The sequence below is a fragment of the Melospiza melodia genome, chromosome 6, assembly GCF_035770615.1.
Source record: "Melospiza melodia melodia isolate bMelMel2 chromosome 6, bMelMel2.pri, whole genome shotgun sequence".
Taxonomy (NCBI): Eukaryota; Metazoa; Chordata; class Aves; order Passeriformes; family Passerellidae; genus Melospiza; species Melospiza melodia.
In genome coordinates, this window is record NC_086199.1 from 14,983,075 (window position 1) to 15,127,253 (window position 144,179).

At 40.0% G+C, this 144,179-nt stretch overlaps 2 protein-coding genes across 7 annotated transcripts in view; both read left to right on the forward strand.

The window, feature by feature from the left end:
- The first annotated feature begins 12,489 nt into the window (after window positions 1-12,489).
- Window positions 12,490-88,823, forward strand: CLMN (calmin). Of its 2 annotated transcripts, none has more exons than XM_063160029.1 (13): window positions 12,490-12,618; window positions 62,715-62,776; window positions 65,730-65,825; window positions 67,356-67,439; window positions 69,962-70,054; window positions 71,311-71,498; window positions 73,255-73,448; window positions 74,465-74,547; window positions 75,688-76,998; window positions 78,108-78,286; window positions 79,512-79,572; window positions 80,587-80,648; window positions 82,132-88,823. In XM_063160029.1, exons 1-13 carry the CDS (start codon window positions 12,537-12,539, stop codon window positions 82,283-82,285), a joined length of 2,649 nt encoding a protein of 882 aa, XP_063016099.1. In that variant the 5' UTR covers window positions 12,490-12,536; the 3' UTR covers window positions 82,286-88,823. The 2 variants fall into 2 exon arrangements, with proteins under 2 accessions (XP_063016099.1, XP_063016097.1); XM_063160027.1 differs by having other exon boundaries at window positions 12,493-12,618; window positions 79,509-79,572.
- Window positions 88,824-94,813: 5,990 nt separating this feature from the next.
- DICER1 (dicer 1, ribonuclease III) overlaps window positions 94,814-144,179 on the forward strand; it is a 63,583-nt gene continuing 14,217 nt past the window's right edge. Inside the window, exons 1-24 of one of the 5 annotated variants that reach the window (XM_063160031.1) lie at window positions 94,814-94,889; window positions 111,606-111,671; window positions 112,591-112,689; window positions 119,493-119,685; window positions 120,642-120,804; window positions 121,217-121,347; window positions 122,247-122,381; window positions 123,118-123,278; window positions 124,514-124,682; window positions 126,847-127,319; window positions 130,969-131,101; window positions 131,990-132,232; window positions 132,331-132,485; window positions 133,777-133,909; window positions 134,360-134,435; window positions 135,546-135,685; window positions 138,101-138,280; window positions 139,119-139,332; window positions 139,414-139,567; window positions 140,367-140,549; window positions 140,862-140,967; window positions 141,064-141,239; window positions 141,523-142,306; window positions 143,699-143,854. In XM_063160031.1, coding sequence (XP_063016101.1) covers window positions 119,542-119,685; window positions 120,642-120,804; window positions 121,217-121,347; window positions 122,247-122,381; window positions 123,118-123,278; window positions 124,514-124,682; window positions 126,847-127,319; window positions 130,969-131,101; window positions 131,990-132,232; window positions 132,331-132,485; window positions 133,777-133,909; window positions 134,360-134,435; window positions 135,546-135,685; window positions 138,101-138,280; window positions 139,119-139,332; window positions 139,414-139,567; window positions 140,367-140,549; window positions 140,862-140,967; window positions 141,064-141,239; window positions 141,523-142,306; window positions 143,699-143,854 — 4,209 coding nt within the window. In that variant the 5' untranslated portion in view covers window positions 94,814-94,889; window positions 111,606-111,671; window positions 112,591-112,689; window positions 119,493-119,541. Of the gene's footprint in view, window positions 94,890-94,969; window positions 95,111-95,639; window positions 95,663-111,605; window positions 111,672-112,590; window positions 112,690-119,492; window positions 119,686-120,641; window positions 120,805-121,216; window positions 121,348-122,246; window positions 122,382-123,117; window positions 123,279-124,513; window positions 124,683-126,846; window positions 127,320-130,968; window positions 131,102-131,989; window positions 132,233-132,330; window positions 132,486-133,776; window positions 133,910-134,359; window positions 134,436-135,545; window positions 135,686-138,100; window positions 138,281-139,118; window positions 139,333-139,413; window positions 139,568-140,366; window positions 140,550-140,861; window positions 140,968-141,063; window positions 141,240-141,522; window positions 142,307-143,698; window positions 143,855-144,179 lie in introns of those variants that run through there. The other 4 variants (XM_063160030.1, XM_063160034.1, XM_063160032.1 and 1 more) reach the window with 4 other exon arrangements.

Genomic DNA, 144,179 nt, shown 5'->3' on the forward strand with positions numbered 1-144,179 from the left:
TGGGAAATGACTCCTGAGTACTGCAGTCGCACACACAAAGGTACACACTGTATGAAGGCCTGTTCCTATGGAAAAGTGCTGCTGGGATTCCAGCCATTGCTTATGTTTGTACTTGGCCTGTTTTTTCATGAAGTCTCTCCAGTGTGATAGTGATGATAACCCTTGCCTGAGTAGACAGCTCTGTGCCTCGACACTGTTCCCACAGACAGAAAAACCCAGCCTGATAACTCATATTGGTGAGACTGAACTGTGATAGGAGTAAAAATAATAACAGGTATTTTTAAGTATGTGTCTCCTTCCAAGGTTCTACACAGAAATCTAGAGCTGGCACTCCTATAACATTTTTACAGAATGGACATTGTTCCTGTCTGATGATTTCAGCAAAGCAGCTGAGCATGTGTTTAGATGTGAATGACAGCAGGAATGAAGGGAGAGAGAAAACATGATCAGATGTGGCTATTCTTCCTAGGTGGGCCTGGACCATGGAGATATTTGGGATGAGGAGGTGATCCTTAGAAATTGGGCATTTATATTAGGGTTAGCCAGAAAAATGTTACCTCTCAAGAAAAGAGGGAATTGGAAAGACTTACCTTGTACTGGTAAAATATATAACAGTGCATATATAAATACAAAACCAGCCTCCAAGTCAAGTCCTCTCCAGCATCACCCCCATGGAACGCATGCACATGTCAATAATTTCATCATGCCAGTGCCAGGTACTCGTGCAGGAAGAGGTTAATTCCGCCTCAGCCTTTACAAAGTAAAAGCTCTTGTTATTTTTGTTTTGTTTTGGTTTGGTTTTTTTAATCTGTGTGAAGAAAGAGGCAGGCTTTAAATATTTGTGTAGGCTGCTTGGCAACAGATTGCATGCGATCTTTACAAAAACAATGAGCTCCCATAGAATTTACATTGTTCGAGCTGGGTGCTGATGGCTCCTGAGCAGAGCTCAGTGGCTGCTCTGTGGGAAGAAGCAGAGAGAGAGAGAGAGAGAGAGAGAGAGGTGTTATTTTGTGCATTGTGTGCTACTGCTCTGGCTCCCCGAGAAAGAGGACTAGGGCAGGAATAAAGCTGGGGCTTTTACAGCACATGAAATGCATGAGGTGAGAGCTGACAGTGGCTGCTGTTGTGAGGTTAAGTCTGCACACATGACACGGAGCTCCCAGACAGAACCTGTGGCTGCAGGCCTGTCTCCTTTGGCTCAGGAAACAGCAGCATTCCCAATATTCTTCCTTCAGAAATGACATCTACTTGTCTGCAGCAACAACACTATTAAGCAGATTGCAATCCTTTCCCTATCAGCTGGGAACTGATTTAAAACTGATATATCATCCGTTCAGCTGTTCAGGAAAGGCAGAGCATCCCTGTGCCTGCAGCTGTTCAAAAATAATTGAAATCAACTCAGAAATTATGAGATGTCTCAGAGCAATAAGCACTACTTGGCTTGTTTGTTTGTTTGTTTGATTGTCCCTTTCACCTCTAGGATACAACTGCAGCATGTTTTCTTAGGTTTCCTCCAATGTTGGAGCAGAACCATACTTCATCACTCCCCAGAATTTTCTCCCTGACATGGAAAGGGACTTTTAAGTAAATATCTTTTGCAACAGCAGTGAGAAGAAATCTGAGAATTTCTGGTAGTGAGTTTTCCCATAATCTGGGGAGATGACACTATTTCCCTGCACTGGCAGCCTTAGATTAAGAACTTTGGAACTATTCCTAGTGATCACAGGAACTGAACATGAGTGTATCTGATACCCTACCTTAAAACATGCACAAATAAAAACTCTGATCACTGCTGCTTCACTGTTATCAGCCAAGATACAGGCATTGCTTTCTTTTTATACAGGCAATAATGAAACCACATAGCTTTCCTGAAACTACCTCTGCATGAAGAAACATGAATATAGCAGTTCACAAGAACTGGGAGAAGTAGGGAACAGTAAACCAAGAGCATCCAGTCCTATACATAAGATAATATGAATTCAAAGAAATTAGGTGACTTACATATGATCATATATGCCCTAAGCCACAGCCAAAGCCAAACTAATATCCAGACTTTTCAAAATCAGATGCTCTCAATTGAGTGAACGATGCTGATAACGTTTTGTAGGTGTATCAATATTTGTGTTTTAATTCTCAGAACATGTCTGAATGGGGAAGATGAGCTCTTGACAAGGATCACCTGGTAACAGGGCACCCCCTGACTCTCTGATCCTCTCTTTGCAGATACCATATCAATGTTCTGAGTCTTTATGAAGTTACATAAGAGGAGCAGGAGGCAGTAGCTTTGTGTGCACAGATGTGTATGACTCTCACAAACAGTGCTGAGTAAACCAGACATTCACATGCTCATGTTTCACCAACAACACTCTTCTGTTTACCCCCATATTTATTAATTCCATACACCTGTATATACAGGTACATACACAATAATTTTATACACACCTTTGGCAGAGAGGCCATTCAGGTCAGGTACACACACGGGCATGAACTGTGCTGTAACAACTATCTAGCAACATGTATTTTCAAATGTCGTGGCATTGATTAAAAATTCAGGATAACCTCATAAAAATAGGCTGTGTGATTTAGTGACTGTCTTGCTGAATTGATAGAAGAGGATTAAATTATGACTATCAAACCATTCACCTTTGTCAGTGGATCTAATCACAATCCGTGTGATAGCGACCAAAAAATGCATCTGACGGCAGCTTTGTAGCTTTGTGAATGAGTGAATTAGTTCCCACTGGCTGAGCACTAACTGCAAACTGTTATCACTTCACAGCTGCTGTTATGACTTTTGCTTTGCTCAATGGCTTCATTTTCCAAGGCAGAAACCTGTAAGGAATGGAATTAAAATACTTTGACCTAGTCTGTGCAAGAGCTGGAAAAGCGAAAAGAAAAGCAGTACTCTTTTAAGATAAACCTCACAAAAATAAAGGCAAAGGACCATTAGGCAGATCCTCTGATACAGCTTTTATTTTACAAGTCACTATACTTCACACAATTAACCCACTTTTGAATAAACTGTACTGTTAGTATGGCACATCTTCTAGAAAGGCATGCTCTCTCTCTGAAGAAATTAAGAGTTGGCAAATCATCATTTCTCTGGATGACTGACTCACTATTAAAATCTCCTCATTTGGATTCATCTTGGCTTCGGCTTCTGGCCATTGGTTTTTGTCTTTCTTGTCCCCAGTGCATTTTAAAACCCCTTAAGGCCTGCTGTTTTCTTCTTAGGAAGAAAATTAACTGTGTATGTGAAGAGCTCTGAACAGTTTGCCTCTACATCAAACACCTCATGGATGTTTCTCACCAATGATCATAGGAAAGAGCTCCTGGACATATGCATATTTTAAAATCAGTTGTGCTATAAAATGCAACAAGTTTTGTAAGTTTTTTTACCGCTGGTAAAAAACCACTGAATACAAAAGGCAGAGCTCTCCAGCGTGCCTACATGTGGTCACAATTTTACCTCATCCTGGAATATCAAAATACTCCTGTAATAATTCTTCTTTTGGATAAATGGGATAAGCCACTGACTTGTATAAAAACACGAGAAAGAAAATCTTTTATTTTCAAGTTTTGCACCTTTTGGCAGTCTTACTAGAACTTAACAAAATTGGGAAATTTGTCAGATTTTTATCTCAACAGTTCTGCAGTACTGGAGATAAATATTGCTGTAGGGACTTCCATTCAAACCCATCACTTGCAACTGTGTTGGTTTTGAGAGGTAGGAGATGGCTCCAAATGCCTTTTATGGGCTCTTCAAAGGGGAGAATTAAAGGGTATTTTCAATCTCCAAAATTTCTACTCAAATTAGACCATCTGAATTTTGTACTGTGGTATCTATGATCATCTGCCACTTCAAGTCAAGGGAGCTGCAACATAAATAGATCTATTCCTAAGCCTCTCTCAGAAGCAAAGTACAAACATTTCCATCAAAGCTGACTTAAGTGAGGATGGCTCATACTTTTGCCTTCCTCGTTAACTGTTGTTCATTTTTTGCAAAGTTACTAAAAGAGGGAAAACAATGCATAAATACATACAAATCCATCCCTTTTTATCCCCTCAACCCAGCTCTGTGATACAGGAGGGACTGGGTGGTGCAGAGGGAGGTTGGACATGGGGAAAGGCAACATTAATAGAACCCCTCTACTGAACCCCAGGCAAGTCATCATTTCTATCCTCATTTCTATCCATCATTTCTATCCTGCATTGCTATCTTCATGCACACACCAACACCTACAAACTGAGCACAGAAAGTTCTTTTTGGTACTCCATACCCACAAGATATTGCTGGTTTTTTCTCTCCAGATTCTAGATTTTTCTGTTTAAAGGATGGGTTTGAAATCCAGATCTCGATTTGGAAAATGCATTTTGGCAAAGAGGACAAGAACAGGTCAGAAGGAACCAGGCAGCCTCCTCTCCCTGGACACACTTCCTGGCTGGGTGCTGCTCTCCAAATCAGCCCTGCTGACCACAGCAAAGCCAGGACATCAACAGCTGCTTAAGAAAAGGCTCCACTGTGTGATCTCCAACACGACTTGGAGGTGATTAGTCTTTAAGGGCATCTTGGTTAGAGGATGACAAACCCTGACAGATGCTTGTGGTTAACTGTGCTGAGGTGAAATACCACCAACCAGGACTTCTAAACTGCCTCTATAGGCACCACAAGGACATTCCTAGCACTTCTCAAGGTCACACTTTGAAACATGATAAAGAGAAACTTTCTAAATCATCAACTTCCTTCTGCTAAGGAATGACTGATGGCTTTTAATTCTCCTTATTTTCAGAGGCTTCTGGCAGAACTGCAACATTAAATATTCAGTGAAATATAAGTAAGGTTTGAAAATGCCTGCTCTGAAAGAGCTTGGAATCATTAGTGAGTGCATCTCATACTGCAAAAGCCTCTGTCTGGCAGATTATGCATCGGAATCATCCATTTCTTACCTCAAAAAATTATCAGTTTATTTATCAGCTACAGGGTACAGCCCCTCCACTTGAAGCATTTATATATTTCTGTTACTTTCCAAGCTAATAATGTTTGGGAAGGTCAGGGAAGGAAGCTCTTCTCACATTTCTTTCACAGTCAAGCTGACTTTACATTGGATGTAAAATTGAAATCCCTTCTTCAAACAGAAGCAAACAAATAGGGAAAGGTTGAATTGCTTCAGAAGGGTGCTGCATTGACAGGCAGTTTAGCTGAATGCTGCATTTGAAGAATATTTGACATCTCCAGTGCTGTGAAAGAGGTCAGGCAGTTCAAAAGAAGCCTTCTTGCTTGCTGGCTTCTAAGAAACCAATTCATTTTGTTACTATGGTGAAGTACGCAGAATAGATCACACATAATTCATTCCCCCACAAACATTTTATTGCAAAAATATACTGGTTGTTTTGTAATATCAAATATTATTTCAGGGCTTGTAGATTTTGTTTCAGACAGGTTATGCCAGGCAATTACAGAAAATTGTAATATACAAGAGATTTGAAATCTGCAGATGGAAAGCAGTGTATAAAAGTCAGCAATGTTAGCATTGTTTATACAGCAACTGCAGTGCTTGAACACTAATAATTACCTGATGCCATGCTTCCAATCCTAATATTGATGTGGTAAAAAACAGACAAGGCAATCTCCATTTTCACTTGAAGCATTCATTTTCAGTTGGTGTTGGAGAAGGCTGATTTATAATTTACCCGACATTAAATATTTGTAGTTATGTCCAGAAATAGTCTTTGCCAGAAAGTGATATTGCAGAGGCCTTGACTTGTATCTCTGGGATCTAAAATGAATGAACCACAAGTTTATCTAACCAAGGGAATTCAGGCAGAGGAAGGTAACAGGCCAGCCAGGGTTAGACCTGCAGCTGAACATTGTGCAGGGATGGCCAGCCCTGAGCAGCATCCAGCTGGATTGCTTCTTCCTGCACACCTTCACCAGCTCTCACTGCTCTGCAGGGACCTTCTGCCACCACCCCATCTGCAGAGACATCCACACACCAATTCTCTGCTTGCTGTCCCTCTCTCTCTCCGTGCAGGAAGCCCTGAGACAGAATTGGCCCCTGAATTTCCTTATTGTTTAAGGCACTGCTTGCACCAGGCTGGCCTCTCTACCTTTGCATGGAGACCAGACAGAATGAAACCGTGAAAATCATGTTAGAGGAGCGAATTCTGAAGAGATGGAAGCTCCTCGGAGATGCTCAGATGCTCTCAAGGTGAACATTTTGCTTCTTTGGTCTTTTCCTGGCCTTTAGGGTGGTACACAACCTCTAGAGCTGGACAAATGATCACTTTACTAGTAAACATTGCAACCTTTGTTCAGCATCTACTGGGGAAACAAACCTTCATGGTGTGCTGGAGCCCACAGAAGGGAATCTGAAGGTCCTGAATTCAGCTGGTCACAGATGAGTAAGAGCAAGTCAGGCTCAAAGGGGCAGAATTACACAATACTGTCACATGGATGAGACAAGTGCATCCCACATCCATCAGAAACAGAAGGAAAATAGAGGCAGAATAAAAGGGGGAAAATAACAAACAAGTTTCCAAAACCTAGATAGAACTTCTTCTGTGTCAATTCCTCTCTGAATCAAGGAAGGGTTTTGTCCCAGTAAGGGGAGATTTTGAATGAAAGGCTCATGGCAACAGAAAAGAAATCAGCTCCACAAGTACATAATATTCAAATGAGTTTTACATAACTACTCTCCTTTTCTTCCAGCTTTCATCTGCATGGAAGAACAGCAGAAAACCAAACCAAACTGAATGTAGGAAAACCAGCCTGAAGGCCAGAGAACAGCCTTTCCCACTGCCTCTGTCAAATACAGCACATATGTTCTCAATAAATCACACCTTAAAATAAACCACACTTACCAATGAAAATGAAAAACAAAAAGAGGGAGGACTGAGAGTGACCCACACAACCCTGACTGAGAGTGACCCACACACCCTGCTCCCACCACACCCGCTGTCCTGATGAAGAATCAGAAGGAACTCACCTCTACAGCTCCAGCACATGAAAGCTGTCCCTGTGATCCCTCCCCATCACCCCAAAAGACCCAGACTTGGAAATAACCAAATTATTTTGTTGCTAAGTTGGTCCAAACAAGATTTACCTTGGTAGCAAGCAAACAAAACAAATTCACCTTCCAAGTCAGAAGCCACTGTAACTCCTGGCATTATTCATGGACTGTGTGATGAAACTCATGCAGAGCACATGAAGACCTTCCAGCAATTTCCATAGTCTGTTTATTGCCAGAATGTGGCACCAGTTATTGTGAATCACTGTGGCTCATCAGGGTGGCCTACATGGTGGACTTCTGGGAGGCAAGGAAGGAGGAGACACAGCAGAGGGAGGCTGCTCAACATCCAGAGTTTGTAGATATGCTCAGTGGTACGCTGTGGCAGGGCCAAGTGTCATCACCTCTCCATCTGAAAGGGACTAAGAGGAAGATGGTCTAGTGGGGCACAACACTCCTATTTCTAAGCTGGTATTCATTTTATTCATTTATATTATCTCAGTATCTCCTCTTGACTTGGTTGAATTAGACTGTCTTTTCCTCTCCTGACTTTTTTTGTGTTTTGCTTTGAAAGTCTGTTTTACATGGTATCCCTCCCATTGTTTACATGTGTGTGGGCAGAAGAGCCAGACTATGGGGTGGCTGCAGTCAGACAGGGTAATAGAAAATAAATCTTTGCTTACCTATTCATCTGGGAGAGCTAATGACTCTTTTCTCTGCACTGGCCCTCCTTGGTATTTCAGATATGGGCTAAGGAAGGAAAATAAAATCTTGATGAGACCTACAGGGGCAGGATTATTGCCTTAAAATGGAGTGACCACTCAAGTCAGGTTGCAATGTATCTGTAAAATACAAGAGTTAAATAAGAATGTGGATTACTTTCCTGTGCTACAGACTTTTAACTTTCGCCCTTTTTTCTCATTCAGCAGTAGGGTAAGATAGCATCCATTTTCAGTCCTCTTCCTGTAAGCCTTCAGAAAAAGGGTTAAAAGTTGAGTGAGATCCTCACATACTCTGCAGCCCCTTTAACAAGGCAGAAGCACTCAAGGACAATGCCAGTAGTGCCGGGGCAGGATCCAAAAGTTTTTCACCTTCCCAAAAACAGTTTGTCATGGACCAACATGAAACATCTTGCAGACCATGGCACTCAACAAGGATGTTTTGGGAATGTAGGCAGAGGGAGGTCTAGAAAGGATCCATGGAAAGTTGGTTTTGTAGCTGTGTGGTCTGAGCAGCCATGGATGGCTGAGGCATGGCTGGATAGGAAGTTACACTTCTCTGAGTTTTGGGTTGAAATGCAAGATATTTTCCCCTATTTCAAGATAGACGACACCTTTTTCTGGTCACCATTGGTCTGGAACTATTTTAAACAAAAACAGGAAAACATCCATTCCTAGAATGACTGTTCACATGGAGAACTCTGTTTATAAAGGCTAAACAAATTAGCTACAATGGCATAAATATTTTCCTTAATTTCAGAAATCGCTTCCTTTGTGTCAGATACCTTCCCTTGCCATTTTATCAGGAATCACAAGGATTCTCCATCTGGACAGGCACAAAGCTGAGCTGTAGAATTTGATGGCTTTGTCCCTACTATTACACAACCTTGGAGTGTAAATTTTCTTCTAAAACTGAGAATTCAACTCATTAAATCACTCACTGGTAAGATAGGCAAAGGATGAGAAACTAAAAGCTTTTTAACATCCTTATTCTGCATACAGTAAAAAAAAAGATAAAGGCAATGCAGAAGAGTGGTAGGTTCCCCATGAACTTCATATCAGACTCTCTGCCTTCTCGTATGTGACAAAACTCTTTCTTTAATAAACCAGCTATTATAGTTCAGAGCCTCTGCCAAGTGTTTACAGCATTGCCCTAAGTAACAAGTCTGAGCCAAGGGACTTCATTAAATCTAACCTGCTTTTTCAGTTATAGAATAGTCCTTTAACATCAAAAGGCAAGTGGACTTTGATAATAAAATCTAAATCACTTTTTGTTTAAGAGAAGTTCTTTACTCCTCACTGCATACAATCAGTTACTTCTTAGAAGGCATATAGTATTTTCACAGATAATTTTCACAAGCCTTTACAGAGTTTACAACAACTAACATAACATTTGGTATTCTAGCTTTATACGAGAATTTCAGATTTCATACTTTCTTGTTGAGCTGATTCACAAATCCTAGGTTGCAGGGAAGAACTTAAAAACTTAAAAAAATGTTTATACACAATGCCCTGTCGATCTTACAATTTTTAAATGTTGTTACAACTTTAGAGGTTTACCTTTCTACTTTGGACCACTTGGTTCTGCATATATGGCAATGTTTTTTATAATTATCTCAAAGGAGGGTCTACATATGAGGGCTTGTCGTAACCACAAAGCTGATTTGGGAAAGGTGCTGGAAGTGAAATCTGAAAGTCTGGTATGGACAATTGCAGGTGACATGGCTGCTGTCTTCCTGCACACCTGCTAAGTGAAACTGGATCAGGCTTTTCATCCACAGCCCATGGTGTTCATGTAAGATGAAGTTGATGCAGCTTATATTGGTGTGCTGGGCTGAAACTGGAGTGATCAGACCTGGCAGACAGGCTGAACCCCAGGCTGAGGTGCTGCCTGACTCGCTGGCAGGGGCAGGGCAGGCTGCTGTGTGATGGCTTTGCCTCCACTGGCACAGGAGGAGCTGGCAGCCCCAGCCTGTGCTGCTGCCTGACCACACCAACCTCTGCTACTGCACAGGGCAACACAGAGCAGGTGTTTTCCCAGCTAAGAATGGTCTAATGACTTTCTCCTCCTCTCTCTAAGCGGAAGTTTTAACTTCCCTGTGTTCACAGTGTTAATCATTTACATCTTAAACCCAGCCTGACTCTGAGACCCAGACTGAGCAGGTCAAGTGCAGCCACCCGGCAGGCCTGGAGGTGTCAGTGACGTGGCTGCACCCTAAACCACCATGAGAGTGGAGGTGGGCAGCTCTTGCAGGAGGACAAGGAGGAGGCTGAAGGCAGTAATTAGCTCTAGGGACATCTGCAAGAACAGTGAATCACAGCTGTAACATCACAGGTCAGCCGGGGCTGGCACAGAGGAGTTACAGCAGAAAGAGTGTGGCCAGCAGGAGCAGGGCAGTGACTGTCCTCCTGTACTTGGCACTGGGGCAGCTGCACCTTGAATCCTTTTCAATTTGGGGACTTCATTGCAAGGAAGACATTGAGGTGATTGTGGAGCTGGAGCACTTCCAGACAGGGGCAAAGAAGGTGGTGACAGGTCTGAAGCACAGGTCTTGTGCTGAGAGAGCTGGGAGGGTTAGTCTGGAGAAAAGGAGGATCAGGAAGGATCTTATTGCTCTCTACAACCACCTGAAAGCCAGGGGAGGGTTATTCTCTTCTCACAAATAACAGGGGACAGGACAAGAGGAAATAGTCCCAGGTTGTGCCAAGGGAGGTTTAGATTGGATATTAGGAAAAAGTTTTTCACTGCAAGAGTTTTCAAGCATTGGAAAAGGCTGCCCAAATGGTGGAATCTCCATCTCTGGAGGTATTTAGCGGACTTGTAGATGTGCCACTTAGGGACGTGTCTTAGTGGTGGCCTGACAGTATTAGTTTCACAGCTGAGCTTGATGATGTTAAAGGTCTTTTCCATCCCAAACAATTCCAAATCTGTGAGTCTATAATTCTGCAGCTGAAGGTTGTAGGTTGGTTTCCTTCTCATTAATTTGTGGTGTGCTGACCATAGCAAATGGCCACTTGGAGGTCTCACAAGCAGGCCAGTGCAGAATGCAAAGGACTATTTAGAGAGCTCATGGCACCCCAGCTCCAGGAGGACTCTCACGCACAATGGGACAAAGCCTCGGCAGTCCCCATCTGGCTCTGGGAGTAATCCTGCTTTGAGCTGCAGCGTGGGTGAGGGATCTCCAGGCACCTCTGGCAGACAGTATTTCCATTGATGCTGTGAAGTAATTCACCTGATTTTCCCACAGCCACACTTGCTCAGTTTCCAGCTCCACCTCTAAATGTGGTACTGATGCATTCAGCCCACTTGGATAATGCCTGGAAAAAAAACAGGTCCTCCCAGTGTAAAATGAAGGCAAAGCCTGGCATTGTGATTTGAGCAAATCTATTTGAGTTCAGACACTTTTTCTTTTCCACAAGCTGTTTTTTTCTGCTCCTTACATTCAGGCTTAAAAACTCTTTGTTATGGCATTCATGTGTCCTTAGACCTGTGTAAAACTTTCCAGTCTTGATATGTAAACAGCTGAAGACTGCCTCAGACTCTTGGAGACTGCATTTTGGGAGAGCTGACTGCTGCATGTTCCAGTGGTGACGAATCCTTAGGAGATGCTTAAGGGATGACTTTGCTTTCTCACCATCTCCATCTGATTTTGAGCCATAATGGCAAAATCACCAGAGCAGGCTGTGGGAAGAGCGATGCATTCCTGAGCTGAGTGAAACAACTGGTTGTGTGGAGTGTTTGCTTGGGATCACACAAACACTTCAGACTTGAAAGAACCACAATTTCTAGATCCCCGTTTGTTTATATTTAACTTTGTAGATTTCGCTTACATGTTTTGCTAGTCTAACTCTTGATGCTATACTGGTCTGACTGGATCATGCCAAAATTTGCTGTTTACCTGCACGAAGGTACAAATAGTGGTATATTGCAATGAAATGCTTTGTATGCAAATGAAATGCTCAAGCTGTTCATCAGGTTTGTAGAGAACAAATCTCAGTGACACCGAAGGGCCTTGGTAACAATTACTGTCCTAGGTGGATGAAAAACGGTGTACGTGAAGACAGTCAATGTGAGAATTCACCTCAAAGGAAATTTGAGAGCCTGAACAGACTACCAAGAGCAAGCTAAATCCGAATGCAACTGTGTTTTTAATGTGTAGTGGCACTGATTTCATGCCCTCGAGTAAAACCCCTCTGCTGCTCATACTTTTGTTCTTCCACTGCTGCCGTGGGTGCATGACACCTATTTTGGGGACAGCGCTCCTTCTGTCCCCAGGTACGGCAAGAGGGCTCGGCGTTGCCGGCGGCCCCCTTGTCTCGGCAATAAACGCGTTTTTATGGGGCGGGCTGCGGCGGGACGGGCGGGGGTCCCGGCCTGCACCCGAGGGGGCGGCTGGAGCGGGGCCAGGCCAGGCCGGGCCGGGCTGAGGGCGGGAAGGAGAGGAAGGGGCGGCTGAGGGCAGGCAGGGCAGGGAGGGCAAGAAGGGGCGGCTGAGGGCAGGAAAGGGCGGCTGAGGTCAGGAAGGGGCGGCGGGCACGTCGCTGCCCATGGCAGGGGCTCGGCCGGACCCCCGCCCGCTCGGCCCCGCCGCCCCCGGCCGGGCGGGCAGAGTGAGGGAGGCGGTGGCAGCGGAGGAAGGAGGAGGGATGGAGGGAGGGACGCGGGGCGGGGCGCAGCCGGCGCGGAGAGGGGCCGCCCCCCCGCCCGCTCCGCTCCGCTCCGCTCCGCGCCCGCCGTCGGTGCCGGTGAAGGCGGCGGTGGCGGTGCCGCCGGCTCCCGCCGCCCCCCTGGCCCCGGCCCCGCGCCCCTATGGCCGGGCAGGAGTGGGACTGGTTCCAGCGCGAGGAGCTCATCGGGCACATCAGCGACATCCGAGTGCAGAACCTCCAAGGTAAACCAACACCCCCGCAGAAACCCCTCCCTCCGCCCCCGCCCGCCCCGCTCCGGCCCCGGCTGCGCCCCCGCCGCTCCTTCCTCCCCTCCCGCCGCCCCCGGGCCGCCGGCGCGGGCTCCCGCAGCTCCGCGGAGCGGGGGCGGTGCGGGTGAGGGTGCCGGGCCGGGGGAGGAGGGCGGGCGGCGGGGCCAAAGTTTCCCCCGAACGCGGCTCCTGCCCGTCCGGCCGCGGAGATCCCGGCGCTGGGACAGGAGCGGCCCCGGGGCAGGGATGGGGACGGGGCGCGGGGGCTCCGGTGCCGGGGATGCTGCGGGGGCGGCACTGTCGTGTCTCCCGGGCGCTGCTGCCACCCACAGCCTCCCCTGAGAGCCGTCGGGGCGGGGGTGCGGGCTCCGGCTGGGCTCGGGGGAGATCTGGGGGCTCCGGGGCTCACTGTGCCGTGGGGTCCCCGCGGGGCCCGGCCGGGGCGCCCCGGGTACGGGCACAGCCCGCCCGCCGCTCCCCTGCCACACCTGGGGTCACCCGGCCGCCGTCAGGGCACGGCTCCGGGGCCGCGATTCGAAACGAAGCCGCTATCAGAAGACTCAATTTAATGTATCTTCTGATATGCTACTGTTGAATAAACATGGACAGAGCTTTTGGATAAATCCTCTGCGAGATGCTCTCCTGTTCTGCCACAAGCTCTGCCGGCAGAAGGGATGCAAATACCTGGCTCTGAATGTAGATCGGTGTCAATGTAGCCGAAGTAGTAGTTCCTCCCAAGTTATGTTTGCCCCTCACCAGGTAACTCCTCGTGACTGGAAAGGACAGCAAGACTCGATGGAAGAGGAAAAAACCAGCAGTGGTTTATAGGAGAACAACTTGTTCAGTGTAACATACTGATCTTAATCAATAGCTCACATAATACTGCGATGTATCTTCATGTTCCATAAAAATAATAGACTTGAATCAGAGGTCATTATCTCTTCCTGTCTGTGCATAATTATATTAAGGCACTGTCTACTGGCAGAGCAGTAGACTTGCTGGAAATTAGTTTTGGTTTGGATTGATTATAGAAGATGTATAATTTATCAGAAAAGAGAGTCAAATTAGCTGTTCTTTCAGCTCTGGTATATTAATGCAGTTAGCTACTGATGGGGTCACTCCACATCATTTTGACCTGCATCATCCTGCCCTCTGAAATTCAAATTTTGAGCACAGTCAGGGAGGTTGATTCCAGGTTGCATTCCCCTTGGGTTTTGAGAGTCTCTCATTACATTGTAGCTCAATGTTCCTGGCTTCTCTCTCAGTCTCTTTCTACTCTCTGTGTTAACATGGCTGGCCTGCCTCTGATCTCTTGCTGCTCAAAACTGTAGTCATTACGCCAAGTTTAATCCTTAGTTCGTGGGCATTTTTGAGAAGAAATACAAAAGTAATCTGTTCCTAGAAAGAGTAGTATGTTTTTGGCTTTGCCTCCCATTTGTGAGAGAATAGTTAATTTCTCTTTCTGGAATTTAAAATGCAGATGCACACAGTACAAATGCACACAGCCCCATCTAAAATTCCTGTAGTTGTGTAGGAGAATGTCATCCTACAGAGCAAATTCCTTTGAATGACATTATGTTCATGAAAAAAACCTCCTGTTCTCTTCCTATCATCCAAGAGAAATTGTGAAACATATATGGATTATCACCTTGCTTGCACTGCTAAATAGGTTTTTAAGAAGTTTCATGCCTCATGTGAGCTCTTATAGGGCAGAAAAAACATTTGTTCTAAGGTGCTGCTCCAAAGCAAGTGATAATAGCTGTCACAAAAGATATGATTTGTAACACATAGTTCTCACATTATCTTCTAGAGATAAAAAACATTTTACAGATGGCGAGTCTGATACTCGTGAGAGTGTGATTTTTGTCGCTTGGGAGCTTGGTGGCAGAGCATGGTGCTTCTCTTCAGAACAGTTTCTTGTGAAATAGCAGCATATGCTCTGTGCTCATATGTGGTAATTAAACTTTCTTCTGCTTTATAATTCAAAAATCACTCTCCCCTCTCAAAACAATGCCATCTGAATAAGTGCTAGTATCATTGTCTATCAGTTGTAGAATCAATAACAGCTTTGATGTGCTACAAAGTCAAGAGTTTGGGATGAAAAACTAGGTGAGGACAACAGAGCATTTCCATCAGCACCATCAGACCCCCCAGGCCCTGCTGCCCAGAGCCTCATGAAGGACCTGTGCAGTGGAGATCCCCATCTGCTGCTGCATCTCCAGCTCCTGCAGCACTCCCTTGTAACTCCAGCTGTGTTTAGAGTGTCAAGGGGATGGTTTGTCTGATTCCAGAATGCTCCCATTCACTGGGACATTTTGCATATGTGGAGGTCCCTCCTGGTCTCTGGGGGACCCATCATGTTTATTCAGACCCAAGAAGGAGTAAGGAGGGGATGGGAGGCGGCAGCTCAATATTTGCAGATCTGAAGAACACGTGCAAACACTGGCATGTGTGCATGCAGGGTGGAGGTTTCTGGGCTGATGCACAGAGAGGTGTGAGGTGTGCAGGGCAGGCAGAGGCAGTGCAGCCACGCTGTGTCTGAGCCATCCTGCCCAGCTTGGAAGTGCTGGAAGAGCCCAAGAGCTGATGGCTCAAAGGGTCTCAGGCAGCCTAGCTGATATTAAGGTTTCTGCAGGAATCACAGAGACATCTGCTGTAGTAGTTCTCCACACCCTTTCTGGCTCTGATTTAAAATGTGAAAATTGTCTATTTCTCTTGCAAATTTCTTCATTATGTCTTAGCTGAGCTATTGAGCACTGCTGACATGAATTCTATTTGAAGATAGCATATGTTGTTTCGGTCTGTTGCATCTTCCCTCTCTAGTTTGGTTGTTCCACACCCAGGAAGAATCCAAGATGCCAGTTACTGGGAAGTGTCTGCTCTCATGAAGATGCTTTTGCAGTGGTATGATCCCACCAAACTGAGATGTTGTAGGTGCATGTGCTGGCTGCAGAAGTAGCTTCAGGAGCTATATGTTCTGTCATGTGTGAAATTATGGCCGCTGTGGGTTTTTCAGCTCTTTCATAGGGAAACTAAAGCTGACAGCAAGGGGCAAAATTTACTAAATGGGTAGGACTTGGGGGTGGAAAAAAAAGAGTTTAAAAATGGAATTGCATCTTGATATTTAGGTATGTAATGATGGGCTTCTATTTTCCTTTTCCATCAAGAGATTTTCTATTTGATTTTTTAAAAGTAGGAAGTGACATTTCAAAACTGTGTCAGCTAAGTGATGCTAAAAGCCAGGGACAATTCTTCCATTCTCAACAGAGGTGATTTCAGAGAACAGAAGTAGAAGTGACAATTTAATGGAGAAGAGGAGAGAGGAATATAAAGAAGGAATAAACACTAGGTGTGGTGATGCACAAAACAAGTTCCTCCCTCCCGATGTGCTCGGTTTCTAAATGCATTTAATAAACTGATACCCTCGTGCTCTTTGTTCTGATTGTATATTCTCCATAGTGAATTTCTCCACATACTGAGAGAGAAAAATGGAAAGCCTGCACAGAATGTAGGAGCGCATTGTCAAGCAGGGGAATGCTCAATAATTAATTTCCTGCCAGGAGATGGTTTTTTTCCTCTTTCTTTCTTCCATTACAACACCATTGGGAACATTTCGTTACAATACAAGAATATTTTAAAATCTTCCCTACTGGAAGCTTGATTTAGGACCATCAAAAATATACTTCCTTGTGTGGGGAATTGCACTTGCTAGAAAGAAGCAACATCCTCATCCTCATTTAGATGATATGTTGGTTGTGTGCTTTGCAATAGCCTAAATGTGTGTTGAACAGTACATATCTTTCCTTACATTCCTTGGAATGAAATATATAGAGATGAATAATTGTGCAGTCAGGTGTATCATCTCTGGCAAACAAGTGCTGCTACCACAACTTTAAAATAATTATGATTTGAATGTTCATTTTGTATATTTCTAATAGAGTAGATGGGCTGGGATGGTAGAACTCTGCATTTCTGCTGTCAGAGGACAAGTCAAGGTCCTGCTGCTTGTCATGTCACTACTCACTCAGGGTTTGATCCAGAACTCACAGAAACCTGTACATGTTTGTTTCCGTAGATTTGAATATTTTCTTCAGTCTCATTCTTGCTCTGCTGAGGGGTACATGGCGTTCAGAAGTGTTTGGAGGGCTACACAGGAGTGTATTGTAGCATTGACCAAAATAATGGAGAAAAAGAAGGGTGACAGACTGGAAGAAATAACCTGAACAATATCAGCCCCATTGGTTCCCTGTCCTTGCCGTAGTTTATGTCTCTGGGTGGATCACTCAGGCGTAGAGTCCCAGCACTCTCTGATTTTGCTTGGCTTTCTGTTTGGATCCTTGAGATCTGGACTTCATAAGCTTTGGACAGTAGTAGTAACTATAATTGTCACTAACATGAATCTCACCATCATATGAGGTAACAGATTCTGAAGCCTCTGTCTCAAGAAGTCATACAAATGCCTGACTTACACAAGTTAACTCTGGCAGTGAGAATATCTAGATATCTTTACTTTGTGGGGGCTTAAGCATCACTGATGGATGACCAAAGGCAGGTGCTATAGTCAGTCTTGAAAATATTTCTCTCTGTCCTTTTTATTTATTTGTTTGAGGCCTATTTTTAATGACTTTTGCACTTAGCTACAGAGAGTAATAATTTTCCTTTAATTACAAGATACAGCAGTATTTAACTTGTTTGCTGTAGTTTGACATGCTTTTCAAATACATGGAAATTTCACAACAAGTAGAAGGAAACCTTTTTAATGTATCCATTCATTCTGACAAAAGTAAGGTGCTGTAGCTGTTCATTACTTTAACTCTTCTATAACTTGTCACCATACTCAGCAAGATTTCATTCTGCCTGGAGGCATGTTCACTTAGTGGAGATCTTTGTAGATTCAAGTGACATTTGGAAAGATTAAATTGTCTAGAGAACCTTAGGCAAAGCACTGTACAACTACAAAGTGATCCTATTCTGTATAAAATTTAAGTTAAATAGGCCTGAGAATTATAAATGTGAACGCCCAAAATAAAGATTCAGATCCATGAATGAGATGAGAAGCCAAACCTTAATGCTGGAACCCAAGTGTCCTAGTGGGCATGGTCTGTGTAAGGGCAGTAGCTGTCAGCCATGGAGGGAAGACTTGCCCTGCTCCAGATGTAGGAAACCCTGGACTGAAATAAAGGGGCAGCAAGAGGTGAGACAAAGTGCAGATTGCCTGTTTCAGCATGCAATTTTAACAATTAACAAGGTTAATGCCTAATTTCTCTAACAAATTAGAAGTCTGGGCTCTCTGTCCCATTGAATGGATGAAATGACACCAAATTCAAATCATGCCCAGTAGCTCCCCAGTCACATGAACTCACTGGTGTGCTGACACTTTGTCTTAAGAGAGGCTCTGCTTGGCAGCTGCATGGACCTGACTCAAGGCATGGGGTAGATGTGCTGTCACTTGCCAGCATCACCTTCTCTGTCTTTCCTGGTGAGCTGTTGTTCAAGGGCTGACCAGTCTCAGCACTGGGAGAGCTGGTGAGATCTCAGATCATGTCACTTGCCTGAAGTCATGGTTTAAAAATGACAGTCCTCAAAACACTGTGTTAAAGCTAGTGATGATTTAAAAATATAATGGACTTTTCATAGTTTTCCTGCCTGTTTCTTGTTTTGCCCACTTGACTTGGACAGAAATTCAAACAATTTTCTTTCTCCTAAGGACGATTTCAAGGTTATGTCACTTGCCTTCTGAAGAATGTGTAGCATTTATTTTGAAAATATCACAAAGAGATTACTTGATTTCATTTTTTACTTTTAAAGACAGACTTCTGTTGGACTAGAAGAAGCAACCTTGGGCATTTTGGCTTGTCAGTGTCCATTTAGACATTATTTGTTTATGTCCTAAGTTGTTGGACCTTACTGTTGTTTCAGAATGATTCTTAAGGGCATATGTCTAAAGGGAAAGAGCCAAATATCTGTCTTGTCATGTAGAAGTAAAAATGATCTCCAAAATGTATTCAGGAGTAGAAATTACCAGATAGGCAGTGAGATGTGTGTCAGTGCTGGGGTGGTGAAGGGCATCACAGCACCTTATAAGAAATAAGTGTCTTTTTCTACATGTCTCTGTACCTGATATTCTATTTTTATATCTCCCCAGCCAGTTAAATACAGGGACTGTAGGTGGAGGATTGCAGGATGAATTTTACTTCATTATAATTGCTGCATATTTCTGTGCAAAGAGCTGAGCTGTATAGCCATGAACAAAAGTTTAAATTGGCATGTTCTAGGATGGTTGTAATAGCAACAGCCTGGATAGCTACAAAGGGAATGCCTGTGGACCTGTAAGCTTTAAGCAGAGGATTTCTTTATAAAACCAGAAATCCCACTGAATCTGAATAGATGTTATCAAAAACATTTTAAAGATAACTCTAATCCCGTGCCCATTACTTAATTTGATAGCATGATTCAAGACATATTTGTTATAATAATGTAATACTTTGAGGGATTCTATTGCTTTTCCAGTAATTAATTTCAGACATAAATTAAAATGTATTTTATGCCTTAATATCTTGAAAGTTACTTCTGATGTTGGTCAATGTAATTCAGACCTAGTGTATTTGTGAAGAATGAGTTACCTTGTTTTTTATACTTTTTATATTAGCATCTCTTACTGTTAGCAGTCAGAAATAAGACCCTTCTAGACTTTGAGCAAATCTAGTGTTGATTTGCTCCATTATGTTTTTCCTCTTTTTGTAGTGTAATTGGTAATTAGTTGTTTATAAAATAAATGTTCATTAAATATGTTGTCACAGAGTTCATTTTAAAAACAAAGATTTATATACCTGCCCTTTTTATATTTAATGCATTCATCCTTTTGGATCTTCATTTTATCATAATTAAGACTGGAGATGAGTGAATTTTGTGGAGTCCAAAGCTGCCCTTCTGTAGTGTCCATTACCAGGACACACATCTGTTTAGATGCTCCATATGTCTGAGTTCCTCTTGAGCCCTGCTAAGGTCAGGGATGCTTTACCCAAGGAATGCCCCAGATCCATTTTTACTCTTCCAGCCTGTTTTTCCTAAGTTTTCTTCAAGAGATGCCCTTAACAGTGCACTGAACCCCCTGACAACTGGGAGGCCATGTGTTACTCATGTGTTGTGAGAGCCATATCACAGCCTGAAGTGTCCATTTCACAGGACTCCAGCTGAAGCTCTGAACTGCAGCCAAAGCAGAGGGAGCAGTTATGTGCACAGGCTGTCTTTCTGCTGTGCACTAATGGCCAGATAGAAATACTTTGCCATTTTGTGTCAGTCCATTTGAAGAACCCCCTAATGCATGTCAGTAGGTGTGGGGTGTATGCAGTCTGGGTAGTTCACAACTGAGGGCTGATTATGCTTCTCTTGGCTCAGTGAGAAATAGGAAGGGCAAGAGAGACCTGGCTCTGTGACAAATGGAAGCAGTGCCAATGAAGATAACTTAAAATCTGATCCTTCATATGACTGCATCTGGACACATGATTAAAGTTTTCTGGCTCTTACTGATGTTCATGATAAACATGAACTGCAGCTGTAACTTAATAAAGATATAGATAGCATTTATAAATAACATGGTATGAAATGTCCACTTCAGACTTATTGTCTTAAACACAAGGAATGAAACATAAATCTGTCTGGGCTGTTTGCCCAGGGAGAGTAACAAGGCAAACAGGAGCAGGCCCATGGAGACTCCTCAGAAACCCAGATAGTGCAAGAGGGACTCTGGCCAGTATTTGCATGTCATACTTCAGCTTGGTGAGACATAAAAATCCTGCCCAAATGAGAAGATGATCTTCCAGAGACAAAATTCCCATTTACTCTCCCTTTTTGATAAGGTACTCTCTAGGCCTGTTTCTGGTACAAAACCTGAGTGATTCTAAGAGTAACTGGTAAGAGTAGTAGCTGGGAAACATTTGGTCCCTCTCCTTGTTCTCAGATTTCAGGCTGTGGAGGGGACATCCTGGCCTGATGATTAGTGCCACTGAACAACATTTCTTTCCTGTTGCTCTCATTTTTTTTCTTTTTCTTTTCTTTGGTTTTTTGTTTGGTTGTTGTTGTTGGTTTGGGTTTTTGATTGTTTATTTGAGTTTTTTTTAAGATCTCTCTGGATACAGGACAAAGGGTGATTTGAAGTTTTAGACTCTTGCTTGAGTTCATCTGTTTCTTCCCATCATAGAGAAAAGAGTTGTTAAGGGAGTTGATGTTGGTTAAAATCACTTGTGCTCAGCCTTCTTGCAGAAGTTGTTTGGTTATTGACATTGGAAAGAAGACAGAGTATGAATTTTTACTGGCTAAACTGCATTTCTTCTTGTGAAGGTAGAAAGTCTTTTTGACGTACTAAGTGTTGGCCTTTCAAAACTTCAAAACATTATGTGTTTCCTTATCCTTATCAGAAGGATTAAAGAAGATAGGAGGTTTTCATTCAACAACTGTGTGTATGAAGAGAGGAAGCACCATGTTCTAGCACAGCTAAAGGATGCTGTAAAATCCTTGGTCTAAGCTGCAGCTGACAGTATCAGTCATCATGAGTTTATTTTAATTTAAGAATTTGAAGGTTGCACCAGTGTGACTCGTGTGAAGTCAGGAAGTGGTGGATGGGTTGGCCCTGGTGATGGGAGCCCATTTCTGCAGGAGAAGGACAGTGCATGCTTCCTGTCCCCACCCAGCCAAGAGGGGCTGTGCTCAGGTGCTGAGAGAGGCCAGTGTAGCTGAGGAGGCCTGGGAAGCTGATATTCATCTGTCTCAAAACTGGAAACTAATGAACACAGCAAATTATATTCAGATTTTGTTTTAACTGGTCAGATCTTAGTACTTTTAAAGTCCTTGACACCCTTTAATTTTGGGAAAGGTTGAAGCATTATTTCATTGCCCATCCCACAGATGGCTGTAGAGCAGTGTTTTTTTCCTGCAGGATCTCAGCTGTGTTCATGCAGAGTGAGTCCTTTGCTTTTCTGTTGGGGCTGATTAGGAAAGCCAGTTGCAGAAGCAGCCTGGATGCCCACAGCAAGCACTGATGAGACCCCCTTGCTGCGTCACTCAGGCCAGTAAACAGCTTTGTCATTTAGGCACTTAATTATGAACTGGATGTTCACTTGACCTCTTATATTCTCATTTCACTAATGAACCAAAGCTTAGGAAGAGTGACTGACTTCAGAGCTGCAGCAGTTTGGGCTCTTTGAGCCAAAGTTTCCACTCATTTAATTTATCATACTAATGATCAGTTTTGGAGCCTAAACACAGGAGGTGCATGGAAAATACAGCGTAATGTGCTAATGTGATGGCCCCGTGACAGAAAGATTGGTGGGGGCTGCCCACTTCTTCTTGGCTTTCTGGTCCTGCTACACATGTGTATTCTTGCATGCAGCATCCTTAAAGAATGAAGGGGCTGTTATGGATGTGGAAGTAGCATTTAGGAATTCTGGTTTTACAGAGGAGTCAAACTTGAGTTACGATACTTAGATAATATTGATGCCCATAGGCTTTCTTTCTTACTGCTTTGTGTTTGAGTTGACTGAAACTGAAATGTGTTCCTACTGCATTCTAGCAGGGATTTATTTTTACTTTTTTAGTGTATGAGTGTCTCATGATTTTAATGTATTTCTCTAGATGACACCCTTAAGTTAGGCTTGAGGATAAAAGACACATGAAAGCCAGAGGATTGATTTAAGTTATCTAGAGAATCTAATGACATGCTTTTCTATGTATGAACATGGAAAATTTTGGTGGAGCAGGCCTTGAATCTTGGTATTCTCTTTTCAAGGTGACCATTGGAACTACCTGACCAAATTCCTTTCTTCACATCTTCTTCTCTCCTTCACTGTGTTGCAGCAAAAGCTAACAATGTCTCCTAACAATTCATGTGACATATATACTGCCTTCTCCATAGAAACCTTTACAAGCTGGTAATTGCCATGAAGCTCCAGAGCCATCTTTCAGCCCAGTGTGTGGTGTTCTCATGCTGGTGGCAGGTGGTTCCCCTCTGGGTTTGCACGTGCTTGCTGGTGTTCTGTGCAGTGCACACCAGTTGGTGTGAAGGTTAACTGCAGTCAGATTTCAGTTTGGCTCAACTTGGGGTTTTTTAAAAGAAAGAAGAACAAAATGTTTGTAGAACGAAATAAACCTGCTTTGTTCTACTTTTTCCCTTTTTGTGAAGATGTATTTTTTGATGTCTCATTTTGATCATCTCTATGTGTTACTAGTTATCATCTTCAGGTAGAAACTCTTTTTTCGTCAAGGGCTTTGGAGTTACCTCAGTTAAGATCCAAATTAGCTGTACTCCCTCTGGCTCTTTGTACTATGCTTTCAGTTCACTGAGTTTGTTACAGAAGTTTTGTTTATTTTGTTTTGAGTATGTGTTTCTAGAAAGAAGACAAAGTAAAGCTAGGGAAGGAAGAAAACTTCCTGCTAGATGGAAGAGGGTAATTAATGATGAACATCTCCAGGAACTATAATTTGTTTTCTTTGAGAAATGTATGCTAATAAAAGCTTTCTGCTTGCATGCATAAATGAATCAGATTAAATTTTGTCCCAGCATGAACTTGCTGTCAATTCATGCTCTTCAGTTCTCAGAATCATCCAAATGTTATTTTAACAGAGAGCAGTGCTATATCCATTGTCCTGAAACCCTGTCTGCCTTGTGCACAGGTCTGAAAGAGCCCAGTGAGGTACAGAGGAAGACCAAGGAAGAGCTTGCCAAGGGCATGGATGAAGCATTTTTATCTTATGTGTGTCTGCCCTGGATGATCACAGGAATGTGTTCTGCAAAAGAAAGAAATCAGAGAGTTAATAAAAACAAAATTAGAAATAGGACAGCAATCAGATTCTGTGTTTTCTTACTGCAAAGGTCACAGAGGATGAGGCAATTAATTGCCTAACCTTTAGAAGTGGTTTATTATGGAAGCTCTGTGATATCTGAGAGCAAAAGCTGCCTTGAACTGAAGCAAATTGCAGCTGGTGTCTTGTGGAGTTACAGCTTGATGAATAAGCCATTCTGGCCTTCTCCTGGAGGATTCCTTTCCTTCTTTGTCCTCTATTCCCAGTTTCTCAAGCTCTTTGGTGTTTGTTTGGCCATCTCTATCTAAGCTTGGTTTCATTGCACGAGCAGAGGAAAGCATTACTGTTTTAGTCTCATCCTTAGAGATGAGTTATTAATACTATGAGGAATGAATAAATGACAGGTGCTTTGCTGGGCACCTTCCCCCACCTTCTCAATCTGTTTTCCACCAGAGCATGGGAGGTGCTGAGGCCTGGCAAGCCCTGAAATGGCCCCGAGTCTTCCCTGGGCAGGTCCTTCCCACTGCTCACGGGCACTGGCTTGCGACCAGCGTGTGCGTGGGAGCTGATCCATCACTTAAGGCTTCTTTGGGAACCCCAAAGAACAATAATATCCTGTTGACTAGGATTTTACTATTTATATGCATCAGCTGAGCAGCCACCTCCTCTGTCTGCTCCTTGGTTACCAGTCTGTAAATCTGTCATTGGACCACATTGACTACTGCATGGATGACAACGTGATTTTTCATTTCACAATGAATTTGCTTGAGAAGAGCAAATACATTGATGAAGAAAGGTGTCAGGTTTTTTTTGCTTTGTTAACCTGTTCACTTTTTGGACATCAGACAAAGAGACTGGCAGGAAACTAACCTAAAAAACGAGGGCTTTCATTAGGAAACAGTACAATAACAAGAGGAAAACAATCAGATCCCTTATAGGTATCTGGCTGGGAGGAAGTGCTGACATACACCTGTCAGATTAAAGACTAAATCCTGCCACCCACATACTGTCCTGGCAGTTTATTTATTTCTTCTTTTTTTTCCACTCATTTTTTTTTCTGCAGCAGATTTTCAGTCTTCTGGAGTAGAAAATATATCAGTTTCTTCCAGAAAAAACCCTTCCCTGGCTTTGAAACACAAGGAAAAATTGTCAAATTTAGCCTGGTATTTTCTAGGCTGTTTTTTTTCTAGGCTATTTTCTATTTTCTGTTTTTTCAAAGGTGAGCTTTTTAAGAGAACCTGCACAATTTACTTTGAAGAGAAAAAATACAGTCTAACCTGTGGGAGTCAGCTAGAGTGAAGTGAAAATAAAGCAATGATTTCACTGCAAGCTTTTATGAAGATTTTTGAGGCTCCTATCAGAAAAAAAAGTGTGCTAATAATGGAACTTAGTTACAAAATCCAGCTGCTTTTGTTCCAGTATGGATAAACCTGTGGACAGAGAGGGTTAAACCTGATCTGAATCAGAAGGGGCCATTGCTCCTCCTTGGAGCTAATTTTAAGTGTTTGAATGTGGAACACTTAACTCTGTAATTCTGCTTTTGTGCCATCCTGCATGACGAGAGACCAGTTCTTTTCTGAAGACCTTGCCAGTATATCCAGCAAGGAAGCACCAAATAGCTCTTGGCTTCTTGGCTCCTTCTTTCCTGCACTTTGGAATGTGATGGCTCTGCCCATCTCCCTTCTCCTGTGCCATCACTCCCCAGCTCTGCCTTTTGAGGTTTTCCAATGCATATTTGTCCTTCTTGTAAAGTACTGCATGCAAAATACATGGCAAGTTCAGCACTTAAAAGTGAATTAGGAATACTCAGAGAAACCGGTATATTTTCTGAAACCATTTTTTAATTATAATGAAAGCTTTGTGCTTATAGAAAGTTTGGAGTATTTTTGGTACCATCTGGACACCTAAGCTTGGACAACAAATCACTTTTGACATAATGACGACAGTGTATAATACTGTGTTCTTCTAACCCATGTCTCATTAATGTGGAAGCACATGGATTTTCCTGCAAAATGTGGATTCACCATCTGTGCTAGTATTCTTTGCATGAAGTGAAAGCCTGTTCTTTGTGTTGTGATTGCAATGGACCCATTCTGATTTTACTGCCTTCTCTCTTGGACCAAAAGGATGGGTCACAGAACAAAATATATCTCCCCAAACACTTCTTACTGCTAATGCTTATTTACCTTACATCCAGTGTGGGAGCTACCAACATTTATTAAAGGTGGAACTCACAGATCAAGTGACATTTTTCTGTTATTCCCAGTTTCACTTCTGTGTGCTTCGACATTCATTTGGGCTGGAACCTCTGGACTTGGGGAACTGTGAATTCCTTGTATGCCCCTTGTAGATGTCAAAACTTAAGAGACAGTAGCATTAAGAGATAAAATGTTACAGGGAGGTTTATAAAAGGTGTAGCAGACAGTTGCCCATTGAGTGTGTTGCAGCTTGGTTTGAATCACCTTGCACACCAATTATAGAGTAGCTTAGAGGTTATTTGCCTGTAGAGCTAGGAATGGTGTTCTAGTCTGATCCAAGGCTGGGGATCCTCAGCTTCACTGTACTTCACCACTGATGTCTGAACTGCTATTTAAATTCTCCTGCCTTCATTGTGACTCCTTTTAAATTTATGGAATAATAGTTAAGGTTCTTATATAGAAGGCATTGCAAAGCAATGTCTTTTTACCATTATGAAATTTGAAGTATTACAGAAAAAGTGTTTTGTATGCTCTGAAACTTTATACCACTAACTGATAGCTTCATTCATACTCACAAGCTGGTACTGATGGTTTCCCCATGAAACCTGTCAAGCCCAGGGATCTTTCATCATCTTATTCTTTCTTCATCTCTGTCAAGTTCTTTTTTTTTTCATACTCCTGGTACTGAGAAATAGATGAAACATCTTTAAGTAATAAATCAAGTATATTAGCAGTAAAAATTTAATCTACTTCCGTAAATTAATTGATGTGGTATGACTGAGCAAAGTACAATTAAGGGACAGATTCTGTTTTCTTGTGCTTTCAGTAGTTTTACTTCTGCAATCTCATGGAGATAAGTTGCTTTACGGAAGATACAGATCTGTGCTTTATTAATGAGTTTTTATGGTAATTTTGATACATCAGTAAATAATACCAAAGGGTCAGGAAAGGGCAAAAAAAAGGGATTTTTCTGTAAATGTATTCAGACCATCATTTGAGGGGTTATACTTCTCTAAGGACACGATGAGGGAAGACTGTTCAAACAGGACAGCAAGAAGCTGCTGGGGCTGGAAGGGCACTGAAGGGGCTGGAAACTGGACAAGCTGGTGTAGAAGGAAGGTGCCTGATCCCTGTGCTTTGTGGCCAAGTCCATCTTTCTTCAGACACAGCGAATGACTTACTGGGTTGGTAACAAATTTGAAACAGCAATAGCAAAGCCTTTCTTAGGTCCTTAAGGCAAAATTCTGGTGAGATTTAACAAAGAGCAATGGCTGCTGGTGGTCAGCAGGATATTATCACTGAACTGGCTGGAGCAGTGTTTTCTGAAATGAATGTCAGTAGGAGAGCCTTGAACATGTAGGTAGACAAAATCCTATGATTTTGCCTGCTGGGATGAAAAAATCCAAAGCTGCTCACTGGGGACATGGAGGAGGAGGTAGATATGATACAGGAAGCTAAAAGATTTTATGCTTTCTTCATGACTTAAATCCACCAAACCATGTACTTGGGCAAATCTCAGCAACTATAAGCTATTAAGCCTGCCTTCATCCTTTCTACTTGTCATATCAATTTCTTTGCCTGCAACTGGGATCTGATCTTTCACCCACTGAATTTTTTGCCATTGAGCTCAGTGAGGCTAAATCTGGCTCCTGCAGTGGGGGAACTGCTCATCTCTGCCTGTCTCACATGCACAGAGTTGCATGCTAAGGCTCTGAGCACACAGTGAGGGTCCTCCAAGGGCTGCAGAGTGCCTGGAGCCAGTTTATATAAATGTATCGGCCTGCAGTTCAAAATCCTGAATGCACAGAACTACATACCAGAATTACATCCAGATCCTGGGATCAGCCTGATCACACACACTTGTCCTGGCTTGGCATGCTGCCAGGTGAGCCAGCAGCACACCTGTGCAGGAGGGGTGGTGTGGAAGCCCCTGGGTGGATGTTGCAATGCTTTATGCAATCGTTTGCCTGGCTCTAGGAGTCATTTTTATGGCTTCTGGCCTATTTCTCAGCAAAGCAATTAGCAAGTCCGAAAGGTCTTGCCTCAAGGCTTTCACAAGCCATGAATTATGCATTTTATTCTGTGTCCTGCTTTTCCTTTCTCTAACATGCTCTTTCTGATCATGTAATGTCTTATTTTGCCCTCCCATAAAATCTGACAGCCTGGTGCCCAGAGCAGGGGCACAGGAAAGCCTTTTCACCATCTATTTCCAGCACACAACTTCTTTAGTTGGTTTCCAACATATAGCTTCTTCACTTGGTTGGCTGGTTGATTTTTTTTTCAGGTGGTCTTTACGAAAGTGCTTGTTGCAGACAGTATCTTCAGGCTATTCAGTGCCTTCCCTTGTGAGAGCAATGCCAATCTGCAGGGCATTCAGCAGCACCAGCTGCTGCCCTCCTGCCACCATTAAAGCACAGGTTCAGCATTTATTTACAGCACATGGAGCCATAAACGTGGCCAGTGCCACTGCTGCAGCTAAGGAATAGCACAGGCTGTGTCAACATGAGTACCCTCAACAGTTAATGAGAGTCAGCTTTCCTGAAAGCCAGCCTGGCTGCTGGTGCAATGGTTCCCCTGAAGAATGAAGGAGGCTCTGCCTCAGCTGCTCATAGTTAAATGGAAACTGAATTAAGGATAATTTTCCCTCTGCTGGTGTTCTACATGAGGCAAGGTGTTAGCAGTGTGAATCTGCTATTGCATGCTTGAAGCTGGCCCAAGTGCTGACAACAGAAGTGGGTGCAGAGAAAGCAGGGAGGGTGGCCCAGGAGGGGACCCTGAATGCAGAGTTGGGCCAAGCATGTGCTTGGTACCAGGATCAGTTCCTGGGCTCATTCCCAGCTGCTGCAGGTGCTGCAGGCTGTGCTAGGAGGGACAGGCACAGGAACACTCAGGCTGGAGAGGCTGAGCACAGAGCCCTGTCCTGCTGGAGCACCCGGGCTGAGGCTCATTTGTCTGTAATTCTGCTTTTTGCTTTTGACATTGCCTTGAGGCAGGGAGGAAGAGTTGTGTGGCTACTCTAAACAAAAATAGGCTAGGAATTAATTTCAAGAGTATTTTCCTGCTTTTCTGTCTCAACAAGAAGCTCACTGGGGATGCCTGAGCTGCTGTTAATAACAAGGATGCTGGAAAGTGACCACATGGGCGTGGGTATGTTTACTCTACAGCTGACCAAGCAGGGTTATATACCTAATAGCTGTATACCTATAGTGCTTCCTGTAAGCAGTTTATTAGGCCTCTCCAAACTTGGAGGATGCTCCAGGGAAAATGTCTGCACATCCCCTTAGCTATACATTACCTGTTCATCTGCTGATCCATGGGATGCAATTATTCCTCCAGGCTCACAGTAAATGCTCTCCTAATTCAGTGCTGTGGCAGGGAGTGTGGAATGAAAGATGACTTTCAGCCACTTCAGGAGCTTGCTGCTGCTTCCTCTCAGGAGTCCCCAAGGAGTCCTGCACGCCTGCGAGGGAGCCAGCTCGTCTCTCCAATCAGTTATCTGGGATGCAGCCCCAGCCACTCTAGATGGTAATTCTGGGCAGTGTCAGCTGGAAGGTAATTTGGTCCCCAGGCCCCTTGTTTGCTGCTGGGGATTCTCCATGGATGCTGGGATTGGAGCAGGTGGGGGTGGGGGAGCTCACAGGCAGATTCAGAGCCTGTGCTGGCCAAATGACACAAGCTGTGTTTCCAGTACCAGTGTTCTCATGCTTTCCTTGCCCTCCTGCACTGAAAATCTTGTTTAGTTAACAAAATCAGTTATAAGCTGAGGCTGCTCTTGGACTTGTAGTAAATGCAAAGTTTAATTGCTAGGATAAGAAATATTTGAGTAGTGAATTTAGTGCCATGGTATAAGCAAGGCAAGGTTTGTAGTGAGAGGTAAAGCCTTTTTTAGGCTGGCTGATAAGTTACTTTGTTGTTTTTCCTGATCCTGTTTGTTGGCCTAATAAAAGCTCCCACCTCACCTCAGACTTTTTTTGGTGGCACGCTTATCTGAGCAACAGAAATCAATGACATTAGCCTAGTGCAAATGGTCATGTTTTCAGACTGGACTATGAAGCAAACAAATAAATTCAATGTTAATTTGTATAAACCCAGTTTATTTATTGTCTTATATTGTTTTTCTAAAATCTAATTTGTGACCATTAAGAAAAAAATTAAGTTCTTTCATTTTTACAGGGTAATCTCTCGAATCAATACAATGAATGCATCATTGTATTTTCAACAGCCTGGCTACAAATAAGTGGGGTTACAGCAGTGACTGACTGAGAATGACAAGTAACAGCACAGCCAAGGCCCAGCCTGGCTGCAGATGCAAAATGTGAAATTTGGCCTTGAGAGGTAGTAAGTGGATAAATTAAACTACACTTGCAAGCAGGAGAGCACTGTTTAGCTGTACTGCCATAACCTGAGTGTTCCCAGGGATGCCCAGTCCCTGAACAAAGTCAACCATCTGTGCTTCATGGTAAAAAAGGAACACAAAAAACACCTATCCAGTCTGCAGCTTGCTAGTAATCCCAGCATGTATAATGTATCAAAACAAGAAGTTTCACTGCTTGAAATGCAAATCTAACAAATCATATAGACTTTTCCCTAGTTTATTTGACTGTGTAGGGCGAGGCCTATTTAAAGTTCATCCTACCTTAGCTTATTTATGCATGGAAAGTCCTTGAGGAGTACTTCAGGGAGGAGGCTGGGAGATGCCTGAGTGTTTCCTCAACCCTTGCCAGGCTGTTGACATGTTCCTGGGATCATTCATTCCCAAAAACACTGTTAGGATTTAATTCATCTTTTCTCTTCTTGCAATGGCTAGCAGAGCAAAGTGGAAATAGATTTTAATTTACTAAAGCAATATTTGAGGTACTAACAAAAGCCCCATGTCTGGGAGGACGCTGGTGTAAACAGTGGGGAGATTGTTTGAGCTGCTCACTCCCAAACTACTTCAGCAAACGTTTCCTTGATCAGTACAGTCCTCTCCTACGTGCAGCCACCCTAGCTGCTGGCATTACACGCCTGGAAGGTCCCTCCTGTTGACTTAGCCCTCATTAAAGCTCTGCCTTTCTCACAGCTGTGACTCTTAACACAAACACTGAGTTGTGGTGCTTTGCCACAGGGGCTGGATGTGATCCCTGAACCTTGCTGCCCTGTCTAACAAGAGTCCTGGGACCCTCTTTACAGTTTTGGCTCACTGGGTGGCATTTCTCTTAAGCCCTAAGTGGAAGCTGGACCTTCTCAGCTGGTCATGTAGATTTCCCCTGCAGCCTGACTTTTCCCTGGGTTTGATGCTTCTTTGCAGTACATGAGGATGGGAAATGCTGAGTGCCAGGCTGGGAAAGCATTCTCCTTTGCTGTGAGAGAATCAGGCTCAATTTCAGCCTCTGCTGTAACTCTGCAGACACAGAAAAAGGTCTGGGGCCAGCGATGCCAACCCTGCAGGCTGCAGTGTGAGCCCTGCAGCTACCGAGGTGGCAGGACTGGCAGGGGGGAGGCAGAGGTGGTCCTGATTTCCTTCTGACAGGGTCAGCAAACACTGATCCTTCCCTGCCAAGGGAAAGCTGCTCCCCTGGCTCACAGGCAGCCCTTGGTCACGTCAGCCCATGTTTATGCACCCAACACAGCATGAGAGCACATAAAAGAGCAGTGTTGTCAGCTGAGCCCCCCCGCCCTGCACAAACACTGCCTTGTTTAGCCAGCTTGGCTCGTCATTTTTATTTCATTTTGGTAGGGTAAACTCCTTTTTGTTTTCTTCTGTGGTGTTGGTAGAAGACTGAGTTCCATCTGTTAGTTGTATCTAGTACTTGCTCGTTGTGTCTGCCTTAGGAACCTCCAGGTTTGTACATCTGCACCCTCCCAGGTGAAGGCTGCAAGAGGTGATTCTGCCCTGTCACTGTGTATTCTGAACTCAGCCTGATCTGCTTACCCACTCTCCTGGTTTTCTTACTGAATGCAGATTGAATACAAGTGCTTATGCACAGGTAAAACTATTTGTTATAACTGAGTCCATCAGGTTAATGCTGAATTAACAGGACAATTAAGTGAAAAAAACCCTTGGGTGGCATTGCTCCTGTAGGCCCAAAGAGCATTTTGCTGTGGAAAAAGAGCAACTCTTCCAAATCTGAGTTTGTGTTACTCTACAAAATAAACTTGTCAGATGATTGCAGTTTCTGGTTATTGCTTCATTCTCTTGGCCTTTCCCATCCCACCAGCTTGAATTTACTATTAAATATCACTAAATAATCTCTACAAATCAGAGTGCTGATATTTGCAGACCTGTCCTTGCAGAGAGGTCATTGCTTTTCATTGTAAATTATGCAAATCTGGAGCAGAAGCTAACTCTAGTCTTTTCTCCCTGAAAAAAAATATTTCCAAGGTCAAGGAGAGAATTTTTGTGTGCAGAACTTACAAATAATACTCAAAACATATTTTTGTTGTGGTCATGCTAACTGTTTTTAAAGAACCATTGAAGTGGTATTGGAAAGAAAACCAACCAGTGGAAAGCCCCCCAGCACGCATTCCTGTAGGTGCTGACTCCTCAAGAGATGCCTGGCTGCATTTTCCCTGCCACTGCTACCTTGGCATGGTGTGCCACCTGGGACGTGTCTAAACTATGCTGAGCTTGTCTGGAGAGAGAAGGGAAATGCTTCAGGGTACAAGCTCTGTGTGTGTGTGTGTGTGTAGCTATGCAGGCTGGATCAAACTCTCTTTAAGTTGTGCTAATAATTAACCCTCAGCTTGTAGTAACTATCGAGCACGATAGCCACGCTGCTGGCTCCTGTCCACAGGGTTATTGGGAATGTACTGCCCAGCAGATCCCTTCCACTCTGTGTTTGGGAGCTGATCTCTGTGAATGGGAATGGATGTGGAAGATTCTAAATTAGCCACACTTGCCAGTATCTTTTTCCAGATTCTAATACTTTGTAGGCAGATACCAGTTCATCTGTCCTTTGACCTGTTATGTCAGACTGGAAGAGAATTCTTCTTGCAGAGGCTTCATTAAAGCTCTTGAGCACACACTGTGGGCTGTGCTCCCATGTTTGTGTTAGCAGTGGTGCTTTTTCATGTTGAACTGGTTTGACCATAAACTGGATGAGATTAAGTCCACGTCTCTTTTATCTGCATTGTTTTTTCCTTCTTCTGTGTTACGTGAGGATGGGTAAGCAAAGCAGCAGTTGGGTCTCGGTTGCTAATCACCCTTTCTGTCCAATTCCTTGGGGTATGAAGGATGCAAACAGGCAGTGAGTGTGTTTATGGCTGCCAATCACTGATGCTTTGGCAGCTCATACAGAAAATATTACTAAGAGGTGCAGGAATTAATGTAACTTTTTTTTTTTAATGCTTAAAATATCACTTGCTTTAAATATCATCTGCTTCTTCTTGTCAGATGCTTTGCCCTAACAGCGTTCCCTCACCTGATTGTTGTGAAAGCTGAAATCCTGGCACAGGCAATGTGGCTGCAGAGCTCCATGACTGAACCTCATCCTGGTGGCTGAAATTCAGCAATGAGAAACTTTTCACTGCAAACCAGAGGGAGCTCAGGCAGCCTGGGAAGGGGAGCAGAAACCATGCCCTCCCCCTGCGTGACCCTGCATGGTGACCCTGTGTGCTGACCCTGCCTCTCACCCCACAGACCAGCCATCCTGAGCCTCCCACCAAGCTGATTTACAGCCTCTCCTTAAGTGCATGTGTGAAGGAAAGGGAAACTGAGCTGTAGTTAATCTCATGTTTCTAAGCAACCAGGTAATTCTCTGCAGCCGATCCCTAAAGGGAAATTCCTGTTTTCCTGCACCCCTGCTCAGAGGACACCTTCCTCTTTGCCTTCTCCAGCTCCTGGGCAACAGGCAGTGGAGTCTGAGGAGGGTCACAGCTCTGCAGCATTTCTCCAAATGCTGTGGGGGAGGGCGAGGAAGTACAAAATGGGCACTTTATTAATGGTCTGTGACAGGTAAGGAGGTGTTCCTTGCAAAATCAGTAGAATAGAGGGAATGTGGAAACTTTAAATGTTTTTCCCAGAGCTAAACTGAAAATCACAATCAGAAGTGTGGAGGGGAGGGGGTCCTGTGCTTCAAGAAACTCAAAAATGTCTGAATAGTTTATTCCCAATTCTGTTTGCAGTGAAACCTGTTTGCTGTTAAGTTTTGGTGATAGAAGTGACTGAATTCTATTCTCAGTCTGTTTGAGCCCCTTGGAGTGACTATAAGGAACTAGATTTTATTGATAAAAGGCTCCTGAGCCTCAGACCTCTGACTATAGAAATAGGAGTTACAGGAAATTGAGCTGAAATGAGATCTCTGAGCTTCTCCACTTTGGGAAGAATGGAGGCTGGGCTCAGGCTTCATAAAAATAATTATTTTTAGGGCCTTTTTTTAAAAAAAGTCACATGACCCTTACCCAAGCAGTTACACTGTAGGAACCTCAATTTGCTCAGCTCCACCACTGAAGGTGATGTGTGCTGAACCCAGAGATGTGCTGGAATGGTGACAGGAGTTGGGCAATGAACTCTAGTCACAGCTCCCAGTGGGGAAGGTCAGTACCTGACCCTGGAATTAGCTCATTTGGTTGGAGCATGGTGCTAATAATGCCAAGGTTGCAGTTTTGATCCCTGAACAGGCAATTCAGAGAAGAGTTGGACTCAGTGATCCTCATCAGTCCCTTCCAGTGCAGAATATTTTGTGGTTCTGCTCAGGAAGCAGTGGTGGGTAACTTGAGAAATGATTCTGTTGGTTGAAGGCTGCCTATTTGACCAAACAAAAATTCTGGTTGGAGTGGGGGGAAAAATGCTAGAAATTCAACAGTAGTCAACAAAAGAAAATATAGTTAATAGAAATGGATATGTCATGTAGGACAGTGCATCACTGACTTGAGGTTTGGGGTTTTTTGCCTTGCCTGGTCTTTTATAAACTGAATCTCAGCTGAGAATCTGTCCCTTTTGGCCTTTGTCCTGTTTGTTGACAAATATGTGCTATTGGCTACTGTTGAGAACACCAAGTCCACTTCCATTTAACCCAGATAAGATTCTCTGTCAAATGGACATTTAGGTGTGACCCAACATTCTGTCCAGAAATATGTGTATTAAACCACTCTGCACAAAGGTTTTATAGCTTGGGTAACCAGATGCTGGGAGCACAATTCACTGGAACAAGTCTACAAGCCTGATGCATTTAAGCCTGTAACAGGCAAGTGCTTTTACAGAGTGAAGTACGGAAATAACTTTTGAAAATACAACTTCAAAGTTATATTCTTGAATTATAACTAATGGGAGGGGCACTCATGGGATGGATTTGGCTGAAGTGCTGACCAGGCAGGGTGCCTTGTGCCATTGCCTCCTCAGGGACTTCGGGGAAGCCACAGAGCCACACCTCTGTAATGGCCAAGGAGCTTCTCCAGCACCACCCTGGCCCTTCAGTAGCTTGCCCTGGAAGCACAAGGGAAGGTTCACCTGGGCCAAGGGGCAGTTCCTGCCCATCCTGTGGCCTGGGCATGGGCTTGCCTTTGTGGTGATGTGCACAGGAACACAACCAGGGCTGCCTGGGGCCGGACAGATTTCATTTCCAGGCAGGAAACGCTGTCAGGGCAAATTATGAGGAAATCTTCCAACAGACTCATTTTAGTTTTGAATCTTGGCTATGTTTATCTCTTCTCGTGGCAGTAGAAGAGTGTGGCAGGGCAGTGTGGCTGACAGGCCTGCCTTGGAGCTCAGGGGTGCAGCTCACACGGGCACAGCAGGCACGGTGCCACGGTGGGATGTCTGGCTGATACCTGGCAGCCTGTGCACAATGAGTTTCTTCCTCTGTGGTACTTTTGTAGAAGATCTGACCATGGTTAAGGGAAAGGATTAGTGGGCAGGAATTGCCTGAGAAGACAGAGAGATTAAAGCTGTTGTTGTAATTTTGGTTTGGGAACACACAAGAAATATTCTAGTTGACAACCACCAGCACTGCATATGAGGTAGCTGTTTTCTGTCAGGCGTGTCTACTCTCAGCACCAACATGGGCTTTCATCTCTTTTTAAATTAATGTTAATTACAAGTTATTAATACTTTTTTAAGCAGGAAAATGCAGCTGAAAGCAATTACCCCTAATTGCTAATTTGTGTATGTACATCCAAAATTATAATCTCTTCATCTGAACACCCAGTTCTCACTGGAGTCAGTCAGTGTGGTTTTGATTCCATTTTTTACTTCAGTTCTGGATTGTATGATAGTCTTTCTTTTAAATGGCTTCACTGAAAGCTACAAGATCTCTTCTCACAAGTTCTGTGATCTTCTGGAAAGCATGATCTTGTTAATTGTTAAGGAAGCCTAACTAAAGAGATGTTCTTTGGTTTTGGAGGAGTGCTTAAAACACAGTCACTGACATTGGGAATTAATCAGTTCTTGCAAGTTGTGCATAACATGCACTTGAATTTGTGCTGGATCTCAATTTCATCTGTGAACATCATCATCTATTTTCAGAAGCTGATGGCCACAAAGGCAGCTTGTGCTGATGAATTTGTGGTACAGTTCAATGCTGACCTTTGCAATCCCAGGTCTCAGATGGTTTTGGATTTTAGAATTTTAATTCAGAGATACCATGGCTTCTCTTTCCATCTGCATATTTTCATCCTTGCCAATGCAGGAAAGGTTCAAAGCTGCCAAATTCTGCCAGTGGGAGATGGCCTTTCTGGTACTGCAGTCACAATCTGGTAGAACAGATTGTTAGATGGGTTGAAATCTGCTGGGACCACCTTGAGCTGGACTCCAGGAGACCCGAGGGCTGACATCCAGCTGGCACCAAGCAGTGAGCACCATACTCTGCTTGAGTCCATGTTGTTGGACATTTTGATCAGCACAGAGTGTGCCTTCCTCAAATGTGGGAATGACACTAAATTAGGGGTGGCAACAGCAAATGAGAGAGCCTAAATCCACAGGGATAAACTTGGTGACTAGGCCAATGGGAAGCTCGTGGAATGAGAAATCAGAAAACAAAACAGTCTGCACTTTGGGGAGACCAACCCCTTGCAGTGGTTGGGAAGCAGCTCTGTGACTTGTGGTCCAGCTGATATGGACGTGGGTATTGTTGTGAACACCAAAACATTCCAGTAGATCTGAAAGTTGAAAACAACCCAACAATGCACCTTGACTGTGAATGAGTGAAGCCATCTTCTGGGTTACATTGGGAAGGTAATTGCCTTCTGTGTTTCAGTGTTAGTCACAGCCAGTCTTCTCCAAGGAGCTGTCATACTGCAGTTGGCATTTACAGGCTGTGGAAGGGCACTTGCCTGAGAGATGGTGCATTCCTGAACACTTGCATTTGTCCGAGCACTTGCATTTTCTGCAATGTGCTTTTTTCCTAAAGTTTTACTTGAAATGTGCCTGTTTGCACTTCCATAGGAGACCTGAAAAAAGATAAATATGCTAGGGCAGGAAAAATGTTATTGGGTATTGACCAATTGTTAAAACAATGGCTTTTCTTTATCTAAAATAGCCCAGCTTTTAAAAAGAACTGAAGGAGGAAATAAAAGTGATTTTTATTCCACCTATTCTTAGTGTTACAGAATTGCCCACCCATTTTGGAAGATATGCAGTACTGCTCAGGAATTTCTTTCCAGAAGCCAAGACCTGCAGCTGAGCCCACTGCCATTTGGGCTGCCCTTCCACAGCCAGCAAATGCCAACTGCAGCGTGGTCACTCCTTGGAGAATATTGGTGGCTGATGCTGAAACACTTCATCCTATGGTAGTGAGGACTCCCAGGAGGAGGCAGGACTCTGTCATGATCAGCCTTCAGCTGTTTTAGTTCTGTTTAGCAAGCTGAGTATCCAAAGGGACTTTGTCATCAAAAGTTGTTCTCTTATTTTTCTTGGTTTTACATCCCTACCTCAAATGATGGATTCACCTCTTAGCCTGATGTATATCCACAGTACTTTTCCTGCACTAATGAGGGTCAGAGGACTTCTGACTGTGCCACTGGCGCTTCAGAGCTGTCAGGCTGTGAAGGAGGAGTGTGCAGCTGCCAGCTCTACTACAGACCTCACACGTGTCTCTGGGCAGCAGAGCCAGCCTCCATCGTGGGGCTGGGAAGAAATCTCTTCTCCAGAGATTTCTCCACTGGAAAAGCATTTGTTGCACTTCCCATCCTACCTGGGTAGGTGGGATCATGGTATGTGTGCCCACTCCATCCCACTGTGCCCAGCACAGCTGGCAGCACCAAGCCCCCTTGGAGAAGCTGCCAGGGATGTCAGCTAGCAGCAAGCTTTGCTGAGAGCAGGGATTTTAGTGGGCTTCACCTATGGAAAATGATTCTTCAGCCATGGTCTATATTTAACTAGCTTCTGTTTGTGCAGCATTAAGTCACTGGAACAAGATGAGATTGTTTTATTTCCACTGATATGGCATCTTGCAGCTAATGCCAGTCCAACCTCACACCCTGAGCCCAGCTCTTGTTTAACCAGGTGGCACATTTCATCCTGGAGCAGCTTGTAAAATTAAACTGGACGAAAGGCACTCTTCATCTGCCTGTAGTGTGCCACCAGCACGGTGAAAACAGGACAGCTGTGTGAGTCCTGCAGAAGGCAGGGATGCCTGTGTGAGGAACACATTCCCCAGCTGAGAGCCAGAGTGTCTCAGGATCAGTCAGGATGTCTCAGGATCATTGGGTGTGTGCTCTGCAGTCAGACCTCTGCTGCCAGCCTGCTCTGCCTGTGTCCGAGGGACCTTTGGCTCCTCTGAGCTCTTTCTTATATATGAAACTCCACATCTGCTGCATGTTGTTCTGCTCCTAACTAAAGATTTAGTTCTGGTGAAGAATACCTGCTGCCTTTTAATTATTCATTCCTTCAGCTATGAAATAACCAACAGAGAGGATCCTTTTATGGTGAGCTGGATTTAAAAGGCAGCAGCCCCTTGTGATTGTGATATTTAATGCATGAGCAAAGACTGAATGCTGCTATCAGGCCTCCTGAGATGGTGCATCAGCTGCTGCCTTTGGGCAGCATAATGCAGAGATGCCTGAGGGGTGTTGTGTTGTCTTGTGCAGGCCTGAAATGTTATAGCTGGAGTGACTAGGTGTGTGTCATGCTCCCCTAACCACAGCTATCACTGAGCAGCATCACAAGTGGGTTATAATTGCTCTGGCTTTCCAAATTGTTGTCTGGTAGGGAAAGGAGCTACCTCTACAGAGCTGCACCACTTCATCAGCTGTGAGATGGAAAGAATGAGCAGGGAAGGGAAGAGGAAGAGATAAACCTGTGCCAAGATTACAGCCAAGATCAAAGACTGAATGGGGAAATCAGCACCAGCAAAACAGAGAGGTAGGAATGATAAATGCAAAGCAGGCAGGGAGGAAGATGTTATTGATCCTTAAGTCTCCAACCACTTGTGCAAAACAAAGTCCTCCATTCACATCACTGGGAGTAGGACTGGGACAAGCAGCTAACAAAATGTGTAATTTAAATATTGTAAATCAACAGTATGTGTACTTTTTTTTGTGGCTTATGACTGGATAGCTAAAGGTATGTATTAGGGAGAGAGAAAATGAAGAAGCTGTTAAGATAAAGACTTTTCTTGTAGTGCAGACCCTGCAAATACACAGGAGAGAGTGGACAGTCAGCCTGTTGACAGACATTACACATTCCTGGTTTTTATCACAGCTTGATGTTGCATTTTTGAATGCTTTTAAGAATCTTGAGAATCTAAAGGTTTTGTCAGCTGTTTTTTTTCATAGACACAATCAAAATGTTAGTTCTCATCCTGAGACCTTCCAAAGTGCTTATGGAAGGTGGGAGACTACGGCATGAAAACAAATTTCATTTGCTTCTCTGATGTTGGTGGCATACCTCAGCAATCTTTGGCTTTAACTACCAAACTGCAACTATTTCTGAAAATAGAGCCATTGTATGCAGCCAGTGGATCACTCAGTATTTGGTTAGACATGCCATAATTTTCCCTCCTATATGAGGACTCATGCTTTGTTTATGAAGTGTCTCCAGTCTGGACAGCAGCAAAAATCTCTGTGATGTGTGTGTGACTCAAGAGACTAAATAAAATGGCTCAAGGGCTGTTAAGACATACTTTAACATACAGTTTAAATAGAAATAAGCCAGTGCTGCTGCCAAGACAGGCAAAGCTATAACACACCCTTTTCCCCCTTGGCTCATACAGGCACAAGTGTTTGTGTGACTGTGCAGTGAATTGGATCGAGTGACCAAGTTAAAATAAACCCTTTTGTCCATCAGGTTAACTTTAGCTGGCATCAAATCCTGCATCTGGTTTCCCATAGAATTACAGAAGGATTTACACAGCTCTTCCCTATCCCCCACTCCCAGCCATTTGAGCTGATGGAGAACATTAGGCAAATCTTTGCACAAGAGCCATCTGCATGCTCTCAGTGGGTATGTAAACAGTGATAAAGGTAGGGGAAAACAGGTATGCACTACACGTCACCTTTAGTCATGTACCACTAAGGGATGAAGAAAAAAACAAATTGTCATTCAGGGTCTTTTCTACCTGATGTGGCATTGCAGACTTGCAGCTCTGTCTTGAGATACATGTTATGTGGCTGATGAAGCTTCCTGTAGGTAGGCATTTCCCCATTGCTGCATTTCTGATTTTGATTGCTTCCTAGGATGGAATTTGAATCCAGCTACATGAAGGCTTCTAAGTTAAAGAAGTAGTAGTATTTTAGTTACAACTTCTGTTTCCAAGAATAGGCTGTAACAAATTACATGACTGAGTTATAAACATATTCAAATACGACACTCACATTAAAAGTGGCAAACAAAACTTTTTTTGCTTTTGAAGACTGTGAGAATATCCCTTCCCTTGCAAATAAGCTCTGATCCAGGCATTCCATAGCCACCCTATTTGTAGGCATAAGGGCTTTAGTTTGCTTCCAGACCCTCATGGGGAAGGAATTGAGGGCAAAATGGGATGGGCAGAATCTGCTCTTCTTGCTGTGCATTCAGGTCCCCTCAGTGGGTGTTAAAGGAAATCTGAGGCTCTCCTGGGTTGGATGCAACTGGCTGTGCCAAAATACAAGATGAGCCAAGAACAGACTTGTCATTAAGTGTTTCCGTCTGATGCCTTAAGTTTCAGCTTTCATATTTTCCAGATTCTGCATTAGTGTATAACTCTGAACTTCATATAAAGTGTTAGCAAGCTCTCTTCACCATTCAATTAGGCAAAACAATCCTTTTCCAGCCTGAGAACCAAGGACACTGTTCAGCTTCAGGCCCAAAAAGTAAAAACAAAGGCGAACTGGGGAGAGTGATCTGGGAGGATGGGACTTCATAGCCTGAAGCTCTAACTGGGCAATTAACTCCAATATGTAAATGGACCAAAACTTAGAAAAGTGTGAAAATTCATGACTTGGGATCCATCCTGGGTGGAGCCATGGCTGGGCTCTTGTACTGCCCAAGGTGTATCCTCTGAAGGCATTTTAATAAATCCTTTACTTTATTTCTTTTAATAAATCCATGCTTTATTCCTTTAATGCTGTCTAGCCTCTGTTCTAGGTGTCCTCTCAAGGCATCACCTCCTTTCAGTGTGTGCCAGGATGTGATGCACAGGCTGATGGGTGACAACCTAGCTCATGAGGGAAGTGTATCCTACTGCCCCAGCTCATTAAAACCAGGAGTTATTTTAACACTACCTAGTCCATTGCTGTTAATATTGATTAAATGTTGTTGCTGCACAAGAAAACAATGTGGAGTAATTGACAGCACACGTGGGCTGATGTTTTCTTCTCTCCTGCACTTGCCAGAACGTGCAGTGAAGAGTTTGACAGCTCTGCATTGACCTGCTGGCTGCAGAGCACCAGACAATAACTGATGTAATCCAAAACTTGGAGATATGAAGTTAACTTCCAACTTTTTTACATAGTAAAGCTGCTAGGTTAAGATTATATTAGTTTGGCATTTTGTATGATGTGGGTTTAAAAAAAAAAATTGGTTCCAACAATTTAGGATGGATTTACTGTACTGTTGAATTACAGTGTTGTTCTTTGCTGCTTATGTTATTAAGTTATTATGTTTATCTCTAAAGATAATGAAAATGAACAAAAAATTGACTTTGCTTTGCAAAGGTTTTAGGAGGCAAACTGTTGGCTAGGGAAAACAGCCTCAACCCAGCATTAAGAGTATCTTTTTGAATTATTTTCTGGGAAAATAACTCACAATTGGGATCCAAGCTACCACGGGGAATAGAGAAATTGAATGCATATGGGGAAAATCACAGTGTCTCTAATTGTGTTTCTTGTCATGAGTCTTGGAACATCAATAAACGTTTAAAAATGACCTTTTTGAAAGGGTAGGAGTGCATTTTTCTGAAAGCTTTAGGCAGGTTCTGAAAAAGCTTCAGCATTTTCAGAATGCAGCATAAAAGCTAAACTGACAAAGGAATAGAAGATCATGAAAGTAATTATATTTTAAAAAATTAAATAAACACATCCAGAAAACACTTGCAGCTTACTAAAGAAATACCCAGTGAGTAATTTCAATGGTTTGCTAGGCAACAGGTACCTTGCTTGTGCTCCTAATGTGTAGGTGACCTGAAATCTTCAAATAATGCTTTTGGCTCCAGAGGTGCACCAGGATATCTGTGCTTTCCTGGTAGCACCACCTGTCTCCTGTGGCCCCTCCTTATCCTTTTCCTGCTTCTGTGCCAGGAGAGGAACCTCAGGTGTCTCTCTGCAGATGTGGCTGCAGGTCGTACATCCTAGTCACAGTTTAAGGGTATTTTGCACGTAACAGTACTAGATTTGGGGGTTTGTAATAAAAAGTTCATTCTGATATGTAAAGAGAATGGACTAGTTTAAAAAAATCAACAGATCTAATGGATTATGATTCAGTAAAACTCAGTACACTTTGCATTTTCAAAAAACAATTGACAGCTCAGTGCAACTTTAACAAAACTTACAGAAAACTTCCTTTTCTTTCTTCCTTCCTTTCACCCATGGCAATCCTTTTGGCATGGAAAGTACTAATTTTCCATCACACTGCAGTTGCATGGTTCTTTTTGATGTATCACACTTGCACACTTCCCACAAGCTCTGAGCTGCTGATTAATCTTATTAAGGAGTCGTACCCAAATTATACAACAGGAGTCAGTGGTCCTTTTGGAAATCCTAACAAACAGCATTTACTCACAGAGGAACACTGTGCTATTGATGAGAGTGATGCTTTTAAAAGAAAGTGGCCTGCACAGCTGTTTCTTAATTGTTGAAAACATTTAAACTGAAAGCAGTTTAAAATATAATGATGCTTCTGTAGAGGAACCTTTCATGTCCCTGAATTATTTACAATATTGGTCTGCTGTGCTTGCTTTTCCATCTGCCTTTAATATGCATGAAGAAAAATGAAAGTGCCTGTGATTTGCACCTACATTTTTCCTTGCTCCTGAAAATGTTCCTACTGAAGGTCAAATTATCAAACCGGGAGAAGAGACAGAGATGCAGCATGTTTATGAGGAAATACAAGAACTGCTCAAAAGTATCATGGAGCAATTTACATTCAAATTTGAGGAAGAAGCTCGGATTACAGGGGGCAGGAATTTGGAGAGCCCCACAAGGGTTTGTGAGCACCTAGTGAGACACAAGATAAGCTGCTCTTGGAATTAGCTGAGGTGTTTCTGAAACCAGCTTTTTCTGATATTTTCTGAAATATTATATTTGCTGGTACTTGGTGTGCGTAATAGAATCAAATAATCAATTTAACAAGTAAAGAATAGTGCAGGAAAGCAAAGTAACAATAACTAGAAGGGCTGTACATCCAGCAGAAACTGCCTGGAAAAAGGGGCTCCTTGGCAAATAATGCTTCGTTGCATGTGGAAAAAGTACAGAGCCTGAGTGCAGAGAGGACCATAGGAAAAAAGAAAATTAAAAAACCTTACTTAATATTGTTGTCTAGGGATAGCACGGGGGAGCAAATGACAAGCTGGTGAACTGCAGGATTTATTTCTGCTCTTCAAAAGTACATGGTGCCTCAATTTTTAATGGGATAGAATGTGCTTTTTGGGGAGAGAGAAGTATGCATATTGGTTTTTTTTTCTCTGACTTGACTCAAGAAGCAGAAGGAGGGTGGATGGTGGGATAATCTGTGGAACATGTGACTTCATACCCCAGGAAAAATTGAAATTCACCCCTAGAGAAATGCCTGTAAATTGCAAAGGCAGATGAACTGTTCAGGGAAAGGATAAAATAATGCCAGCCACTAGTCTGGAAAAAGCTTCCAGGCTGCAATTAAAGGAGCTCGAAGAGATTAACGAAGACATAAAAAATAGCATTTTATCCAGAGTGCATATGTTAGACAGAGGCACGCGAGGTGTGGAGCAAAACTCCTCCTTGCAGGTTGGGGCAAAGCAGGGGGAAGGGGGGGGCAGTGCCCATGGCCCAGGCTGGCAGAGGGGCCCTGGGGCAGCCCTGAGGGCAGTGCCCATGGCCCAGGCTGGCAGAGGGACCCTGGGACAGCCCTGAGGGCAGTGCCCATGGCCCAGGCTGGCAGAGGGGCCCTGGGGCAGCCCTGCAAGCTCGGGGGTGCAGGGCTGGGGCAGGCATTGCTGCAGCCGTGGCAGTGCTGCATTGGAGCTGCTCTGCTGCTGCACCCTGGGACCTCCTGCCCTGGGGATTCAGCAAATGGGATCATTCCAACAGAATGGGCTGGCTGTGAGCACCTCTGCAAATGGGGATCACTCCCACAGAGCTGGGCTGGCTGTGAGCACCTCTGCAAATGGGGATCACTCCCACAGAACAGGGCTGGCTGTGAGCACCTCGAACCGAGCACCTCTGCAGTTCTGAGAGGAATTGGCAGGAGGGTACAAATCTGGGACGGGGATGTGGGACACTGACAGGAGCCATGTGGAGCGCAATGCCTCTGCAGAGGGGCACCCAGGGGACGTGTGGGTTTGAATTAGGGCTCACTGGGCCTGTAACTTCCTAACAAGGAAAGAACTCCCTTTTTTTCCTAAAGCAGCAGAGTAGAGGACAAAAATGATCCATTTCCAAGGACTGATATGTCTGATACCACTCATACCACCAACTCCATTCAGGGCAGAGGGTTTCACTGGAATGAGCATTCATCCAGAAGGAGCACACTGGTGTGCAGAGCTAGGTAGAACACCTGTGAACCTCTTCAGTGCAGACAACTGCAGACACTGTAGCTTGGTTTCAGGGACATTATTGTACAATTTCGAGCAAGAACCAGAAAGGCATTTAAAGGTAAGCATGAGTTGGTGCTTCAAAACTGAAGGCAAAAATTCAGGTGTGCCATAATTGGCCATCAAATTCTCATTGATCCATGTTGCAACTTGGGAAACTATAAACTTTTAAAGACAGGTCTTCCCCAAAACTGGATTGCTGACAGCATTCCTTAATGCAAAACAATTGTACCTTCTCACTTCTATGTCTGAAGTTAATACAAAGTCTCCAAGCCATAAGAAACTGCTGATGAGTGTGCCCAGACCAGTGCAGATCATTTGAGGTGTAAGGACTGCAGTGTGAGAAGTTCCTGCCCAGGAACTGCAAGGGGTGGCAGATAGAGTGAAGGGAATGTGTCCTTGAGAGTGCAGCACAGGTGGCTTTGTGGGAAAAGCACTTGGATATGCACCTTGTGCAGAGGTCTTGAGTAGTCACAGCACTTAGGGACTGAGATGCTTCCTCAGTAAGAACACAGAGTCCTTTTTGATAACTGTGGCATTCTCTTTTGCTCCAGGCACAATTCCTGAAAAAAAGTACCAGTTAAGAAACACCTTTTTTTTCCCCCCTCTCAGAAAAGAACAGAGGCAGCAATGAGATGCTTCAAATTGAAAGAACATTCTCATATATCACCACACCCACAGAATTTATCAGAGTCAAATTCTTAGCTTAAAATTCTTTCTTCACTGATAACTTCTCTGCCCAGAGCTTCTTCCAGAAGTGCCAGGATGCTCTTACAGGCCCAAGGCAAGGACATTGGACAGTAGATGCTGACATGCTTGGAAGCAGCAGTTTTCTTTACAAACACTCAGTTGATGTTGTAGTGTTTACTTTTTAAAACAAATAAATACAATGGTGACCTTGTCTGTCAAGCAGTTGCATTGCTAGGAAAACCTTTAATAGCAGCTTTTTCTGTATTCCTGACTGCTCAGCAAACCTGCTTCTGTACAAAATGCTCTCCTCATGCCAGGAGGGAAGAAAGAGGGGTGTTCATACAGCCTGGTCAGCCCAAGGGAGAGCAGGGACAGCCCTAGGCAAAGCAGGCAGAAGTGTCATTTTCTGATCTCCATGGAGGAACTAGGGGTCTGCAAATATAAACAGATCTGCAAGGAGATGGAGAAATAAATCTCCAGAAGATGTTGGCATCAGTGAAACAGTGCTCACTGTGAGGGTAAGAGAAAGTAACTGCTCTTTGCTTCTAGCCCACATTGAGCAGACTGTTTCTGGTTTAAAAATATTCTCTGTGGTGACCTGTCTGAGAATAATTTTGTATTACTTTCCTGACTTTATTTCTGGCTTTTGATTTCCCACAGAGATCTGGAGCCTGATGGATTAGATCTGTTTCTGGGAGTAATTGTGGCAGTCAGGAAGGGCCCTGTATCTGGAATGTGCTTTCCTTGGCGAGCACTGGGAGGTGGCAACCTTCAGGGTGTGACGGGAGACCTGTTTATTTGCTTTGGTTCTTATGCTTACTGTAGGGGATTTTCTGTGTGTCCAGCTTGGGATGACAATACTTGTCTCCCACCCATGGGCTCTGTGATAGCTACATTGTCTCAGACACTGCAGAGTTTTATCACGGCTGTTTCATTAACAGACAGCTGCTTTAACAAGGCCAGTTGTTTTAGAAATAGGTTAGTACATTTTAAATTAATAAAGTAATTTGTTAAAGCAGTTGACTTTAACAAGGTGTATTAGTTTTTACCAGTAAAAGTGAATGAAAGGCTCTTGGAGCAGGAAGCTAAAGGGTTGTTTTATCCAGGTCCTTCCTTCTCCCTGATTTGTTTTTTAATATTGCAGTCCATCTAAGGGTGGGACCATACAAGGTTATGCAAAGAAGACTTTAAATTGATGTCAGGTATGGTAACTATCATCTGTTTATCTACAGTGGTGAAAGTCCTGCTGTAGACTGGACAGAGCAGGCAATAGTGAAAGGAAAACCAAACCCAAGGCTCTTGCCTTGCTATACAAGTGTGAAAAAGCAAAGGTTTCTCACTTTTTCTCTACCTCCCAGGGCCTTTTATCCATAGTGGTTCTTTTCTTCAGCCTAGAACATGTCAGCTTGCCTTCAGCCCAGGTTCTCTCTGCCCTGTCCCACAGCTGAGACTCATCCATTGCAGTACCTGACAGGGACTGTGCTGGAGGCATGTTCACACAAAGATCTGCCCAGCCAAGTATCTCTGACAATGCCAGAGGGGGTGCCTAGTTAGCATGAGAAAAGGGCAAGAGTTTTCACAATTTCCTCATCTAGTCTGCAAACATTTGCAAAACAGCGACTTCAAGAGTCAGGAGGGAATTTGCTGGTGAACAACATGGGTGAATTTTCCTTCAGTGACTGTCCCTACTCTTAAGCTCTCACTAAACATGTTGAATCCTCAGTGGCTGTGAGGACTTCAACAGTGCAACTGTGTGAAGAAGCAATTCCCTTAGTTTTGTTTTTGAACCTGTGTCCTGGTGTTTTCATTTGATGTTCCTTAGTTTTTTTGCTGGGAAAGACAGCAAATTAGTCTCTCGGTGCCACTTATGAGACACCTCACACAAAGAGAAAAAATTATTCTGTCAAATCCTAAGTCTTCATTTCTTCAGATCAAATAATCTTACTCTTGCCACCACTCTTGTATCAAAAGATCAAAGAATTGTTTGTCACCAGAAATATCCATCTGCCAGGTAAGCAGTCACTAGAGATTAGCATGATGTGTTCCAGCACCTCTGTTCTGGTAAAGCATAAAGATGACAGGACAAAGGCTGGTATCACCCATAGACTTTTTTCAGAGCCAGCTCTTCCTAGGCAGAGACACAAGACAGCACTCTGCCAAACCCACTGCAACTTGGAGATCTTGTTAGGAAACAGGCCAGGACCCGCACTGCCTCCTAGTTGTAGGTGGATATTGGCAAGAAGTTCAATGCAGGGTAACCAGAAGGAGTGCTGGAAATAGGCAGCTCCTTCTTCTTGCTCTCTAGAAGTGAAATATTCACCAGCATTTATGCTTTATCCATGAGGAAACTGGGACTAATGCTTACATTAGTGCCTGGATAAGGAGGGAAACCAGACACCACGGTGACTTCACAGATTTCCTCCTCCTGAAACCACACACCACGGTGACTTCACAGATTTCCTCCACTGGTTCCCAGGAGCTCCTGAGAAATGTGTAATTCATCATAGCTTAACTGGTGCAGCTTAACTGGATCTTGCTTCTGCAAGTGGTTGCTGCTCCAATGTGCCAGGCATGATATGAAGTCAGGATACTTTTCCCTTTCCTGGAATGCCTCTGGTACCTGGCTGGGCACCAGCTGTCTCTGACTTGAGGAGTAATTAGTAGTGCATCTCTATTTTTGTGCCAGAGGTTAAAAATGTTTTAGGGCTACTGCTAAAGTATGAGATGAGGACTTGCATGCATTGACTTTTGGAAGTAACTTGAACCGCAGGTTAGGTTTGTTACATAATGTTGTTACATTAAGTTATTAAGAATAGGTGTATCCTGAGAAACTGTGGGATTTAACTTGAGTGGGCAAGTTTCAGGGGTACTAACTCAGCATTGATTAGCCCATCTCTGTTCTTGAAGAACAGTTAGTACAAGATGTGAGTGGAGCAACTGTATTTAGAAACATGTTTCCAGGGAAACATTAGTTTCCCTGGAAGACAACCCTGAGACATGAAATTTTATGTGACTCTTGGGACAAATGTTAAGTTTGAAGACTTTTTCTTCCCCTTACTTTTTATAGCAAGTACATTCTGCTCCAAATTCATTCGCTTCAAACCTGTATGGAAAAACCTATTTTAACTGTGGAGTTCAGTATCTCAGTGGATTTCATTAAGAAAAGGGCCCACGCAAGCTGCATTTCAAAGATCCATCTCTTGCATAGCAACTCAACTCGAATCGGAGCTTTCTAAGCACATCCTGGCATACCATGCCAAGTGTGACTTAAAAGAGCAAGGCTTGAGACGTAACTTGGCTTCTTGTATGACATCAGACAAATCAATCAAATGTAACTTGTTTGTAAAATCAATACAGTGATAATTTCTTATGTTTGACCCTGAAATTGCATGGATCAATTTTATAAGTGTCTAAATATCCAGAGGAAAAGGGTCAGTTTATGCCAGCAGAAGGTTTTTCCTTTGACTGACAATTCCTTCTGAAACCAGATGATTTAATCTCTTATCCCCTTGGCAGCTTCCTTACCAGTGAAATTCCCTAGAAGACTGCTGTATCTCTGTATTGCTGTAGTGGGCAAAGTTTATGTTCTTTATGCAAGGAGATCTCTGTTGAAATTGTAAATACTATGAACTTGTCTAAGTACTTTTTGTCATTATTTTGAAAATTTTAATCTGTTCATAAAATCAAAGTTTTTATTTCTCTTCATGTTGTCTGTGACAAAAATATGTCCTCTGATGTATAATTGTACTTCTATACCTGATTGTATCTTTTTAATTTTTTTAATGGAGAAAGTTGGCTGAAAGTGTCTAAGTGGAAGGATTTATAGAATTAAGCTTTAAAATCCTATGTTTAATGGTCATAGAAGTAAATTAATTGATTATTGTTTTTCCAGTGGAGATCTATGAGCTAATACTGGCATTTGTAAAAGCCACCACTTACCTCCATTTTTTAATTTTCTGGCCAATGTAGGAGAGGAAGACAAGATTTTTCTTGGGAATTTGAATGACCCATGGTCCTTTCTTCTCATCTGTTAGTGTCAAAGTGTCTTTGTTTGCTTACACATGTGAGGTTTCGTGTGACCACCCTACAAAAACAGCTATAAATGTTGAGAGAACAGAGTAACTATTATTTATTATTTTATTTATAATGGAATGATCTACAGATTAAATCTGTTTGTTTTAGAAGACAAGTAAAAGCTAAATCCTGATGCTTATCTTGGGCTGTGGGTGCTGTCAAGGAGAGCCTCTGAGGGACACAGCTGTGGCCAGAACGCTGCAGGATGTGAGATGAGTGACGAACGAAGGCTCTGCAGCCCTTAAAGAGGTGTGCTGCGTGTTGTGGTGTCATAGCATCAAATCCTGATTAAATTATGTGCTTAGGGATTTCTGACAAGCTTTTTGTACTTAATTGCCACCCACGTGTTTCATCTGGCATGGAATTGTAAGTAATTGCATTGCTGTCTTCGGTCCGTGCATACTTTCTTTTATTTATCAGCTGCTGATCTCCAGCAGAGCAGCAAAGCCCTCTCCTGACAATGTGTCTCCACTTAGAGGATTCCCACCTACTCTGCACACACCACAGAAAATGAAGAGTGTTCATGTCACTGGTGTGGCTGTTGCTGACCATTTGAAAACAAACAAAAAGTGAAATTACTGGTCTGTCAGCCAGATGCAGCTGTAGGCAATAGTGTGAGCTGACTGGCAGTAAAGCAACATGGAGCAAAGTTATTTTTCAATCAAGTTAGGCTTTACCCTACTAATCCACTGAAACTGCAAAGGCTGTTTTGAGTAAACTCGTCACTTTATTAAATGGGAGCCAAAGCCAAAGGAAATCCACTTAAGAAAGAAATGTTAAACAATGTAATTCTGCAGCTGTAGAAATAAATTGAAATAGAGAAGGTATATTTTCAAAGCCATTCTTACAGCTAAATTGCAGTCAAAATTATTAATGGAAAAAATAAACTAAAGGGTAACCATGAAAAGTGTCTGTGCAGTTACACTAAAACAAAATTCCCATCCTGACATTTCTGGTGACTTTCTTATGAATGTCACGTTGGTGAGCAAGGGAGGAATAGCCTGGTGATGAAGTTCAGTTGTAACATTTCCTCCTCTGTTACTTCCAGTATCAGTAACTTCCAGGGTTAGTAGGTAAAAGGTGTTTCTGTCTTTACAACTTTACTGCACTGGGGTCAATATACAGGTGCAAACAAAGCCAGCACAGGAGATGCACACTGGTGTATCAGCTCCTGTTGGCATTCCTTCCGTGGCTGGGCAAATGATGTTATTGATCAGCAGTTTTGGTGTTGTTGGATAGATGAATGATGAAAGTAATCCTGTGAATTCCTTATTTACTAAACATTAGGGCCTGACTTTGCTGTCAGTGTTTGTGGGTTCAGTTTCAAGTTAGCTTCAAAGCTTGAATGATCGCACTGTTACAGATGAGAAGCACAGAGCATGAAAATTTACCTGAGGCCTGAAAGGAATTCCCACAGGCATTTAAGATTTTGAGCCTTCTCCTTGACATACCTTACATAGGATTTTTTGATACAGGTCATACTCTGGTATCCATGACCTTCCCAGCAATATTTTGTAGCAGAGTCTAAATGCTGTTTTGCATTGAGATTAATTTTTTTTTTTTTTTTAATGATACCTCAGTTTCAAAGTAGCATCTGCTTAAAGACTTGGTGTTTCCCTGTTGCCATGCAAGAGGCTGCAATCAGGTTGTTGCATTCCTGATTATTTTTTTTTCTCCATGAAGATTTCATTTTGTTTCTAATCCTGAGGGGAGCTGACTGTATGATCATGTTTTAGTCATGATTACTCAACTCTCTGGTCTGACTTTGCGTTTACTATGGGTGCTGCAAGTGCTTTGATGGTGCTCATTGCCATGCACACTTCAAGCCTGCCAGAGTCCTTGGAGTACTTAATAATGTCTTTCCATGATCTCAAAATGACACACAATGGGGATATGTGAACTCTGGCTCTCAAAATCCATGAGTCATGGTTCATATTTCTGAAATGTTTTGTTTGTTTTAAGTCATTTCATACAGCTGTAAAGAGTACAAACTCCTCACAAGAGTTAAGGTTCTCAACGTAAAACCAGGCTCTCACAACGAAGCCGTTGCTGGATGGCATCAGCCAGGCAAGGCACAGGACCATGACCATCTGCAAAACCTTCTCAGCTGGAAGCACATGCAAAGGCAGAATAGGCAGAATGGCTCTGTCCTGGCTCTGACACAGCTCTGTGAGATACCTGGCCTTCTTATGAAAGAATCTTGTACAAGTCATATACAAACAGGCTTAAAACAGCTTTGAAATCTCTGGTTTGAGCACAGGCAGGGCCTGAGTGAGGAGATTTTGTCATCCCATTCACCCACACTGCCAGTGCCCGTGCTGGTACCAGCTCACCTCATCTCAGTGCTGGTGACAAGGTGTTCAGACACCAGGGTCTGTGTGCAGTGCAGCCTTCCTTATGGTTTTGGTATCTTTTCCTATTTTATGGTTTTCCATAAGGAACTGGAGTGTGTAGTCCTGACAGCATCAGTGTCCTCTTTGGCTGTCCATCCATCCATCCATCCATCCATCCATCCATCCATCCATCCATCCATCCATCCATCCATCCATCCAATTTCCTATGGTTGAAGAAAAACAGAGGCTAATGTGCTGATTTTTTTCCTGTTGGGGAGCATGCATGTTCCAGCTCTAAAGGTAACTGGAGGCCTAAAGAAGATGGAAGTATCACCATATAAGCATATCCAGCACATACCAGCATTCCTCTGGGCTGGAATTGCCAGGTGTGCCTGTCAGAGAGAGGAAAAAGAGGCAGAACAGAAGCTGACTGATTAGAGCTCTTCTGACTCCTCCAGCAGCAGGAATGCTGTCAGCCCTCATGCTCTGCATTATTCCCATTGCACAACATTCCTTATTTGATATGGCAAATGGATAAAAAACCAGGAGGAACATGCACTAGCCATAATCCTGTTGGTAGGGCTTGCAGTGAGATGCAAGGCAATGCAACAAGGGGAGCAAGAGTGAGCTCATGGGATAGTATTTGTAATGGTAAGTGCTCTTGGGCCAAGGGCTGCTGTACACACTGGGCCAGCTCTGCTGCCAAAATGTGGCTTGACCCTGCCCTTGTGCTGGCCCTCCCTCCCATGCCAAAATTTCTCTGCTAGGGACTATGACATATATTGGAAGGTCTGCCTTTCTCTGGAATATCAGATTAAATTCTTCTGAGTACAAGCTAATAAAACAAATAGATGGCTTAGGTCCCGTTGTGAAGTGTATCTATTCAACACATCTCAGGAGGGATAATTACACATGCTGGACACAGATCAAAGCAACAAAATACCTGTTCTTTCCATCAGTTTGGTTTTTTTTTTTTTTAATTTTAAACTTGGCTTTTGGAAAGATGTGATGATGCCATGTGAGCACTGCAGGTTGTATTAAAGGAAGGGCTTGTTGCATGTGTGATAATTGGTCCCTGAAGTTCTTGCTGCCTCCATTTACTTCTTTGTAAGAGAAGACACTGCTGTGTCTTGTCCCCAGGGATGAAAAAGTCTGAAAAGGAGGATGACAGAGCTGATGAGGTTAAAGGTACAGTGCAAACACAGAGTATAGTTATGTACAGTGCAAACACACAGTATAGTTATGTAGTAATTGAAAGATTTTCTTGCTATGGGCAAAATTGTACATGAGGAATGTCTCTCTGGTAGATTTTGTTTTTGGAAATGTCCATAAACAACACAGATGCTTGCTTGGCACTAAAATCCAAATTTTTTTATGTTTGCCTTTCCTTCTGAGTGGATGTTTCATGTTTTGGCTATGGAGGATAGAGTGTGAATTTTCATGGTTCCTGCCATGTTCTCATTTGAAATTTGGAAAATAGTTGCAGAAATTAGCAAGGTAGAGAGGTGGTGGCTATCTTGGAAGCTACAGGTGAGCTATTTAATAGCAAAGTGAGGAGGCATGTCAGTGTCAGTGTTGAAGATGCATGAAGTGTCTACAGCTCACTGTGCTGTGGCTTTTGATGGCATTGGTTTAATGCCATAAAATGGTTCTATTTTACTGTTGGATCCTCAGAACAAGAGAGCTCATACACACATTGCTCTTCCTTGGGTTTTCATCCTGGCAGATTTGTTCAAGCCTGCCTTCAGGCACATAACTAAAAATGTGGAGCTTCATCAAGAGCATCAGTGAGTCACTTGAGGGCTGCATTTCCACATTCTGTGAGACTCAGGGAGAACTGGGATTCTGAGTGTTACTGCCGGCCTTAATCCAAACCCAGTCCAAGATTTTGTCTGACACCTTCCAGTTTTGATTAATTGGTAATCTGTGCCAATATTATTTCTGAACTATGTTCATACATTATAACCTGGTCTTAGAGCCTGCTGGAGCAAAGTAAAGACTGCTGCTGATTTCAGAAAAGTAATTTCTCTGCTCACTTTTGAATAATACTCAGGACTTTGAGCTCACAATTCCCTGTGCTACCTGCAGCAGTGCTCACCAGGGTACAGAGGGGACCAGGCTTTCTGCTGTGCTGCCCACACAGCCTGTGTTAGTGCTAGAGGGGCCAGGCTTGGGATCTTGAGGGGGAGACTGCATGGTTAACTTCACTGAACACTTAGAATTTTGCCATCCTTAGTCTGCCTGTTACTTCTTCTGTGGCTGCCACCCTTTCTAGAAAAGCAGGAGTAACTCTCTTGAGTTAGAATACCTCCCAACGGGTCATTTCAGTCAAATGGCAACTCCTCAGGTGTATGTACTGGTGCTGCATACTGAGTATGCTAGGCTCTTGGATTTTATAAAATGCATCTTAAAAAGGATTTCTACTGTAGTTCAGCTTTTTATCCATTTTAACCTAACTTTGGCAGCCTGTGGTCTGCCTTCATCCATTTTTGAATGGTGGCTGCCTTGCACTGCAATACAGCACCTTATATAGTGTAGCTCCCACCTCTTACACTGTTTTTGGTTTTGTGTTCCTCTCTGTCCCTCCAAAAGAGGTTTGTACCCTCTACTTCAGATCATATGTCTGGCCCACAATGAACAAAGCATCTGCTTATTCCTCCAAAGCCAGAGGATTTTTCTCTAGTAAATATTAATCTCCATAAATCTCTTCAATCTTTTGCTCTTAGAGTTGCATGTATTTCTGCATGTCTCTAATATTCACCTGATTACCATGCTCCTCTCTCTGTTTCTTCTGTGCTGCTTATTGGCTTTGATAAGAGGCATTAAAAGGAAGAATGAGTGGGACAGAGGCAGTAGGCAGTGTGGCTCTGGGTTCTGCAAATCCATATGAGGTCGCTGCATTTCTTGAGCACACCAGTAGGTTTTGGTGGTCCCTGCACTGGGTTACTCTTTCTGGCTTTTAACACTGTCTTTCAGTTCTGCAAATATATAACTAACTTTTACTTCTGAACCTCTTCTAGTTCTGTGGTGTCCAGAAGGCTTTGTAAGCATTCCTTGGTTTGGATGATGTATTGGCCAGGTAATCTCGAGTTGTCTGGGGGCAGTGGGGGATGCAGAAAAGAGAAATCCAGAACCACCAGCACCCCAACAAACAATTCTTTGTGATTTCAGGGCTTTTGCAAGGTAGTTCTGTGACATGTTCATGGTTGCCTTTCCTTACCTGATTTTAGAAAATGAAATTACTGTCTTTTAAGTTTCCTCCAGGTAAAGGCAAATTCCAAAGATGATATGTCTCTGGCAGTTGTCTTCTTAGCCTTTCTGTACCATCCTGTGGTGCTTTAAAGATCCTGGTTAATAACAGGGAAAGTTAAAGACTGATTTGTCTAAAGAAGCTCAGGAAACTGCCTGGGACTCTTCTGTGTTGCCAGTCCCCTGCTCCTGTGTTTTCTTCATTCTACTCGCAGATTTCATTACAACAGTTTCAAATGCATAAAAATACAGCTAAACACCAACCTGTTAACATTAACTGACAAATATAGGAAACAGTGGGACTCTGGGCACATGTAGTTCTCATCTGATTCTGAGTGTCAAGAAATATCCCTGACACATAATGCAGATTTTGTTTGGCTTCTTTGCTCATCTCAAATTATTCAGGCTTTAGCACTGTCATCAGATATGATGTATAGCAGACTATCTTATTGCATTTCAGATTTTGATGTCTCAACAAAGTTAACCAGCCAAAAGGATTTTTTTTCCTCTCTAGAAATGCAAAAATGTGAAGAATAAGGAATGCTTCAAAGGTTTCTCGGTTTGCCATAACAAGTAAAGGTAAATGCAAAGTGGAGACGGAATGGACTGGACTCTGTGACTAACCCTTACTTGCTCAATGTGGGATGGTTTCTGGAGGATGATGTATTTTTCATTCTCAAGATGAGAATGGAGATCTTTCCAGGGATCACTTAGAAGTGATACATAGAATACTGATACAGATGCTGATATGGCTGTGGGACCTCCTTCTCCATGTGGGAGGGAAAGGTCTGTGCTGGTAAAACCATGTCAATGTGAGCTTTATTCAAGAGCCATTTCTCTAACTGATAAGACGGTAGTGCTAACTGGTACCTGGTTGAACGTGGCAACTATGATTTTGTTAGTTTCAGAGAGGTGCTCCTGATTTTATTTTTGAGCAAGTACAGAGAATCTGACTGAATATACTCAAGTAGTAGAAAAGGTGCAAGAGGTTGAAATTGAAGTTAAGCATTGTGCTTTAAAGCAGAGTTCACTATGCCAGCAGTGACAGGGGTAGGATATTTTGCCCACTGCAGAGCTGGGGACCTCAGTCCCAGGAGGTGAACCACTTGGAGAAGCCAGTACCAGTGCAGCAAGCAGCCCTGGAACATCATGAACTCTGGGTGAGGAACAACTCTTGAACCACAACGTTATTGGTTCTTGTTGCATTTCTCCTAATGGCACCTGCTGGTAACAGCAAATCCTGTTTTATTTCATACACAGAAGGAGGTGTTATGGTCCTTGAACAGTGTGTAACAAACCACAAGAGGTGCTCTGCACAGCCTGGAAACCCCTTGCTGGATCAACACTTAAGTCACTTTTTAGATCAATATCAAACCTGGTGAATTTAACCTAGTTAATACTTTATTTGGGTCCAGCAATCTTCACAGTATCCACTGATGTCTGTTTCATTCAGTGTTCAGAACAGAATTGCATTTCTCTTTTTTAACCTTGTCAGATTTTATTTCATAACATTCCTGGTATGTAAATGAGAAATTTTGTTATTCCGTTCAATAACATTTCCCATGTATATAAAGAGTAATGTGAACAAAGATGTTTGCTTTGTGGTTGAAGGGTACATGGAGGGGAATCTTTACCATCTGCCATTACTAAATTAGTTTTCAAGGGAAAATATAAATCCCTCTTATTGGAAGCTATTTTGATCAGCTTAATAGTAATATTTTATGTAGGATTTCTCTTCCAAAGCCCAATAGAATTTACAAGTAAATTCATCTAATTCTTTGGCAAGAGAAACATCTGTCTCAGACATTATGAGGATTGAAGCACTAAGAGTTTTTTAGAAATCTCATATTCATCTTGTAGCATTTTTCTGGTAATCTTAATATACCAATTGCAGCAGTAAATATTTTGCTATAACCAGACACTGAAGTCCAAAAGAAACCTGTTTAGCTGCAGCTAATGAAAATGTAATGCTTGGGATCTTACAATGTTTGTGTTCTACAGCACCAACCTGAGTTTTAAAGAATTTTGAACCAATAAGACTTGGAGTCTGCAACTTTGATGGAATGAAAAAGCCTCAAGCTTTCAACACCTGCCATAGAAATTTAATAAGGACCCTAATAAATGGGTCAGTTTCAACAAACAATTAACTTAACAACTTCATCTGGAGGGCTTAGAGGCCCTGTTCATAAGAGGTAACTTGAGAGCGGACTCATGTTATATTGTGTAGTTAATGTTTGCTTTAGAAAACCAGGGTTTTTAAGATTTAATATTTCATGTGCTCCAGATTACATCAAATTGGCATATGGTACACAATAAAGCCTCCAACCCCTGTATAGATCAAACAGAAAATTTATATTAATCTTCTAAGCTGTTTGGGGATTTCTTAAGCACAAGGAAAATATAGAATTCACAGGAATTCATAAGCTTATAAAATTAATTTTGTGGGCAATTTGGCTAACATTTTTCCTTATATTTTGATTATGCCTTTAAAATTTACACTCCTACAAATATGGAGATTTTTATATGCAAGTACTGAGTGTTCACAGAGCAGTGTTGCTGGACTGCACCACATACACGAGCGGAATGTTTTGAGCTGTTTTTTCATCCTCTTGTGAAAACATTTAATAGAAATTATGTCTCTGAGCATTCGTAGTTCAATGTGTTTAATGTAACTCTGTGTTGTCATGAAACAAAAGTACAAAATTTAATTGCACTTTTCCCTGCCCTACTTTACACATTTAAACTCCCCAGTTTTTTTGCCGTCAGTTGCTACCCCCGCACCCAGTCTCTCCTGCTCACCCCCCTTTTTCCTTCTGTTGCAGTACACCTTTAATCATCCTCCCCATGCCAGATGTGTTGCTTCCATGTGCTCTGTCCTCTGGCTGTGCACCTGAACTTTGTGCCATGTATTGTGTTTGAACAGTAGAAGGTCTCTTGGACAAGGATCTGTACTCCCCATGGATTGTCTGTATCCGGTATCTGTCATCAGCATCCTGCATCCAGTGCCTGACCACGTACTCTAACTAATGGCCTGGTCTTTATTTGCCTGTAGGCAATTATTTGCATCTATCATCATCTCAAATGAGCATTTTTAGGTAAAATCCATTTTCTAAGATGTCAGTCTGGCTTCTTTTGTGAACACTGTTTGCAGAGAAAGAAGTATTCAGGTCTGTTAGTATGTTCTAGTAATCAGAAATACCTAAGCTGTGTCATGGTGCAGGAACACCCAGTTTAAATCTAGTTCTCATTTTATTTAGTGGCCTGGAGTTCAAACGTGGATTGTTCAATGTGTGTTCATTAGAGACTGATTGATTGCTTAACTCTATGAACGTGAGTTTGGGGGTGAGGAAGGCAGAGGAAGAGGAATTTGCATTTCCCAAGACTTAGGGTGTCTGAACCATGTTCCACTTTGGAGTTAGGGTGTAGTATTTAATTATCATACATTTCCCCATCTATTTTTGTTGTGTAATAAAAAGTGTCATTTTCTCCTGATCAAAGACATTGGCAAATGCTGGGATACATCCAGAGCCATGCACATTGTGAACTGGTTCTGTGGTGGCCACTGGGTACTTACAAGTGAATATGGGGAGATTACCCTGGCAGGTTATTGCCTCTGCAGCCAAGGGTGGTTAAAGCATCCTCTGTCACAGTTTGATGGCCAACACCAGCATTTCCATCTGGAAGACTTGCTTCTTGTTGATAGGGAGTGTATCTATAGAGGCTGAGCTTGTGGTAGAAAGAAGGAAGGTGGATTTTGTGCTAATTACAAAACTGGAACTTGGCAAGATGTCTGGAAGGTAAGTTGTAAGTGGATCTACAAGCCAGCCTGGCCTGTTGTGAAGGTTTTAACATCATTTGATGATGATATCCTAGATGAAATGCTAATAGGTTTGGAAGCAAATTTAAGTGACCTTCTGCTTTGCTTTGGGAGTAATATCCATACATGCAAATCAAGCAGTTTCCTGAAACTATGTAATTATACACTGACAAGTGTTCTACTCAAATCAGCTTCCATGTTTCATAGCTCCTTGAAGTGCCCAGCCCCATGGTGGTGTGCCTCAGAGGATTGTTCATAACTGGTTCTACAACAACAGAATAAATAGCATTTAAAGCAAATCAATATTTGCTATCTCCAATTTGCTGTTGAACATAGAGGCTCTTAGGGATTGGCTTCCTGCAGGTGATGCAAACAGTAGTGACCTTTGAGGACATTTGGGAGGGGGAGAAATGGCGTTAGCAAATGCCCATGGAATTTCTAGACTGATGGGGAAGGAAATAGTGCCACACAGGAAAGCAGCAGAACTCCCTTGTGCATTGCAGCTTAACCTTGAATTTTGCCCAAGTGGTTTTTGAACTAGCTTAGTTTTACTCTTTGAGGAATTAGTTGCCTTTGCCATAAGATTTTATGAAGCAATATATCTTTGTGAATATGGAATACTGACTCGGGTGCAGTTACTGGGGCTGAGCCAAATTCTGCCAAATTCTGCTGTCCTCCAGGACACAGCTGTGGGGCAGAGAACTGTGGGGTTATACAGTAGGGTACACCCAATCCTAACAGTACACCTTTTTCCTCTCCACTGGCTTCTTTCCCTCTAAATTATTGCAGTTAATGCCTGTCAGTGCCCTACCTATGCACTTTGATACAAACACTGTGCCTCTTACACCCTCCTTACTGGAAGAGTGTGGAAGACCCAGCTTCTGTGAGTGGTCAGAATTTGTATCTATAATTTTTCTCTTATATCAAGGTCTGAGCTGAATCAAAAAGGCAATTCCTGACTTTTTACCTTCCAACATTACATTTTTCAATTCAACCCTCACAGCAGGCATCCTTCTTTCCTAGTATAGGATTTGTTTAGGGGCCAGCCATATGGTGGGTGTAATTATTATTTTATAATAGTGTTATTGCTCTCTAGCTGCCCAGTAAACACAGTGCAGTTTCAGTAAACTATATACGTAAGTATAGGAACTTTGGACTTGAATGATTTTCTTCACTTTCATATAATATTAGGTGTGAAGGAGAAAAAAAGATTCCATTTAATTTATAGAAACTGCATAAAGTTTATAGAGTCTCTACAATCGTCTTAAATGAAAGGATTGTGGGAGGAGGGGCTGTACTGAAACTGGGAGGTCCCCAGTGCGGGAGCAGAATAGCAGTTAAAGGCACACACCAGTAAATACCTGTGCTGAACTTTTCCCATTAAATCTGCCATCCAGCATATGGACTGCATTAGGGGGTTGTATGCCTTAGGGATTTTATAAACACATTTCCTCTCCTTTCCTCTTCCCCTTCCAGTTACTGTTGCTTCAGAATTTTACGGAATCAAATAGTGCCCGTTCTGGGGTCATCACTTCCTGGAAAGAAGCTGTTTGCCATAGAGACAAATTCACCTCAGAAACCTGTCTATGTATGCAAGTGCTTTCCTGAATGTGCCTTTTTTTAATGTTTGGTGTGTGAGCTTCCCAAAGCAGTAATACCAGCTTGGCTTACCCATCCTTTGAGGCATATGTGCAACTCCTGATTTGCATCATGGCAGAATTTCTGCAGCAAAATTAGGAGCCAGTGTGTGCTCAGTTTTATGGATGATCTGTAAATAAACACAGCTCTCTTTTGCATCTTTATTTACACTGAAAGTGAAGGTTGCCAAAGTGACTGGTGAAAAATATGACAAGAAACCAAGCCTCTGATGAGACCAGAAAACACTGCATTTGCTTCTGTGAACCTTTCTGTGTTTCCTTTTTGATTCTGGTTGACATTGGAAATCTGTGTATCCAGCCCATTTGATAAGGTCTCCTTTTTCTTTTCTGAAGCCTGGCACTGCTGCCCATCCAAGCATTCCTCAACATTTTGCACAAGTTTCATGGGTGCCCTGCTGCCTACTGCTAGCTCCTCTGCCCGTTCTGTACACCTGTATTTGAACAGAAAGAAGCATATCTGGGAATAATTCTGGCTTAATCTCCACCCACTGTCAAAGGTTAATTTTATCAGCTCGGTTGTTGAAGTTACACCCTGGGTGACACACAGCACTTCTTGCTGCTCAGCCCTGGCTGTGGGAGTGAGTGCATGGAAACCCAGTTCTGAAGCTGAGGTACTGAAGAAAGCAAAGCCCAAGAAATATGACACATCTCTCACTTTATTGTACTTTGAGATTTGTAGGTGGTAAATGCTGTGGGTGTTTTTTACAGACACTCCGGAGTCCTAATATAATTTACAGTTTCATTTGGAGAGAGCTGTTTCAAATCTTTGCACATTCTTCTAAGATATTGTAAAAGAAAAGCCAACAGCAATAATTAGTTTGGCATTTTCTATGTTTTCTATAGCACTTAAAGGGTAATAACTTTTTGTAACCAATCCTGGAGAAAATCAGGTTTTATGGAATAAGATGACTTAAAAGACCTGAATGGACATCAGTGACAGATGTACTTCATGCTGAAAAGCTCTATTCCACTGCATCAAAATAAGGAAAACAGTTATACACATGATTAGAGGCTGTGACCCTTTGGTTCAAATGATCAAAAAGAACAATATTAAAATTTGATTTACAGAAGCTACTGCTTGGCCTGTAATCAGTCTGACCAATAAAAGCAACCCAGACTTTTTCAGAATGTGATTTCCCAGTAGATAGGTTAGCTGTTTTTGTAGGGCTGAAGAAACACAAAATGGTTTTAAAATATATTTGATATGCTCTATGAGTAAATTGAAATACTAGCATATAACTAGTTTTAATGGGTTTTGTTCATAAATTGCCAGATTTCCTTAATTCAAGTGAAACTTGGTAACCACTTGAGAATAATTGTCTTTAAAGTGAAATATTGCTTTGACATTCTACTTCATTTATATTAAATATATGGTTTACTCTTTTATATTAGAAGGTAAATGAAAGCTGGTCAGTAATATGATTCTCCTTACACTCTTGCCATAGTTCACTATGGAAATGGATTCAGGAAATGGCAGATGTGATTAAAAACTCTTCAGCTGGCCCAAGAGCTGTTTGCACAGCACAGTTCTGGTGAGCACAAGCACTCCTAGTCGTATTGCAATATAAATAAAATGATTCTTCAGCCTGGGGACTTGGAATTTTTATTCTAAATCACTGGTTAGGAGACTGGGAAGATGGGATTTCATGAGGCTTTTCCATTCATAAGAATGAAGACAAAATTGCTGTGTTGGTCCTGTTTCCCTGTGCATGCAAATATATTGGAATCCACGCCAGCCCAATTTGCATGAGGGTGTCAGAGCAATAATCCTATAAATTGACACAGAAGGGTCAAGCTCAGAGAGAGACAACACTGGAGAACTGTGCACAGCACATAAATGTTCACCTCGCAGAAGCTGAATGCTGAAGATTGCAAAACTAAGAAATTCCTTCCTCCTGCCTTTTAAATGCATCTACAAGTGTACAGCTCATGTCTGGTCAAAGAAATTGAATAAAACACTGAAATTGGACAAAACACTGAAATTGGACCTTATATCTCCTGACTTAGAAAATATTCATTTTATTCACCAAGTTCTCATGAATTCTAACTCTTTTGTGCATCAGTTTTTGAAATTTACTTCCAGTTTTCCCTCTTCTGGAAAGTTAAGTGCTGTTTTTTGTTTCTGATATTTCCAGTTGAACGTGAAAATGTCCAGAAGAGGACCTTTACCAGATGGATAAACCTGCACTTGGGAAAGGTAAGACTGACAAACAGTCTTGATATTGTGATACAAGGACATAGCCATAGACAGATTGCAGTTAACTCCTCTAAAGTAGTTAAATTTTGGAAACAAAGTTGACATCTGTGCACATTTTGGGGGAGAATGAGTGGAAGTTCAAAGCCTGTTTCTATATTAATTAAACTTCATCTCCAGGCACAATGAAAGCTTGACTGGCTTTTATCATCTCAGTTGCATTTAAATCTTTAATGCCATTGCCTGTTACCATGAGGGTAGAATTTTCCCACAGAATGCACCCACTTAAAATCAAATATGGTTGAGGCTCTGAGATGATGTCTGTGTTCTTCCCTGAACTGGAAGTTTGAACATCTAAGGAATCATGGCTAAAGAAAGCTGTTCTTCAGAACCTGCCTTCATCCCAGATCTGAAGATGGAAAACAGTAATTCCTTATCAGTCATGTTATTGGGGGCAATATGATGGGATCTTCACACATCCACTTACATCAGAGAGCTAATGTTTGGACATCATATCTTTAAGTTGTAATTGTTTCTTAATGGCACCATAGTATGGCTCTTAAACCTAAGATACTGTTCTTATTGATAGTAGATAAGTACTACCTCTCCTGAGTAGTTTGTCATGCAGAGAATTTTTTTTTTTGATGTTTAGATTGAAAAGAGAAAAAAAAAATCCTAATATTACTGAGACAGCAGCAATGCTTAGTGCAGGATCAAGGAATGAGACCAGCTTCCTGATCTACTCAGACTGGTGATTGAGCTTCACAATGCTTTAGTATGTGCAGCTAAATTTCAAAAAAGTACAGAGTGGGACTAGGCTTGGGCTGACTCTCAGTTTAGTAGTTCTTGAAAAGTGATTGCACTCCAGACACAGTAAAGTAAAGGGTTTTAGAAGAAAGGCATCACATTTATAGTTGCTTAAGTCCACTACTTTGCAGTGAGTGTTTTTGAAGGCATAAAGGGATCCTCCTAAATCTCACTGGAAAATCAGAATAAGGCCAGTTGGAAATGTTTTGACTAGCAATTGCTCCCAAGGGCCTCTCAGAATGAAGACAGTGTTACATGATGCCTTTGTGAATCAGGCTCTAGGGCTTTAAACTAACTGCAGGTTTGGAACTTGTCAGAAAGGGTTGTCAAATATGTGACTGCAAAGAAGGTCTTTGATTTACTGAAGGAAAAAGGCTGAAAGGGTGCTGTTAATTCTGGTGTGCCAGGCATATGAAGTCTTAGAACCTTTGTGGGCAGGTCAGATTTCTCTGGAGTGCATACAAATTTTTTTTCCTCTCTGATTCAACAAATAAAAATGCTCTTGTGAAGAAAGGGTGAAAGCCTTTTGTTTTATTAATGCATTTCCTGGAAGTGGCGTAATAAACATAACCATGTAAACAATGACAACTTCACTGGAGCTGTCTCTAATTTCAGGTGATTCTCTGAGGAGACTCACTCACTGCCTTTATCCTCAAAGAGGGACTTCTTACAGAGTGGGTTCTCTTTTTCAGAGGCAGCAATGAAGTCTTCTTGTACTTCTTCAGGAAACTTTTAGTGTGATCCCACTTGGATCATCTCTTGAGAGGATCTGGCTCTGCTGATCATGGGATAATTTGGAGTAGTCTGAATTTCTGAGTTCTGTTTGTTCTTGCTTTAAGTACTGAAAGAATAGAAAGTGTTTGGGATTTAGTCTTTCAGATAAGTTATTTAATTTTGAAAGGAAAGATACTTTGCTTTCTTTCATGGAGCATTGTTTAGTCTCTTTAGGCTAGATTAAAGACCACGGATGAAAATGCATGGTCCCAGTTTGCCAGGAGCAGTGCTGAATCAAACAGAAGTGCATTGCCCCACCAAAGATGAAAAGATTGGGCTCTTTAGGGACACGTGAGTGAGTGGCACTCACTGAGCAGACAGCAATTGCTGCAGCTGGGACTACCCCTAAGGGCTGAGCTTGGCTGTGTGCCTTAAGTGCACACATCTACCAACACTGAAGTGAAGTGAGGAGATGGTTCCCTTTGGAGGAGTTTGCTGAGAAAAGAGAGACACAATACAAGAAGTTGCTTTTTAAAGTTAGTAGAAAATGCTGGGAGACAGAATGGCACCACCAGAAGACTTTCACATGAGAAGGGACATTGTGGCTGGCTGGATCATGGGCTTATTTCTGCACAAAGTGGTATTTGCTTCTGCTGGACATGTCTTAGTCTAAGGGATCAGCACCCAAGGCCTGGGTAGTTATTTCTCAGGCAGAGTATTTAGGGTTAGAGTCTGTTATGGGAAATCCTGAATCAGTCCTTGTCTGATTTCAGTTTTAGCTCCAACATTCATAGGTCAGAATTGCCACCAATGTGAAGAACAATCAGCTGTCTCTTACAGCAGGCTATGATTTACTTCTTGTATCTCTCTTTTGTAAAATTCTCCTTCCATCTATTGAAGTGAAGGGAGACGACCCATCTTTGTTGATCCAGCATCGAACTCCAATTTATTGATCTCACTCACACACTTTTATAGTGGTGTTAATTAAGCTCATGCATATTGCAATATCCGAGCTCATCATAGGTCACAGATTACACATTAACCCCTCCTTTTGTTTTCAATACCTGTGGTTTGTTATTGGAACCAAGATTTGTGTTCTCACCCTGATATGAAAGTTCTCAAGGCCTCCATGTTTGTCAACTTTTGCTTTCCCAAAACTTATCCAAGGACAAGATATTTACTTGTTATTAAAAACAACCTGAGAACTTCTGCTGTTTACATAAACATGCCTGAGAACTTTTGTTGTTTACAGAAACAGGCTGTGAGAATTAGCTGCTTACAGCAGCCTTTTACTTTTCCATCAGCTGTATATTTTCATGGCCTTTTTTCCTTCAAGCCATGTCTGAGCAAAATTCTCCAACACCATCTCTCTGAAATCATGATGGTTTATCAAAAAGCAGTGTTTTAAAAACTACCTGGTTTCTTTTCTTCGCAGTGCAAGCCTCCTTTGAAAGTGAAAGACTTGTTTATTGATATACAAGATGGCAAAATCTTGATGGCACTCCTGGAAGTCCTGTCAGGACAAAAGCTGGTATGTACAGAGAGAGAGAAGCCTCCATACCTAGGAGCTGGGTATGTTACAAGCAACAGTGCCTGGATATCCAAGGAATAAGGGTGAATTTGGTCCCATGTCTTGTATAATGTAGTAAGAATTTCAGCAACGTTGTTGTAATTTCCTTATGTTACAGGTGGGTGCCCTGAGCTACAAGGTAGATTTCAAGGAAATATGACAATGAGGTGTAAATGGTGTGTGATCAGTGTTAATGTTCCTAGCCCTGAGGGTTTTTAAGGCTTTAATACTTTAATGCTCACACATTCCATTTGGAGATTACCCAAGTTACATTACCAAGAAAACACATATTTGCTGTATCATTTTTTTAATCCCTAAATTCTGTTTTCTATTTTGTCTAAGATCATTATGACACTCAGTAGCTTTTCTGATGCCTGCTGTAGGTCTGAGTTTCATTCATTGCTTAGATGAATCAATGAATTAAATTCATTGATTTAGACCATATTAGTAAGACTAATGAAACCTGAGTTTCATTCTGGTATCCTGACTCAGGTTTCATTAGTCTTACTAATACGGTCTAAATCAACAGGGCAAAGTTTTACTAATCAGAAACTTCTTCTCTCCTCCTTTCTTTGTAAGAGCTGTGTAAAGTTCCACATACCAGAAATGGAACACCCAATGCAAACATAAATGCCCAGTTGACTTTAATGTTTTCTTTCTCCATCAATCTTGTCATCAGAGCTCTCCATACTTGGGTAAGAAGAGCAGGTGTCTCACCACTGCAGATGCACCTGGTGATGCTCTGTAGTGACTGCCCACCTGCACAGCCTGCAGCAGAAATGCCCCTGAATGAGTGCTCACACATTCAGAGTCAAGGATATTTTAAAATATTCTTGAAGGATGGCAGAGCTGCAGCAGAAGTAGCAGTGTCTCTACGTGCATTCTTACAGGCTCGAAATGAATTGAAGGGGGAGATACATCATGGTAAACCCTAGGCTATGCTTCCACAGGTCAGGGAGGAGGTGAGAGAAGGGGGTAAAGTCAACTGGCTGCATTTCTTGTTAGCTGTTTCTGCACATATGGGTTAAAAATACTGTGTCAAAGTGGAATTGCAGGGAGACAGGCATGCAAAATCTTTCATTTCTCCCAAAGTGAAGGTTTTTGCCTCCCACCTGCCTGTGCCTGCTATTAAAACTGCTCATGCTTCCTAATTAGGATAATTTCATTTAATTCAAGACAAAAGAAAATCTTTTATTATGAATTTTCAGACAAATCTGTTCCTGTGACTGAACATGGCTGGGGAGTGACTACACGAATAATCAATGTGGCAGGCCCAAGAGAGTGGTAACATCTGGGGAGCAGGAAAGCTGGTTGCTCACCCTGTTTTGCTACACTTGTGTAGTTGAAGCATTCTACTGCTCACAAAAATGGCAATAATTTTTCATAGATAGATTTCCTTAGCTTTATTTTGCCTCAGTGCTTTTAAGCTTTGTATGATGTGGTGAATGATTCCACCAGTTTTAAAAACAGTGTGGCAATTCTTTTTTCTAGATGCACGAATACAAATCTTCAACCCATCGCATTTTTCGTTTGAACAACATAGCCAAAGCACTTAAGTTCTTGGAGGACAGTAACGTGAGTATTTTCAAAGACTGGTCTTAATATTTTCTCTTGATGTGTGCTGCAAGTTTTAATTGTTGCTAATCTGATGTGCTGCATATATACAAGAGAAGTGTACTGCTCAGGAGGCTGTGACTTACCTTAGCAGCAAGGCTGAAAAGCCACATAAAAATGCACAACAAGAACACCTACAGAGTCTAAAGCAAGGACTATTTGCTCATTTTATATGTTAAAGTTCAATGGGATTAAAGGATCAGGAATCCAATATTAAAAGAAAATAAAAATAAATGCAAGTAAGTTTTATGATCTGGGTCTTAGTGGCATTACTTCAGTTACACTGATGGTAGATGACTTTCTTTTCTCAGAAGTACTTTCAGTTATAGAAATCATGTATTTTTCTGGTAAACTGATTGCTGCAGCAGCTGATCATGAGTTAAAAGCAAGAGAAAGTGAAACTGGGAACATGATATAAATGCATAATTCCAGGAATCAACGCCTTACAGGGATATAATTCCTCTCATAGTGAGTGTTGTACTACCACACAGCATCACTTCCTGCAGTTATAAATGACCAAGTGTGATGAGACCCTGTAGCTGGAAATGATTCATTCCTTCTTTTTCTCCTGTGATGGGTTTATTCCAAAGCCCTGTGGAAGTGGCCAGTGTGTTGGTGAGAGCAATGGGGTCAAGAGAAGCCCCAGCCATGTAACAATTCATATACATGGTATCCTTAGATCCTCCAGAAAGAGTAAACAGATATTGATCTATTTCCTATAAAGGATTCAAGTAAGGTTAAACTTTATGGCTGAGCAGGGATCAGTGTGTCAAAACCCTGCTTTGTATAGGATGCTCCAACAGCAACTGGTGTCACTGTGCTGCTTCCCTGCACTGAGCTTAGCTCCTGCTCCAGCAGCAGTCCTTGTCTTGCAGGAGAGCTGCTACAAACCCCAGTGCAGGAATGAGCATGGTGTGAGGTCTCAGCACATCTCTTGTGACTTTGTAGGTGTGGGAGGTTTAACATCCTTTGCCTTTTTCCCCAGGAGAGGATGTGAAAGGTCAAGAAGTTGTCCAGTAACTTCCAGGTGTTCCAGGCTCCCTATGGAAACTGCATCAGTAGGGGCTGATCTGGCCCTAAATGTGTACGTCTACACGTCCTGCTGTAGAACTGCTATGAAATATTTTACATATTCCCATATTTCTTAACAGTTTCCCAGTTGATGCTTTTTACCCAAATCCAGCTAAGGCCCACTGGCAGATGAGATTATTTCTCTCTGTTGGTACCAGCACTTGGCAGAGCTGCAGCTGAAGCACATCTGGTTGCCAGGACCTCACTAGGTCCTCAATCAGCAAGGCTAGGGAGGAGGAACCTTGATTTCAGGTGGCTTTTTAATTAGTAGTGCTAAAAACTACTTTCCTCTGGATTTCTTGTTCCCTTAAAAGTAAGCAGTCAATATCTTCTAGCGGAGTATCTCTTCTGGGCTGGGTGACAAACATAAGCAGCAGTAAGAGGGCAGAGCTCACACTAAGCAGTGAAATGATAAATGTGACTTGCTCCCCATCTTGGAGAAACTGTTACTCAAATGTACTAAGTCCTAAAGGTTTCCCCATGCCAAATACTTTGGAGCTAGCAAGAAATCTGATCCTTGAAATATGACAAGTAGAGGTGTCTTCTTGCTAAGACTGAAAACATTGTGCAAACCACTAGATAAAAAGTCATTTTGCTTTCCTTTTTTCAGCTTAACCAAACCGGTTAGTGAAGGGTGGTGATGAAAGTGTTGGCAAAATGCCTTGGCTGCCAGGAGCTTCAGGGTTAGACATTAGAGCCCAGTGGGTGGAACCCGGCAGTGTCTGTGGAGCTGGGGCAGCAGGGTAGAGCCCTGCTGAGTGATTCAGCGTGTCCGGGACTCTCGGAGATAAATGGGCTGCTGGGTGCCATGTGCAGCACTGACAGCTTCCTTGTCTCCTCCCTCCTCTGTGACCTTTGCCAAAACCAAATCTGTGTTGTCTGAGAGAATAACATCCTGGTGTTATCAGCTGGAAAAAACCTCAGTGTGGGAAAGTCTAGAGTTTGCTTGGATTAGGCAACCCTATCCGTTGCTAACTGATTTAATCAGAACTCTGTGACAAGCTGTGTAAGGTGGGATAAGGAAGGAGAAAGGAGATGCATAGAAAAAAAGAAGTAAGCAGATCTTACTAGGATTTTAGATTTTTGTATGAGAAATTACTCTCCTTTTTATGAGTGGGGTCCACTGGAGGGGGCCCCATCTTCCTCCATTTTTGTATGGAGGAAATGCATTTGTAGTCCCAAAAATGCAGAACTGAATTCACTTCTGTTCTGCAGACTATACTGGGGGCTTCAGACAGGAGTTCCAGGAGAAGGGTGATTGTGATCAGGGCAAATTTTCATTAATACAAGATTGCAGCATTGCTTTTTTGTCAGTGGCAGCAGTGGTAGGGACATATCAGTAGTCTCAGTGCATTTTTTGCATATACCTTCCTGCTTTGAATTTGGCTCTGAATTTATGATCTCTCCTACAGGTAAAGCTTGTTAGCATCGATGCAGCAGAAATAGCAGATGGAAATTCCTCTCTGGTACTTGGACTAATATGGAATATAATCTTGTTTTTTCAGGTAATAAAATTTGAATACTTTAACCATAAGTAATCAGTCTTCATGGTATCCATCTATTCCAGCTGAATACTGATTTTTAAATTGGTTTTTAATCCTAAAGAACATAATTAATCATACTAAACCTGAGCTTTTCCCCTCCTAACATACACTAATATTATACTTGCAGCTGCTTTCATTTTACTTCATTGGACCTATTTTGATGTAAATTGGAGACAATTTAAACCCTCATTTAACTTGGACCTGAATTAGAGCTTCAGATTACTACTTTCCCTTCTTTCCTGTGCCTTCTCAGGGTTCTGTTCCAGATTCCCTGGAACTGAACCAATGTCCTGGGTATGGTTCCAGGTCACAGTTTATTTTCAATAACCTTTACTGGATTTGGTCCAATGTGGTGGGAAATTCCATTTAGAATCACTGTTCTCTGGAGACTTACTCAACACAGCAAAAATTCCAAACTGATATACATGGTCATATGAAAGATCTCAAAGGACCTGGAACTGATAACATGTATTTGAGCCTGAAAATTGATTTATCCCCAGGCTGAGATTAAAACTGCTCCCTAACCTACCCATAGTTTGGAAATTACCTTCTAGACAATCCCAAATTCTAATGGACAGAGAGAGATGGAGGGAGGGTTCTGCAACTCTCATGAGACTGTGAGGCCCTTTCATTCTCTTGGTCTGATTTAAAAAATGGCTATAAGGTTAAAAACATGATCTCAAAGTTGCACTGAGGCTTCTCTCCCTGGCTGAGCTCCTGAGGGTGAGCAGTGCTGCACAGAACAGTTTGGCCAGGCAGACTCACAGGCAAAGATGGTGTGACCAGAACCTGCCACCCTGGCAGCAGAGGGCACAGGGGTGGGGGGACCTAAAAGCAGCAGAGTCTCAAAAGTCAGTGCTGGTCAAGGACAGGAGGGCTGCTGCAGGTCACCATTTCTCAATGAAAAATACTTCACTCAAGCAATTCCTGTGAAGAGAACAATTCATTTAAACTAACTTTTCTTTCAAGGACATGTTTCTTTGCATTTTGTTTAATTTGCACAGTTTGGCCTGAACTGGGAGCTTGCTCTTTCTGTTGCCTGGGCTGCTGCTGGCTGTCATGCTTGTAAATACAAGTTGAGAGTTAAAATGAACAGGTTTATTATTATCACTTAAAATTCAGCTATGGCACTGATCCCTTTAAAGTTTGCATGAAAACAAGGGCACGATGCAGCCAGTGATAAAGCAGAACACTGTGTATTTCACCTTTTATTACAGATTAAGGAGCTTACAGGCAACCTCAACAGGAACTCCTCCTCCTCCAGCCTGTCCTCTGGGCCCAGTGGTCCAGAATCAGACACATCCCCCAGCACTCCCAGCGTGGAGAGAAACATGTCCATTACAGTGAAGGACCAGCGGAGAGCCATCAGGGCCCTTCTAATCTGGGTGCAGAGGAAAACCAGAAAGTAAGCTAAAAACCTTGAACAAAACAGTGTCTTGCCACCTGCCCCTCTGAAGCTGAGTCTCTTTTCTCTGTCCTGCCCCATGGGTGTGTTGCCATGTGCTGTGGCTTCTTCTGCTGTTGAATTTGGGGAGCACAGTGTCTCTGAGGGGGGTGTTTCACTATGACCATGTGTTCACAGCAGCCATCTGACCTTGAAGGCCGCTGCTGGCTCCACAGTTTGAGTGTTAAATGTTAACTTGCACTAACCTGCTTGGTGCTGTTTAAAACAGGATCATTTTCTACTCCCCAGACCCCAGCTTTCATGCAGTCTCTTTGACATCTGATTAAAGGTCAGGTATAAGCAGGGGGTGAACTGAAAAAATAAATGTACTGAAAGACTTCATCAGCAGCCTTTTAAATTAAGCAGTAGCCCAGAGGAAGCTTCTCTCTGTATTCCAGAGTGCCTTGAAGGACAGAGCCCCTACCAGAGTCCCTCCTTCCCCAGTATTAAAGAGGGGAAGGGGGTGAAATTTAAGTCACTTCTCCTGAACTTGTAACATTTGAGTGGATTTCCAGTGCACAAGACATCTCTCTCCCCTTTAATAAAAAGTGGTTCTTTCACCAAAGCATTTTGTGTAGAAATGCTTTGTCTTGGCAGAGTTACTAACAGGTTAAAAAACTGTAGTGTAAGATGTCTCATGCTCATGCAAATGCTTGGGGTGTATTTTACATGTATTGTTATTTGAAGTAGTGACTGGCAGAGAGTTTTTATTAAAGAGGGTATGTGTCAAAGTTACCTATACAGGTTGGTTAGCTGAATATTTGGTGGTTTTGTCTCTGGATTTTTATCTTGCCTTTGAACACAAATTTTCTAGTGTTGAAGACAAAAATTTACATCTTAAATACTTGGTCCTGTGGAATGCATCATCCCTTGGTTATCTCCAGGGAAGCTAAGGGTGCTTGCTGAGCAGATAAACTTGCCCCCTGTAGTTCACTGCTGCCAGTGCAGACCATAGAGGAAGTACAGTTTTAGTCCAAATTAATGCTGATGTGGTTATTAATAGGTGGAACAAAGAAAGTGAGGACCTGAGAAGTGAAGGCCACAGACTTTTCAGCCCAGTCAAAGAGTGCAAATTGAAAAGATCTAATAAGAGAAAATTATTCATGCAACTGCAGTATTTAAAACATAATAGCATCATTGTAATCCTGTTATCTCATGATCTGTGCAGAATTTTCTATTTTGGGGCTGTATTCCATTGCAAGTTTGATGGCTGTTTTTCCTCCAAAACTTTGGGCATCTAACACTCTTGTGGTTTATGCATATGCTGACACCATTTGCATTTGGCAGTTTTTCTGCTATAGAAGGCCAAGTACACAGGAATGTGAATCATTTATGCTTATGTGTTTAAATATTTAAATCTTGGAACTTTTCCCAAGCTATGGCATTAAAATGCTGGAGAGCAACAAAAACAGGAATCACAGAGACATTTGGTTTTGTGAATGTTAAATGTGGTTGCTGAATTCTTAAGGGCTTTGTTTTGACTAACTACTTCCTACAAGCAGGTTGGTGTCAGCTATTAGCCACACCAATTCAGTTTGTGAACCCATGTGTTTTCTGAATGTATTTCTAGATGTTGAAATCCAAAAAAATATCTCAAATATGACAAGTGCTACTCAGCAACCTTACGTTTTAACTTTCAGGAGTCTGAAAATGATGATGCCTTTACTTTGGATTTTGTAACAAACCACCCATGTAAAATGGATGTAATTCTGTTTAGGTATGGCGTTGCAGTCCAGGACTTCACGAGTAGTTGGAGGAGTGGCCTTGCTTTCTTAGCTGTCATAAAAGCCATAGATTGTACTTTGGTAGACATGAAGCATGCACTGGAGAAATCAGCACGAGAAAACCTGGAGGATGCTTTCAGCATAGCACAGAATAAACTGGGTGTCCCTCGGCTCCTCGAACCTGAAGGTAAACACGTCAGCTTTTTTGGGTAACACTCAGTCTACACTGAATTAATGAATATTGCCTTGTGATACATACCAAAAACCCAACAGTGATTAGGCTGCTGATGGGATCAGTGTGCTGAGCTTTTTGAGAAGAAAAATAAAAACGGTCAGTGGCTTGTAATTGTATGCTTCCAGTCATATTTGTAATTGTATGCTTCCAGTCATTTGTAAGCTCCTTGAGGTCAAGGATCATACTGTGGTTTTAGCTATGTACACTATGCCTATGTTTAGCTATGTTTATAGCTGGTCCTGGTTCCTGCTTAGATGCTTTGTGACATCTGCACTCATAGAGGGCATCAATTGTTGTGCTGAGGGGTGTCTCAGTGCATTAGCAGTGTTCTGTAACACCGAGGCTGCAGACTAAATGTCGCTCCAGGATGAGCGATACGAGGCTCCCATACCAGGTAAATGAAGACATACCCATTCAAATGCATCTGCATCTCCCAGTTTTCCCTTTGCCATGCATATATACACACAAGTATTTATACCTGTAAAGCTAAGTGTACATGTGTATATAAAATACATATAAATGGATTTCATGTCGTTCTTTTTACTGAACTCTATGAGACCGGCACTAGGCCTTGGTGTCATGATTGAAAGCACAATTGCACTTTCATCACCTGGTAGAAGACTGGGCCATCCTGCTAAAAATAAACCTCTATATTGTCACTCAACAGCAGCCAACTGTCTACTGACAACAGCATGAATGGCAGTATAAAAGTGAATGAAAAGAGAGCCCTGATCGGGGTTCAGTATGTGTTTGGAAATAGGAAGAAGTGAATGTGAATGGGATGTTGAGAACTCTGTCAAGTGCCATCAGCAGTGAAGAGCATGTCTCTTATCTGTCAGAAAAAAGAGAAGTGTTTGTAGCTGTTATTTCTGTGCCCATAATGGCAGGATAAATGTCTGACAATCTGTTCCTCTGCAAGAGCGTTTCAGAGCTGTGTGTGCTCAAGCCCCTCACGTCTGTCTCCACAGATATCATGGTGGAGTCCCCCGATGAACAGTCGATTGTGACATATGTGGCACAATTCCTGGAGCACTTCCCGGAGCTGGAAGGGGTATGTGTTTACTGCTGTGTCATGTCATTTCTTTAATTTGCCTTGGTGTATGTAATAAAGTCAGATTTATTTTCTAGGTTTCTTTTTAGCTATTTAAAATAAACAACAAACCTGGGTTTAATTTTTTTCACATTTTTGTTAAATCCAGTGAAATGGGCTTTCATTGGTGATTACTAAAATGCTTAAGGTAGAATTGTGCTTTTATACATTTACATCCAATTGTAACTCTCAGAGGTTAGAATTGGTTTCATAGGAATCTACTACTTTGCTATATTGGTTTTAAATAAGACTGAAATTTATTCCTTTATCTATAATGATTCATTGGACTTTGAATTTAATTTTTACTTCTATTCTCTCAAGTTTGAGGGCCATGATCAGTCTGAATTTAGCATGTATGAGACACAAGACCCCAAAAGCTGAATCTTGTCAATACAACAGTAAAAAGCACTCATTATAAGCATGACACAAACTGCAGGACTTTGATGCAAAAATAAAGAATTGAGGATTAACTAAGGGTTGACAGTGTCAAGAACTGGCAAAGGCCTTTTGAAAAAACAGGCATTTTCTCTCATTTCTTGACTGAAGGTTACAATTGGCATATATTTTGTATTTGATAAAATTGGTGGGCATTACTAAAGCAATTGGAATTAAAATTATTATATTAATCTAATAATTATTATTAGATTAGATGAGCAATAAGATTGGTTGACATTAAAACTTGTTGACATTTTTATGAGCAAAGTTAAAAACTATCTTTCTTTTAATAGAGCTGGTATTTCACAGTGGATTTATTTGAGCTGTTAGATTTATGTTATTCCCAGGGTTTGGGATTGTGTCAAAAAGCCAAGTCAGTTGTCTCCACAGGTGCAGCAAGGAGAGATAAATACATTAACAATTGAGGAGTAGGCTTGTCTGCATTCTGATCTTCCTGTACAACTGCCTTCTTGACATTGAGCTCTGTTCAAGGCACTTGACTTGCCAAATTAGTTTTCCTACTTTTAAAATAAGTGAGTTATTAATTGGCAATTCAGAAGGTAATGGACTGAAAGACTAAGTATTTATTCTTTCCATTGTGTCTGGGAAATGTAAAATGGTATCTGAGCTAGGATTTGTCTTCTAATGGTGTATCATCACTTACAGGAAGACTTTACAGATCCTGACAGGGAGCTTCCAATTGAGTCCACATATGTCCACATCAAAGACACACCGTCAGAGAAGGAGGGCAAAATCTTGATTTTAAGTGAAAATGAAGAAAACATGTATACTGTTAATCATGAGAGGAGTCATCCGGCTCCTCCAAAGGTCCATATTCATGATATCCCTGAGAGAATCCCATCAGAAACCATTTCTGAAAATTGTAATGGGAAACTGAGTCAAGTGTCAGGCGATTTACAGGAAGCATCTGAAGAGGAGCCTCAAAGGCCTACCTCACTGAAAATTACAGGACCTGTAATTGAATCCAATTCCTCTTGGGAGGTTCCAAATGATAAATTCACGTCAGGTGAAGAGAGCATCTCTGATGATCCACTGAAACAAAATGATGAGCTTTCTCCAGCTGTTCTGACAGATCAGAAAAATTCTGTCGACTCTTTTGAAGAATACTCTGAAGAATTAACTAAGGAAACCCCTACTGAATATGACAATGAAACCAAGAGCCTTTCAGCCAATACTTCTTCTTTGAGTCCAGTATCCTGGACTTCTGGTATACTTACAGATGATTCTATTAATAAAGTTGAAGACAGCAAACCCCAGTCTTCAATTATTTTACCAGAAGATTCATCAAAACAAGAAGATACACAGAAGTACATTCTCCACCTTCTAAATAAGGAACTAGAGACACTTCCACAAGATGAACATCCAAAGGAATCACCTGGCCTTGAGACAATAGAAACAAACACTTGTTCACTGAATGATTCTAATCTCAAAAGCCAAGAACTATCTACACAGCAGGAAACATCTGATGACTCTCTCTCAGATATACCTAAAACTCCAGAGGACCTGGACAGCTGTGATGAAGTTGAATCTGCAGCTGAAGTGGTATCCAGTTCTTCAAAAGTATCTGTCATACCCCATGATCTCTTTTATTATCCACATTATAATGTTCCCATATCAGCAGTTCTGAACGCTTACCTGGAGCCTTGTATCGAAGGTTATGATACAGGAAATGAAAAAGCTTCTTCTGAAACAGTAACAGATGTTTTACATGATGAGAACTTACCAGAACGGGACCACAAGGAAGATGCTCCAGAGCTAGACTTGGAGAATAAGCTACGTACCCCTCCATCAGAAACAGATACTGAGAACAGCGAGGAGGAAACTACAAAAACAAGCAGTCACGCGAATTCTTCGGATGAAAAAGAAGTGCCATTACTAGTAGATGAGTTAGAAATAGAAGAAGATGCCATTAAGGCCACCGACCATGAAGATTCCACTATTCCACAACATCCTGAGGTATTTTACTTTATTACCAGCATTTCTTTGTGTATATATGTGGACTTAGCAGATCCCAGTGGTTTTTATTTGCTTCCTTTTGCAATGTCTGGGGGAAATACTCAAAATGTACCTAGTTTCCTGTTCCATTACACTGTTTGCCACAGCCCCCTACTGGAATGAATGGAATTGCAGATCCCTGAGAAGATCTGACTGTAAAAGAGAAAATAAGTTCTAATACTAATGGTACTGCAAAAATGTGAATTTATATTATGTTTTAAAATAATTTGAGGCTTCTGTAATCCCTATGCATAAAAGATTACCTTAAAGTACAGAAAAATGTGCCTTTTTATTATGTTTTAAAATAGAGGTTTCTGTAAAATCCTTAGGCATAACAGATTATCAAACAGGGTATTTCTAATAATCTGCTATGAGATTAACAGAAATTAGTATTGCTTCTAAAGAAAGGATACAGGCAATGATAATTTTATCTCAATCCAAGTAAGTTTGCCTACAAAAACTTAGAAAAACAATTTGAGTAGGCTATGTTACATGGATGAAATGAAGGCTTCTCTGCACTGGAGGAGGAGAAAGAAATGGGTACTTTGGGGGTATTTGGTTTAGGCAGTTTGCTCCTGCATCTCTTGCAGATACCAGTTTGCAGATACCAGTTTGAAGTGCCTTACATGTTTTCCAGCACAGTAATTTTTGACAGCATTTTTCAGGAATGAATGTCCATTTAATGCTGCTCTACATGTTGCTTAGACATGTTGCTTGAACATGTTTTTGTCCTGACTCTAACTAAAGTAATGAAGTCAGTTTGCTGTTAACTTGAAGAACTAATTGGGGGTAGATTTTAAAAGGTCCAGTGGATTGCTTCAAAGAGCCATGTCATGACTTCTTAATAGAAAGATCTGACTTTCCAACTGTGTGTATGTATGCTGAACTGATGATTCCATGTATCACTAAAGATTTTCAAGAAATTAATTTATTTTTTATTTTCTTCAGTGAGACTTTAAGTCTCATACTATCTGCAATTGAGTGTCTAAGTAGGCTGCACCACTAAGATATTTAGAAGGGTGGGGAATCAGTCATGTTGTCTAAAGCAAAACATTTCCTCATTTCAACAGGCCATAGTAGAACATCTAAAAGATTTACCAATAGCCATAAAGACACCAGAAGAAAATAGTAATACAGACGAGGAAGAGAAAAATATGATTGAAGAAGATTTGCAGATCTCAGATGTTGCCATTACTAGTCTATCACAAGATGACCTGGAAGAAAATGCTGAATTCCAAGAATTTACCAGGTATTTCACATGAACTTTGTCTCAAATACACTTTACTGGTCTTTTGAAACTGCCCTGTCCATTGGATGTTTGTTGTAGTCTTGTTTTAGGAAGAAGTATTGGGATTCATTGGCTTTTTCCTGTGTTTCTCTTAAATATGTTGAGTGATTCATTGGGACTTGACTTGACTGTGGTACAAACTTTGCCACACAAAACCCAAGAGGAAGCCCAATGCATTTTGAACATGGAAGTGTTATTATTGCTTTCCTAACGGAGAGAGTATTTTTTAATGTAGATGAAATAGTCCGTGTGCATTGTGACACTTTGTGGAAGCATGACACTGACTGACTTCAGTAGATACTTTTTGGATATTTTTTTCTGGTTATGAACAAGTAAATGAGGTGTTGGAGAGAAAATAAGATGAAGAACTCATGGGTCAAGGTAAAGGCATTGTAATGAAAAGGCAAAGGCCATGTGTGGAAGAAAATTAGAAGAAGACTAAAAAAAATTGTATTTATTGTCTACTTCCCATCAGCATGGCAGTGTCCAGCCACTTCCTGGGAAGCAGAGTGTTGTAGTGGTTGCTTCAGAAGACAGATATGAGAACAAGTGTGTATGTGGGTCTCACTGCCCTTTGGTCAGTTTGGGTCAGCTCTCCTGGTTGGGTCCTCTCCAAGCCTCTTGCCCAGCCCCAGCCCAGTGCTCTAGGGAAATTTAACTGCAGCCCAGGCAGACCCTGTACAGAGACACTCAGCTAATTTTGCTTCATTTACTTCTGGTTTTTCTTATGTTCTAATTTATTCTTAGGTAATCTATTTTATGGGACATGAACTGTAATTTGTTGATGCTTATTACTGGAGCACTCTAATGAATTTGAGAGTTTGCTTAGAAAAACCCCTTGTCCCCTTCAAGCTTACTGTTCCCTGTCAGTCCAATTTTTTATATCAATGGCCATAAAACTTGGGTATACTCTCAGTTAAATGTCAGTGATGTCACAGGTGCAAAAATGCTCTCAGATACAATATTTTAGAAAAGATTCCTTTTTGAGAATATGAATTTTTTATTGTGGGTCAGATTTTCTCAAAGCCATTTTTATCATGTTGCTGATAAATTCCAGTCCATATTCTAATACATGCAGCAATGCATATTTGTGGTTTTGTGTAGCTTAAACCTGTCACATCCATTTGCAGTGTCTCTTTTAAACTTAACTTTATGAATTTAAAATCTTTGCTTTTACATACAGAAGCAGTGACAGTGATGCCAACTTTCATCTCCGAAAAAGGTTTTCTCGTAATGCTTCTGAGGAGGTAAGTGTGGACATTTATTTATTGCTGTTTCTCTGGTTCTCTCAAACTCCAGAAGTTCACATACTGTAAAAAGGCCTCTAACTGTATCAAAGTCTTGTGACTTCTAATAATTTTAGTGCTAAAACCAGGCATAGTTGCATAGTTTCAGAACTCTCCTAAAAACATACTAAACTTTAAGCAAATTCACAAAGGAGTACCTAATACTACAGTTAAATCTGTTGTAAATTTAAATCTTACTTCAAATATATACCTGTATAGCTGCAACATTTTGCTTGTTTGAAGCTGCTTTTGTTTGCTGCTCCAGTTTCTTTTAGTTTTTGCATTCTCTGTATAATGTTGATGCCCTGGTCTCAACACTGCAAAAATGGTGGGTGTCTCCTGAAAAGCAGTTTCTGCAAAACTGGGCTCTGGTTCTTTTCCTCACAGTACCAGTGTATTATATTATCAGTAGCAGCAACTAACCCTAAAAGAATTTTAGTTGTAATGTGAAACTGCATCCCTAATGACAGATGTGATTCACACTGGCTTCTTGAGAGCACACAATACAGCTGAGGTCTGGATTTTTATTTTTAAAGCTAAAAGGAAGGGACAGCATCAGCAATCTGGGCATGCTGAGCAAGGACAGGAATATGGCCTTTTTTCAACACAAAAATAAAATTCTGATCATCTTGGAGTTTTTAAAGAAATGCTGCCGCAAGTGTTCGGTGAAAGGGAGGTTTCACACAGATGCTTTAGTTTTGCAGTACTGTCAGAGCTACTAGAAATACATATGAACAAGGGGAATTTTATTCAACTAATGAAAGCAGTTGAAAGCAAAAAAATCTTATTTCACAACTTTTTTCCTTTTCTGTGTGTGCACCAGACTGCAGCGCTGGATCTGCTGTCGGAAAACATGTTTATAAGCACACTTTCATTTTATTTGAGGAAACATTAGATACAATTTGCACAAAATACAGTTACCACCTTTGTGAGATGCTGAGTTTGGTTGTCTGATCTGTTTGTGGTTTGTTTAAGGAAACCTATGGTGTAAACGAGCAGAAGATGACACATATGGATGAAAATCCATTAATCATTGGGTGAGTGTTTCTGATTCAGACTGACTTTTGCAAGGAAGCCATAACTCCTAGGTACTACTAGCAGTGATACAAAGGGAGCTGGAAATTAATTACAATGGTAGCAACTGTCTTCTGTAATGGCTCAGAGTCTGCATTTTGCATAGGTGTAAGACACAAAATTTCCTTATTGCTCAATCTGTCCCTTGACTGAAATGCCTTTGATTGACTTGAAAGATTCAGCTGTCTCAGCAAGACTCTGAGCATTTTCCCCACATGGTGGATATTTCAGGCTGGGAGAAGAGTGGGACAACTTCAAATATTAGCCCCTCTGGCAGTGATGACTCTTTCCAGGTTTGGAAGACTGTCAAAACAATGTTTAGTGAGATCAATGCCAGGGAAAGTCAATTTTTTCAGTGGAGGACCGGCCTCTGTTGGAGCATCTGTAGTTTTGGTAATTTGTATGTGTGTTTAGTTTAGACTTAGGGTGATTGGTCATGAACACATGTATCCCTTTGGTATTAGGGTCTAAATATCTTTAAGAAACAAGGATCACTTTAGGTTTTGCCTCTTAGCTGATACTGAATAGTACCTCCCACAACTTCTAGGTAAAATGGCTGTTATATTTAGATGCAGAAAACACACAAAATATTATCAGGATCCATTGGCCTTTCTCTCTCTCTGTTAAAAAAAATTACACAAATAGCTGTTACAGTTGTATCAGTTGAACAATTTGCAGATATTTTGTGTAATGCTCAGGTATATATCCAGTAGGAGGCCCCAAGCAGAAAAATGCCATTTTTCTCCAAAAGTAGATTAAAAACAGTTTACTGGAGTGTTTTTCTTGCAGTACTAGAAAATTATAAAATGACTGTGCCTTTTTAAAAAAGACCTTTCCTTGTCTTTGTGAGAGCTCAGTGGTGCTGGCAAAATCCATCAGCCTTTGCCCTTATGAACCACAGCTGGAAATTTTTGAAGTTGAAATTTTGGAGTTGTTCTGCAAACCCTCAACTGCTAGTTAGTTTCTTGGTTGGAAGCCTTGGGCTTTATCTGTTTAATATTCTAGTGCCTAGCATGAGGGGCTCTGAAAGTAGGTGATTTGGGGAAAGTATATCAAGTCATATCCAGTGTATAAGCAAAACTGTGGAAGTTTGAGATGTGTTGCCCAGTGTTATGTTTGCTGTTCTGAAAATAAAAGGGCATCTTCTTGACTGGTGGAAATCTCCTTGCATCAGAGGGCTGTGCTGTAATGGCACTTACTTTAAACTACCTGAGAATTTGTCTGAGTTTTCAGAAGATTGATTCTTACATTGTTGCCTCTGAAAGGAACACACTGCTAAAGCCCAGCATGCCCCTCCTAGTCTAGATGGGGCCCTCCAGGTGACTAGACTGAAAGGGTTCATTAAGCTGCTGTCCTTTAGACCACCCCCTGATCTTCACAGTAATTATTAACTGAAGGTTTCTTCTTCCTTTCCTTGCTTCTTACTGAATTCTCTCCTATTTTCAGGGAGAAAAAGGACTTGGAAGCAAGCGAGACTCCAGCACCAACTCATGAGATAACAATTTTTGAGCAGCCAGAGATATTCTACTTTGTAATTTTCTTTTGGGTGCTGATCTACTGCCTTTTACTCCTTCCACAGCTGCTTAGCAACAAAGTTTGATCTGTGTGAGGTGTGGAAAATAAAGGGATGGTGGCTGGATTGCTTTGTGTATCTGCATATGAATATGTTCCTTCAGGTGAAGCACAAACAGAAATCCAGAACCTGGTATTTGTGTTTATTATCAGGTTGTTCTCAATTCCGCTACTGTTGTGCTATGACAGTGTCAAAGCACGTTTTATATTATGGTAATTGTGTAAATATATATAAAAATGATCTGATTTAGTAGATGCGATTTTGTACATTTGTGCCTTGCTTTATAAGATGCTAAATAAAACCAGATAATTATCAGTAGAAGTATGAACAATTCAGAGCTCTAGTCTTCAAAAATTATTCTTCTGGCTTCACTTTCTTATGTAGGGCCTGACAGCTATGGAAGAGGGATGGTGATGACTTACCTTGGGGTCTGACCACCTGCAAGGGCAAGGCTAAAAATGCTTCTTCACATTTTCCATTTCAAAGAGTGGGGGGCAGAGCAGAGCTATAGGTAGTGAAACACACATCAGGAACTGATTACAGTTCCAGCAGCAAATCCAGTGGAGCAACAAAATCAGGTTGAGGGTTTATTGGGGTAGGAAAGTTAGAATTTTTAAGGATTTAAAGTAATTTTTATCCTGCACCTTTTTGTATGTTTGATTTGCAGGAAAAAATTGGGTATGAAGAAGTGTGAAGAACATACATGCTAGCTGCTTCTTAGTAGACTTTATATGGGAAATCTCAGGCCAGAAACTAAAGTTTTTTAAAAGTACCTCAGTGCTTCTGAGTCTGCTTTTGCTTCAATTTCTTTGCTGCTTTTACTAACAAATCACATAAAGATTTCTCTCTTTTGCATATACAAAAAGTAATAGGTAACCAGCTTTGCTGAGGCTACTGTTAAGGCACTAGGGTGTGGTAAAAGAATTAGAAATACCTTTCAAGTGTCTATTTAAATTGAGAAAGAAATGAGAGATGTAAAACTAAATACAGAAAAATGCTGACAACGAGTATTGACTTCCTAGTGGGACTAAAGAGATTCCTGTGGCTTATCCATGGGCACTGTTGAGCTACTTCTGCCTCTTGCAATTTTTGTCCACATCAATGATCACTTTAGGATATTTCATATAGGATTTTTGCCAGAGAAGGTGTAATCCATGCTTTGTAGACAAAAGAGAAGTCTTCAATTTCATAGCAGCAGCTTCTCTCCATGTGACTTTTAGTGAAGTCACTACTTCTCATTGGCACATTTTTAGTTTCATGGTGTGCTTTATGAGACTATACCACATTGCTGCTTCCATCTGAAAGTTCAGAAGGCTGACTGCAATATGCTTCCTAAAATGAAGGGGTTTAAACTTTTACTCTGAGTGGAAATTAAATAATGGCTGTAAGTTTTACATATTTTGTGGTAGCATAAGGTGTATCCTTGCCCTGGCTAAGTTTTCAGATGAACTAATTGCACCTGGGATCAAGATGCATCAAAATATTCAGCAATTTATTTGCAGGTATTTAAAAACTGTCTGTAATCATGTTACCTGCTGGGGCAATCCTAACCATTCATCACACTTCATTCTTCTTCATAAGCTTTTTGTCCCCCTGAGATTTTTCTCCTGAGCTGCAGTTAGAATTCAGTAGATGTAAGGAATGACAGAAGAGCTTAAACATTGAAGATAAAATTCTGAACACCTTTCAAATCTTTCTTATTCTGCCCTGCCACTGTTGATTAGAGCTGGATCACCCCATGAACCTAGAAATAAGATCTATTGTTCTTGAGGAAGAGATGAAAATGTCCCAAATTAATTTGGTTTAAATCAGCTTAAGTAAAAAAAAAAAAATATTTTCATCTTCTTCATGAAATCAGTCAAGATTTTGAGTCAGCTGATTTTGTGATCAATAAACCTGTTTGTGCTTGTTGTAGAAGACAGTGATACCTTCTTCCAAAAGAAAACCTATATAAGAATTTTTGAAGGTGCCTTCTGGAAGTAGACTAAAATAGAAAGTTGAAGGGTTAGTGCTTTCGCCTCTGAAAGAATAAAACTTAGTACAAGAAATATTTTATGCTTATCCTGAAAACCAGGGAATACCAGGCTGGGGTATGGCATCTATTTAATAGCTGCAAGCAGCAGTGTACTACACTACTTTGGAGCAACAAAATGTTGGCAGCTTTTCATTATGTTCCACTCTTCATAGGCTTCTTTGGTTTATGATAACATTTTCTGACCCTTTGTATCTTCTTCCATGTTTATTAATCTGCAGCAGAGGCTATTTGGAGTTGGATTGCAGTCTCTTTATAGGGCTTTACAGCTATCAAAGTTCAATCAAGTATGCTCCCCTCTTCTTTCCTTCCTCCTAAGAAAATGAATCAGGATGAGCTCTTTGGATGTCTAAGCTAAGCAACTGACATCCATGAAGAATGGGAAGGAGAACAGGAACGTGGTGATGCCAGAAATGTCATTACACAGTACTTTTGTCCAAGACGGAGAAAACCCAAGGTTTTCTTTGTTACTTGCCACTGATGAAGAGTGACTGATACATTGCAATGAGCAGTTTAAATGTCAAACAGCATCCCACAATTGTATTGGTCATCTCTGCCATTGTTTCAATTGAGGTACACTTTCCAGCCTGTCCCCTTGAGAGACAGAGATTGCTTCTTCCACCCAAAATAGAAGAAAAAAACCCAACTAAGTCATTCCACGATACTTGGAATTACATTGCTTTCAATTTTGGGGTTTGTTTTGTTGTGGGTGTGCTACAACAGAAGCAGTGTACCTTACCCAGCCATTCCATGGGTGAGAAGACCCAGGGTGAAGCACTAAGAGTGATTACACTGGTCAATTGTGCTTTAAAAATCTGAATTCTTTAAGAGTTTTGCTTTTACCTCGAACTGTAAAGACTGACATCTGTATAAGCAGCAGCTTCCCCCAGTTAAACTGACTTGTGAGCCTGCATCTCTTCTTCCACAGCACAAGATCCAATTCCTTAATGCAAGGGCCCTGTTCTGAAAACATGCTTGGTTTTGGGCTTTGTGGTCTACTCTGAGCTATTGCCTAAAAGCCTGATTATGAAAAGTTTATTATGGCAAAGCCTATTTTAACTTGCTGCCCAGAGGGCTGGCTGGTGATAGTGGAGGGTTTAAACCCTGGTGGGCAATCCATTGTCTGCCCATTTTCCAATAGGTATGTGCACTGTCTGAATACAGAAGTTTTTGCTGAACTTTTGCCTGGGTTGAAAAATGCTAAGCTTGAACTGACCACATATGGTATATTGATTTGGCAGCTGAATTCAGATACACAGAGGTACTGATCTGTTAAGACTCTTTTTCTAAAACCTGCTGTTTTTGAGCAAATGTGGGTAGCAGGGCATTGTGAAGTGTAAGTGTCAGGAAGTGCCTTGACGATCACTGGATAAAGGATGTTTGGTGTTCACAGAAGCAGCATTAAAGACTGAGTGGCAGCTGTAATAGGATGGTTCAATGTCATTGTAGTCATAACTGCAAAGTGTTTCATCATGATTTTATAGAAAGTGCAAGGAAAGATACATCATTAAAGACAGAGCCCCACTAAACATTTATGGGGCAGATGACTTAGAGTTGAAGAAGTGAGTTAAACAGTCACATAATCTACAAACTGACCAGAATATAGCTTTTGCCAAATTGTAGGAAATTATCAGTGCAAAGGCAGGGCAAACACAGACTACAGTAAAAATCGACAATCAATTTTCAATGCCATGAATATTTTTGAGAGATTGAGCTCTAAAATGTATTTTTATTGAGTTTCTAGATTGTAATGAATGTGTCTACAGAATTTTATGCAAAGCTTGAGAGTTCAGCTGTTTTAAAATGATTTTTTTATATAGCAGTGATTATTTTATCTATATATTTAATAGAATTGTAAAACCATTTTAAGAGTACCTGTAAAATTCTATGTATGTGATACGATTATTTATTAATTATGACTCATGAGAATGAACATTAAGCTATGCATTGGTTGTGTCATCCATTTGAAAACTGGAAACTGCAAACAGGAGAAGAGCTTTTAATGAACAGCAGATCTGAAAAGCAGGGGAAATTGAATACATTTGTGTGATTCTTAAAGCTGCATAGCAATATGTCATTTTGTGATGTTAAACTTTCAGCTAAAGTTGCAAAATATACTGAGTGATTGAGCTACTTTCTTCCATTAAAACTTCCTGAGGCTGAAATTTCTACATGTTGATATTTGGCGCCTAAACACACTTAAATCCCGTACATTTTCTGGACACTCCCAGTTTACTCCTGTTCAGTATCACTGTAACTTCTTTATTCAAGTAGTGCTCCACTGACTTTAAAAGGGTACCATGCTGTACCCAGTGGGGGTTTTTAGGGTTCTCTGCACTAATCCTCAAAGAATTTGAGCTTTAGGAGATTCACTTGGCCAGTGTGTGTGGTATCACATTCAGCCATCTAACACAATAATAATTATAATTGTGCATTATCACTTATGCTAGCTTTAAATACTTGGGAGTCCCTTCTTGCCAAGCACAAACGTGAATGCATCCAGAGATGTGTTCAGTTCCTCTACTTCTGTGGAAGTCAGTGCAACACATCTGTGTGCTAAGCACACACTACAAGATCTGGCCCTGAGGGCACTTAAATCAACATCAGCCGCACAGGCCAGGAAGTCGCTGAAGCCTGTGCAATGCCCATGCAAATCCAAGGTACTCCAACCATACACCACTCACTTCAGTTACCTCCATGTTACACAGAGCGTTTGTTTGCCTAAATTCTGCAGAATCAACCCTCCAAAGAGAGCGAGTTAACATCCACTTCTGTCTTCAATTAAGAGAACAGCAGCAGGGAACAAATAACTGGAAAGGAAGGGTGAGGTTTCAGGCTGGGGTGTGGCCCTGGAAGTTCCCAAACTGCTACAGCTGAAAGCTCATACCCTGACAATAGGTTGCCTGCTGTTTCCATTGAGCTAATGGGTAGCAGATCTGAATGGAGGTAAAAACCACAAAATCCTTTGTATTTCTGCATTGTGCAGGTTTTTGTCAAGTAAATAACTTCCCCTGGAACACCACTGATAACACTAATTTACAGCTGCCCCAATTTACCATTGTTCCCATTCCAGGTTTGTATACAAAAACTGGACACACAGTGTGGCTTGTCCTCTCCCATTGCAGCCCAAGATCCTGAAGCCATTCATGCAGGAGGATGGGATACATGTGCATTCAATGATATGGAAAAGTCATGGTCTCTGTGGAGTAGCTCGCTTGCTCTGTCCATTGCTTCACACAACTCCAGAGCTCACAAAGGGTGAAAAATTAATCCTTATTTTTTCAAGTGCCATAGTCATTTCAGGGTTATCTTAACTGAAATTGTGGAACATCAAAGTATTTCTTTCCTCCACTAAAGACATGGAAAACCTCCTCCCACTTTAGTGGCACTTTTGACAATTCCTTTCCAAGCAGCTGCTACTGCTGATACTGGAAAATGAGACCCATGCTATTTCTCTCCATAGTGGGGGGAAATGTCTTAAGTTTGTGTCTCTGGAACATAAAACTGGCCCCTGAGTGATTAGTATTTTCTTTTTTTTTAATTTCTTTTTCTTCATGAAAAGGTTAGAAGGACCAATAAAAATTATTTTACCTTAGTAAGAAATACTATGAGCTACTATTCCAAGAAAGGCTAGTTCCTGGTCATCACTGCTGTGTTAAGACCAGGTAATGTCTTATTCCCCAGTTTCCTTAATTTCATTGGGCCTTCCTGGAATCTCTTTGATTCACATAATAGATTTGCTGTGTCCAAGGACGAGTTTGTACAGGGGAGTCCTTAGTCCTTGGCCATTATTAAGACTGTAACAGAAAATCACTCTTGTTTATTTCAAAATGAGTAGTCTGATGTGAATCAAGTAACTTTCAATGTATATGCTGCTGAGTTCTTGAGAGAAACAATGGAGTCACATTTTAATGCCAAATAAGTTACACAAGTCAAATAAGTATTTTTACTGTAATGAAAAATTCAATTTGTACTTTTGTCTTGAACAAAACATTTTAGTAGGCATACCACCTTTTGCTATTGTATACTGCTGTGTAAAAAGCTGAATAAACTGTTTTACCTTTCTTGTTAAAGTTCTCTAGTTTAAACTGTAAAGTGCTAGATGGTTAAAGAGTTAACGAGGGACTGCATCCTAAATAAATAATTTGTAAGTAAGGAATGTAATATTTAAAATACATGTTTCTCTTTGGCAAGTGAAATGAGGAATGATGATTTTTTTAAAAATGAGAACAAATGCTGGGAGGATTTGAGTGGTGTCCAGATATACTGAAGGAAATGCATTTTCATGTACTATCAAATACATTTCTTCTGAATACTTTCTGTCAGGGGCTTGTATTGGATGTTTGCACTAGTTGATCAAAGCTAATTTTTGTGAGAAAGAACTAAATTCTTCTGTATAGCTGGTAAACAAAATGTTTCTAGAAACTGTTATGCTGTTATAAGAATAGTATTTACTAGTGAGTAGCTCCAATTTATTTTACAGAATCTCCAATTTTGAAATAAATGGACAGGCTTCCTGTATCTAATCTGTTACCTGTGGGTTTGTCTTGTTGATTCTAATTGTTCAATTTATTAATAGCTATATATTGTATCTATTACAAATATTATTTTAATCTATTATACATTTTCAAGTCCAGAAACTAAATGCATGTTCTAGCAGAAAAGACCTCAGTTAAGACTGCAAATTCATAAAGTGCATTGTTTCCCACTTGCCCAAAAAGCGACTTTTCATTTTGGAGGAAAAATCTAAACTTTTTTCTGGTCAACAAACAAATGGATTTAAATTGTTTATAAAGGGGAAGAATTTCTAATTTATTAATGCATAGAAAATGGCCTTATAAAAGGAAGCCATGGGAAAGGTTACAAAAACAGTTGTGCTTAATTATTTACTGTTCTTACAATTTATTTATCTGGGCTGTTTCTATATACTTGTTTAGATTTGGGGACTAGTAAATTACTAGCTGTAGCACCATTTCATATTTACTATGCACCTCCCCCTACACCTTAACTCCCCTTGCAGGATATGAAAAAAAGAAAATATAGTACAATAGGGGTGGAATACAGCAGAATCAGCCCCATGATGTGTGTCCTGAAAAATATATCTAAATTAGATAAACACACTGAAAGGAAATGGCATATGGGAAAGGTATAGGAATGCTTCCTCTCTAAAGGATTAATGGGTATCACACTTTAGGACTTGTAAATATTCCTCTAATCCTTCTACAAAAATCAAATAATCTCACATGTTTTCAAAGTGCTTCTAACCACTTCTGCAGTAGTTGTACCTGCCTATTGGACCACCCTCCCTCACACATAAGTGTACATAAGCAAGAGAATATTCATGCTTCTGTTAAGAATTTGGGATATTTGGGTCCAGTCCTGTCAGCAACACAGATTTCCAGAGTCATAGAACAGTTTGGGCTGGAAGAGACCTTTAAATGTTACCCAGTCTACCTGCTCTGCCATGAGCACCTCCATCAAATCAGTTTGCTCAGAGACCTGTCCAGTCTGACCAAATGTTTCCAGGGATAGGGTATCTACCACTTTTCATTACCAAAACTTTAAAATTTCCAAGTACACTTTGGGTTTTTTGTTTTGTTTTTGGGGGTTTTTTGTCAGTTTGTGTTTGGTGGGTTTTATTGTTTGTTTGTTTGTTTTTTGTTTGGTTTTTTTTTTTTGCTACTGACACTGTGGTTAGTGGAATTTGCAAATGCACTGGGGAGGGTGCAAGTGTGTGTGGAAGCAAAGTAAACTTTTACAATGGTATGAGATCCAAACTTTAGTTCAAATTCAAACATAGTAAGACAGGAACCGTTGGACTGATTTTCTTTTAACTACTCTGGGATAAAAGTAATTCTGACAGAAACTCAAAAATAATCTCCCTTATCCTTGCTCTGTAATCACAATTACTGTAGCTTGAAGATGATGCAAATGCAGTGTTGGAAACACACTGGATCCATCTGCATCTTGGCAGCAACAAAGACAAAGCACAGGTTTAATTTCAGATGAGGAGCCCTCCACACAGTGAGTATGCACTTGGCTTGTGCAGGAGCCCAGACCTCCCAAGGATCACCTGTGGCCATCACACATATTCTTGTTGTAGTGTAAACTGAAACCTTCATGCTCTCTTCAGGGCTCATTTTTCCTGGTCACTAAACAAAAGCCAGGAGGAGCAGGAGAGCCTTCAAACTGGTGAGTGGAGACAGCAAAGCCTTTGACTTGAGCTGTGCTCTCTCTATGACAACACCAATATATGGTGGTAATCTTTTCTTGAGTTGCTATTTCTACTGATGTTACAAGGATTATTTCCAGGAGAGCTAATTGCACAATTTGTGAGATGCCTTCTGTGACTAACTCCATTTCTTGGTGAGACAGTACCCCTGGCTTACCACAGTCCTTGGCAAACCACATTTTATCTTGGAATATCATGTAATATATGATCAAAGCAAAATGTATAGCTCCATCTGCTGTAAATACTTTGAATTGATTATTTTTCATTTCTTTTTTATGGTTGCTCTGTACCCCGGGGAACAGATTTATCACTGCTGATATGCATTTTCTGCATGTTAACAAGCATTGACATACATATAGATTTATACATTGTAAAGTGGTATTTCTTGGTTCTCAGGCATAAATGAGCATTAACAAGGGTATATCTCAAGGACATTAGGAACTTCTGTTAACTGTTGTATGACAGATCTTTTGCTTTGTGCCATTGCAGCTACTTGTGAAATTGCTCCCCTCTTTCAGTAAAAAAAAACCATAAGGTGAAGTCGTAGGTGACTGGAAAAAGGAAACCCTGCAATCCATTTTTAGAAAAGGCAGAAAGGAAGAGCCTTTCCCCCTTGCCCCTCTAGTTCCCTGCTGGCACAAACCTGAAAGGAAACAGTGCAGGGCTCAGTTCTTCACAGGCTAACATCATCAGTAAACCTGGGCAAAACTTTTCCATTTTGCTGCTCATGTTCAGGAGATGTTTTTAGTCACACCAACATCCTTTGTGACTCCCTCCTTTTTCTACTTTTGATGTATTTCTAAATTTATAGGAAAAATTAATCACAGCATCCAAACTCATTGTAGGTTTGATGGCATCAAAAACAGCCAGGAATTATTTCTAGACGAGTTGGGAGCCAATTTTGGTTTAAAAATATTCTCTCTTTGTGAGGCATTCCAGAACAGCTAACAGAATTCAAAGCTCAGAGTTGAATACAAATCTTGCAGTTGAAAAATTTTGTTCTCCATCGTCTTTTAGCCAGTGGTGGCTATAGGGGGTCAAAAATTGATTTCTTTCCTAACAGAACATTTCTTTTCTCCATCTTTCTCCCTTGCCAGTGATTTAAATTTGTTTCGTTTCTTTAGTGATGTGTCACTGTGATAGACATACTTTGGAGACTGTAAGTAGAAGATGATGGAGGAGATCATCAGTCTGAAGAAATCCAAGGAAAAAGCAGGGAACTCTGCCTGGGAAATGTTGCCAGGAGACAGAGGAGTCAGTTTCCAAATGATGTCAGCTCATATGCTCATGTCAGTAATTTAAAGAGGTAAAAAAAGAAAATATTACTGAGGTTTCTCTTGCACTAAAGAAAATATCCCTGGAATTACAAAGTCTGGGTCACTGAAGTAGGAAAGCATGCCAATTTTTTTTTTTAATGCATTCTAGGGTGAGACAAAGATTCATGCAACCTAACACCTTCTTAGAATCTAAGTTTCAGGTTTAGAAATAGAATCTTCTTTCTTTCTTCCAACTTCCTTCTCTATAATCATACCTGCAGCTTTTTCTCATGATACATTGCAGGTGTTATAATTAGCACCGTGGTTTAAAACGTTTTCAACTGCTCTTTCCAGCAGTGATTCTCAGCTAGGAGCTGGAAAACCTGGCAGCCAGACTGGGGGCTTCTTGAGAGGAAAACCTCAAGGAAAATTTCCCAAGTGGAGTGCAGAATAGACACATCCTATCCTGGCCAGAGGAACTAGGATGCAACACTTGGGCGTGCACTGCCTCGGTGACTGGCAGCCTGTGTCAAAGTGCAGCACTGAGCCAGGCTGTGACAGGAGGGCACCGTGGCTGGCACCAGCAGCAGGCAACAACAGAGGTCACCATTGTCTCAGCCAGGAATCTCTCCAGAGCCATTTCAGACCCTGATGTGAGCGGAGCTGAAATGCCTGGTTTCCACTAGCGTGATTGGAGAGTTCTGTAGCATGAACAAAGACAAAGTTGTGACAAAGTGATTTTTAATGTCAGTTTTCCTCTTTTCTAACCCAAACAGAATCTTTCTTTATTCTTTATTAGTAATTAGAAAAAAACAGAAAAGCCTCCACTCACCATCCATTACTAATTTTATTAAAAAGGGAGATAAATGTCTCTATTTTCTTGTTGTCTAACAACAGTTACCCCATAGAGTAAATATCAATATTTATAGTACTAAAGATACGGGGAAGGCTGTTACTTGGTACATTGTGACTTATTCTTTCCCAGATTTTAATAGTTGGGCAGTGTGTCCTTTTCATCCCACAGCCTGTTTGTTTTGGTTTTAGGGTTAGTTGTGTGTTTTTTTACCAAACTCTGAATCCCAACCAGTTTGAAATATGTGGAATTTTTCAGTTGCGTTTCACATCTCACGAGTTCATCTCACATCTCGCGAGTTTATCTCGCTTTAAAAATCTTTGTAAGGAATTTGTGAAATAACATAAAAGATAAAAAACATAAATTTTTAATTTAGGGTTAAACTCTGAGGGTTAGGTCTGATTACACAAATATATGACATCAAATATCTGTTTCTTAGAATAGAGAGAGGATAATGGGGACAGGATTGTAAGGAACAGCACAGATTTTATCCTGTGCTTTTATATCAAAAACTCCTGTCAGCCAGAAGGCTCAAGGAGGAAATAGCTGTGGAGAAAGACACCCAATTTTATAAGAAAATAACTTCCAGAATTCTCCTGGTATTTGTCTATTTTGTTTTCTAAGTATTCTGCTTGCTTTCTCTTTGAACCTACTTGAAATGGATAAAATTCATTATTTAACCATGGCCTGCACTAAGGAGGGTTTCTTTCTGCTCCATTTCATGTTAGAAGGAATCAAGAATGCCAATTTCCTTCAGTACTTCAGCTAAAATTGGAAAAATAGACCCATATGCTCTGACAGTTCCCACTGGATAAGACTGAACAGCTGCTCTTCTTCCTCAGCTTTTGTCATGGGATATAATTATTCTTCCATCCATAAAAAAACAGAAGGATGCCCTTTCAATCCTATAAAAATACCCAGTACTGTAACATTTAACAACAGAATGGCAGGCACTTGAGAAGTTGTGCTCTAAACAGCAGCAGAGGTTTGTGCCAAGAAAATACTTAATTTGATAATACCCCAGGCCTCTAGATCACTTTGAATCTGAAGTAATTTTAGTTGGGTTGTTTTTAACGAATCTTAGGAGTGCTCCAGTCAGCTTTATTTTTCATACTGATTTTGCAGGCATAGCTGTGTTAAAATGGTTGTGTTACAATGGCAAGTCCCTGGAAGAGAGCAGATGGAAGGAGGAAGCTGGTCATCCAGTGACAGATCTTCCAGTGAAAACACATTGCCTTCCACACAACTTACAAGGGCACTGGCTGGCCAGCAGTGGTATCGCATTTATGGCCATCTTCTTTATCAGGCCACCAAGGTCGATCACCATCCAGTCCTTGTGCAAGCACATGAGACCACAGGAGACTCTCACTTGGTCCCCTGGCTTAAAACAAATGTAACTCATTCACCTCTACCTGAAGGGTTTTGGTGGTGCCAAAACCTTACCCTACACCAGCTGCTTAATTCCAGATATTTCAGGGCACTTCTAAAAATATTTAGTAGTAACATCTACTAGATCAATGGAGTGTTGCCAAAGCACTGGAGTGAGACCAGTGCTCCAGCCAGGCAACAATCTGCCTCACACAGTGACAGAAAGCAATGCTGCCTTGGGAGTCCACACAACCCAACCACCTTCAGCTGTCCTTTCTTCTTCCACTTCTGGGCCCTACACCAGCAAGGACTGTAGGCTACCCAGTGGAAAAGTGACTCTTTGCCCGTTGGCAGGGAGGTGACTTCTTATGGAAATGGCCACCAGTTGTGGAAAGGTGGGATTTTTGATAGAGAGCAGCTCAGCGCTGCTGAGGGAGGGATCACCAAAAGGGATCACCTTTTTCCCCTACGGCCTGCCGTGAGAAAGAACAACCCTATTCCCCCAGATCCGGCACTCCGTGACCCTCAGTGGCACACGGAGCGAAGGCCCGGCCCTCGGCCTCCCTCCCAAGATGGCGGGCGCCGCCCTCGCCTCAGCGCCCCCCGCCCCAGCGCGCGAGACCCGCCCGCCGCGGGCACGGCCGAGCGCCCGCTCCGCTCCGCCGGGGGAGGGGCGGGAGCGCGCACGCACGTGAGCGCCGGCGGCTCTCCGGCAGTCGCTGTATCCCGCCCTCCCATTGGTCGCCGGGCGAACCTTTCACCTTTTACCCGGCTGCGGCCGCCAATCGCCTGCGTCCTCTCATAGCGTGTGGGGATGCGGGGCGTGCGGACTGCGCAGGGCGGAATTCTCGGAGCGGGGTTGCGCCGCGGGCGCTGGGCGGCCCCCGTTGGTACGGGCGGGAGGGGCGGGGGCGGCGCTCCGTTTGCGTAGCGCCGGCCGTAGCGCAGGGGCAAGGGAGGGAGGGGGAGGCCGTCCCGGGCCCAGGTGAATGGAGGGACCTGACAGCTGCGGGGACTGAGGCGGCGGCGGCGGGGAAATGGCGGCGGCGGGAGCACAATGAGACGCGGCCTGTAGTAGGGAGAAGCGCCGGGCTGGGTCCGGTCCGAGCAGGTAGGAGATGGCGCGCCGGGAGCTGCATGGCGGCCGAGCGCGGGTGTGTCGCGCCCGCTGGCCGCAGCTCCCGCGGCCCCGGCGCCGCCGCCGCCGGCGGGGTGGGATGGCGGCAGCCCGTCCCTCCCTCCCGGGGCCCGGGCGGTGCTGCCCCGCCTCCGCCCCAGCGGCCGCCGGCGCCCGGGCCCCGCGATCGGCCTGGGCAGCTCCCCCGGCGCCGGCGGGGCCCGCTCGGCCGGGCCTTGCTGCGGCCCCGCTCGGCTTTGTCTGTGAGCGGCGCCCCCCGGGCAGCCGCGCCGGAGCCTCCCGGGGCTCGGGGCCCTCCCGCCGTGTCGGGAAAAGCAGTGGCGGGTGGTGAAGGAGTTCAAACTCAGCAGTGCTGATGTTAAAGGCGGTGTAAAAACGTCTTGCTCTTCTTTGCTTCCTTTCCGTCCTTTTCCAGGGTAAATTAAGGCAGCAAGATTAAAGGCAGACCTTCTGCTGTGTGGATGTGCGTGAAAAGTGCAAGGTTAAGAGACATATATTTTTGCACAGGACTTGTTGCTGTGTTAGGTAACATAGATGTAGCCCGCATGAGTAGAAAATAGGAGTGGTACTGATATCTAATAAAAAATTGGTATTTTTTGTGTGCATTACGCTTAATCAGCATTTAGTGGTTCAATAAAAGTGACTCTCAAAATGAATAGTGAATCTCGGTTACCTGCTGACAGGCCAGAGGATGTTTCGCACTTCAGATCAGCTTTGAGTATTTTTGATGTTAAGATTTTGGTCTTCAAATTAGGTGGTTGGCTCAAGTGGTGAAAGTGTGTAGGTTGGAAGATTGTCTTCCGTTTTCTTTCCGTAAACGTGTTAATCAAAAGTTACCTTTGCAGACACTCAGTTTGCCCTGTTTTACTGTATTTTATGTGTTTTCTTTAAATAAGTCACTCTGGATGCTCTGTTGAAATGCTGACTGCACGTGCGTGTTCTGTAGGTGGAGGTGGTGCTTGTTTTAGCAAGTTCATACAGACACTAACTGAAATTCATTTCATAACTATTCCTCTCTTAGAAGAGTCTTTCTTATTGTCTATCTCCACACTGTGGTCCATGAGCTTTGAAGATGCTACTAGCAGTTTTCAGCTGGAAGGTGGTTTTTTTTACATGTTTAATAATTGGGTTGTTACTTTATTAATTGGTAGGGTTAAAAATATGTATATATTTATTCAGAAGCGTTGACCCTGAATTAGCTACTGCTGTTCTTCAAAGCATCCTGATAATTCAGTTCTGTGAAAGTGGCAGGTCAGTGCTTGGCAGCCACAAAGCAATTAATACGAGATTTAGCAATTAATTGAGAAGACAGTGACATCAGTGTGTGATTGTGTAAACCTGTTCTCAGCCCATGTGTTTAATATTAAATGCAGTTTGGGTATTTTCTCTTTATCTCCCTTCTAATTTAGAAAGGTTGTATTAGGCTAGGAGAAGTGTAGATGGAAAACTGACTAGGGCTTTTCACATGAGGAAGGACGTACCAGTGAGGGGATAACAAACATCACAGAGGGAGTCATGAAGAAAGTAGAAGAGGGAAATGTTGATTGTTTGCTTGTTTCTCCTTTTTTTGAAGGATTTCTGTATCCTACAGACTGAACACAAATGTGATACTCCTTTACACTGTGTGTAACTGACAGATGTGGTGCATCAGTCTATTTGGAATGCCAGAAGTTTACCAGACAATTGAAACAAGTAATTGGTAGTGAAATTCATCCCAGGCTCTAAAAAGCAGAGGATCTTTTCAGTCTTGGCAAACACCAAGGTGGCTGGTCCTCGGAAGGTACTTCTGCCTGCTCTGCAATTACACAGCTCCATGCATGTCCTCCACTGGTTACTGGTAGGGGGAAGCCAACCAAGCTGTTTTGTCTGTTATATTACACTAATGTTTTCCTAGGAGTTATACTTTTTTCTTTCTTTCTTTTTAAAAATACATTGTTCATCTGTAGCCTACAAATGGAAAAAACCTAAAACCTGCCGTTCAAAAACAGATGTATTTTCATGTTTTTTGGTTTTTGTTTTTTTTTTGTAGACAATACATGTTTCTCCTTTCCCACCTCAAAAATGTGCAAAGTACTTTGCCACTTTTTCAGGAAAGTGTATGGATTTGCTTCAGCACAGGTGCTCAGAGTCTGAGTGTATCTGATCTATTCTGGCTTTCAGTGTGAACTAACTAAATGTGCATTGATCTGTACTGAATGCAAATTACTGCAAACCAAATGAAAACACATGCATTCTTAAAAGAGCAAGGAGTTATTAAGCAGAATGGATAAAACAGCTGAAATAATTTGATTTCTCTTCAGATAAGCTCTAGAATAAAAGTGAGAGCGAGAATTCAGGAAGATTTTGAAAAGGATTCTGGGGCTTTAGGGTCGATGAGCGTTACAGTAAGTGCCAAGACTACAGACAGGTTTTTTATTTTGGGGCATAGGTTAATTTATTGATACCAAAGGGGTTTTTGCCTTTTTTGCTTTTATATATTCACTATATTCTTTACATATATATTTGTAGCTCTGTAGCCTTGTATTATATTTGTAGCTGGTATTTTACCTACTCCATTGGACAGAAAGACAAAAGAAATTCCCCAGTGGCACCAAGCCCTGGGGGTCCAAGGTTAGGTCCTCCGGGAACTGCGGTCAAAATGACTTCTCCAGACACATTTTCATGAACAAAGTTTAGTTATTGTCCTAGGGGGAGTTTCAGAAAAGGGTAGAACCAGGGGGGAATTACCTCATCACCTATGTCTCTAATTGGGGATTCTTGTAGGTTATGCTAAGTTCTAAACATACAGAAATTGTATCTGCTTTATTTTATGTGTGCATCTTTGGCACTTTTCTTCCAGCATGTTGTGCACCATAAGGACCCTTGTAAAGGTGACCCCTTTTTGTCACCTGTGTCTGGTTTGTGATTTTAGGGCCAGTGAAAAGGCATCGCTATCAGGCAGCAAGTAGAGCTTCAGAACATTCTGAGATAGATTGTTCTGCTGTCCATAATTCTCTCTGACCTTTTTCCCTCTCATGTAGGTAATACAAACTAGGGGGTATGCTGAGCCTGGTAGGTTGTTGGCAGAACAGCAAGGTGGCTCCTGTGTCCCAGTGCCTGACTGTGACCAACCACCAGCCATCTGTATCCCATCACCTTCATGTGTTCAAATAAATTCTTCAGACTGATAGAAGTTTGGTTTTATTTATATAGATATTTTTAGGAAGTGCTACTTTTAAAGAAAGTAAAAGTATAATTAGAGTGTTGTACAAAACAGGAGCTTCTGTAAAATGGTTGGAATGTGCTTTTAGAATGCTATGTCCTGAAGGCTAATAATAGTTGGAGTAGATCAGAAGGCATGATTTTGCTTTACACCTTCTTGACGTCTATTTTTTCATCCTTAAGCCTTTTGTGAGTACCTTATGTATTGTGAGAAACCAGAAGAGAAGAAACTTGTTGTATAGTAAAAGCTAAAAGTTCATTTTTTAGCTGAAGTTACAGTCTTTGTTGGTATTTCAAGTTTTGGTGTCTAAACTGTATTGACTGGGGGGATATGGTGGCTTTAGGACTGTTACTAAAATAAACATTCTAGAAGACTTAATCTAGAGAACAAAGTAGTGCCCACTTTAATGTGTGCCATATAATAATATTAGGTAAACTCTTGGTTTTGATAGTTCTTGCATGCTTATCTAGTAATATAATGCATGTTGAGTAGTATATTTGGAATTCCCTTTTTATTTCTGCTCTGTATTGCAGAAATATTGCAGTCTGTATTGCAGTCTGTATTGCAGACTGCATTAGTTCAATCAGTTTTCCATTATATTTGTTACCTTCAAAATCATGCAGTCAAGAAGCAGAGAACTGAAACTCGTGTCAAGGAATTTACTTGTTTTGCTGCACAGCTGGAGGTGTTGAAAAGCTGTTCTCTGATGGGAAAGAGAAGAAAGGGCAATATTTTCCAGTTTCTCCTGTTGTAAATACTCCTGGATCCAAGAGACTTCAGTGCTGCTTGTTGTGGTCCTTCCTTGAAGTGCAATACACTTGCCAGTTGTGATCTGTGTTTTGGTTGGCATGGGTGTTACTAGTGAGTTCCTTCTTACCAAGACACAAAATCAAGAGTTCTCTCTTGATCTTTTGTAGTAGAAAATCTTGGTTTGCTGTGCTTTCTTCTCTTTATGTCAGGGACTCAGTACTTCTGTGATGTAAGCTGGTAGGATCAGTTTCTGCCCATGTTTTAAATATTCTGTTATTCTTTATAAAGGATTCATTCCTTTGGGTTCATTGAATGAGTGTGAGAGATCTGAGGAGCACCAGGGTGGTTTCTGACTTGCAGGGTTGGTTGCTGGAAACAGATGGTCAGTTTGGGACTGACCCAAGCTGGCCTTGGGATTTTTCTTTGTTTGTTTTGAATATCAGTATCATTGTGTTTTTTCATTTGTGTAAACACACATACAAACATAAAAAAAACCCGACCCCAAATGCATGTTTGACCCAACCCCTTATTGTTAGTTATTAAAACCTGATTTCTGATGCCTGTGTCCTCTTTGGATTCTGATTCTTGATAATTTGTCAAGCCATGTAGCAGCCTTTTCCTCAGCTGAGATGCTAGTAAGTAGCTGGGTAGCAGTAAAGAAATTGGTCTTAAATATAAGAATTTCATGATTCTGTTTTTGAAAACTGAATTGGAGTTTTAGGCCTGCCCACTTATTGATTGCATAAATCCCTTTTTCTGAGGAAGTGAAGTAAATACATTTTGCTTTTTAAAGTTCATTTTTTTGATTCCACTGAGGTGATTTAGCTATGCAAGCATGTCTGGGCTGGCTACCTTTGCAATTCATGTTTCTCTTTCGTTTGCAAAGTCTCCTTGGTTTCTGATCTAGACCAAATTCCTTACAGCTTTCTTTGAACTGTTACTGGCCTTTTATCATCTTTCTGCTCTATATTTTTTGTTCAAGCAAAAATTAATGAAAAAGGCTTAGCTATCTATCTGAAGGTGAAGTTGCCTTGTAGTTTGTAGTAAAAACTTGTAGGGGTGGTCTGAATTCTAGACAGCTCTCAAACCATAGAAGACTTAACTTCTCTCACTAAATTTTGGCAAGTTAATTCAGGTGTTTTTGTTTTCACCTCCTCTTTTGTGTTTAACTTTAAAGTGCATAAATAAAAGGCATTTTTCAGGTATTTATATTCTGCATACCTGAAAACATTTAAATGTATTGAATCTTCTTAACTGGGGCTTTATGAATTAATAATATTAATTTATAGTGTATCTTCTTTATTCAGGATATTAGTGTCTGGGATCAATCTTAAGTAAGACTTTTAACTCCTCACTGAAGCTGTGTCTTTCTGAGCAGGCAAACTTGTTCTTTGCTATATCTTCATGGTCAATGGCTACCAGCTTTGTTTCTGGAAGAAGACATAAAATGAATGTGCTTACAATACAAGCAAAAGTCTGGTCAGTTGTTTTTTAGTGACCCACAACCTTTTCCATCTTTCAACTAAAGTCAAATGCCCATGTTGTCAACTTGCTACATAACAGAGGTCTGATCCCTTCTTAACGACGCTAAAATTTGTTTTGGGGCAAAAAAATCTATGCTTCTCCCTTTGCCCCCAGCTTCTGAAGATAATTTTTCATGGTTCTTGCTGTGTAACATAGTGCTATCTCAATGACCTCCAAGACTGTAGAAACTAAATTACTATTGGAGATAGATAATGAGCACAAAAAAAGTATACTGCTTCTTAAAACAAAAATACCCCAAACAAGCACACATGTAAACCTCTGTTTCTGGTGTGTGTTTTTTGAGTCCTCAGGATGACATGTGTGTTCTTGTCATTTGTTCTTGCTGCTTATACTTTGCTGTTGGTGTGAAACAAAGTAAGAGGAAAATTGGAATCTGAATGTTTTCTACCGGTTTAATGAACAGAGTCAGCGTGAATGGCAGAGACTGTAAGGGGGAAGTGACAGAAGCTTGTTACTGAGAGCCATGGGATTATCTTTGTATCTTTTTCATTATTTCTACAGTTACTGCCAGCAAGGTCTCAAGGACAGCCTCACAATTTTTTACAACTTGTAAAAAAAGCGTGTGAGGAAAGTTTTTCTTTTCTTCATTGTTCCTAAAGAATATTAAACTCTAAAAAGAGATAGTGAGCTGTGAGTGATAGGGCAGCAAGAAACTGTCTGTATACTTTCAAAGATTATAAATCAAAAAATAAAAACATATCCAGGTATTTCCAGAAATGTATACCAAATCTATCCATAGGTTTATATAGTGAATAGATAAATTGATTTGTTTACTGTGCAATCAGTCACAACGGCTCTGAGTTAATTAAATCTTCCACCACAGAAGTGTGGCTGTACCACCTACTGAGGGATTTGAAAGCAATGGGTTTGAGGCATGATGGGTGATGAAGCTCTGGAGGAGAAAGTGTGTAGGTTTTAGGAAAGAAAAGCATTTTTATCTTCAAGTATTTAATTAAAAAAAGGATTGGAGGAATGCCAAAGACATTTATGAGCTCCGTGGGTCTTTGAAAGACGTATGATCAGCTTCCAGGAGATGAGCAATTTTCCCTGTTGTAATCTTTGCATAGTTAATGCTTTGCTGTGTTGAAGTTAAGAAGGTAAACCTGCCTTGATTAATAGTAAGTTATCTGGAAAATGGTCTTCTAATGACTATGAGTTGCCTAAACTGAGTACAGGATGAGTTTTTAGTGACAAAACTCATGATTCGTTGAAACTCGCTACTGGCCAGTTGTTATCTCAGCTGATGAGGCTCTGCAAGGAATTACTGGACAATTTTGGGGGATGTGGTGACTGGCATAAGGATGAAGCAGGTGCTGATTTCTGGCAGGCATTTGGAGTAGTGTGCCACTAGTGCTACTAATGTATTCATTGTCAGCTGATAGGAATTGTTCAAACCCTTCATCGGTTCATCCCTGTACTGCAGTCTGCTGCCTGTAGGTGTTTCCTCTGGCACCATTTAAATAATTTTGGACCACACAGGAAGAAGTTTTGGGGTTGGAATTTTTACTGATCTCTGTAACACAGTTCAGCAGCAGTTGGCAATAGAGAAAAGAAGCTGGTGTCTGATTTTAAATTGCACAGTCAAAAACCTGTTGAATCCAATTTCCTTGTTTTCTGTAATGAAGGCATTCAAGTGACTGTCAAAGTGGATGGCAACCTCCTCCTCATGGCAGCTCTAATACTCCTCTGATCCATATCAACTACTTAATTCAAATTGCTGAGCCAGTAGAAAACTTGCCTTGGTCAAGGAAAAAAATACCACTTGGTTGTATTGTCCTGAGCTATTTTTCTGCCAGAAAGTCAGACAAGTGTCAAAGCTGTTAGAGAAGGGAAGGAGCAGTGACAGTGGAGTTCCTTCATTGAGCACTAGGTTGTCATCAGATTGGATGTACAGTCTCATGAAAACTAATCTCAAACTACTACTTCTCACCAATTAATTAAAATAATTCTACCATGTTTTTCTCAACTTTATACTTTCTCACTTACTGTTAATAGCTACTGTTATAAACAAGTGTGCTATGACAGTAGTTTTGTGGGTTTGTGCATGAAAATCAGTTGTGGTAAATCCAGGATAGGCACAAAGTGAGGGGAAAATTATGCTATGAAAGTTAAATAAAAAAACAGTTGTATTAACAACTTCTTTAGTTGTTACTAATAGTACTTCTTTAGTTGTTACTAATAGTACTTCTTTAGTTGTTACTAATAGTACTTCTTTAGTTGTTACTAATAGTACTTCTTTAGTTGTTACTAATAGTACTTCTTTAGTTGTTACTAATAGTACTTCTTTAGTTGTTACTAATAGTACTTCTTTAGTTGTTACTAATAGTACTTCTTTAGTTGTTACTAATAGTACTTCTTTAGCATGTACTATTCTGAGATATGAACTACTTTTTAATAAAAGTAATTATAATATCAGTGCAGTAATCAAGATTCATCTAAGAAACAAATTATTCTGTGTGATTTCTTTCATTCTGTTATGGTCTGAGTTGTCTGTGGTCACTGATGACTTGGGAACAGTTGTGGGGGCAGCAGGTGGATTGAAGAGAGAGTGAGGGTGATGCTTTGGGGGTGTAACAGTGCTTGTACAAAATGCATGGTAAGCTGTCACCAGGAAGCCTTTATTATGCAGTGTTTTGTCTTGCTGCTGAGTGAAAATGAAAAAAAAATGATAAAATGGAAAGAATCTTTCCTGTGCTTTGTTTACATCAGGAATTTATTTCTTCTCTGGTTGTTTTGGAAACATTTGTACAACCAGCTGCAGATTTTTATAAGCATATTTGAGGAAGTAAAAGTGAAATACCGATCTGGTGAAATGATGGGATGTAAAACCTCTGCACATGCTGCATTCTTAATCCTACTAAAAGAGGAGTAATAAGGTCACTCTTCTCAGTGACAGCTTGCTCATAAGGATTTAAGGCACTCTTGCTTTTCAATGTACTTCATTGCTTTAGTTGATTAGTCTCAGTTTCTCTAGTGTCTTGTCTGCAACAAGGTCAAACTTAATTCTTAAATTAAAAATCACATACCTTTAAAATTTTATTTCAAAACTACCTTCCTGTTACAAGTCTTAGAAGCCTAGATGTTGGTTTTTGGGATTTCTTTTTTGCTTTAGTGGATTGTTTTTTTGGTTGTTTTTTTTTTTTTTTTTCAACAGTCTTAGTATATATTTGAAGTAGCTTGAATTGTAAATTAGGAAATTATGAAAAAGGTAAATTCTTAAAATCAATAGTTAAAGAGAAGTGAGAGACTACCTGTTCAGTATTGAGAAAGCAGTGCTGAGGAAGAAGAGAGAAATCTCCATTGAAAGTTAGGCATGTAATCTGCTTAAGTCATTCTGGAAGTCATCAATTATCTGCCTCTTTAGGCATCTTAATGCATCTATGTATGCCCACTCAAATAAGCTGCTCATTAGCTGATGAAAGCAAATGATTAGTCAATGAAATTGAAAGTCATTTGTATTTAAATATTTATTCTGAATAATTTCAACTTCTGTTATTATAAATGTAGTATAAGTTTGCATTAATTGAGTTACAAATTCTTTCTAAATACACCAGAGTATGCAGGGGGAAAGCTGTTCTACATAATTCAGTATAACAATGAATAAGGGTAATGGTGTGATTGCTGCAACGTTGATGGCTGTGATGCTATTCTTCTTCTTAGTCAGGTGCCTGTGTTGTGAATCAGCCTAAATGTTATCAATATGGATGCAGTCATTTCTAAGGAAAACTATAAAAACAATGTAAGTTCCCAACTAATAGGGTAGTTTTGTAATAACCCTAGATTTAAGTTTTCCTAGTATAAATCTGGGATGCTTACCAGTATGCATCAAAATTGGGGATGTTAATACCTCTGATTTAATTGGATTTGCTGTATTGACATGTTAATGGTGGAGTAATTAACTTTAAAATGCTTGATTATTCCTTCTTGATAAAAGAAATTATTTCGTATATAAAGAGTTACAGTAAAGTTTTGGGGTTTTTGGTTTGTTTTTTTTTCTTTTTTTTTTTTTTAATCTGAAGTATCTCTGCTTTTCCAAATCTTTGATTGCATTCATGTCTTTTTTGGTTTGCTTCTAGAATCTTGCACCTTTCCTTATTCCCTCATAACTAATTCAAGTTCTTAGTCGCTTGCATGCTCTCAGTGTTTCTTCTGATCCATCCAGTCTGACTGTGTGTTCATTACTGCTGCCCTTCACTTCTGTGCTGCTTCGTGGATGTCTTCAGAGAGTCTGGGCTTGATTGATCTCTGGAGAAGCATAGTCTGACCTGCTGGAATTGGTCAGCTGCAGGGTACTGTGAGAATAAATGTGGGTAAGAAAGTACTCTTAATGCAGTGCTCATCATTAAGTGCAAGAGTTGATGCAGGTGCAGAGCTGCCCAGACTGCAGGAGTGATACAGTGATAACTGTGTGAGTTGGGATGTGAATTTGAATTTTGTTTCCCTCATTCAGAATGGAGGAGATGTATTCTACTGCTTATCTCATTCTTCTGTCCTTTCAGGTCATTCCTTGTTAGCCACCAGGAATGTGCCTGCCAGGCTGTTGCTGTGTTCTTGTGGTAGGCCTTAAAAGATCTAAAGCAGGAGCTGAGCACAGCAGCAGCAGAAAGGGAGGTAGTCCAGGCTCTGCCAGTGCAGCTGCTAGGCAGCCTCACAGAATTTGGCTGCATTTTTTTTCTGAAAATTGAGAACTATTGAATTAAAAAAAACACCTCAGAGGTTTTGCTCATACTTGCTACATGTTGGCTACTGAATGTTGCTGCAATCAAGCTACTGTACTTCTGGTAATTAGATGATACCAGGCATAATAATTGGTGGTTTGGCAACATCAATGCAAACTACAGCTAATGTGGTAAGAACAGGAAGGATTTCTTTCTTTCACTTTGTATTTTCTGGTTTTTAAAAACCAGGATTTGTGGAGCCAGTAATCTTGAATACAGCAAAATCTGCCCTGTTGTTTTTGATAGGAGTCTCTACTCAAACTTGTATGTTTGTGTTCTGCTCTGAAATGCAGTTCACAACTGACTGAATTGCAGGACTGTGTTAATACTACAGAAGGAAGAAACTCTCTTCAACTAATGGCTGTGGACTAGGGTCCTGTACATATGTGTGTCTTTTTTAATGTAATATTGTGTCAATAATACAAACAGGGACTGGAATGGAAACGAGTTTAGGAATATATTAATTCTGAGTTGTGCTTAGTGGAAAAGTTAATTGACAGGTTTACTACTAAAGTAACTTTGTTATATTGCTTCCAGAACCCAGCATAGTGTCAGAAACCTTCAGTTGCACTATTTACAAGGATTTAACTCCTTTAAAACATTATTTCTCAGGCCTGAGTAGTTTTAGATAATAATATAAAAAATTGAATTAAAAATAATTTAGTTTCTCTTTCCTTCTAAATTGCCTCTATAATAATTTTAAATGAGTATTCAGTAAATACTATATCCAGTATTTACAACTGCTTTAATGTCTGGAACAATCCTGTCATTTGCATATCTGGGAATGCTTTTGTATATATGCAGGAATAGCTCTCACTCCATTCTGGAAAATAAAAGGTAAAAAGTTACCTCCACCTTCATGCCTCCCAAATATTTTTTTTTAATGATTGCTGTAGTAAAGCAGCTTATTTCAGGTTTTAGAGCTTTTGTTAGCATTCAATGAGCAGGAACAACTTACATATATTTTTTTAACCCACATAATTAAGAGTATCCATCACTATATTGTGTTAGCAGACCTAATGCAGAAAATTGGAGTAATACTGCTCTGAACTGTAATCTACATTTGGCATAAGGAAAAGATACCTATCAATATACATTCAGAGAACTCTCTCAAGTACACCTATTTTCTCAATTTATTCTTTTTCGTCCTGAATTTGTTTTGCTACTGAGCAAGATTGATGGATGAATCAGGGATGGGTCTGTTTTCTGATTGGGATCTCTGCAAGGTTTAGTGGTGCTTAGTTGCAGCAGGATTGGAGCTAAGGGACCTTTATGAACTGGTTAAACCACCTCCTCTTTTAGCAGTGAAGAATGTTTGACCTTGTTCCAGCTTTCATGGTTGATCATAATATGAAAAGCTTTCAAAGAAGGAAAGAAAATACAAAGCTTCTCAGTCAATATTTGGACACCTCTGACCCCACATATCGGGGGAAAGAAACTGTCCACATGGCATTTTGTAGATCTTAAATATTTTTATTTTTCAAATTCAGTTAGGATTCCTTGTTTACTCCTAAACCTTAGAATTTGATTTAAGGCATCTATTAAAAAAGAAGCTTTAATTGAAGATAAAAACCTTTGGAGTTACTTAGCACAAGAGGAAGTCCTCAAGTCTGTACAAATCATTCCAGTTTTTCCTACCAATAACTCAGGACTGACAGTACACAGAACAAACATGTCTTATCATGTAGGTATTTTTACCACTTTGCCTTAAATAAGGGATTCAGCTCTTCTGTCGTTATCTTTTTGCCAAGTAAATTGTTGAATATTTTTGATTCAGCTTCAGTGTTGTGTCAGTTGTTTTGGAAGGTCAGCAGTGCTCCAGCTAACTTGTGGTATGAAATTGCTACATGAGGCTTGGAGCATTATACTGGTAAAATGTAATATTTATGGCTTCTCACCACTTTTGAACCCCAGCCAGTGTGGAAATGTTTGCTTTATTGGACAATATTGAAAAATAAAGATTGCATTAAAAGATAAAAGCTGTTAATTGGTAAGATCTGCTGAAGTCTTATATTAGTTTAACTGTAAAGAACGTGAAGGAATGCTCATGTCCTTGTCTAAGTGTATGTATTTACATACAGGGAAATAACTATAGCTTCTCCACTTTGGAATTGAGTCACATTATTTTACATGAGGCACATTTATTCTGCTCGTGTCTTGTGTGAGAGCCCTTGCAACGCTCTTAGTTTGCCACAGAGCATTTTCATAGGATTGTAGAATTCCACATGATTTAGGGAAGAGACCCCTAAAATCCAGCTATCAATGTAAGACTGGCCAGTCCACCCAAAGCCACGTCCCTAAGTGCCACATGGACACATTTCATTAAACACCTCCAGGGGTGTTGACTCAACCTGGTTAGCATCCTCACCTTTGCATATTCTTACATATTCCAAAAGAAAAACAAAGACAAACCCAACAAGAAGCAAACAAAACAAAAATAACAACCTAGTGGGCCTGTCTTTGAAAGTTAATTCACATATTTTCCTTCAATAAAATAATCAAGTATGTTTTTTGGTTGTTGTGGGGTTTTTTTCTCTTTGATGAATTCTCGACAGCTGAGGAGCTTTGAATGTCCTCTAAATTTGGGAGGAAAAAGGTTTCTTTGTACTACATATTTGTATTAATTTAATACTGACTTCACCCCAGCTTCACATTAAAGAAAATTTCAGTAGTGTGCCTACAAGTTCACTTCAGGGAAAGGCCACGTGAAGCCCAGTAGTGTCACTGGTGAGAAGTTGTTCTTTTTTAGGATGAAATTGAAAACAACAGAACATAAAATGTGGAGTAAATAATGTGCTACTCAACATATAATACACATTTTAAGGTTGCACTAGGAAGAGTTGGCTTAATTCACCATTGATGATAAATACTTTTTTATTTTGTTAGTGTTTTTATTGAAACTAGGGCTAGAATTTGAGCACTGGTTCTTGGGTGGTACATAAATTGATATGGCTGACTGCAGTAGATGTGATCGCTCATTTTAGAATTGCTAGAAATTTTAGAGCTTGGTTTACAATCCAAATGTCTGCTGGCCTTGCATCAAACAATTAAGGACTTCAAAGAAAGCCTTTTGTAATGTAGGGAACTTGATAATTTTGGATGTTGTGGCACAGTGGTAACAGTGAACTGTTGAATACCCCTGTTTTGAGGAGCTTGACTTTCAGCCCCATGCAGAGAAAGGGTTTATGTTTATGCAAATAATGGGATTGAAGTCTCCACATGGGGTTATATTCAGGAGGCAGCTGCTGCTTTTACTTATCCAAAGCAAGAATAATTAATGCTTTGGAACTGTACTTGCCTCACAGCTTGCCCCCAGATTGGGGAAGAGAGAAATCCCTGCTCTAATGTCTGCTTAATTGCCTTCCTGTAGAAAGACATAAGTGCCTGAAAAGCTTGAACATAACCTTTAAATTAACTAAATCGTCACAAGTAAATAATTTGGTACCCAAGTAAATGACCAAATGATAAATAAATTCACAGATATGGTCAGATATCCCTACAAGTGATACTGATATTATAGTTACCCATGAGTTAGAATCTACACATTGAGCTGCAGTTTTCCTATGCAGCAAAAAGCCCTCAAATATGTGGCATAATTTAATTCTAATTGCTGTTAAAACCAATGCATGTGTTTCAGAGTGTTTGTGTAGTTTAGATTTTTTTTTTATATTTAGAGAGGTGTGTGTCCTGCGTATAATTTTTTCCTGACTTCCATGAAGGCTTAGGTCCTTGGATGTCAAAGAATATTTTGCTTTCAAATTAATCTGAGGCAGTAGGGATTTTGTACTATGGTTTCTGATGTAACTTTATTGTTTGTACCATAATAAACCAAAGAAAAATAGTTGAAATATTAAGTTGCTGAAATAACAAAAGGAAGAAAAGGATAAGTCCTGTTCTGTAGTCACCCCTTCCCCCCTGCCCTCAGCTACCAGCTGTGATTATAGAGGCAAGATGCTAGCCTAGATGTACTTTTTCTTCCCAATAATAAATGAAGTTTTTACCTTACCCCCCTAAAGATCATGCAGGACTTTGTTCCTGCTGGAATTCAGTTGTATTGCCTAAGAATTATTCACTAAATAAACCATGTGATTTAGTGAGTTCAGTTGCATAGAACTTACTACAAAATAACTTCATTTTCAAGTTGTTAACAGTCTCCATAATGACTTGATTGCTCTAGGTACTAGTTGTTTAATTTCAAATTGTCAAAAATGTTGAAGAGCAAGAACATTGATAGTCTTTCAGATTCAGCCTGTTGCTTAGTGTGACAGCAAGTGTTACCCTGTAAACTTCAGTTATCCTTTTCCTGACCGTTCTTTTTGAATAGCAAGTTAGGTATCCTGTGAAAGTGATTATTTTCAAGGACTGAATTACAATTCTATGAAATAAAAATAAAACCTGTTTATATAATTTTGTGTTCTTTTAAATATTTGGATACTTGGTTTTTGCATTAGTAGTGTTCCAGTAGCAAGTAGTCAAGATGCTTGAAGATCTTGGCTGAGATTTGCAGAAGTAACTTGTGGTTGCTTGCAGATTTCTAGAGCGCTGGAGATTTGTGCAAGTGCCTGCTGTGTCACTTCTTGGATGCTTCTCCTGATGTCTTTATAGGAGCTGATTTTTGTTTTTATGTTAATGCTTTGAGTATTTATTGTGTTTGTGGTGTATTTCAGAGGAGTGTCTGCTTATCTTAGAACTCTTTCCTTCTACCCGTTGATAAAATACGTGAATATTGAGCTCTTAAAAGGTGACATTTAAAAAAAAGGGGGAGCCTTGCTATTTCATAGAATGCATTGACATTGCTAAACATCAGGTTTCTAAAATGTCGCTAATTTTTCCTTTTTGTGTTTTTTGCTTGTTTTTAACAAGATTCTCAGAAACTATAGAGCAAAATTAAGCACATATATATATGCATGTATATATGTATGTATGCGTATATACATATACACACATATATAACATTGCTGATTTTGTTCCTTCTGATGCGGTGTGCAGTGCTTTGCGGGCCGTGGCTGCAGCCCGGGGTGCCGCTGTCCCTGGGCAGTGCCCGCGGCCGCCGGGGAAGGATCGCGCCCGGCTTTGTCTGGGCGGGTGCACAGCGCCATTGAGATGTTAATGGCACAGACGCGGCTGTTTTGTGCTGGACCTTGACTGCATCTCAGGAATGTGGCCTGTCTGGTTTTAGGTTGGCATTCAAACTCCTGCCCGCCGATCCATTGGTTCAAGCCCGGGTCTTTGGCTTCCGTGTGCCGAAGGAAGCGGTTGTGCTGGTGGAGAATTAGATTTATATTCTTTCCTGGTTCTCAGATCTTACCTGCTGCTCTCTGTGCTTTGTGCTTGCCATCTGCCGTTTGGCAGTAAAGTAAATTTGCTCTGTTAAGCCACGCATGCGGCAGTAGCTTTACTGACAAGGGTTGAACCTTTCTTTCTGTTCGTGTTTGCTTTTTGCTGGGGTGTCCAAATGCTGCGTTGTTCCCTTCAGCTTCTCTTGCAAATATGTAGAGAGTGGAGTATATTTCTATATTTTTACCGTGGATGTGGCAGTTTTCTGTTGTTGTTAGGTTATTTTCTGGTTCAATGGAATATATATATTCTGGTTCATGTTTAGAGGCAGTGAATAAATGAATAACCTAGACATAACAGGAACATGCTATAATAAATCTAAGTTCTACTTACTGCATCTTAGAAGCAATTTGCTGTATATTTTTGCTTAAAATAAAGGATATATTTATGTATGTTGCAAGCACAAATTTTATGTGTAGCCCAGGGAATTCATTTTTTGTCAGTCTATTTTGTACACGAATGCAGTATCCATCAGATTTTCTGTGCTGCATTCCTTTTGTATTCTTATAAAATAATAATTGTTTACTTTGTTTTCTGGAAAAACATATGTTCTTTCAGATGTCTCTCTTAAATGTGTTGAATAATAATTTTCTTCTGGATTTCCCTACTGTGTTAGGTGAAAGATGCATGGAGCACAGGGGAGAAAAGTGTGAATGTAATTGGCCTTAGCTAGCAATTACTTCAGCAGATAAAACAAAACATGCAAATATCTCCTGAGGACGTAAAGCTGATCTTTGAGACACTGACTGTATCCCTGGCCAAAAAGAGGAATATGATAATTAGATTTTGAAGGACCATGTGCTCTTGCTACAGTGCTAAATATTAAAATGCAAGAAAGCAGACTAACTACCACATGGCACAGTTGATTTTAATGGCAGTTCATGGTAAAATGCTCTCTCTTTATGTTACCTTTTAGGTTACCTAGGGTGAAACAAAATTACAGGATTGGAGACTCTGGAAAAGCTCAGCATCAGCGTTTGAGGTAAAAATGAACATACTGAACTAATCTTGGGAGTGTCCTCTTTGTTAACTTTATGGAATTGATTGGAGGAGAGATTTTCATCAAGATCCATTTTGTGTTTAAGTTTTCAGTATTGATTTTAAAAAGTTGGGCTTCACAATCTCTTTTTAGGTCTGGCAAAACTCACACTTTCAGGTGTATGTATTGTGCAATTTTCTTAAATTTTTCGCTTTAAGAAGACTCTTGATCTGCTGAAATATGGTATTTTTGCTTTAAAGTCTAGTTTTACATATGTATGCATATATATATAATATATTCAGTATAAATATACTGTATTTGTGTTTGGCTAATATATCTAGAAATTCACTGTCATGAATTTATCTGTTTCTGAATTTTACTTCTGTGGTTAAATCACCATCTTAAGTGCACTGTATTTTTTCTTTTACTAAAAAGACCAATATACATCAAGAGAAATGGGTGCTGCTTTTTCATGAGTTGACTGTATTTCTTGCAGTTTTAAATTGAAATAGCTTAAAGAAGTTTGAACTCTGGTTTTTTTAATGTCTTAACTCAAAGTGAAAATACATGTGGATGGAAAAAGCAGTACAGTTATAAAAACAGCAAAATTGTATCACTCTACTCATGTATTTCCCACATGAGGCTAGTAATTAATGAAAGTAACCTAGAAATAGGACTGGGGAAGTATGTCCACATTTAAACTAAATTATCTTTTAAATTTTAGGTTCTGATAGTAAATTAAAATAATTCATGTTCAGAGTGAACCTAAGTGATTTGTTTCTGTCAGCAACTTGTGTTGTAGACTCAACACACATAAATGCTTTTAAGCAACTGAATTAACTGCAATTAATCTTGCTATTGTAGTTCCCTTTTCAAATAATTTTTATGGTTCATAGGTTTTTGTTCTTGTTTTTTTTAATAGTCAAGGCTTACAAATTATGTGATTACTCTACAAGCTGATATCATGCTGTCAAAATGCAGTTCAGGAAGCATAAACACAGAGACTGCGGAAATTAAAACGGTAAGACTGAGCTTTGTGGTATGGGAGAAGCAGGTTTTGATGTATCACTGCACTGTGTTCTCCTGGCTTGTATTTAAAGATGCTTCAGAACCGTAAAGTAACTTCCATATGTGAGTTTATAGAAATTGACTGAATTTCTTTGGAAAGAAAAACGAAAGTAGCTACTTCATTTTATTAGTAGAAGTTTAGATGTTTACCATTAAACTCTTGCCCTGATACTTCTTATGAAGTTAAATATAATCAGAAATCTATTCAGTTTTTTGTAAGGATGTTTGTGTGCTCTTCTTGTGGATCTTATATTCAAATGTGATTGTGTTGGTGAAATATGATCAGCTTAAAAAAAAAAAAAAAAGACTGGGCACAAGGGGTTAGAATTAGAATTGAATTCATATGTTGTTCCAGGTAGGAGATACCAAGTAAATGGTAAGGAAAAGATATGACAGGTAAATTAAGGTCTTAGTTTCAATAGTATGCTTCAGTTTGAAATATGAGTACAGCAAAAATAGGCAAAGAGGCTATCTGATTAAAACTACATAGCAGAAAAATGTGCTTTGATAACATAGGTAAGACAGAAATGTATTTTGTTCTGCTGTGCTCGCCTTGCATCTTAGATCCATATACTTCATGTTTTATCTTTTGTCATCTGTTAGGGAGGTGAAAGGAGTCTGCATAGCACCGGTTCTACACTGCTGATTAAGCAACTGCATAGTTAGGATTGTTGCACTGGCCTTGTACACATCATTTTAATAAATGAAAGTTTGTTCCAGAATCTGGCTGCAGGTCTCTATTCTTTAAAGCAGAAACATCCCCTTTCTGAATGTTTATTCTGAGTGCCTCATGCACTGGTATCACTGCAGATGTGCTACAAAACTGGTTTTTGTTTTTACATTGCATTGCTTTACTTGTAAATGCACTGCAGCCTGTGTGTGTCATGCTGCTAAATATTGGCATAATCCTTTTGCATTTGTGCAGCAGCACAACTTCCATGTGAATGCTGACTTTCTGGCTCTGCTGGTTGAGGTGGACTGAATGCAGCACAAAGTGTTTATTGGGCTTTTGCCCCAAGTCCAGGTTCGGTCATACTGAACACTTCATGAAGGACTTAAGGGGTTTTCTGAGTCTGCTGAGTGTCATGTTGTACTCCATTTCTCTCCTACAAGCAGACATTTAGGAAGTGTCTGCCAGGAATTTCACCTGTTAACTGTTGTGCTGCTTGTAGAAGTGCTTCAGAATCAGCTCATCCAAATGTAGAGCCTCAATTTAACTTTTGTTTTAATAAGCTCTGTAATGAAACTTTTCCTGGACAGCAGAAAGCAGCTGTTGTTGTGCTGGTATGCCTTGGTAGGCTATTAAAGACCAATGTGTCACTGGTTATGTATCAGAAGAATAGAAAAAATAGAATTTTTGCAGTCAAAATTAATATTCACAAAGTATATTTCTGATTGTGCTAGGGAAACCAGGGAAGATGGTCCTTAAAGGAATACTTATATTTGAGATTTGTAAGTGTCTACACATTCCCTTCTTGGAAAGGAGCACATCTGAAATACATTTTTTTTTTTATTTAAGAGTATTGTAAGACCAAATGTAAAAATTGCTGTTAGGCAATGCATGGGATAAAGATCTTTGAAGGATGAGAGAGAAAGAATGTCTCATAAGATATGTTCTGTGTTAAAGAGAGCACAATACAAAAGAGATTCCTGATTCATCTTACTGAGTAATATTGACAGTTGTTTGATGTTTGAGTTGTGGACTTTTTCTTTGGCATGTAAAACTGAGAGTGTTTGGTTTGGGATTTTTAAGTTCTCTTAAGAGAACTAAAGTTGCCAGAGTAATATTAACAAAATCAACTGCTTTTTTGGAAGAAGTAGTGTGCTTTTCTGGGCTGTCACTGAAAAAGTCAAGTCCTTTTAAAAAGTACGCTTTGTTTGAAAGACAGCTTAGAAAGCAGACAACATAGAAATATTGGAAGTTCACCAATTCTTGCCTTTGAATGCTTACAATGTAAGTTGGTATGGAACATTCTCAGTGACATTTTACATTTTGCATATTAACATCTACATTCATTTTCAACTCTGTATTTTGTATTTGTAATATTTTACATTTTTTCTTTTTATTTGGTCCTCCTTTACCCAAGTAAGAATTCTCTGTGTTAGATCATTCAGCAAGTTAATATTTCATGTAGCACTTGAACATAGAAAGTGCTATAAAGAAATTGCATTCAGACTCTTCAAGTGTTCATGTGAGAGAATTTTCAAGCAGCAAGATTCTATTAATATTTTTTTATAAATTGTGGTTTATTTCATTTAGAGTAAGTGGATTATTTTTACCTCTTGAGGCTAACGTGTTTTGGCTGATGCTGAGAGTGTTTTTAGAGGATAAATTAGACATTCCAGGACAAAGATGAAATCTTAAAGCATCAGAAATAATGTTTGCATCACAAGGATTATATTCCGTACAAATTTACAAATCAGTATAGAAAACAAATTAAATACACTGCAAATGGCAGTAAGAAGTTTTTTTTGTTAATTGGAGATGATTACAGTTTGCATTAACTTGTGAATGCAGCACAAGCTAAGCTCATGAATGGTGATAAAAACTTGAAAGTTGCATCCCCAGGACACTGCTCTCTTCTCTGTGCACCTCACTGCCGTTCCAAAAATCTTTTAAACTGGCCTCCAAGCAGGAGTGGATCCAGGGTGTCTCATTGCAGGTGAAGCCTCTGGTTGGTTTGGCTTGTATTCCCTAGTGCAGTAAACCTTGAATTAAACCTTTTGTGTGCCAGGGGATGGCTTCAAATTGGATATAGTTGTGTGACTGAAAAACCTAACACCACAGCTCCAGATTTATTGAAGACTGGAAAAAATTGCTGTTGCATGTTGTTAACTTCATTTCCAACATTGTGTATTTTTCTGAAAAACAGTTCTTTAAACGATGGAATAAGGGGTTAATTTTGGCTCTGCAGTTCACGATCTGTTCACATAAATGTGCGTTAAAACAAGGACACTAGGTTGTGAATTCTGCTCTTAAAACCCTCAAGATTGCTGGCCATGAAACTGGAACTTTCTCTATTATTTAAGTAGAACAAATAAGCTTGAGCCTTACCCAGCTTCCATAACTAGTCGAGAGTCACAGGAAGTATGATTTGTTTCAGGTGTTTCTCACTCCAAGTTGAGCTTCAGCAAGTTCTTACAGTTTCTTGTTCTGTCAGGTTTCAAAATAACGCAGTGAACAAAGACTGAGCCTCTTAAAAAGTATCTTTATTACCCAACACTGGCTGAGCAGGACTAGTTTGACTTTTTGTTACACTTCACTGTTAGCTGGTTTCAGTTAGCTCATGTTCAGTTTTCTGTCCATAGATTCTGAACATATGTGCTTACCTCTCAAATGTTTTCAATTTAAAATCTGTTCTTCAAGTAGATGGGCTCTTTCCCTTTTTATTTCTAGATGATCCTGTTCTGCTTTTCTTTTATTGAAGAACTTGATATTTTTCCTTGCTATTGAAATAGAGACTCTAGAATGATACAATTACTGCATTATTCTGGCTTACTCCCATAATAATGTTGACATTGATCTTGTCAGATGTTATATACTTCCAATACAAATCATAGAAATGAGGGCCAGGACTAGGAAATCTTAGTATAGAAGAAAGAAACATTGATTTGGGTGGATAACTTTTTCTTTTTACCTGACTTTGCTTAAATTCCCTCTCTGTATATGTTCTTTCAAATATGTTGTGACTCATGCAGGCTCTGCCCAGGTATGATTGCAGTGGCCCACAGTGCTGTTTTGGTACACAGAAACCAAAGTTGTAGTTTAGAGTATATGTTGTTTCACAGCCTTTCCAGATAAAGCTGGAGCCATAGGTGAGCATAAATCCTCTTACTTCTTACAGCAGGGTAGCTGAACTGATATCACAGTTACTAGGTGCATAGCAAAAGAAGTGAATTATTTGTAATATTGGATCCTGTACTTGTTTTGTATTAGCAGCCTTTTAAAAACGGTTGGTTTTCTCTCCTTAATTCCCTTCTGGTGTTGTGATATAGCTATTTTATATGTTCCCAAAGTTGTATTTATCATTTGAAAAAGAAACACATGGCAGGTGGAGCAGTAAACAAAGAAGAGGAGCTGCTCATCTAAAGTGATTTATAAATAACTGAAGTGGCTGGGCTTATGTACAAGAATGATTGAGGAATCAGCTTCAGCTTTTACTATGGAAAACGTTTGGTTACCTGGTTCATTTTAGCAATTATTATGACAGTGAGGTCTCATTTTAAACAAAGCAAACATCAGTTGTTTTTCACCATTTACTCTGTGCAAGTAGAGAAGTATGATTGAGACTGTTTCAATGAAATCCTGTAGTCATGCAGAAGACCTTTGTGTTCTTCAGACACTGCAGGGGGTTTGAACAGTACGAGCCAAAACATCTTTAGTTGTGCCAGATTAGAACACTCTATAAAGTTGCTGTAGTTGCCTTGTTAGAACCTCCATGTGCTTGTATGCATTCTTTGAAATGTTTAGAAACAATTTAAGAACCTACAGGAACCTTTTTTTGTATTACAACTGAAATGAATAATGACATAATACTGATTTTGTGATTTATGTAGACTGTTCTTCTTTATTTACAGCTAAATAAAGCAATATTGATCCATTTTATCTGTTCAGGTAATATGAAATACTTGGGCTCAAATGGTAGCTTACATTACAGGAGTGAAAAGTAAATGAGGAGGTTGCCATGAGTTTGGAGATCATCCTAAAGCAATTGAAAAAACATAAAATGTCAGTCATGTTCTTTACTATGTCCTGTGGAAATGCACATTTGTTCCTTTTGAGTTTTTTTAGGATTTTAAAGCTTCTTCTCACTATGACAGTTTTGGTGACACTCAAATAAAAATATCAGACAGTATTCCAGTGGTATCAACACACTTTGTATATTAAAGAGGAACATTTTGGATGGAGGGGGAAGTGTGTTTATTGCTGATCCTAAATTCAAGAAGTTACATATATCGTTGTTCACTAAGTAGCATGTACTACTGAATGTTTGTCTACAAAAGATAAATATGTTTTTACAATAGAGCTGTGTGTATAATGTTATTTCAGCTTAACCACACTGTCCTTCAGGGCTTCCCCTGCCACTTAAACAAATTGAGACAAAGCTTTATCTGACCACTTACTGTAAAGTGAAATTACTTCTGACTGCAGGGGGAGTGATCGTGTAGTTCAATGTATTGCCTTCTCTTTATTTTACAGTATTTACCTGAGATGGAAAGTGAGATCATTGGTTTAATCTCTTTTTTTAGGGCTTCCTATAATTATTTAATACTAGTTTAATATCAGTGTCTAGATATGGTCCAGATTATAATATTTAATTTAAAAATATTAACATATAACAGTGCAACAGTGTTATGAATACTTTTCTTAATTACAGAATTACATTATTACTAGGGTTGGAAGGGACCTCTGGAAATCTAGTCAGTGCCCCGTTTTTTATTTAATTGTACTGCTTCCTTTTTTACTCTCTCTCTTCAGTTATTTCTGATAACCATTACTGGTTCTGTCTTAGATAGCATATTATACTTCTCTTATTTATTTTATTCCTTACTGCACATCTGCAAAACTTCAGCAACTTTCCTATTGTATAGAAAAGCAAGAACATTTCAATGCAATAAAATAATTAGCTTTTCCTCATGCCTTTTTAATGAATTATTAAATATTAATACATCATCAGTTTTATGCATTTCTCAACACATATTGATGCTAAAATTAGTATAGAGCTTGTAGGAATTTTGAGGGAAACTAACTTTTGAAGATACTGATTTTTTTAATAGGGTATTTATCCAGTTTAAGGAGGGAGAGTATTCAAAATTACTTAGATTTCATGTAGTATGTTTCTGTGTACTTCAGCAATATTTTTCTATATCATCAGGCCGTAATCACTTTCCCAAGCTAAAGGTTTTTATGTTGTGGGGTTTGTTTGTTTGTTTTACTTGGCAATTTTTTTGTTTAGTCTTGTTTGTTGTAACCTTGATAATTCCTGACAAATAGCAGATGTTTTTAGCACACACACCCTGATGATGAGAACTTCATAGCCTCAGTAGGAAGGTGTTCTGTAGTGCTCAGTTGTCATGAAGTTCTGAATGCTTTGTTTGTTTATGAATTACAGTCTTCTTGTGGAAGTTGGTGGTTAACCTGGTAAGGATTCCATTCTCTTATTAGTCCTTACTAGAGTCATCAGCAATTACCTATAATTCTGCCAGTTCTTAAAAAGAATCTAATCAGAATCTGATTATTTGAAAATACTGGCATTCTTGTATAGTTTCTGTTCTTTTCCTAGCAATTAGAATAAAATTCCTGTGTATTTATAGCTTTAATTTGTCAAAGGCCTTTTTGGTTGGAAAGAAAAGTGGAAAATCTGATACTTGTGCCTGTGCTGTAGATTTCAGTGTTTTTCTTTCCTGAAATAAAGCTAAGACAGCTTTACTTTTAAAGCGTAAATTTAAAATGAAATTCTGTCAGACCATAAATGGAACTTCATATTAAAATGTAAGTGTGTAAATCCAAATGCCTGTAATGAGCATTGTCTTATAAAGTACAACTCCTTTTGAATTTCTGGGGTACTTTGATAAGCATACATCTTCAAGTGGAGAAGTGCCTGTAAATTTAAAATTAACATTTTCTGCTGAAAATAGTATGAGAAGAAACACTTCTGTAAGTAAAATCAAGTAATGTCCCTTTCTTGATAAAGATTTTCTCTTCCTGCTTGAGATTGCAAGTGTATCTAATGCCATTTCATTTTCTTCTCATAGTAGGCTGTGCTGGAACAAAAATGCAATGAAAGAAACACTGGATGAATGAATGAAAAGCCCTGCTTTGCAATCCCTCAGCATGGCAGGACTGCAGCTCATGACCCCTGCTTCCTCCCCAATGGGTCCATTTTTTGGACTACCATGGCAACAAGAAGCAATTCATGATAACATTTACACGCCAAGAAAATATCAGGTACTAGTGGTAGTACTAATACAGTAACATCCAAAAAAGTACAATTGAATCCATTAATTAATGGAAAAAGAACAAGAGCAAGTGGAGAATGTGGTGTGATGCAGACTGTCAGGATGTGTCTCTCAGCTCCACCTGTTAGGACCTAATTCTTTCGTTTGGCTTTGTTTCACATTTGTTATATCCCCTCTTCCCTCTTCTAAGTTTACTCTAATGAGCAGAACAGCTTTTAAGCTGAGTGTTCTCCTGCCACTCTCTGCAGAATGCTGCTAGGGACAAATAAACTGTGCCTCTCAATTGAATGCATACATCATGTCTCCTTCCACCTCTCACTTTGTCTTCCACGTGGTATACTAATTTTGATTTTTGGTTCACATCCTGTTCAAAGCAGCCCTCTGAAGTCAGAGACCCCATCAGGGTACTCTGGTTTTTCACCTTCAGGAAAACAGTTCTAGAATACCAGTTCTCTTTACACTGCAGAGGTGCCCAGAAGCATTTTGTTACCGTTACTGAGAAACTTGGATCACCTTCAGCTAGTCTGCTTGCTTATTGGGCTGAATTGATGTGTGCAATTGGATTTAAAAGCTGTAGTTTCTTTCTTCATACCATGTATATAGCAACAGAATCATCTATTAAAAAGATACATGCAGAAAGCTACCTGAGAGCAGATTGTGGTACTGAAGGATTTTAGATTTAAAAGCTGGGCTATATATAATGTGTTAGTATTTTTGAAGAATTGTGAGAACACATTATTATGCAAGAGATGTGTTAATTGTATGGCACTTGAAAGATTTCAAGTGATACTTGACTTTATTTATTGATTTTATTAAATTTATTTATCACTTTTTTTTTTTTTTTTTTTTTTACTTTTATTGAGTTTATATACCACTTTTGTTATTTTCTCGTCAGCTTTTTCACTGCATTACTCTAAGTAAGGAAATTCTTATTTTTTAACCTAGGTTGAACTGCTTGAAGCAGCTTTGGATCATAATACAATAGTCTGCTTAAACACTGGCTCAGGGAAGACTTTTATTGCAGTACTACTCACTAAAGAGCTGTCCTATCAGATCAGGGGAGATTTCAACAAAAATGGAAAAAGAACTGTGTTCTTGGTCAACTCGGGTAAGAGGAAATGTTCCTGAACACACTGCTAATACTTCTGTGGAATATTCTGTAACAGCAGTTCTTTGAAAGCAAAGCTGGGAGAAACTTTTGTGTAAAGCCTTCAACAGCAAGGATGTGATACCTTTTATCTTTTGTTTCATTGTCTTTTTAATGTAATCTGTTTATGTATATAACATGTTCTGTTTTCTAGTTTGCAGTTAAGACATTGAATCTGAAGTGCAATTTAGTTAGCACTCTGTTTCTTTGATATGGTTCTTCATAGAGGCAGTTGCCATGTGCACATGGTTTAACATTAGACTAAGCTAAAAAACACATTATGAAATGTGGTGCTAGGTTATGTGACACACATCTTACAAATTAAAGTATGAGAAGACCTTTATGTAAATGAGATTTATTTTTTTTCCTTAAGCGAATCAAGTTGCTCAACAAGTGTCAGCTGTCAGGACACATTCAGACCTTAAAGTGGGAGAGTATTCGAGTTTGGAGATAACTGAATCATGGACAAAAGAGAAATGGAGTCAGGAATTCTCTAAGCATCAGGTAATGCATTAAGTAAGAACTATAAGCAAAGCAACAGAGAGGTTGGATCAAAAGTGATTCCTTCCAATTATGCATTCAGTCTTCTTTAAAGAGAAATCCAGCATATTGGTATATTTGAATGTTAATTTTGAGGCAAATATATATAGGTGTTTTCAGGTTGTTTTTAAAAAGCCATCTCTAAATCCTTTCTTTTCAATCTCCCTGACTTGTTCATTATGTCAATTGCAGAACAGATTTTGAGTATGCATTTGGTACTTTAAATACTATTAAAATGTTATTAACTTTTAGGGTTTTGGGGTTTACTTTCTGGTAAAAGCATTAGTAATGCTTTATGGAATATGTCTGAGGAACTCTGACAGAAGGAAGTGTTACCATACTTAGTAAAGTTCAAAATGAGTGTAAAAACTACGTAATTTTATCAGCAAACTCAATTTTTGTGTGTCAGTGTACAAGAAATAAGTTTTTCTTTAAAAAGAATTCTGATAACATCCTGCTTATATTACTGCTGCAGATAGTTAAGAGCTTATGAAGAACTATCTTTTTTGCTGGACACATGATGATGGGACACATATAAGGACACTAACTTAATTTATTAGGATTATTTAATGATACTTGTTCTGTGTGGGCTGGTTGCTGTTGAGATTGTCTGTTGTATTCATTTTTTAACTAAGCACGTGCCTGGAGAGATACAGACATATATAAATACACCCCCATCCAGAGAGATGGCTTTCTCCAGTAGAGAATGTTCTAGTCTCTCTTGTCCTGGTGTAGGTATATCAGTGGGGATTGGTATTTGCCAATGCTGTCTCACAGGACCTGCAGAAAACTTTTCCTTCTTCACCTTGACCTCTGATAGCTTGTACTTATCTTGTACTGACATATTGTTCCTTTCAATCTAGGTTCTGGTTATGACATGTCATGTTGCTTTGACTGTTTTGAGAAATGAGTATTTATCCCTGTCAAATATTAATCTTCTGGTGTTTGATGAGTGCCATCTTGCAATCCAGGATCATCCATACCGTGAGATTATGAAGGTGCATTTATTGCATGAATGTTTAATATACTTGGTTGAGGAAGAAAAGTGATTGGGAGAGCTGGAGAATTGGAAACCAAAAAAGATATTAGTGGAACCAATGTTAGCATGTTACTGGGACTGTGAAATTACTGTATTAAGACATCAGTGATACTGTGTGGTTGAAGAATAATGTATTTACTGTATTTTTACAGTGGGGATTAAAGACAAATCTGTCTTTAACAAAGAAGCTAAATTTAATGAATTAGGGGAATTTTTAAAATTCATCAATAAAATATTTGAGTTAGGGAATGAGATATGCTAATCACTTTTTATTATTTTTTAAAATGCTTATCTCTAAACGTATTAGTGGGGCTCTTTCCAGAATATTATTGGCTCCATGTTGTTTTTGGGCATATAAGTGAGAGATACCTGCATAATAAGTATCTTTCCAAATTTCTTTTCAAACATATGTACCTTTTTATATGGCATGGAAGTATTATGTTATGTATTGTAGGTATGACAAGAGTATTCTGTTTAATGCTAACTGTTTCCATTTTTCCATGTTGTAAATACTTACCTTTAAATGTGATAGCTGTTTAACTTCCAGTCAGTAGAACAGAAAATATAATTCAATGTTTGGGTCCTTTTGCAACACCTGCTATCGAAATAAAAGTTTCCAGCCTAAGCATTGTAAATTTCCAGGTAAATTAGCAGGATACCTTTTGTAATTAATTTAATTTGATTTGATTTCACAGATCTGTGAGGATTATCCATCATGTCCTCGAATTTTGGGATTAACAGCTTCCATTTTAAATGGGAAATGTGATCCTGCTGAGTTAGAGGAGAAGATCCAGAAACTGGAGAAAATTTTGAAGAGCAATGCTGAAACTGCAACTGATTTGGTGGTCTTGGACAGGTGTGTTTTATAATGATTGTTGGTAAATTGATGCCTGCATTTTCATTTTGGATAGAGGAGTAAACCAGTAGCAATATTTAGTCTTCTAAATTTTAGAAAAGTTTGTGTGTATATGATGCTGATATTCCATTTAGGATGGAGATAGAATGTTAAATGGCTTTAGAGTATAAAGGTTGATTGGTCTTGGTAGGGAGCAATTTTCTGTTGTTAAAAAACAAAAGATACAACAAAACAGATCCTCTAACGAAAAAACCCAACCCAAAACAACCAAAAAAAGCCCTCAACACACCACCAAGCTAAAAACCTGACATTTCACAAAATACTTCTGAACTTTTAAAATGCACTCTTTTGTGTGGAGTGTAACTGTTTCACATCCAGTGTATGCCATAATGTCACTATTTAGGAAAATGTGGCAACATCCACAGTACAATGTGCTCTTAATGCAAGAGAAGTTGCCTTTTTTATTTCCCCCGAAATGCACAGCCTGGGTTTTAAAGGCTAATGAAAGATAGAGGAATATGAGAGGAGCTAATAAATACTTAAATAACAGAGCAAGTGAGTTACAGAACCTAGAATCCTGTGAGTGTTGTTTAAACTAAGGGTGGTGATAATGGAACAACCTGTTGTAGGGGAAAGTAGGGTGAAATGATTCCTATGTAGCATGTTTTCTTCTACCACCTGTACTGCATTGTTGAGTTTCAAGTTAAGTTAAAGGTTGGAAGTTATGGAACAGGTGTTTTGTCCATGCATAAGCATTTTAAATGCATTTTTTTGAACTTGTCTGAACCATTTCCTTTTAAGCATTTCCTGCTGCCATTCAAGAATAAGAATTACTTTACTTGTATCAATGTATTTAGAGAGATAAATTTACATTATGTAGATTGGTTTTCTTTTGTATTGCAAGAGAGTGCACTATTCAAAAACAAGTGAAGATGTTGGTGAAGTAATTAGAATTTGCTTAAATTTTCCAGTATTTGAAATGAGAATAGCAATAATAGCCTTCTTTTTAGGAGTGTATTAGAACAGTATCTAGATTCAAGTAGTTCAGTATTTTGGGAGGTAGAGGTTTTTCTGAAGTGTTTAACTGTATAATTTTTAATTATTGATTCATGGTGGGGAAGGAAATGTTCTTGAATACATGTCATGTTGCTATTGTGTTTGCTGTATAACCTTAAGAGCTGAAATAGCTCTGGCTTTCAGAAGCTGTGTTTAACTTGATCTTTGCCCTCATTCAGATATACTTCTCAGCCATGTGAGATTGTTGTAGACTGTGGACCATATACTGACAAAAGTGGGTTGTATGGAAGATTATTAAAGGAATTGGATGAAGCACTTGCTTTTCTGAATGACTGCAACATATCTGTACATTCAAAAGAAAGAGATTCTACCTTAATTCCTAAGCAGGTAAGGATATCAAGAAATGTGAGAAGCCTGGGAATAGAAACCTTACTACTGTTTTTCTTTGCCATGTGTGTAACATAACTGAAACCTCCTTAGCTAGCCATCCTTGATGATCTGAAACAAAAAGACTTCTGATTTTTGTGTTCATTAACATGCAGTTGTTTCCATTAATGAGTGGGGCTTCAATATCAAGCATTGATTAGAATTCCATTTAGTTGAGATTCAGATTTGCTTAAAGCATTAAAACAATTTTGCACCCTGATGTTGTAGGTCCTTATCTCTGAAATCAGGAATTTTACATTTTCACAGATTCAGATTTGCTTAAAGCATTAAAACAATTCTGCACCCTGATGTTGTAGGTCCTTATCTCTGAAATCAGGAATTTTACATTTTCACAATCTCCTATGATCTTTGAATAATTCAGTACAGAGGAAATAAGGCTTCAGCAAGAATTTGGACTCTTCCCTGTTGTATTAAAAGTTGGTAAAGGAAGAATTTAGGCCAAAATTCCAGCCAGAGATGTACAGTGTCTGTAATTTATCTTAGAACAATATTGCACTAGTGTCACACCTTGGACAGAATTTGAATCTCAAGTCTTACTTGACTTCTCTGTGTTTGCCCCTGTGTTGTCCTGACCTTTGGCAGAGGATGGTCCATAAGGTGTGGAGTGTTCAGCAGGAACCTCTCACACAGGGGGTCCAGGTACCTTTTTTAACCCTGCTTGGCCTTCCTGGTTTGGAACTGCCTGCTAAATGCCAGCTGTGTAGGGATGTAAGTCTTTGAACAAGAAGTCAGTAGTGAATCACTACTGTGGCTATTCCTGTAACAGTCCATGAGAAATTTGGAGAATGTATTTCTTTCTTCAGCCCAAAATATTTCAGTTTCCTTTAGCATTCTCAGAAACTGGGGACTCTGACACTGTCTATAAAATATTATTTGTGCCAGAGGGAAAGATGGTACGTAAGGCAGCCTATCACAGTGCATGAGAGTTGGAAGTCCTGGTTACTTTTGTACTAAATTATAATAGGCTAAAATACATAAGGAATGCTGGCTGGAGGCAATCTTCATGACTTAGAGAGTTCAGAAGAGTTGATTAACTGCTCTGCATCTAAAGCTTGTAGCCCTCTGTGCTTGTTTTAAACCAGTAGCTCTCTGGAAGAAGGAGACACCCATATTAAGAAAAGAAACAAGTTTCAGACTGAGGTGCTTTATGTCTTGGCAGTGTAGAGTATTAAACCTCTATATTGCAGTTACACCTAGTCTAGATAGTTTTGCCCTCAAGTCTTAGAACTAATAAACTCCACAGAGGATAAGATAGCATCAAGAGGATGATAGCCTGTTCTTTATTTCCTCACAGAAGGGAAGAAGGAAGAGAAAGCAGCAGCTGAAAACCAGTGTCCTGTTATGGTACCATTGTAGTTCTTCTGGTACAATATAGGGCATCCAAATGATAGGTCCTTTTTGTAGTGTTATCAGTGTACCCCATTTCTGAATTCCTAGTTTATTTTCTGACAGCTTCATTCTTCTGGAGGAAACAATCTCATAAGATAAGATTATGATGGTACTCTACTGCCTATTCCGTTTCTATGAATAGGATATAGTTTTCTCTTTTTTACTATTCCACCCACACATACTGTGTTCTGTTTTTCCTAGGCTAGAATTCCTAAGGCTACCTTAAGGCCACCGTGTGACTTTCTGATTAAATACTTCTGAAACCCTGCCAGCTGTCAGTAGTAAATAAAGTAAAAATGCCCAGTAAACTGTTTATTCTATAAGTTCTGTGTTATGTAGTAAAGATAAGAATTTTTGCTTTGTTTATCTAGCTGCTTCAAAAAGTATTCTTTTTAGTATAAATTTCAAATTGCAGTTGTAAAAAATGACAAAATTTTGATTAAGTTTGGGGTTTTTTGGAGATACAGAAATGTACAGTTTGAAGTTGATTGGTAATAATTTTAAGGGGAAGGGGGGAGGGGAACTTGCTCCATTAGAAACACCAAATTTCCCAAGGTCATCTAAATAAGAAAAACAGACTTCTGCATTTTTTTAAGTAGAAAAATTGCCATAATCCTTACAAAGACTTTGCTGTAAGAGAAAAAAAGCCCCTAGTCTTAAATGAATAGTTCATGAATGTACTCTTTGAACTGATACTTGAATTCATTTGTTGTAGATATTGTCAGACTGTCGAGCTGTGTTGGTTGTTCTGGGACCGTGGTGTGCAGATAAGGTAGCTGGGATGATGGTGAGAGAGCTGCAGAAGTATATCAAACATGAACAAGAGGAGCTGCACAGGAAATTTTTATTGTTTACAGACACTTTCCTAAGGAAAATACATGCACTCTGTGAAGAGCACTTCTCGCCTGCCTCACTTGACCTGAAATTTGTGACCCCAAAAGTAATAAAGCTGCTTGAAATCTTGCGCAAATACAAACCATATGAACGGCAGCAGTTTGAAAGTGTTGAATGGTATAACAATAGGAATCAGGATAATTACGTATCTTGGAGTGATTCTGAAGATGATGATGAGGATGAAGAAATTGAGGAGAAAGAGAAGCCAGAGACTAATTTCCCATCTCCCTTTACTAATATTTTATGTGGAATTATTTTTGTGGAACGAAGATACACAGCAGTTGTTCTAAATAGGTAAAGCTTTTTATTTAACAAAAAAAATATTCTGATGGAGAAAGGCAGACTTAGCTGCCAGGATGTTAATATCATGAATATGTAGGGGATTTCTTTGTATTTTCAGAACTCTTTTCATAAAGTTGGTTTAGGAGATCATACAGAATATTTCTAAAGCATATGAGAAGAGTGTATGTCTTTGAAAGTTGTACTCAAGGACTTGTTTCAGACCTGAGTTTTTAATTTGATTCCTTTAGAAAGCAAATTGTTAAATACTGTACTAAACCTGTAAAATAAGCATATACTGATTTGTTATAATTGGCCTTTAGATTTATATTTTCAATGGATGTTGAAAATTTCTCTAGCCTACTGAGTTCAGTACTTCTGGAAATCTCACCATTACCCTACTAAATCACAATATTATATGATCCAACTCTATAGAAAATCAAATTTACCCTTGCACAAATATCTCTCAAGATTTACCAGTACTGCTTTCACAGTTGATGCTTATAAAGCACCTATTTAGTCAAACACTGAGTGCTTTCTTAAAGTCTCCACCAAGAAAAATATGAATGTGGGAGTATTTGCCAACTGGCAGTATTGTAGTTCCTTATCAGTTCTTATTCTTGAATATGATACATGTTAGTTATGTATAGCACTTAATTTTTAAAAGCCATTTGCCACAAACTGTGAATGACATGATTGATTCACCTATCCTGGTTTTGGTTTTCAGGTTTTTTCAGGTTTCTCTGATAGTGTAGCAAATGTCCTGTGCCAGGTGTTCATTGCATTCTGGATACCTCTAAATCTGACCCCTCTATTGGTACATTTTTGCTTGAGTTAATAAGTGCATAACACATCCTTTGATCTGCAGACTTGCCTATGTCAACTTCTGTCAACTTTTATCTTTTCTCTTTTCCTTTTTTGCATTTTAAATACGTTCGGATAAATCTGCAGTATGAGGCAAACCAAGCTGTTCAGCATAATGAACATATTCTGTTAATATGTCCTGAAGAAATGACATTAACAGTCTTTTGCTGAGCTGAAATGAGTATTTCATTACCCTATAGGGAATGAACAGAATTCTGAAAACTTTTTTCTTCTCTGTTCTGTTATGAATGTGATTTAAATCGTACTGGTTTTCCACTGTGCATTCATTCTTGTATTCTGTGATTTATGCAATATCCTAACTGCTGTTGAACCTGACAGAATACAGAGTCTAGATTAAATAGATGATCAAATTCTGCCATCTTTGAGCTTTAGGCACCTTTTGTAGAGGTTATTGGCAGCAAAATATAAAACTATATGTAACTTTTTGTCCCCTTCTGAAAGCTAGCTGCCAGACTCTCAAAATGCTCCTTTACCTCATGTAGCACCTGATTTCAGAACACATGATATTGTATTGACCATCAGACTGGAAGCCTTTGGTGTAGAAGCTCACTGTAGGCCTTCTTCAGCAGAGTGCATTTGATTTCAAGGGCCTCTGCTGATGACAGCTATACCTAGGCCATGTATAGGGGAAGAACTCTCTACTGAATGAGAAAGTCATGAGTGTTTGAATTAATGTATCATAGCTACTTCCAGTAATGGAACTGAGTTCAAACAGAAGTATAATTTTTCTTAAAACACAATTATTATGGTATATTTAGAATACCATTTTATGAAATCTAGGATGGGCAAAATTGATGGCATGAGTTGTACTTTCTGTCTTTATTATTGCACTCGGTGGAGTGGCTCGCTCAGTGTTTAAGTTGATGTATACAGTTCAGTTCTGATGCCTATAAGCTTCTTTTCAGAATAGAAGACATTTTCTAAAGCCCAGTTCCCTTCCATTTGCATTGTAAGTGCCTCTTAGCTCCCTTAAGAGAAGGGTTTGAAAGCAGAAGTTTGAAAAGCAGAAGTTATGTGTTTGAAAAACACCACCTGTTACCTACCACAAATAGTTTTTTTTTAATCATTAGTTTGGAGTCCTATATGTTTCTCAGGAACTTGGCTAAGATTTGCAATGAAGTGTTTATTCAGATGCTTTTTCTTGTCTATTTCTATACAAGTAAACTAAAGTAAGAATGTTTGAGATATTAAGTAGGAACTCAATTTGTATGACCTCACAGAAATGTCATATCGAAAAAGAAATAAAAAAATATTTCTATCCAGTTATTAACCCATACTTTCTTAGACTGTGTCTCAAGAGCCTGGACTGCATACAGAAATGTAACTCCAGATACAGAAATGTAACTCCATTTGGCCTTGAACTAGCAAAGCACATTTGCACTTCAGCACAGGAGGGTCCTTCTAGTCTTGTTTCCTTAAGGATGGCAAGTTGTATGCCTGTTTTCTGTCCTCTTGCCTATCTCTCTGTTCATTCCAGTTTTAACAGATTGCGAAAGAGGAAAGCCTTCAAGGTTTGTGTTCCCATAAATTTTGTTTAAAATGGGTACTAGGAAAGGGGGCCAGACTTGAGTAGTTTCCCAAGGGTAGAAAGAGCAGGGAGAGCTTTGCATTTTCCCTCTGGTTTGGCAGCAGCTTGCTGGGCAGATGGTAGGCTTATAGCTGGGGGCTGGCACAGCATCCATCTACTTCTGTGTGAGACAGAAATGCTAGAGACTTTTTGGGGAAAGGTTTGAGTTACTGCTGGAGGTGTAGAGAGAGACAGTCTGTTCTTTGGCTGTGGGGAGCATCTGGTAATGGACATGATAGATGTGCTTTGAGCAGAGTAGTAGTGGGATGGCTGTAGTGACACATGCAAGGGATTTTTTGTTGTATAGAATACCTTGATTTTTATTGGCTATCCTGTTCACAAGCCTGTTGCAGTTAAGTAATTCCAAATTCTGTTCATCCTGAAAACTGATCGACTAATGATGCTTCAGCATACTTACTTTGATTGCACACTGTAATTGTGGTTCTAAATCCATAAATGCCTCATTTTTAGATTTCATGCATTATTTAGGTGAGCTATCTTTTACCTTATGTGTGAAATCAGAACAATGCAGAAGCCAGCCTTTTCTGCTTCTATAACATAAAGGATAAACTGAGTGGAAATAAAGTGAGAGCATGAGAGTTCCTCACATCCCCGTCAATTACTCCTTTAAAAGAATTGTATTACATCCTCTATTTGGGTTAATTTCACAAGTAGTGAACATCTCACTGTGTAGGCTGAGCATCATCCCTGAGAAAAACAGGTCAACATTTTGTCACCAGTGTACTTGAACAGAATGTATATTCTGATAGTAAGTAGAATTACAATCTTACATTTTAACCTAGAAATTAACATTTTATACTGAAGAAACATACTTTTGTTGAGGAAGCAGATACAGATCTTCTAAAATCAGCTAGAGCCTACAGAAAAAGATTAACAAAGTAATTTTGAGTAGAGTGCTTTAACAACAGAGAGCCTTAATAGATTGGTTTAAAAATATGGAGTTTTAGCATGATAGGTCTGAAATGTGTGTGAAGCACAAAATGCATGAGCTCTCCATGTGTTTCTTTCTGTATGCAGTCTATCTTGTGATAACCTTACAGTGGTTTTTGAGAAGACTGCAGTCAGTATATGTGTTAACATGACTTAATTGTCGTGCTTCCACTTTTCCTTTTAACATAGGTCATATAAATAATAGATTTTCCTCCATTTTGTAGGTTGTGTAACTTCTAAAAACATGTGTAATATTTTTAGGTTGATAAAAGAAGCTGGCAAGCAAGATCCAGAACTGGCTTACATCAGTAGCAATTTTATAACTGGACATGGCATTGGCAAGAACCAGCCTCGTAACAAGCAGATGGAAGTAGAATTTAGAAAACAGGAAGAGGTAATTTCAAGAAAAAAATTAAACGGGCAATACCCTTTTTTTGTGTGTGTGTGTGCCTTTGAAAACAAAATAAATCAACAGGCAGAGTCTGGGGCACAGTCACTAGAAGTTTATAGCTTTTTTTAATAATAATGCTTACTTATTGGAGATACAGCTGTTTGTAAAACAATAGAAATATGTTTGGAGACACATTGTACAAACAAATTAAAACTTCATGTAAATTCATGTTTATATCTAGTCAGATCATTATCTAATTTTTCTGCATTGTGTTAGTGGTAATATAATATGTTACAAATGTAAAGAATGTCAGGCTTACTGACATTTTCTGTAGTTCAGCTGATTTTAATATTTATCTTTTCTAAATGTGAATTTGTTTAATTATTAAATGTTAAAATGTTTAAAAAAACCCCTGATTTTACATTATTAAAGCTCATCCTGGATGGGTTGTGCTCCAGACACCACAGTATTAGTATTGTTTCATATATAGTATAAATATCAGAAGTGCCAGTTCTAGAATGAGCTCTGTCCCCTGAGGATGCTTCAGCCCTCAGGAATGTTTAGGAAAAGATGGTGTCCTGAAAATACAATTTGTTTTTTCATTAATACCACAACTGAAAACTTCTAAGTAAATAAGGGGGATCCTCTCCATTCCTAGGGGTTATAGTAGCTTCTTAGACACCTGTGATACCTAATTTTATTCTTAGAAATCTGCTGGTTCTGATAAATAGTCTTGTTATGTTTCTGAAAAGATTCTTTGTAATAGTTTTGTGTTTCCATGTCTGGACATTTTTTGGGAGTGTTTGAGCCACTCATCTTGGTTTTATTATCTTTTGTTGAATTTCATGATGGAAACAGATCTCGTAAAATTTGCCTTCCTTACTTTTGCAGGTTCTTAGAAAATTTCGAGCACATGAGACCAACCTGCTTATTGCTACTAGTATTGTGGAAGAGGGTGTTGACATACCCAAATGCAACTTGGTGGTGCGTTTTGATCTGCCCACAGAGTACCGTTCCTATGTGCAGTCAAAAGGAAGAGCTAGAGCACCAATTTCCAATTACATTATGTTAGCAGATACAGACAAAATCAAAAGTTTTGAAGAAGATCTTAAGACATACAAAGCAATTGAGAAGGTATGAGGTCAAAGGAATGGGCCTAGGGTTTTTTAAGTGTATCTTACTACATTTTCAGGGAAAAACCTCTCATCATGTTCTTTTCTTGAAATGTTTAGATCCTCCGAAACAAATGCTCAAAATCTGTTGATGCCAATGAAACTGAAACTGAACCCATTGTTGATGATGATGATGTCTTTCCACCCTATGTATTGAGGCCAGATGAGAACAGTCCAAGGGTTACTATTAACACTGCTATTGGACACATAAATAGGTAAGAGATAGATTCACTTCTTACTTCATATCATTGACTGAAAGATTTCTTAGTCGATCTCGCAACATGGATGCATGGGGTATTATACACATTATACACGTTTACTCTTAGGCACCTTGACAGAATCTTCTCTCCTAAAAAAAGTGGTCACAGAGGTTTGAAGGGATTATTTGCTTTCTTTGTCTTTATCCTACCAGAGGTTCTAGCTCTGATAATAAATATAGTGACATTGATTCCTGTTTAATTAAATTCTCTGAAAACATTCAGCTTCAAAATGTGTAGTAAATTTGCATTTTTGCTCTTGTCAAGCTAGTTTTAAAAATAAATAAACAAACTGTTAAAACAGTAGTTAAATCTTCCAGTTCTAATATTCACACTGTTCCCATCTTTACAAACAAAACCACAGTAACTGAAGTCCACCAGACAGAATGGGAGCTACTCAAATATCAACTCTGTAAGGGAATGGTAATTAGAGAAGGTTCTCAGTGGAAGACAAGACAAGGAAGAAGATCGAGGGAGCTATGGACCAGTCAATGTAACTATAGTCATGTGGAATGCTGTGGACAAAGTCCTTGTGGCAATGGTTTTTAGGTCCATAAATAAAAAGGGGTTGGCAGAAACCAAGTTTTACTGAGGGATTTTTATCTCTGGTGTCATGAAGTGGTTGACTATGAAAAACAGTGAATGTCATTTATTTAAGTAAAGCTTGTGATGCAATTGCCAAAGTACTACCTTAGCAGCTAAATTCTGGAGATGCAGATCACTTTGATGGACTGTCTGGTAAATAAAGCCTTTCAAAGCAGTCGGATTTGAAGCATGAATGGCAGATGGTAAATGGTTCAGAGGCTGTCTGGCAGCTGGGTGTATGTGGCATTGCTTCTGGACTGTTAAGAGATCCAGCACAGTTTAACATCAGGCTGTTGTTATTTAATACCAAGCTGGGAGAGAGGGAAGTCAGTACAAGGGAGGAAAGGCAGGAGGGGGAAACCATGATAAACAGGAGGAGTAAGACAACAGTAAACTCAGGAGACATAATGGGAACCCTGGGACCTGGCAGGAAACAGCCTTGTGCATCATTACAAGCTGGAGTGACCTTTCTGGAGACCAGGTTTGTAATAAAGGACTTGGAGGTCTTCTGCTCAGAAGTTAGTTGAATGTGAGTCAGTAGTGTACCTTTACAGTGTAAATCATCTTCTCTAGCATTCATGCCAATACTGTGAGGTTCCACTGAAATGTGTTCAGGTTTCAATTTGCACGTTTTGATGATGTGTAAAATGTTTTGTCCCCTCAGGTACTGTGCTAGATTACCAAGTGATCCATTTACACACCTGGCTCCCAAGTGTAAGACCTGGGAACTGCCTGACCATACATTTTACTCTACTCTCTACCTGCCAATCAACTCACCTCTTCGAGCTTCAATTGTTGTAGGTATTTGGGCAAGGAAAAGCATGGAAATACATAAATATGTTGGGCTAAGAATGATCTGTGCCTTTTCTAGATTTAGTTGCACTGTTGGTAACGAAAGCTAGATTTTTCTGTACAGTACTCTCTAACTGGTTTTAGATCACTGTCTGTTTTTGTTATAATTCATTTTTCATCAGTTACTTGTTATGCCAAAGGCAAAAATATTTAGATATTCTCCCCTGTACATTGTTGTTTCATGCACTTGTCCTTTATTGGTTTTGATCACTAGTATAGTTGAGTTCTTGTAATTTTGGTTTCTATGGAAAAACAAGCCTGAATATCTTCACAAAACTGCCATCAATGTGGTTTTTACAAAAATTTTGCTTGCTTGAAATGTTTGTGTTACGCTAAACACAATAAGTAAGTTGCTAGTAAACCACAGTTTTTACAAAGTGTTTAAATGTTTATAGGGCCCTCCAATGAGTTGTGCAAGACTGGCTGAGAGAGTTGTCGCTCTTATATGCTGTGAAAAACTGCACAAAATTGGTAAGAACTAGAAAAACAACCTCTTTGTTAAAGTGTATTTTATAGATGAGAAGTTGCATATGATATGGCTGTTGTATATGTACATGCCCTTCTCCTGTAGCCATCTATTGCCACTTGCTTTTGCTTGCCTTGTTTTGTGATGTGGTCATGTACTTAGTAATTTAGCTTACACTTGTAAGCTGAAGTAAATTTTTCAGGGAAATCTGGTTGCTTAACAAATTTCATATTAAACAGCAAAATGAATATTAGTACAAGAGACGAAGATTTGGGCATTGAGTATACTTAATAGGGAAAAAAGTCTTGTTCTATAGAGGATACTGATTATAGTTCAGGGATCGCATCCTGCAGCTGAAAGAACATGGTTTTCTACGTGAATTGTGACAAAATGTAAAATATGCAACCCTAAATTTATTGGTTTCTCTACTGTATTCTAAGACATGGTCCAAAAATAGAACTTTGTAGTTCAGCTTTTTTATCTAGTAAGGATAATGGAGCATGTTCTTAATTGTGGAACATTTTAAAGATAATTCTATGTTACTGGTTTTTTTAAATGAAGTATGGAAGTATTTATGTGTTTTTAAGCAAAAAAGAATTTCAGGCCTGGGGTTTGTATTTTTTTTCTGAGTTAAACCATTTGAACACTGAATTCATACCAACAAATATACCCAAGAATGGCACCCTGATGGCAGCTCTACCCAGTGTTGGAAGGGCACATTCAACAGCAGTGATTTACTCTTTAGAATGATAGAGAAATATAAATTTTCTCTCTTCCTTTGTATTACTCCATATGAGTGATTTTAAAGTAAGTGTGTTAGTCAGAGATCACTTTTGGGCAAAAAGAATTTTTGGATATTTTCATTAAAGAATTCAATTTTTAAATTAAATATAAGACTTTTTTTTACTAAAAATAAGCATTTGTTTTTCTCAAAATTCAGTCTTTATCACTCTTTCCTCAAAGTTGCTCTTTTGGAGCCTTGCAGTAGTCCATGTATTTTAAAACTTTACATGTGAGGTGTTTTCACAAGCAGTTTCACTACTGTGTAGTATCTGAAGGAACCAAGATTTGGTTGTTCATAATGCTATTTCTTTGTACTCTGTTGTAATATTCAGGTGAACTGGATGATCATTTGATGCCAGTTGGTAAAGAAACGGTTAAATATGAGGAGGAACTCGATTTACATGATGAAGAAGAAACCAGTGTTCCAGGAAGGCCAGGCTCTACAAAACGAAGACAGTGCTATCCTAAAGCTGTTAGTATCACTTACTGCTGTCCAGATCTCTGATCTAATACTTTATGTATTAATAAGACAGAATTGCCAACTCTTAATCTTAGCTGATCAGAAATTTTTACAAGTCTTGTATTTACTTTGACGTTCTGATTCTATGGAAGCCTGCAGTGCTGCCTGAGTTTATGGTACCACATGCTTTGGAAGCATGCCTGTAAGCTCAGAGAACATTCACTTTCTGTAGGGCTTGTTGGCAAACACTTTCTTGCCTAGTGTGAAAATAACTGTGAAGAAAACAGACCTGCATTAATAATCTGTAAAATCTGTACCTTGTTACTGGCTTTCAGGACAAATAATTGAACACTAAGGATGTGCCCCGGGCTTAATACAGAAATATGTTTGGGGGTTTTTTTGGATGTCTGGTTTACTGGTTGAACACAGAGTTTCATATTTCCTGCTTTAAATCTTAGAATATCAAATAAATGTACCTGTATTTTTTATTACTTTTAAAGTAGTTCTAAATATTATAATTTATAATATTATACTTGATCTGTTGAAAGAAAGTACAGCTCTGTGTTAAGTAATGTATTCACAGTCTGTTGCAACAAGTTTCAGCTACACCAGCTTGTAAAATTGGACTTCTTAAATGGTATTTGGGGGGGAATTGGAAATACTTTAGGAGAAAATGGAGAAAATAAGCTTTGTAAGAGTATTTTGCAACTACTCTGGAACCTTCCTTTTTCCTCTGCAGTTGTTACAGGTTCTGTCTAAGGTCCTTTGAATAGGACAGGTAACTCATAGAATGTGATAATCTTTGCATTTCACAAAGATGCACAGTTTGCATTTTTGCACAGTATTTCTTGTTACAAATGCTTTTCTCTGTCCTTTTACCTCACCAGTGATTGGAGTTGGGGTGATTCATAAAATGCAAGATTATGATGTCTCATTCAGAGGAGTTGATTTGTCAAGTGATGCATCATTCTTTCTCAGTTATTTCTTTTTTAATAGGGAATCTAAGAATACTTTCCTTTGCCTTTGTCCCAGCTTCTCACATCTGGAAAAGAAGCTTTGGCAAATGTTTAAGGTCTGCAAGATCCTCTTGGGTTTAATGTAGTTATTAAATTTATGAGTAATTTTCCATTAAGCCAAGGCCATAGTTTTACTGCAGTGTAACTTTAAAATCCAGGACTACATGTATTGCACTTTACTTTTAGATAAACAGGAGGATAATTTTGAGACCTGCAAAGTAATGAACTTCTACCAAACATGAAGCATGGTTTCTTAACGTCCATGACAAATATGAGCAGCAGAATTAAAAGTGCTTGTGGCTGTTGCAAGTATTCACATCTGCCAGCTAGAATTGTAATGAGAGAACTCATATAGTGTAGTACCTGGATGAAAGGGCAGTGTATTGAATTTTGCTTGTGTCTTTGTCCCAAGTGTATCAAAACATTTTTGATACTTTTAAATAATTTGGCTGGAAAAAGAATCTGTGTTAATGAAGATGTAAGTTCAGTCAAGCTTTTTTTTTCCTGAGTATGTACACTTTCCTTTTTTTTTCCTGTTCAACTGTTAAGTTCCAAAAGGTCTTGGACATAAAATGTGCTCTAGTGTTGCTGGTTAAATGCAGACATTTGCATCAAAGCTTGTTTCAATCTGCCTAAAGTGAGGAGAGGCATGTTTTGCCTCCATCCACTACTGCAGAAAAGAAGGTTCTAAGCATACCTGAAAGCAAGATTAAAATACAAGCAAGCTTAAATGGTGTGATCCAAAGCCATAATACAACTTTATAAAAGAGGAAGGAAACAGAAAATAGCAAAGTAGGAGAATGCCCAGAATAATTATGAGAAGCACAGGAAAGGGGCTGCCACTACCGTGGTGCTGGCTTACAGAGTGTGATGTGTCTCTCTGGTGAAGTCCCTCCCAGAGCCACAGCAGCAGGACCAGCACGGGGGGAAGGGGGCACAAGCAGCCAGCACCTTACCTTAGCAATCTTTTGAGGCTGCTTGTGTCCAAATGCACTTAACACCAATATAGCTTTATTTGAGGGAATGATTCCATGTGAAGAGGCATCTTCAGCTTTGGGGGCAGACATTTGAGCTCCAGTATCGACTTGAAAAGTTACAGGAACTTTATGGGGACTGATAGGACAGGTTGTTAGTAATTCTCCTTTAGAATTTTTGGTAAGTTGTCTTATGAAAACCCAGCTCACCTACTGAGGACAAAGGAAATCTCATGGCTGTTATGCCAGGCTGCTAGCCAAACATTTTTGCTTAAGACAGAAAACACTGCTTGAGCCCAGAAAAATTTTTTTTTGTTCCTTATTTTTAACAATGTGTTTCCAAATAAACCTAAGAGGACTTATTCAGAGAAGAACAACTAGGTGGACTTTGCTGATTTTTGTCATGTTAATGTTTTAAATTTTTTTTTTTTTTTCAGATTCCAGAGTGTTTGAGGGATAGTTATCCCAAACCTGATCAGCCCTGTTACTTGTATGTAATAGGAATGGTGTTAACGACTCCTCTACCTGATGAGCTCAACTTCAGGAGACGAAAGCTATATCCTCCTGAGGATACTACAAGATGTTTTGGCATATTGACAGCCAAACCTATACCTCAAGTAAGGAACTGTTTCCTTGTTCTGCATGCCTTGCAACCTGTTATTTTCCATATATACTTACTCCCCACCCAACAGAGTGAAGGGTTGGAAATGCCCATAAATTATGCTTGTATCAGGTAATCCTCAGAAAGTAAGCAACACTGTCCATCCAGTCAAGTCACCACTTCTTTTTCTGCCTTTAGAGATGGAATCATCTATTTTTGCCAAACTTTTGGTTTAGAAATTTAGTATTTAGCATTGGCAAATCCAAAATTTCCCTCCTTTCTTGTATGAGATATGATAGGAGTAGACATACCAGCTATGGAGGTGGCCTGCACTGTACTACCTTATCTATACAAAAGCTAAGGTAGCAAATTATCTCAGCATTCCTAGTCTGCAGCAGCAGCAGAAAAAGTGGGCTATGTTAGTTGAAATTGGCATCTCTTGCTTCAGAAATTTTTTAGTAGGCATTTTCTCATGGTGAGACTCAGCTGAAGATTTTTTCAAATGGTGTTTTCTGCTGTCCACATAAGATGATGTTACAGGAATATTCCTGGTTTTCCCATTTCTCACTTCATAATAGAAAATACTTCCTTTTCTGCTTAGGTTTAATAAAGAGAAGAACTGTAAAACACAAGGAGAACTATTGAGAAAACCAGTTCAGTCATTCTTTAACCTTCAGAGTCTCATCTGTAATTGAAGGATCATCACAGTTCAAAATTCTGATCCTGTTTGTTCCGATTTGCTGTAGAGTCAGTCAAGCATTACCACAGAATCCGCACTAAGCAGACAGTACTCTGTAAAGGAATCCCACTTTGGATTCTCTTTTGTGATTTCTTTCAATTTTGTTCTTGTTTAGATTCCTCACTTTCCTGTGTATACTCGCTCTGGAGAGGTTACAATATCCATTGAGCTTAAGAAATCTGGTTTTACTCTGTCTCTGCAAATGCTTGAGCTGATAACACGACTCCACCAGTACATTTTTTCACATATTCTTCGTCTTGAGAAACCTGCACTAGAGTTCAAACCTACAGAAGCTGATTCAGCCTATTGTGTTCTACCTCTAAATGTTGGTAAGAACAAAAATTTTAAAATTTACAGCTTGTCAGAAAAGTTCAGCCTAGAAAACTGAATTATGCATTTCCCTTTTTAAGTTGATGACTCCAGCACTTTGGACATTGACTTTAAGTTTATGGAAGACATTGAGAAATCTGAGGCACGTACAGGCATTCCCAGTACACAATATACAAAAGAAATGCCTTTTATTTTCAAGTTAGAAGATTACCAGGATGCAGTTATCATTCCACGGTGAGTATTCTACGTAGTGTAGGTGTGTACCTGTTGCATTTATACAAATACTTGTAATAAGGGCATGTTAGTAGTATCTGCAGCAGAATTGCTTTTAAAGAACAGTATGCTGTTAGTCTGAAGATATGTGGTAGCATTTCAAATAATTTAAAGATTTTTAAATCAGTAGTTAATCTTATATTAGTAGGATATCTACAAAAAAATGTTGCCACAGTCTGGCTTTAATTTTAATATTCTGCCTGTAATGCAAGAACTTCACTGTCCTTGAAAGACTTGTGAATTTACCTTGTTATGTATTTAAGGTTTTGTATTTTAACTTTATTTAGGGGATGACTTGGTTAAGATGCCAGTTTAGACATGAGGTAGTACAGTATTTGTATGTAGAGAAACTCAGAGGAATTCTACTGATGCAGAATATCACATTGGAGACCAGATGCTAAAAATCCAAATTATCAAACTTTATTGTTAGGTGTTCTGAATTAAGAAATTATCATTTTCAGCATTACTGTTGTCCAGAGCTTGATTTTGTATTATATACTGAAGACCTAAATCCTCCATTTAATTTAAATGTTTATCTTGTAGAGGAAATTTCAGAGATTATAGATTGACTTTATTCATCTTTGTCTTAAAGCACATTTCTCATTTAGCATTTGAGTTAGCTAGATAAGTGGTTTCTACAACAAAAAGAACCCTCATTAACCAAAAAACTCTAGTGCACTGTTCAACTGTTAATCTCTTGACTATGTTAGAACATGAAGAACTTAACAAAAGCTTTAATGCCAAAATATTATTTTTTTAGATACCGAAATTTTGATCAGCCTCATCGATTCTACGTAGCTGATGTATACACTGATCTTACTCCACTGAGTAAATTCCCTTCCCCTGAATATGAAACTTTTGCTGAATATTATAAAACAAAGTATAATCTTGACCTTACCAATCTTAACCAGCCACTGCTGGATGTGGACCACACATCTTCGAGGTAACAACAGTCATATTTTGTGTCTGATGTTTGTAGTTTGACAGTAAAGTGCCTTTTTTTTTCTTTAAAATATGGGATAAATCTGAGGATTTGTGTCTTCCAAAATAGTTGCTGGTTTGTTTTTTTTTGTTGAGAGATACTTAACTTGTGTAACAAGAACCATTAATTGAGTCTGGTTTTTCCCAGAGATAATGGTGCTGTCACTTCACAGTGCTTTGAAGTTGAATACTAAGAAACTTAAGAAAATTTAGGCTAGAAAGTTCTAGTCATTAATTATGTACTTACACCACAGTATTTTCACATGGTTTTTAGACTTAATCTTTTGACTCCTCGCCATTTGAATCAGAAGGGAAAAGCACTTCCACTAAGCAGTGCTGAGAAGAGGAAAGCAAAGTGGGAAAGTTTGCAGAATAAACAGGTAAAATAGAAGCATCGAATTCAAGTGGACTCTCTTAATAGTTGTCTGATGGCTACCTTTACCAGGAATATTCTTTTCTTCCCCCTCCTCTCCCAGATACTGGTTCCTGAGCTCTGTGCTATACATCCTATTCCAGCATCGTTGTGGAGAAAAGCAGTTTGCCTCCCCAGCATCCTTTACCGCCTGCACTGCCTTTTGACAGCAGAGGAACTGAGAGCTCAAACAGCCACTGATGCTGGTGTAGGGGTTAAATCACTTCCTGCAGATTTCAGGCATGTATTTTCTCAATAGGTATTTTTCAGTATGATCTGTAATTTGCAAGGTGGAAACAACTATTACTGTATGGTTTATGAAACTGGCAACTCTTGTTTAACTCATAGCACTTTTCAGTGAAACACAGTTGAAAAATATTTGCTTGTGAGAAATGAAGTTACATGTTGCAGTCACTGTTCTTTTCAAAAGGCTGTGGCTTTTTTAAAACATGTATGTGCACGTAGAGTCTTCTTGTCTTCTGCTAATATTTTTTGTTAATAAATCTCCTGTTTATCTTTACAGATATCCTAACTTGGACTTTGGATGGAAAAAGTCTATTGACAGCAAGTCCTTCATCTCTCTTCCTAACTCCTCTGTAGTAGAGAATGAAAATTACTGTAAGCACAGCACAATTGTAGTCCCTGAAAATGCTGCACATCAAGGTGCTAATAGAACCTCTTCTGCAGAAAACCATGACCAAATGTCTGTGAGTTACAGAACATTGCTCAATGAGTCACCCAGTAAACTCCAAATTGATGTCTCGGTAGAACTTGCAGCAATTAATGGTGTTTCTTATAATAAAAATCTTGCCAATGGCAATTGTGATTTAGTTAACAGAGACTTTTGCCAAGGAAATCAGCTGAATTACTGCAGGCAGGACATACCTGTACAACCAACTACCTCATATCCCATTCAGAATTTATACAACAGTGAGAACCAGCCCAAGCCCAGCAATGAATGTACTCTACCGAGTAATAAATACCTTGATGGAAATGCTAACAGATCTACCTCAGATGGATGCCCCATAATGGCAGTGACCACCAGTACTTCAAAAGCTATTAATCTTTCAAAAGACAGAGCAGATTCTGAAATGAGCCCTTGCAGTGGGTACTCCTCAAAAACTCTCGGTCCTAATCCTGGTCTCATTCTTCAAGCTTTGACTCTCTCAAATGCTAGTGATGGGTTTAACCTGGAGCGGCTAGAGATGCTTGGTGATTCATTTTTAAAGCATGCCATCACTACATACTTGTTTTGCACTTACCCTGATGCTCACGAGGGACGGCTGTCGTACATGAGAAGCAAAAAAGTGAGTAGAAACAATCCATTCATACTGTGTAAAAGGCATGCTGTAACAAGCCATATAAATTACATTTTTGTTGCAAGGTTGAATGGGAGCAGGTTGATTTAATTCCACAGCTTTGTTCATTACACGTTGAGTAGCATGCACATCAGGAATAAAAATTCAGGTCTGTGGGCTTCATGTTGCCGTAACTATGATTGATTGAAACTGTTTTCTGCAGTTCAGTTTGAAATATGAACCATCTGATAACAAATTGAATGAAACTAAAAGTTCTGGATTAGTGAGAACATTTGGTGCACTGAACTTCTAGAGCTGTATTGAATAGAAGCTCTTAAACAGCAATGCTTGAATGAAGGATTGAATTAGCAGCATAGAGCCTTAGTTTGCTTCTTTACTTGAACTTTCCGTTGTTTCCTCAAGAAGAAACTTCTCTTGAAATTTTTAGTGTCTTACTTAAAAATGAAACAACAAAGAAATCTTACAGAACTGTTGCAAAATAAAACTTGTGGAAGTATTTTAGAGTAAATGTAAACAGTAGGGAGAAGAGTCTTTAGTTCTGCTGCTGCTAGAAATATCCACCATAAAAACTTTTCTTTGTTTTTTCTTCCAAATGAATGTGATAATTTCAGTTAAATGCCAGAGCATTGACTATTGACCTCTAATAAAATGCATCACTGTGAAAATGAAATGATTGTATAATTTTATCTTGGAAAATAAGGAGGGCTAAATAAGTTGCACTGTTCAAATAAAAGAAGTGATTGAGTATTCAAGTTCAAATTTCAAGAGTTTAAAACATGCAAAGTGCATTTAAGAAGAAAAAAAAAGATCAATGGTTGTTAGTTAAAAAAGAAAAGGAAATATATTTGTATCTGAGAATGCTTTTTTCCCTTCCCTTTAAAATACTTATAATCATTTTAGAGGCTCTTAAAATTACATCTGGATTATGACTCCATAAGTGTTATATGGAACTGTTTTAACACTTTTTACTGCCAAGGTTTAGGTCAGTCTACCTATAAATAAAATTTTTCATTCCAAATGTAGTCTGAATGATGACTATTTATGCTGGTAATAAATGACACTTGTACAGGTTCTATTTACTATTATTTTAAAAGTAGCTATCAGTTTGTTTTGTGAGGAGAATGTAATATATTAAATTTCTTTAACTGAAACAGTCGCACCTAATATGCTTGGCCTCAGGAAGAAAAAGAAAGGAAGATGTGTATCTTGCTTTGTTTGGTTCCACTGTATTACAAAAACTGAACCCCCTTTTAAGAGTTGGAGAAAATGCATAGTAATATAAGATCCAGCTTGACTCATAACACTTTTTTGGTCCTTTTGCCTTTTAGCCTATTTATGTATATGTATGTCCAAAGGTTTATCAGAATGTTCTTCTTAAAGGTCAGCAACTGTAACTTGTATCGCCTTGGAAAAAAGAAAGGACTGCCAAGTCGCATGGTGGTGTCGATTTTTGATCCCCCGGTCAATTGGCTTCCTCCTGGTTACATAGTAAATCAGGACAAGAGCAACACTGACAAGTGGGAGAAAGATGAAATGGTAAGAATTCATTTAACTGTGTTGACAAGTAATCTTTTGTGTGTCTGTATTCTTTTCGCCCTACCTCATCCCACCACCCCCAGTTACTTTGCTGTTCTCAGCAAAGAGAAGGTAAATCCAAATTTCTAAAACTTCTCTGTATGAAAATTAGAGGAAAACTGATTCTAACCAGAACCTGAAGTAAGGAAATTTATTACACATCATCCAGTATTGAGTGTAGGTATTAATGGAGAAGCAGAGAAGAAAAGCTTTTCTGCTGATATTTAGTCTGCTCCCAGGAGTTTTTCAGAAGTTTCTGTTGGAAATTTTAAGTGATATTACCACA

What these genes read in the sequence shown, in the direction of transcription:
- CLMN (XM_063160027.1), top strand. Translation starts at nt 12,537, where the DNA reads ATGGCCGGGCAGGAGTGGGACTGGTTCCAGCGCGAGGAGCTCATCGGG. An exon ending in TCCTGTCAGGACAAAAGCTG is followed by an intron (nt 65,826 to 67,355) that starts GTATGTACAGAG and finishes TCTTTTTTCTAG; the next exon opens with ATGCACGAATACAAATCTTC. An exon ending in GAAAATCCATTAATCATTGG is followed by an intron (nt 80,649 to 82,131) that starts GTGAGTGTTTCT and finishes TCCTATTTTCAG; the next exon opens with GGAGAAAAAGGACTTGGAAG.